This window comes from Castor canadensis, chromosome 5 (genome assembly GCF_047511655.1).
Source record: "Castor canadensis chromosome 5, mCasCan1.hap1v2, whole genome shotgun sequence".
Lineage (NCBI taxonomy): Eukaryota > Metazoa > Chordata > Mammalia > Rodentia > Castoridae > Castor > Castor canadensis.
In genome coordinates, this window is record NC_133390.1 from 21,557,094 (window position 1) to 21,701,272 (window position 144,179).

Consider the following 144,179-nt stretch of genomic DNA (forward strand, 5'->3'; position numbering starts at 1 on the left):
AACTGCAAATAGTCACAATATAGGTAAAAGAACACTTATACACCATTGGTGGGAATATGTATTAGTACAGACACTACATAAATTGGTATAGATATTCCTCAAACATTAAAAATTATACTATCATATGATCCCATTATACCACTTCTCAGCAAATATCCAAATGAACCAATATCAAAGTCAGCTCATTTTACAGATGATGACCACCCATGTTAATTGACACACTGTTCCCAATAGCCAAACAATTCAATTAACCTCAGTGCACATAACTGAATGAATAGATTAAGAAAAAAATGATATATACCTTTATACACATACACACAAAGGAGAATTATTTGACCATAAAGAAGAATAAACATATGTATTTTATTGGAAAATGTGTAGAAATGAAGATCTTTATGTTAAGTAAAATTTGCCTGTCTTTATGATCTTTATGTTAAGAAAATTTGCTTTTCTCACAAAAGCAAGTATCACAAGTTTTCTCATATGTGGAATTTAGAAGAAAAAACTGCATGCAATTAAAAGGTGATATACTGGTTATAGGGAAAACGAGGAGGTGAAGGGAAGATAAGAAAGAATTATGTGATCAACGTACATTGGCATGCTTCCTGAATATGACATAATGAAATGGAAAACTCTACAATTAATACATACTAATAAAAATTTTAAAGCAAAAGAAATCTTAAGAGGGATCCAAGCTGGTGACTAGAGTCCAGAACCAGACTGCGTGAGCTCTGTGGCTCCAAACCTTACTGAGACACTGGAGACACACTTGGCAGAAATGAAACACCAAGGACAATCAAAACTTCGACACCTTGAACCACAACCCATAGAAAGCTTCTCCATGCCATGTTACACTGGGAAAACTGATAAGCTGCTGCCACCACTGTCGCCACTGCTGCAACCACTGTCGCCACTGCTGCAACTGGCTCCAAACCTGCCTGTGAGACACTCGGCAGACCAAACAAGTGAGTGCCAAGTGTCACACGGTATTTCTCCAACCACCCCCTTGGCAGACTGACCACCCCCACAAAAAAAAAAAGAACAATAAACAATGAGCTGAAAACTAGAACACAGTGGGGGCAGGATTACTGAAAGTGAACATGAGAAAGGGGGAGGGACAAGGAGCTAATCTCCATGAACTATCAGTAGACAAATGTTGGAAAGGCAGAAGGACTGACAGCAGCTTGTGATAAGCCACAGTCTGAAGTAGGGTAGGAAGTGGATGACAAAACTCATCTCCTTTGCCAGTGAGCAACACCCAAAGTCAAATGGCTCTACAAAATTGAAAAACAAACAGCAAACCATCACAACATCCTGACAGCAGGGGGGGTGGCTGACAGAACACTGACCCTGCCCCAGAGAGAAGAGGTGAAGCAAAGGAAACAAGCCCCCAGCAGACAAGCTCAGTAAAAAGCCACCTCCAAAGCTGGACAACTGGTGGACTGCAGAGATGATCTCCTGAACCTGAAGACAGCATGCAAACTTAAACTGCCACACTTCACTGAGGGAGGAGCTGACCAAGCAGGTGCCACTGAAAGACAGAAGAAAAAAATGCTACCCACAAACCAACCACCTGGTGAGACTAGGACAGAGGATTTGCTTAAATACCAACACCAGGAATGGATGCTGGAGGAGTAACACCAGAACTTAAACTATGACTGAGATTCTGTTGTTACTGAACCTGGAGTTTTTTGTTGGTATTTTGTTTCTTATTTGTTTCTTCATCTCCCCCATTGACTTCTTTGAGTTTTCTTCTTTTTTTAGTTTTATTATAGTATGTTTTCTATTTTTACTTTTACTACTATTGTCTTTTTTTTCTTTTCTCTTTCTATACAGTCAACTTAACCATCATAATCTTCTCATCCCTACTCTCACCCCATTCACTCTTCATCCGTCTCCTGTGCTAAAATGCATTGCTCCCCTGTCCAACAACTTGTTCTTTCCCTCACCCACTCTTTCCCCAGACCTCACTTTCCCCTCCAATTCTCCCCTAACCTGTAACCAGACTACCCCTCCCTCCTGAACACTCATCACCCAAAAACAATCTACCATTTCAACTTGACACAACCCCAAACTGCTGCAATCCCCAACACAGGTACCCTTCATTACAGCAGCAGAAATATACCCAAACCCACAGCAGGACTACAAAAACAGCAGCCCACACACTTCTTTCCCCATTCACCCACCCCACTTCCCATCTCTACCTTTAGTGCCACTATATCCAACTACCCAAATTTTTATAGCTAACATTACAATTGCTAAGCCTCCAACTCCCACTGTTTACAGATATTACCACCAAGAGATATTCTATAAAACATATAAACTACTGCTTGGAAATTAAACCTGTGAAATAGTTAATACTAAATTTTATACCCAGACCAGGTACAGAAATAGAACATCACCTTAGCTAAAAACCTAAGACAGCCACAAAACAAAAATTCAATCAAGGGAAAAAAAACAGATGACTGAAACCCCAACTACCCTATTAAGAACATACTTACACAGTACCAAGTGGGTGATGGAAAGAAGAAAAAGGGATGGAAACCATTCTCATCCAAAAAATAATTTAATACAGGATTCAGAGGGAAATGACAAAAACCAGTACCCAGTTCTGATCTCCAACAAAACAAAGATAAATGACACCAAGGAACCCAGCCATGTCCACAAGAACAACCTCAAGAAGAAATCCTGCAAGTAATCACTGAGAATTTCATGGAGATGACACTAGACACATTTCTTGAGTCTCAAGAAATTCCAAGACACCAAACATAAAGAATATGAGAAGACACAGAAACAAATAAACAAACTCATAGAAGCCCTAAATAAACACTAAAGTGAAACAGAGAACACTATAAATAGAGAGATAAATTAATGAAAGATGAAAAGAGACAGTATTAAAGAGGAAGAGACCCATGATATGGAAAACCTCAGAAAAAAGAATGAAACGGAAACAAAAAACACAATGGAAGGCTACTACATCAGACTAGAACAAGCAGAGACAGAACCTCAAACTTGAAGACAAAGTGGAAATTAAAGGAAAAACTGAAGAGCTATTAGTCAAACAGCTCAATTCCTGTGAAAGGAATATGCAAGAACTCACTGACTCCATCAAAAGACAAAACCTGAGAATCATGGGGATGGGAGATCAGAAGAGGGGCAAGTAAAAGAGATTCATAATATATTCAATAAAATAATAACAGAAAATATCCAAATCTACAGAAAGTTATGCCTATTCAGGTACAGGAAGACTCTAGGACACCAAACAGACTTCATGAAAATAGAACTTCCACATGACATATTATCATTAAAACAACAAACACAGAGAATAGAGAAAGAATACTGAAGGCTGTAAGAGAGAAAAAACAAATAACATACAAAGGTAAACCCAAAATCACAGCAGATTTATCAACAAAAACTTAAAAGCCAAAAGGACATGGAGTGAGGTACTCTGGGCAGTGAATTAAAATAACTTCAACCCTAGGATACTCTACCCAAGAAAACTACATTCAAAATAGATGGAGCAATAAAAGTTTTCTACAATAAGCTGAAGCTAAAACAATATATGAGCACCAAGCCACCACTATAAAAGATTTTCCAAAGAATTCTGCACACAGAAAATGAAACCAAACAAAACCATGTAAGGACAGGCAGTACCAAACAACAGGAGAAGAAAAAAGAAGGAATCAGTAACAGTGAATAAGCTGCACACAATCAAACACTTAACAACAAAAAAACCTAAACGGCAGGAATCATTATATACCTATCAATATTAACACTGAATGTTAAAGGACTTAACTTCCCCGTCAAAAGACACCATTTGGCAAACTGGATTAAAAAGGAAGATCCAATAATCAGTTGCTTACAGAGACCTATCTCATTGACAGAAACAAGCACTGGCTCAGGGTGAAAGTCTGGAAAAAGATTTACTAAGCCAATGGCCCCCCAAAACAGGCAGGAGTAACAATACTTCTCTCAGAAAAAGTAGACTTCAAACTTACATTGTTCAATTGAGATAATGAAAGGACACTCCATATTAATAAAAGGAGAAAAACACCAAAAGGAAATAACAATTATCAACCTAGATGTACCCAACGTCAGTGAGCCCAATGTCATCAAACACACTCTGAAGTACCTAAAAGTACATACAGAGTCCAACACCATGGTACTGGGAGACTTTAATACCCCCCTATTACCAAAAGATAGGTCATCCAAACAAAAAATCAATTAAGAAATTCTAGACCTAAATCGCACCAGAGATCAAATGCACCTAGCTTATTTCTACAGAATATTTCATCCAACATCCCCACAATGTACATTCTTTTCAGCAGCTCATGGAACTTTCTCCAAAATTGAGATATTTTAGGGCACAAAGCAAGCCTCAGCAAATATAAGAAAATAGAAATAAACCCATGCATTCTATGTGATCACAGTACATTAAAACTAGAATTCAACAACAAAAACAACAGTAGATAACATGCAAACAATTGGAGGCTGAACAACACATGGCTCATTGATCAGTGAGTGATTGATGAAATAAAAGAGGAAATTAGAAGGTTCCTGGAAGTTAATGAAAATGAAAACATGACCTACCAGAACATATGGGACACAGCAAAGTCAGTCTTAAGAAGATTCATGGCTATGAGTGCTTATATTAAAAGTATAGAAAGATCTCAAATTAATGACCTAATGCTACATCTCAAACTCGCAGAAAAACAAGAACAGGCAAAATCCAAAACAAGCACAAGGATAGAAATAATAAAAATAAAGATCAAAATTAATGAAATAAAAACAACAACAAAACCAAACATACAAAGAATCAATGAAACGAAAATCTGGTTCTTTGAAAAAATAAACAAGATTGACACAACCCTGGAAAATCTGACTAAAATGAGGAGAGAAAAAACCTAAATCAGTAAAATCAGAAATGCAAAAGGGAAGATAACAACAAATACCACAGGAATCCAGGGAGTCCCCAGGGACTACTTTGAGAACCTATATTCCAATAAATTTGAAGAACTTGAAGAAATGGACAAATTTCTAAGTACTTATGACAAATTATAAGAAGCAAAGACAAAAACCACTTGATCTTCTCAATAGATGCAGAAAAAACCTTTAATAAGATCCAATATAGCTTCATGATAAAAGCTCTCAGAAAACTAGGAGTAGAAGGAATGTACCTCAACTTTGTGAAGGCTATATATGACAAACCTATAGCTAACATCATACTTAATGGAGAAAAATTGCAACCATTTCCTCTAAAATAAGGAACGAGAGAAGGGTGCCCTACTGGTATTCAACATAGTCCTGGAATTCCTAGCCAGAGCAAGTAGGCAAGAAGAAGAAATAAAAGGAATATAAATACGTAAAGAAACTGTCAAAACATCCCTATTTGCAGATGACATGATTCTATATCATAAAGACACAAAAACCTGTACCCAAAAACTCCTAGACTCTATAAACAGCTTCAGCAATGTGCCAGGATACAAAATCAACTTACAAAAATCATTAGCTTTTCTATTCACAAATACCGAACAAATTGAGAAAGAATATATGGAAACAATTCCACTTAGAGTAGTCTCAAAAAAAATTAAGTACCTTGGAATAAACTTAACAAAGGATGTGAATGACCTCTACAAGGAGAACTACAAACCCCTGAAGAAAGACATCTAGGAAAATCACAGAGAATAGAAAGATCTCCCGTGCTCATGGATAGGTAGAATCAACATAGTAAAAATGGCTATACTACCAAAAGCAGTCTACATGTTCAATGCAATCCCCATCAAAATCCCAATGATTTTTATCACAGAGATTGAAAAATCTACCCTAAAATTCATTTCGAAACACAAGAGACCGTGAATAGCCAAGGAAATATTCAGCAAAAAGAGCAATGCTAGAGGTATCACAATACCTGACTTCAAACTATATTACAAAGCAATAGCAATAAAAATAGCATGGTATTGACACAAAAACAGATATGAAGACCACTGGAACAGAATAAAGGACCCGGATATGAATCCATGCAGCTACACCCTCCTTGTATTTGACAAAGGTGCCAAAAACACGATGGAGAAAAGACAGCCTCTGCAACAAATGTTGCTGGGAAAAGTGGTTACCTATCTGCAGAAAACTGAAACTAGATTCATGTTTATCACCTTTCACTAGTATCAACTCAAAATGGATCAAGGACTTGTATGTGTATACATCAGAAATTACTAAAAATAATAAAATATTTACAATATCAATTAGACATATGGCATATAAACAAATACAGGGAAAATATATGAAATGATATACATATGCTATAGAGAGAAAGTTAAGTAATGTGAGACTGAGAGAAGAAAAATGTTGGTTCATCAACTATTTCAAAAATATAGGGACTTTGCATTATTTGTGATAATAAAATCATTGTCCTTTAATTTCTCCAGCATTGCAACAATAGACTAATATACATTCGGCTATATAGTGAATAATACATGCATTTTTAGGATAACGTAAAAGAACATCAATAATTTATATTTAAAATCAATGAGAGGCCGATCTAAGAAAATAGTTATTCTATAAAGCAAAATACAACTATTAGTTAATATTAAAATACATTATATGAAAGAATATGGATTTACGAGATTTGCCAATAGTAGCTTTACCCTTCATACAACAGTGATTACCAAAAGTTTATGAACAATACAAATTATTAAAACCCTTATATATATATATATATATATAATAAAGACATTCAAAATAATAACTACATATAATTAAGAAAATATCAAACTTTCCAGTAGGATCAGGCACCAATAATGGAAATTTAAGCCATTTGCATCCTTGTATTTCAATTGTGCTTTTATCAAGAAATACATATTCTCACTTAAAAGTATGTGTAGACAAGATGGGCGTGGGCTAAGGAGAAGCCATTGTTTCTAAAAAGAAATACTTATACATTGTCTTGATACAATAATTTTTCTACTTACAAATTTTTTGAATAAACTTATCAAATGCTGTATTTCAAGTCCTTTCTGGTTTCAATGCATAATTACAATCACAGTTGATATATCTTTGCTTAAATTAAATTAATAATGATAAAATTAATAATCTACTTAGTTTTTACTGTGAAGAAATTCAGTTGTCATGCTCATAAGGCATTTTAGATTCTCAATGTACTTAAAAATTAATATTCATTACACAAATATAAATGCTTTTTATGAGCAGTAGAACCTTGCATTATAAAAAAATATGGAATCATGGCATTGTTTCTCTAAATTTATTTAATTTTGAAAATATATCTTGAATTACTCACTTATTGTAAATTATTCTCCAATTCTCCAACTACTAATGTCCCGTGGTACACAGTAATGCTTTACCAATTTATCTGTACAATTACAGAGTCAAAAAATTTATCATTTTTTATGGACTAGACATATTCAATGATTACTTTTGAGGCTTACTCATTAATTTGAAAGAATTGTATAAATGACAAAACTTTATAGTGTTAAGAAATTATTAATGACACTTTGGAACACATTTTCAAGAATATCTAGCATGAAAACTAATGCAATAGAACATTTTTTTATTTATGGATTGATAGCATTTCACTTCTAGCCCAATTAAAAAGTAGAAAGTTTTAAAAATTTTTAGAGATGGTGGAGATACAACTCAGTTTTCTATTTTATTTATTTGTATTAACTAGATATATGGAATATAAATAAATACCAGGAAATCTTATGAAAGGAAACATATTGAAAGTAGTTTTACATAGAATTCAAATTATGCAACCAAGGATAAATGTTTATAGCCTCCAGAAAATAGAATTATAGAGGCAGATGGTATTTACACTTTAGCCAGGGGTCAGAGTTATGTATAGTCAGGATTCTCTCAATCAGAAACACATATGGCATATTTTATGAATATGAGCAGTAGTGTGATTCTCAAAACATAAGAAAACTATAGCCCAATACTGCATGAGATAATCCTTCATTAAAAGAGTACTCTATGGCTTAAGTAACTGGGGTTTAATTCTCTCCAGAACTTGAGGGCGTACAAGGAAACTTAACAACAAGGCACTTAGAAATGAACAAAAATGTAGTATGAATCAAGCACAGAATGCACTGCAAGAATTTTCATACCTCACACTACAGTTTATAGTTATAGCAACATGATAAAACAAATTAGATTACTGTCTGAACATGACAATTGAGCAGGAAGAGATTACATCAGATACCACTGTAATTGGCATGGATGCCAATCAGGCTCACTGTTTTCCAAAGTGCAGAAGCTGTGACAATAATAAAAACAGCCTCTACATCTCAGTGTTTTGCATACATTATCTATTTTATCCTATTAGGATGATGTTATGTTGCTGTTTGTACACAGATGAAATATTTAACACTTAGATCCACATTATAAGGAGGAAAAATAAGGTCAAGACAAACATACTCAAAATCCAAATGAGCCTCTTTTGAATCTCTACCATTTGTGTACTATCATACAACTATTGTTAGATTCTTTCGTTCATACACAAAGGGAAATAAGTAAGTTAAAATTCTTTTTCTACCAAGAGGCCTGCTATGTGTTCTAGTGAAAAAAAGACAGGATTTTTCATTAGCTCCTTGCAGTGTACATGTACATAAAGAATTTTGCTTTTAAAGTTACTATAATTTAGGTGAAAACATATTTAAAATTTTTTAGAAGCTGCAGTAAAAATGTTATCCCAAACCAATTAGATTAGTGTTTTGTGACTTGTGGTATCTTCCTCTGTTTAGAACAGATATTTCATCCATTTCACGTCTTTTGCTCAGCTTGGAGATGTATGCATTTTGTGCCATTGTTTTCTAAAGGGCAGATCATGCTTTTTCTATCTGGTATACTATTTTCAAAATGTCACAAAATGGCAGAGAGTTAAATAATTCTGGAGAACAAGAAAAATAAGTTTTGCATATTTAATTACAAAGGGGAGAGCAGAAGAAATATTTCCAAGGCCTTTTAAGTATTTGCATCTATAAATATTCATAAATATTTTATTTATGGATATATTAAAAAGAATAACCTCTTCTTACCTGTGTGTGGATATTTTATTTAAATAAATTTATAATCAAAACACTTAAAAACATTTTTCTAAGTGAGCGTATGGTTAGAGTTGAACATTGTTTTCAATCCTTTCTTCTATACCCTTCAGTCTCTTGATCTATTAAGATAGGGAGGGTGACAGATTTAGCTTAAATTTGAATTATTTGTAAATATTTTGTATTCTCTTTTTGCTGAGAAATATAAGTTTTCTCTATATTCTTAGCCATTCTTATGCTTCCCAATATAGCCATGCAATTCTTCTGATGATATCCAAATTTGTAGGTCCTCTAATATCCAAATGAACTTTCCAAAATCCTAAATATAGTTAAATTATAATGCCACATGTAAAATATCAGTCTATATACCATGTCTCAAATATGCACTTTCTTCTCTGGCTCCTCTACTACTAGTAGTGCCTTTTGCCATCTCCTGATTAGACTTTTAGACTACTCTGTTCACAAGCAATATTGGATTTCTTTATTTTTGCTCAAAGACCTTGTAACTCTCCTCTGAATTCTTCACCAGTATATGCAGTGCTTATTGTCTGAAAACAAATGCTGACTATGCCAAAATAATGATTATCTTTCCTTTTTAATTTATTGTTGCTTGTAGATTACATTGAAAATATTTTACATAATATAAAAGGTTTATCACACCCACATTCTCAGCTTTCATTTTCACCCACATACCTCATCAATATCACACTGCGGTCCAAATACACAAATCCCTCATCATCAGTTACATAACTTATTTTCTGATTATTTCTCTCCATAAGTGTTTTCCTTTGTGTGAAGTGGCTTTTCTACCTTCTTCACCTAAAAAAATGTCTCATGTTTTAAGTTTCATTTGCTATTCCACTTATACTTTCTATTGGCTTTTCTTAACTTTTTAGCTGAAACTATCTTGGATCAAAATTTTACAGATATATTTCAAGAGCATTGAATTTTTTTCATAAATCACTTGAATCAATCATGAAGAGTTCAATAAGAGAAGCAGAACCAGGACAGAATATAGATATAAAAAGATCTGTTATAAGGAATTTGCTTATATGATTTTGGTGGCTTTCTAAAGATGTCCGAAATCTATTTGGCAAATAGGCATGCAGAGAAGATTGTAGATAACCCAGAATTCCAAACAGGCTGTAAGTTTTTTTCATAAACTGTCAGATGTCACGATATTTGGAATCTGCCTCTCCCTGCTGGCTCATTCTTTGAAGATAAGTTCTCCTCCTAGCTTTCTCAGTTTTGAATCCCATGTGAGGACTGCTGTAATTTTATATTTACCTAGCATGGTTTCCCATTCCCTACGCAAAAAAACCTGCTTACATTGTCTCTCTTTCTTTCTTCTGGAGATTTGTCATCATGCTGCAAATCACCTATGGCACCCTGCCTGTGTCTCACACTTCATGCCAGTCAGGGAGGTGTCATCTTCACTATGCCTCAGTCTGGGCATAGCAGACCTCAGCTTCTTCATATCCAGACAGAGGTAGTTGAGTTTCTCCAACACATATAATGGATTTAAGTCTAAATTATTCATTATTAGAAAAGAAGAGAGTCGAAAGATGAAACAATTCTTGGTAACTAAATAATTCTGTGTGTGTTTGAGGGGTTTGGTAGATTCTATTGAGACCACATTACTCACATTTAACAAATTAATACTGTATTTCAAATGTTACACGGCTTCAAAACAAGGTGATGTGGTACCCACTCTTTATACCGTCATGTATTTTAACTTCACATGCTATAAACTTCTAAATATTTTATTATCATGGTTTAAATCACAACATTTCTTCAAGTGAAATGAAGCTAAATAAAAACACAATAAAACCAGCTATTTTGACTCCTTATGTAGTTATTTTTTCTGATATTCATTCTATTTTTTACCATATGGTGAAAAATCCCCTTAGCCTGAATACATTTCCTTAGCCTTTTTTATATGTTTAGGCTAGCACAAGTTTATTTCAGCTTTTCACTTAAAATCAGCTTATTTATTGTGTTATTAGTTTTTTTCTTGACTAAAAGTGAGGACTCACATTTCCTTTTTACCTTGTTGTTGATTGTCTTAATATTTATCTCAAACTGATATATTTCTTATTACTCTTAAAGTGATTTTTTTACTTTCCTATGTCTGTGAGTTGCTATTTTGATTAATGTGGAATCCACAAGTCTGTAAGATATTGAGACTGTCACACTTGCTGAGAATGTAAGATTATAAAACTGTAAAATATATTAAAGATGCAGAACATATTAACAAAAGATGACTGCAAGAAAACATTAAGAGGCCATCAAACCATGAGAAAACAAGAGTCTGCATTTCTGAATCTCCTATATGATCAGAATGCAAGATGTTTTTTCATTTTCTACTCCTAACAACAGCCTCTGCTCACCTATATGCTTCCCACAGGTGAGAATTAACAGTTGAAAAGGATTGACTGTGTGCTGGATAGTCTCTCAGATTCAAGTTTATTATACCATGCCAGAACTTATCAAACTGTGACTATTTATTTTCTTAATTATTGTGTTTCTTTAGTTGTGTGTTTTTCACATCTGTTTTGATCCCTACTTGAGCATCGATCCTACTCCTATTCACCTATGAATGGCTTCTTCTTCTTCTAGATTTATTTTTATATTTTTGTGTACATAGCTCCATATCTAAACTTAAAGACAAATACTTTTTATTTTCTGAATTTTGTGATTTCTTGTGGCTTTTGTATGAATTTCTATCCAAGATTTTGTAAACCTAACTATAAATGAAACTTCTTCAGTGCCACTTAAATTTTTTAACTGTATTCATTGATTTTCCTATGCAAATGAGATGAATATTAAAACAGTTGGCCAGTTTCCTTTAATATAAGATAATGGGACTAGTTCAAGTGGTAGAGTATCTGGCCAGCAAGAAGACCCTAAATATAACCCCCATTATTGCATAAAAAGACTATGAAGTTTTTATGCCCATCTTTTTGCATGTTATGTATGGTATCCAACAAAAACTATTTATCCATCAGTGTTCAATTATCTTGCTATCTACTTCTCTGATTTGCTTTCTGTATCTATTTCTCAATCATAAGACTCTGTGTCTTATTTTTATATTTTAAGTATCTGCTTCATAGATACAGGTTCATTAAATGAATTAATATATAAATGCATAATTGTATAACAAAAAGTTCTAGAAAATGTGCTTATAATGAATCTGCTCAACTGGTTTAGCTATCTATATGCTTCTAAGTAGGGTATTTCTCAAAATTTTACATTATATTTTGTTTTTGGATTAAAAGCTAGGAAAATAACACAGTGTGTGTGATCTAAGGCAATCATTAAAGTTAAATTTTCTCTTTGGCAATATGTTATTTCTTAGATTCTGCCCAAGTTGTCCATGATTCTCTCTTCAACTTACTAATTTAAAATTTCTGATCAGATCTCAGAAGTATTTTAATGGTGGTCTGTTCTGAGAATGAAGGTCCTGTACATTAAAGATCTCTTTTCATTAATACGTATTTTTAAAATCTAACTTGCTTATGTAATTATTCACACATGCATTCTAACTTTGCCTCTATTTACATGTATGATTCCTGCCTTTTGGATACATGAATTCAAACTAATCTAGGAACTAATAAAAGGTTAGGATTGCTCAGATGAGACAACTTGAGAAGAAATGAACCAGTAGATTCTAAGGTGTCAATAATGACAGAATATTATTTTTCAGTTTTTCACACATGAAAATCAAAAAATAATTTTAAGGTAGAAGATAAAATTCAGTGTGATGGCTTTCCAGTGCTGGTGACACTGTTACTGAAAATAGAGAAAGAATGTTGGTTCTCCTGAGTTACAACATTTCATCACTGATTTTCACATCCCATTACATTTTCATTACCTTTTAATAAACAACTACTGTTACTTTAATATTGTTTTGCATGTACTATTGCATTATTTCAATTTTTGATCTTAATATAAGAGAATGGACGTATAGGTAGGGCAGAGGTCAATACAGCTGGGACATCTGAAGAGCTACTGAGAAAGAGGATAAGACAAGCCACCCAGAAGGAGGTACAGCAGGTCGGGCACAGTGAGATATAGTAGCATAACTGAGCAGGCTGCTGAGACCTGAAAGCTGATTCTAGGGCCATGACCTTGCTAGCTTTGGCCCCATCTGGGAAAATATATTTTAAATTTCACCAAAATATGTTTGAGATCTAAAGTTAATATATTTTTCTGGTTAAGTTCAATAGAAGTGCTACCTGACATCAAATTTTATTCCTAATTTGTAATCCTAAATTGACATAGAGTTTTTGGGTTTTGCTAAAAACTGAAAGATTATCATTTATTAATTTCCATTTGCTACATTGTTTATGTGCAGAGGTCTGACTTAAAAAATAAAAATCTCCCCTAAAAAAATGCCAGTGCGTTTGGTGTAAGTTCTAGAAGATCTTTGTAGTGTCACACTAGATGAATATTGAGATTAAATGATTCTATTAGGGAAAAAGCATTAGTACTATTTACTCTGCCATGGAGAAGGCTGTGGGTGGGCATCAAGTCAGATTTTTCCTCATGTGAGTAAAGTCACTAAACAAGCAGCATCGCCATCAGCTTTTTTCTAGTTCTAAGGATGAACTGAGAAATTACAGGGGTTTTTATTTTAATTCAGGGCTATTGCTACAAAATAGTGGAGACAAGTTAACTACAGAAGAAAAGTAGTCTAAAAATAAGTGCCTTTGAAAATGGAATGAAATAATAGTCTTTCCTTATGTAAGCGGCAAATATCACAAAAGTCTTTCAAGAAACTCTGAATATGTGATTAAGTCAGGAAGATATATTTGTCTTAAATTCCTTGCAATTCTCACACTTTGAAAGATTGGATACAAGAGTAATCAAATGCAATTAAAAAGGAATATTGTCAGTGCTGCATGTGACTAAAGTAATTTGTATTTTCCAAATGAATACACAACTAAATGACAAAAAACCTAATGTAAATGCTATAAATAGACATGGCATAAAACGGTTCTAAGATTTTTTACTTAATATTTTTGTAGCTTAGAAGTACTTTAAATGTTTTATAAAATACACACTAATATTAAATATGTTGTAGCATTTTCACAACTATATTTTAGAATTATTTCAAATAGCTAAATGTGACATTTTAGCATGCTTTTGTACCACATAAATGAAGTAGAAATCAAAATGATGACACTCTAAATTTTAATTTATTAAAGTTATGTATTTCATGAAAAATGAAGATATAAGCATTTGAATACAGTCTGATAGAAAGTGTTTTCTGCACATATATAACAATGTTTATTCTCAATATTTTATTTAAAATGCATATGAACTGAACTTGAATTTCTGTGCCTCCCAAGCAAGTGAGCCACCTAGCATTAAGCTGCTTGTTTGATTCAAATTCAAAGCACTCCAGGTAGGGTCTCACATTTTGTTGTTGTTCTTGTTAGTGGGCTGGACCATGGTCCTTCTTGTTAGTGGCCTGGACCATGGTCCTTTTTGTTATTGACCTGGACCATGGTCCTTCTTCTTAAACTTCCCTCAGTAATCAAGATGACAGGCAGAGCCATCACACCCAACCTTCATTATTGAACTTGAGTCAACAGTAAATGTAGTACTATAAGTAAGAATCAGCAGAATCAGTCACAAAATGCTTCAAATTTGGAATTATCCTACACAGAAAATAAAAGAACTATGCTTAGAAGACATTAGAAAGCAAAAGTAAGGTTGTAAAAATCTTTAAGAAAGAGAATTTTTGAATAATTTAGCAGAAGATATACTTAAGATCCTATGATAAACTTAAGGAACTATATGACCAAAACAAAGAATATAAGAAACGTGTTTAATGGTAGTTTAAATAATGACTGAATTGATTAAATTTAATTTAAAAGACTACTCTAACGACTTAGACCATATGCTTAGAAAATAATGGTAATCTTTTATATTGTTTTATGTGTATTTGTTTATATATGTATGTATATATATGCATTCCAATATGAGATTTATATAACAGTCTTTAAATGTCTTAGTTTTTTTCAAAATATACACTTTATAGAAATGAAAGAAAACTAAAATGCAGTATGTGCTATACTTGTAGAGTTGATTTTCATTCTTTCAAACAGCAAGAAAGTGGAGACTGTATCTCACTTAGAAGCTAAGAAAAATGTTGCATATGCATTTCACCAGCATTTGTTTTGCTTGTCAAAATGCATGACTCTATATTGCTAGAATTTATATAAATACTGAGACAGAAAATTAAACAAATGAGTATAGCTTTATGTTACTTATCAAGCTGGCAAGGAAGAATTTAGACTCATATTTTATATCTAATTATTTTATCGAAGTCCAGGACTGAACAATGTTTGTTATTGATCACATTTGTCTTATTACTGATTCATCTAGAAAGTTTTATGATTGTTAAACTGTTCATTTATTAATGATAATTGTTAACATTCTCAAAGGTGTCATATTACTCTATATTTGTTGGTTGTTTTCTCATACGAGAAAGCACATTCTTATAACAGATATTGTGAATATATTCTCTGTTCTACTGTCTTCTTTATTCTAGCAACAACACTTCTATAAAACAGGCTTTACAATTAATTTCAGATGACCTCCCATATTTAAAATGACCTATTTCCCACATTTATTTCTGATCTGGGAAGGTAGATTATCTTAGATATTGTGAACATTTTAGAAAAACTTCCATCAAAACAGTTCCTTTTAACAAGGAACAAAACTAAAATATTGAACACCTTGAAATAATTGATGACTGATTATTTTTAAAAACCAACAGATCTTGTTAATTCTCTCTCTCTCTCTCTTTCTCTTACTCTCTCTCTCCAGTGCTGGGTGTTGCTACAATACTCAATATAGATATCTATCTTTGTCCTTTCATCTGGCAAAAGAATTCAGTAAAGATGTGAAAATATAGTGAAAGAGGTAGTAAAGTTTATTATAGAAGTAATACACTTTTCAAAAAGCTGAAAGCAGATGGTCTCCAGAGTTAGAACGACTCCTCATTTTCTCTTTTATTTTTGATAGTACATGGATGAGTACAACAGGCAAACCATCCAATGTTTTCACATAGGCATTATACTTGAGTTTTTTGTGGATTTATGGAATAATACAAGTTTAATACTTTGATAATTTTGAACAAATTGACATGTTTTTCCTTTTTTAAATTATATTACTGTACTGGGGTTACATTGTGACATTACCATATGTAATACCTGTGTTCACTCCCTCCACCATTCTCCTTCCTCTCCCCATTCCTAGATTAGCTTCAACTGTCCCATCTTTTCATTTTCATACACAACTACATAATATTTCCACTACATTTTTGTCTTACTAACAAGAATCTAACCATGTGCAAATTTGGGTAGTTAAGTTGCAATTCTTATTGAATTTCGAAGGAGAAAATCTGGCATAGCTTGTGTCCTCTCAAAATTCATGAACTGTAACTTAATTTTATGTGATTGTATTGCAGGTGGCCTTTGGGAGAAAATCATGTCATGGGGCTCGAACACTCATAGACAGGATAAAGACACCCTAGTGAGCTGTGTTGCCCCTTCTACAATGTGAAGACACAATGAGAAACCGTCTATGAACACAGAAACAGGCCCTTGCCAGAAATTGAACCAGCAAACACTCTGTTCCTGGACTTCCTCACCCCCAAAGATATGAGAAATAAGTATCTATTGTTTAAGCAACCAAATAGGTCTAGTGGCTGAGATCCCAGCAACTTGCAGGGCTAAATTGCTTGTAAACAGAGTTTGAGACCAGCCTGGATAACATAGTGAGACCCTTCCCCAAAACTAAATCAACAAAAGAATAAGTAAACCAGGTATGGGTGACTCATTCCTACAATCTTAGCTGCTTGAGAGGCTGAGATTGGGAGGTTTTCAAATAGAGGCTAACCTGGACAGGAAGTTTGCGAGACATCACCTCAATCAATAGTTGGGCACAGTGGTCACATCTATCATCCCAAGCTATTTGGAAGATTGAAATCAGAAGGATTTTGGTTCCCAGTCAAGCCAGGGGCAAAACTGTGAGATTCCATCTCAATGGAAAAACGCTGAGCTTAGAGGCATAAGCTTGTCATCCCACTGACAACAGGAAGCATAAATTAGGAAGATTGAATTCCATGCCAGGCTGGGCAAAAAGTGAGCCACTATTGCCAGAACAATCAAGAAAAAAGGACTGCAGATGTACAAAACAATGAGTCAAAACACCACTATTGCATTATATTATGGTATTACATTATATTATCCTGAATGAACTACAGTAATACTTTGGGAAAAGTTGGATTAATACAAGTTATTTTTTTCATACTTTTCATAAATAACTTATCTTGGCAAGTAGGCTATTGACTTTGATGTTGATGATAACTTTATTTTCTTTCTTTGATTACATATATTTTTTTCAGTGGGGGAGTACAGGAAGTATTTGATGATAGGTATAACAAACAAATTGAAGAAAGGTTACCAATCAAATTTTTAATTTCAGGTATTCAATAAAGATTTATTAAATATTGCAAAATATGCTGCTTTTGATTTTAAAACATGTAAGAAAAAAACCGAATGCTCTTTCTCCATGGGTCCCCAAAATAAGCTGCACAAAATTTAACACTATAATGCCACACAATACATCACACACAGTAAAGAAACACGTATGTATTGTGTGTGTATTTGGAATACTTTAGGAGAATTTTCACCAATGAGAGGAATGAAGGAAGTGTTCTCTCTGTCTCTATTAAGATTTCACAACAGAAAACAAGTAAAGGAAAAGGAATTGAAAGAGAAGTTTCTACATAAGGATTGTAATTCAGTAAGCCAAAGACTATTTTTGGTAGCACTGGAGTTTCAACTCAGGGCCTCACGCTTGCTACGTAGACACTCATACCCCTTGAGCCACTCTATTTGCCCAATATATTTGATACATTGTAAGAACCTTTGTACATGCCATAAAGTACCCCACCCAGCGCACCAATAAAGGAAAAAAAAGAAGTTTCTACATATAATATGACAGTATATCTGGAAAACCAATTTAAATAAAAGAAAATCTGAACTTTAAATATATTTTGGAATGACATAAAATCAGACTATATATATATATATATATATATATATATATAAAACATACATAAAAGAACAGAGAGAGAGAGAGAGAGACAGTCAGAAGCTATTTTTGGTGGTGCAGGCTCTTGCAATCCCAGCACTCAGGAGGCTGAGGCAGGAGAATTGTGAGTGTGATGTTCATGTAAACAGGGCTATTGTGCTGCCAGCAGTGTAATTGATAGCACATGTAATTGTGTAGCACACAATAATTGATAATAAATGACTATTTTACTTATCTACTTACTAACTTTACCTTTTATTGTTATTTTATTTTGTTTATTCTTTATTTCTTGTATTTTCTTTTTATTAGTATGTATTAATTATACATAGATGCAGTTTCATATTTCCATGCACGCATATAATTTGATCATAATCACCCCATCTCTTATTGCCCCTCCCCCTTATCCCTTCTCCTTCCAAACCAGTTGTAGTCCTCCTTTTACTTGACTGTCCTTCTTTATTCCTATAGGCTTCACTATGACTGTTGCTTTAATTTCTAAATCATTTCTGTAGCTGTAATAACACATGCCTCTTTTATTTCTAATGTTTTCACTGCATAACAATTCATGTACTATGATCTCAGTTAACTGATTATCCATATGTGATTTGTCAACCAGGATTTAAATATACAAGGTTCATGTTTCTTCCTTGACAGTTGTTAAATATACTTTTGTTTATTGTTATAATAAATTTCAAGGAAAAGTGAAACTGAAATGATTTTCTTTGAGAATATTTCTGGCAAAAGGTAATGATGAAGGAAGAGGCAAAAATATTGTTGTGCATATTCCACTGCATCTGTGTTAAACACAAATAAAGATAATTTGTAACAGATCCTCACTGACCAGGACACGCACATCTCTATACGGACTTCAAATTTTTGTTAACAGTAGTACTGTCCTGTTTATGACTATGAATCACTATTGAACCAAAATTTTTATACACATCTCTTCTTACATTTGCCCACTTTTTGTGGCAAATGTTATATATTTATTATCAGTTTTTAATAGACTTAACATTGTAACCACATATACAACCCCCACGTCTTCATTTTATGCCTTCAAATAAATGTTACAGCCTCTTAATAGACAGAAATAAGCATTCCTTAGTCTGTTGCTCTATGAATAATCTCCCTGAGAAATGTCTGTACCATAAATTCAAGCTTTAATTAGGAGACAATCAGTCTCTTTTATATGTTTTGATGGATTTATGACTCCCACTATGGAAGTGAACCAACCCATGCAAAGCTAATCTTCCTGGCAAGAAGAACAGGACAAATGAAAGGCATCTAAGTAATAGAGATTCCCTATGTTCTTCATCAAATGTGTGGGGCACTGTTTAACCAAGGAAACATACCATGTAATATTAAACAAGAGCACTATTTTATATACTGATAATGTCTAAAGCTCCTACAACTTATAAAAGTATGTATATAGACCAGATAGGATAGTAATTCAACCTTGGCACTGAACCTTTACTTAAATTAATGTTCTAAAAATATGCTAGAGAAGCAACCATTTTTGTAGTGGTGATATAATTTTCTCTAATGTTAATAAAATAAAATACTATAATGATATAGCAGAATTTCACAGTTTTTTATTTTGTATTTACAAATCATGTTAAAGCTTCAAGAACATTCCCTTCCTTCCCCCACATAATCCTCTGAACTATTCTTTAAAGGAGAGTAAACAAACACCCAGAAAGCAATGAAATTATAATAAACATGTGCTGAAAAATAGAGGCTGCCTAGGAAATATTTTTATGACATTTCAATACATGAGGACAGATACAAAATGGAAACTAATACTGGAGAAATATTTGTCTGACATAAGATTTTGTGGTGTTGCGTTATGTACTTTATTTCTTCAACTTCAATTTCTTTGTTATGTTAGGCATTGTATCAAAATTAGATAACTTGTCTTCCTATAATTCCACATGGGAATTACCTGCCTTTTTTTCTTATGCTCATAATTGATGTCACTACTTAAAGTAATTTTATATTTTTCTTATTCAATACATTTCTGCATAGGATCTGATAAATTAATTAAAATTCCTGTTACTTTGTTTTCCATGATGCATAGCTTTAATGCCAAAACAATATAATTCTATTTCAGTGAATAGGCAAATATTTAATTCATCTTTGCCAATTTTCATATCCAGAAGTAATCAGTATATTGACCTCTCCTCACACAACTATTCAACCTTGGTATATATTTCAGAAATGTCTGCAACTTAGTGTATTGCTTACTTGCTCAGCTTTAGTCGGGAGATTTATTTCTTGTGTGTATGTGTGAGTGTTTATGAAGGATCTTTTCCTCATTTCCACACTCATAAATGTGTTATATGAATTGACTTTATGACTCAATAACTTTATTTTTGAATTATTAGTTCCACTAACTTGTTGAGGTGAATATTTTCACTAATATTGCTAAAACTGCTTTATTTTTGTTCTAAATTATGTTATGAAAATTGTTAATAAACAGAAAGTTTGCAAAAATATTTGCTGTATTAGATGTCTTTCATTTTCACACATGAAATCTCTCTTTTGCAGATAGATAATGATAGCTATTTTTGTTTTGCCAAGCCATTCCAGTGTAAGTTGTAGACAGTACTGCTCCTTAGCTCTACAGAATTAAGCATGCTTCTCCCAAAGATGAGAATAAATTCTACTTAACCACTACAGAATTATCATGCACAAAATGTTATTAATAGTTAATAATTCTTATCAAATATAAAGTCTATATCCAAATTTCTCCAATTATTCGCTATTGCCGTTTCTTTGTAGTTTCTTGCTGCTGCTTTTGTTTTGCTCTCTCTGTCTGCATCTCTCTAAGGTATATCTTCATACCTGGCAAAGGCTACTGTCTTGCAATGATGTGGCACTATGACCCAGTCCACGTAATCAAGAACACTGCCTGAGATTTACTTTTTGCTGTTTATACCTTGTGCTACAATACATTTGGTGAAAACAAAAGTGAGCAAGACAGAGAAAAAACAAAAAATAGATGGTGCCTCTGAAAGTCCAGTCATTGTTTAAGAAAGAATTGTTGTATAAAAGCCAAAGAAGAGCCAAGAGGGACAGTACACACCTGCATTATCAGCACTTTGGAGAATGAGGCAAGATTGCTACCTTGAAATTAGTGTAGTCTACATAATAGCACCTTGACTCAAAAATAAATGGACCAACAAATCCCCAGAAAACAATGCAAAGAAAAACTGCCAAACAATTCTTTACTCCTTAAGATAAAATAACACTACTGAAAAATGTTCTTTGCCCTCATTAATAATAAGACTAGATTAGAAAAAATATATCTAAACTGACCTCTTCCATCAATGTGGTAGCTGCTGAGTTAATCCCTTAGTGACTTGGGGCTATCAGCACAGTCCATGTCACCATACCATGTTCTTCTTGCATACTGCATATCCTCCTTTTGGTTCATTAACTTCAAACAAGGTGAGAAAACTGCACTTTAGATACAATTAGTATCTAATAATAATAATTTCTAATATTGTTATAATATAATATACAATTAATCACATAATATGTATAATATTGTATTATAATATATTTATATATAATATAATATTATTTCTAATAATAATAATTTCTGATTTTTAAGTAAAACAAGAGAATTTAGGGCTTTTCTGAATGAAGCTACTGTATCTGAGATAGGCTTCTCTTTCATTCTACTTTTATTAGCATTTCTTCAAGACATATCAGTCATCTTTTTCTTCACAATTCCTTTAAATTTGCATATAAGGATCTTTGTTATTTTTTATTCTGATTTCAAACTAATGTTCCAGATAGTAAAAACAAATTTGAATTCTCTAATAAAAATTCATGAGAATGATTTGTCATAAGAATAAACACAACAATATTATAGTTCTCCAGAGGGGGTGAAATAATTCACAGTAACATTGACTTTTTAATAGAGTGTGTTTGAGTTTTCTCCATTTACTTTATGTAAACATGGCTGTAAATTTGTTTATTACTATGACATTTGAATTATGGATTTTGCATTAAGTTAAAATTGATGATTACTTGTTACATAATTTTGAAACCTTTGCCTTCATTGAATGGTACCCCTAATGTCAATAAGAACTACACAATGTGTTCTATTGTGAGCATTGGAAAGTTAGCAAAACTTCAGGCTGGTAAAAAGTTCAGGAAAAGCTCTTTTAGCATTCAATATTAGATTGTCTTTTTTCAGACACATGTTTCATTTAACCTGTTCTTACACTGCTATAAATTTAGCACAAGATGTTTTTCTTTTGTATTTGCAGGTAACTAAATTTTATCATTTTACCAAACAGCAGAAAGTATAAAGGTGAGCTGAAACTAAATAGCATAATTAACAGGAGATATTCTATTGAAATAGTTACGGAAGACACAATTTGTAATCTGGGCTTTCAAATTAGTGCAGTGGAGAAGGAGTGGGCAGTGACAGTGTTGAAAGAAGATTGTTCTTGTCTTGTGGATTGTTGATGTGGAAAGAGTTCATGTGTAGTTTTCTACTTAAAATAGATTAAAAGTTAGAGGTTAGAGAAGAAGTCTTTTAACTAGGAAAGCTCTGTGTAAAGTTTCCTTAAAATTTTGATATCAGCTTCTGAGTCAAAGATTCTGTTTACACTGACAATATAAATATTCATGGCAGTAGATCCTACAGTGAGTCCATTTAAATGCTGACGTCCAGTGTGGGCATCTTGGTAAACAAGGGATGAAAATTTGTGCATTAAAGGGAGCCTATCCTCTATGATAATATACTAGGGTAGTTACCAATAGATTATGAGAGAGTAGATCAATGTTCAAAAGTGTACAAAATAGGGAAAAGTAAGATTGGGAAATTGACTTTCTTCTGCTTCTCAAGTGGTATCAAGACTTGAAAATAAAACTGTTGAGCTGGTGCACAGAGTAATACTGTGAAAGTTTGAGAAAAACAGAGCTCAAATTATGTGGGTTGAATATTGTAAGGATATAGCACCCTCTTCTTACAATTTTAAAGTTGAAATTAAGCATCCTCTGGCTCAAAAGAACTTTTAAAACATTTGAGATGAAACAATCTTTAAGAAATCAGACCAAATGATGAAGTTCATTTTTCTTTTCAGTCTCTTACTCTCCTATCCTGTCTATTTCATGCCAATTGCAGGGGACACAACTTACCTATTCACCCTCAGGCTTAAACTGGTTCTTGGCATATTGTGCAGGCGGATTCTAGAAGAGGTCATATCAATTTGAATGCGTGCACACTGTGGCCATTAAGCTGAAGGCTAATGCACAAGTCTTTCCAAGACATCTGCTCATGTAATCAGGAATTTATCTCTCCATTGCCATGTTAATAGTTGTCTCCTTTCTGATCAGTATACGTTGCAGGTCCAGCCTACTCAATTTACATGTAGGTGTCATGACTCCCTTGGTAGTGTCCTGGCTGCCTTCCCAGAATGTTATTGGTGACCCTGTTGTTCTCTTCTTTATACTTAAAGTTAATTATGACTTGTTGGAGCCTCTAATGATGTCTGAGGACCTTTGAGACATCATACACTTCCTCCCTAATTTTCCAACAAGTATATCAGATTCTATGAGTTAAAGTGCTCTCTACAAAAATGCCACATAGGACCAGGGAAAGGCTGCATGGTCACTTCTGGTAAAGTGAGACTACAGCCAGTGTATTTATGAGCAATCACACTTTTGGGACTGTATTGACTTTGGTATTAATCTAAGAGAAAGGCACATTCATGACCTTATTCCTACTTAATGTATGTTGAGCTAAATATGAAGTGAAATGATAAGCTTAATCAAGGACAATTCTATAATACTGCTTAATTTCTTTCAGAGACTTTGCATTTTTAGTTGTACATAATATAACAGACCAAGGTTAACATAACTTTAACTTGTTAATTTTATTCCATTTATATCAGAGTGATATAGATATCAGAAATAATTTTAGGAAAATATATTAAAATTTACTTTAAATTTAAATCTCCCTATCATTTCTTTAAAAATATTCAATGTAGTTGGACATGAAAAATGTGTTCTTAAAGATTATCAAATACAGAATCCTATACCATAGTAGACTTAACATGTTGTTCTTCACGTTGTACAAGCATGTGATGGCTGAGATTTAGCAAAGCATGTATCAGGTAGTATTTCACATTTAAATATTCATGACATTTGGTATTGATACATTTTACAGTTTAAGTTTTTGGACATTATTCCTTGTGGAAAATAAAAAGAAGTTTTTATAATAAGAATACCTTTTTATTTAGTTAAGCTTTTTAGATAATATAGAATATCATAAAAATAAAAAAAGCTATTTGTAGATTCTATAGGATTAAATAAAAAAGATAACACAGAAATATTTGGAAAACCCTATTTATAAAAAACTGAAATATAGATATATTTATGTAACATTAAGACACCTATGAGGCTGGCCCATGCAAACATTGCAGAGGACCAGATTAACTTTGTGCACTGGACCAAGTATTGAGGATCCAAGATGGCGACTAGAGTGCAGAAGCAGACAGCATGAGCTCTCTAAATCAAATAACTTGCTGAGAAACAGCCAAGATGCCCCACTACTGATGAATGGACTAAGAAAATGTGGTACTTATACACAATGGAGTTTTACTCAGCCATGAAGAAGCATGAAATCTTATCATTCTCAAGTAAATGAATAGAACTGGAGAACATCATTCTGAGGAAAGTTAGCCAGACTCAGAAGACCAAAAATCATATGTTCTCCCTCATATGTAGACTTTAGACCTAGGGCAAATACAGCTTTATTGTTTTGAGTCACACACAAAGGGGATAGCATATACAGGAGGTATGAAGATAGGTATGAAACCCAAAACATGAAAGTGTTTGGTGTCCCCATTGCAGAGGAACAAATACAGAAACCTTAAAGCAAAAGAGGTCAATATGGGAAGGGGATCAAGAACTAGTAAAAAGATCAGGTAGAGATGAATCAGTTTGTGTTGTAACACATTTGTACATGGAAGCAATGCTAGGAATCTCTCTGCATAGCTATCCTTATCTTAACTAGCAAAAACTCTTTGTCCTTCTTATTACTGCTTATGTCTTTGCTTCAACAAAATTGGAGAAAAGAGCAGAACAGGTTGTGCCTGGAAGTGGGAGGGGATTGGAGAGAGAAGGAAGGGGCAGGAGGCAGGGGAGAGAAATGACCCAAACAATGTATGCACATATGAATAAATGAATAAAAAATAATAATTGTGTAGCAATAAAAAAAAGACACTGATGAATCTGATTTTGGAATATCATGGATAAATATAAACATGTACATAGTTGTTATTTATTTTAAGTCTGTTATTCTTGCATACAGGATGTGTGGTATTTTACATTAATGACAAAATCACTGATAAATCTACTTCTTTCAAAAATGACATTTATTCCAAAAATTTGAAAAATTGTCAATGAGATTTGCAATATACATGAAAAGCAAAATAATCCAAATATGATGATTGCATTGTGATGTGATCAAGGACAGTAAACATGCACACAGCAGTTTAGACAGCAGAAAGAAAAGTTTATGTTTTTTCTGCTTTTTGAAGGAAAGCAGAATATTGATAAATATTATAAGTACTGGCCTGCATCCTAATGTAATGAAGTAACATCGACACTTTTTAATTCAAGGTTTACTTGACAGTACAACATTCTTCAGAAGGTTTCTGCTTTCAGGATGTTCAAAAATAGAGTCAGTAATAGCCAAGTAGCACCACAAAACAGAAGCTTAGTTTGAGGGAGTCTTTTAAATTATCAACAAAGATCCCAATGATGGAAAGAAATGGGTCAGTGTTAACTCAGTGTATACTAGAGCAATGTGACCCAAAGGTTATCAATTTTAAAAGACTACAGTAAGTCATGGGTAGAAAGGAAATGATTGTATTTTACTCTAGTTCTAGCACTTGAACAGTATGAAATAATTGTAATTATGAAGAGTTAATGATTGACTGATTTCTGTGTTCCTTAACAGCCTTAAGAAAGAAGCCTGAGGTGAGTCGAATACCAACTAAAGGAATGCTGTGAAAGTCAGAAGGCCTCCTTGGTAGAGTTTAGTGTGACACTCAATTTTGAAGAGAATAGAGCAGAGTAAAACAAATCAGGCCTCATTTTAGACCAGAAAAATAAATAAATAATCATAAAGATAAGATCATGATGGTTCTCTAATAATAAAACCAGTGCTTGGTACAGAATGAAAGAGACACATATGTCTCTTTCACATAGGTGAAATTTTGACATAGGTGCATATGTCACACTTGAACCCACCTTCTCCTTAATCTCCAGGGCTGTACAGCAGCATACATCTCATTGTTAAAAGAGAGAAGCCTCCCTCCTTCCCTCTCTCACTGCTAAATAAGAGTACATGAGGAATCAAAAAAAAAAATACTCCCTTGAAACCTGTCTTGTAAAAGTAAGCTTGTTCTATCATAGATTATGCCCTGCATATGCAGTTATTACCAGACAAATAATAGGGCTTACTGCTCAGCAAATCTTAAACAGAAAACAATGTTCCCTATTGTAGGCCTTTGGAGCCTACTTATAGAAAAACACTGTAGGATCTCAAAAATTATCTATCACCAGAAGCAAGAAGATTATTTGTGGCAATGGATTTGTTATTGGAGTAGGAAGATGTGAAATATGTTGTTGAATAAAATTGAACTTAGTGATGTTTGATCACTTTTTTATGAGTTAACTTTTAACATCTTGACAAAATCATCTGTAAATTCTCCTAAAGTACTGTTTGAATGGGTCTTCAAGCTTGGAAATAACACTGACCCACATTAAATGAATTTCTAGCAACTTTATTCTTGCTAGAGTATTGGGAAGGGGTAAGAAATTTCAAAGAAGAATTTGAAAATTTGATTTTTTTTACAAAAGCAGAAAAATTCATTGTCCTACTATGTACTCCATTACAGTTCAGAAACACTGCTTTACAACAGCAATAAGAATTCTACTGCTAGAGAGGATTGACACCATTAAGGTTGGCAGTGGCTAAATGATTAATTGCTAGAAAGCCTGTTTTCCACATTTCACTGGAAATAGTAGGGCTCTAGAGTGGTAGAAAACCAGGTGGCTACATTTACAAACCAGAGAAGAGCTAGCATGACACTTTAATGGGAAACAATGTTAGGGTGGCAGCTAAGGTGCCATATTCCACAATGATCTATAGTAATCATCAATACACAGCTCTTCTGTGAGCAAGATAGATGTTCATGTGATAGATTATTATTTAACACAAACAAGCAGAAGAAACACAAGAAGTGTTATTGCCATCACAATGGAAAATCATGATCCTCCATTCAACTTACAGATTTAAACTTGTTCTCAGTACTATTCACAGGTACTTAAAAAGGATTTTTTTCCCAGGGGCCTCCTCATAACTACCTTAAAATTTTCTATAAAATTGTACCTCTTTACCTCTCTACTGTACACTTTGAAAGAACAGCACCTATATTTGATATGTTAACCTAGATATTAGTATCTCCAACTTTTCATTATGCTTTCTTTCTCAGTTAGATAATAGACTTAAGCAGGTCCAATCTGGCCCTGGTGTGGGTCTATGGTCCTACCACCTGGCCATTTCTGTGACTCCTGGATGCATAATTTATTTCAAATTACTTTTAATATAATATAAACCATCATAAGGACCTCTGTTCTGTGCACTTAAGACCAGGAGAACCAATTGAGTGCCTGGCATTCCACTCTCTAGACAGACGTATAAAGCAGAATAACTGCTGTACCCATAGAAGAAGTCAGAGATCAGCAGAACTGTCAAAGAGTTCTGATGATGGTCTCCACCATACCAGCACTTAATTCCCATCTCTCAGGAAGACTTCACATACATATGCTGAAAAGACTTGACTGAAAACTTGTGTGAGACTGTAGCTCTCTAGGTTTCTCTCTATGTGCAAGTCTATTTCCCCTGTACTCCTCCCTGTGAGCACTACCTATCTTGGCTTCCTAAAACTTGACAACCCATTTGCTTAATTCAAGGAGTATTTAGGATTGTGCTTAGGTTCCCCTCTTTTCTGTGACTAAAAATTTTCTCCATTTAGTTAAGTTGTAATCATTATCAATCTTATTTCATTTGTGTCTCATGGATCACTATCCTTTGTTGCTTGAAGTTCTTTATATTTTGTCCAATTTCTCAATTATTTCTAGTAGACTTCAAATATTTGATCTTAATGTGATACTTGACTGGGTCTAGTTTCAGTTTTTTGCAGACAGATAACCACTTTTCCCAATAATATTTGTTGAAGAGGCTATCTTTTCTCCATCTTATATTTTTAGCACCTTTATCAAAAATAAGGTGGGCATAATTCTGTGGATTCATATCCAAGTCTTCTATTCTGTTCCACTGGTCTTCATGTCTGTTTTTGTGTCAGTACCAGATTGTTTTTATTGCTATTGCTTTGTAATATAGTTTGAAGTTGGGTATAGTGATACCTCCAGCATTGTTCTTTTTGCTGAATATTTCCTTGGCTATTCAAGGTCTCTTGTGTTTCCAAATGAATTTTAGGGTTGGTTTTTCAATCTCTTTGATGAATGTCATTGGGATTTTAGGGTTGGTTCTTCAATCTCTTTGATGAATGTCATTGGGATTTTTATGGGAATTGCATTAAACACATAGATGGTTTTTGGTAGTATAGCCATTTTTACTATGTTGATTCTACCAATCCATGAGCATGGGAGATCTCTCCACCATCTGTGGTCTTCCTTGAATATACAGGGAACAGGCTTCTTAAAAATCTAAACATAGAATTGCCATATGATCCAGCAATACCACTCCTGGGGATATATACAAAGGAATGTGACACAGGTTACTGAAGAGGCACTTGTACACCCATGTTTATCTCAGCACTATTCAAAATAACCAAGCTATGGAAACAGCCAAGATATCCCACTACAGATGAATGGATTAAGAAAATGTGGTATTTATACACAATGGAATTTTACTCAGCCATAAAGAAGCATGAAATCTTATCATTTGCAAGTAAATGGATGGAACTAGTGAACATCATTCTGAGCGAGGTTAGCCAGGCTCAGAAGACCAAAAATCCTATGTTCTCCTTCATATGTGGTCTTTAGATCAAGGGCAAATACAGCAATGTGGTTGGACTTGGGTCACATGATAAGGGGAGAACACATATGAGAAGTATGGGGATAGGTAGGAAACTGATACAGAAACCTTAAAGCAACAGAGGCCAATATGAGAAGGGTATAGTGAACTAGTGCAATGGTCAGGTAGAGATGAATCAACTTGGGATGTAACACATTTGTACATGGAAACAATGCTAGGAATCTCTCTGTATAGCTATCCTTATCTCAACTAGCAAAAATGCTTTGTCTTTCTTATTATTGCTTATGTTTTCTCTTCAACAAAATTAGAGATAAGGGCAGAACAGATTCTGCCTGGAAGCAAGGAGTGAGGGGGAGAGACGGAGGGGGAGTTTGGAGGAGAAATGGCCCAGACAATGTATGCACATGTGAATAAATGAATAAAAAAAAGTAGGCCTGGCCAAGGGCAGACTGCAGCCAGGAACTCCATGTTTAATCCTTAACTTTGCTGATACAGTCAGTGAACTTGCTGATATTTTCTTTCTGCTGTTCTAAAGCATCCAGTACAATGCCCATGGGTGTCTTCTTCAAGCCAATCCCCTCCATTTTATTCTCCAGCTTGTTCTTCAGGTTCTGAATTCTCAACGATGCATGGATGAACATCAAAAACCAAGGAAAAGTGATGTCAAAAGCAGAGGACATGACTCCCTCAAACATGGAAATGAGGAAGTAGCCTGTGAACACCACACCACCACAGTTCCTCCAAGGATCATATTGAAGAGGCTTAGGAATAAGGAATACCACAACAGAAATCATCATGGCAGCCACCACCAAATAGTTGGTCTGGAAGTATAGCAGATTGCTCACAGCAGTTTGTTCCATTTGGAAATGTCCCTGAAGTCCAGCTGGGCAAAGCGGTCAGAGCCCGGGAAGAAATCATCCCAGGGGTGGAGTGGGCTGGTGTTCAAGTCTGTGTTTCTCAGCCCAGCATTCTTCACCTCCCCCAAAAAAGTTTCTTTCAATAGATAAATGAATTAATAAATAATTGACAACACCTATTCTCGCTTAAAGAAAATATTTTGAAGTGATAGAATTAACAAATTTGGAGATGTGCCTATGAATAAAATTGTGTAGTAGATAAGAAGGAGATATGCTACAAAATTAAATTCCCTGAAAGACAGAGGTACAGGAAGAAATAACATGAATAGCATGGTGAAGGATTTGAAATTGAATGAAGTAGTTGTATAAATCCATAAAGATATTTGAACTTAAAAAGTGACTATAAAAAGTAAAAATAAATAGTGTAGTATTAAGTATTTTATTTATCTGATATTTCTAACATTAGCTATTTTTTATTGAGACACCTTAATTATACAATAAGAATACAATTAACGCAAAAATGATTTACCGGTCGAGGTAATTTTGGGTTAAGGTTAATACAGCTCTGAACAATTCTGCTTGCTTTCTCACACCAAGAATTATAATTCCCTACCTTCTGATGCTAGTACTAACAAAACTAACAGGCAGCCTGAATACTCTGTCACCAGGGACTTGACATTAATGACTGGAAAACCTGGTGAGTTTGGCAGCCTCAACTATTACATTCTCTTCTCCCTTCTTTCTCCTAAATTTCATTTACCAAATGCTCTAAGTCTAATAGGAAAAAAGATAAATTACTAATGTTTTTTTTAACAATTTAAATCATTTTCCCATTCCTGGAATGCTATTAAGTCAAGCTAATATACTTATATAGTATACTTATATACACTGCACAGAAGAACATTTTCTCATTGTTGCTTTTTATTTTGGTGTGTAGTTTCACTAACTGGCATTGCACAACACTTATGATGAGAGTAAGTGTTAGCATGTGTTCTGAATGTGGGTTTTGAAATGGCACCAGTGGTACATATGTGAAAAGAAAGATTAAGACAAAACAATTGTATAAATGGGATGTAAGGTAATATTTAATAAACAAATGAGATAGAAAAATACTCATTCAGGAATAAGTAGAGAAGAATTTAAGAGTGAGTTTATACAGGCAAGAGTAAGAGATTCTTTGTTGACTGCTACAGATTAATTACAAATTAGAGAAGTGGAAAAAATTCACTTAGCAAATTCCAAGGTTATTTCTCAGAGAAAACAAAGGGAACATGAAAAATAAACTGTACTGAGTATTTTTTGGAAGAAGCAGTCCTATGGTTTTGTTCTCCTCCAAAGACCAACACATTAATTTGGTAACTGTATTAGTTTCCTATTACTTGTGGAGGGATTTACTACAATTTCAGTAACGTGTAACAAAAGAAATTTATTGCTTACCTAGTTCTGTAGGTCAGTATTCCTGCACAGGTATCACTGGGTTAAAATCAAAGTGCTGGGTCAGGACCACATCCTTTTGGGATGTTGGGAGATACTAAATTTCCCTTTCATTTCTGCCTTTCCAGAATGCCAGACATTTCATGGCTCTCTTCAAAACTCCCTCTGATACTGACCCAGCTGTCAATCTTTCAGATTTAAGGACCATTATGATTAGATTGGTTCTACATGGATAATACAGAACACTCTCCCTATCCCAACATGCTTAACTTCATCACACATGCAAAAGACTTTTCATAAAGCAAGTTAATGTATCCCCTCTCCAGAGATCAGGTTGTTCTTTGGGCTGCCCTTTTTTCTGATTACTACACCATTAGCCTTTATTTCAATATACTCTTGTTTTTACATAAATAAATGTGATCTAAATTAAAGAATTTAATCTTCCTCTGTGCCCTCCATCCTCACTTGTATTTTCACTACTCAAATCAGTCAGTTTCCTGTGCATGAAATATACAATGTGAGATTCCTCAACAAGAATGGCCACAAAGATTAAAAAAGAAAACATGGTATGTAAAGGTAAAATAGTAAATAACTTTCCATGATCATATAATCCAATCAGGTTCCCATTATCCTGTATACTTACTCTAAATGTTTGGTGAGTCATCCTGACAAAGATATGACCAGAAGTAGTAAAAACAATGCTTCCAATTATCTATCATGATCTCCAAATTCTTTAAAGGTATCCCTCAAAGAAAAGCAATAGATTCTTTCAGACCAAGAGTCATTTTTTTCTTAATGTTGTAGTCTCTAAAGATTATAAATTATGCCAAACATGTATTTGGTTTCTATTATAAAGATATTTGAGCCTTGTAAAGTTAAAAAGAAAAAACAGGTCAAGTTGGAAAGAGTTCCAGATATTGAAAAATAACATTAAAGTTAGTGGCTTTTTGTTGTGTTTTAGTAGGTGAAAATCATAATTTGGTGTCAGTTGCATAATGTTTTGTCTATAATCCTCTAGAAATTGAAACATTGAAGTGGAAGAATTATACTGCCTTTGAATTGAGAAAAAGAAGAGTGAAAAGTACCAACTGGCAGAGGTAATATTTATGAGTTCAAGTCAAAATTAAATCATAATAGAATTGTTTATGATAATACTTTTACAACAAGAAAAGTCACAGTATAGTCTTCCAATTGTACACTTTTAGTCTAAAATTAGAATGCAAAGTGAATACATTCTTCCAAGATATCATTCTTTGGTTCTTAGATTATTTCAACAAACATAGCGTTACAACAGTGAATATGTCTGGTATGTCATACTTTGACAGAAAAAAACAAGCCAGTCTACTTCCAGAATCCAATGGAGAACATGATGAAATATATGAGTGCTATTTTAGATAATAAGGGCTATAATAGCAGAAGAGCAGGGAGCTGTGTATCCTTATGCAAGTGAAATCTGGTATAAGCTTTGGGTGGGAAATCTGGTATAAACTTTGGGTGAGTACACTGATGCTGACACTGAGCTAAACACTTCAGGGGCCTAAAAAAGGCTCAATATCTCAAGCAGAGGGCAGGAAGAAGTTAATGAAGAGGACAAAATTTGGGACAAGGTTTGGAAAAGCAAAGTGGAATAGAGCCTCTTGAATTCAGCACAAAGAATGAATGTAGTCGTTTCAGCCTGCATTATGTTATTTTCATAGAAAATATATACTTAATATGGAAGTAAAACATTGTTTTAGAATGAATGTAAAGCATATTTAGTAGTAAAAGAATCTTTCTAGTTTTGCAATAAAAATTTCCCTTTTACCAATCATGAAACTGTGTTTACATGGAAGATTCTTTCAGTTGCAGAGGGAAAATATTTACTAAGTAAAGTTATAGAAACACCTCAGTGTTCACCAACCAATCATCCACTTTAGTTTTTCTTTCATTCACATTTGTACTGAATACTTTTCGTATTGTTGATGTTATGGATATGACCTATTCACATGCCAATGTAACCCGATACACTAAGTATACTTTAGAAACAATCACCAATGCAATAGACCTCACTGGGAAAGCAGAAATATAGCTGCCTAATACTAAATTTATGTCACTATGCTTTATGGATACTAAAACTATAATTTTTACTTTCACCTTGTACAGGAAATTCAAATAATAACTTTGTGTATTAAAAAAACCTGTTAGCAACATTTGTTATTTTTGACTTAAACCTCTAATTCAAGGAAACTCTTTATGACATGCACATATTTTTTCTATGGCATGAAAATCTGCATTGTCAACTTTGTGAAAACAGTCACTACCCCGGTGTCACATCTCCAGTATTTTAAAATATGTTCATATGTCCATAAAAATTTGCAGAAGGATGAAATGAATTGGCTTCCTAAACAATTTCTAGAAAAATGAGTACATTTTAAATAGCATATTTTTGTATATTTCTGAATTCATTTTCATTAAATCTTCAGAAGTATGTTTGCTCTTGATTTTTCCTATCTGTTATGAATAGTAACATATTATTAAAATTGTCTCTTATTCCTTGCATTACACTTTAACATAGCTTATAATAAAAAATAATGTTTAGTTAATATAATGATGAGAAAAACCTAATATTTAAGGGTTGTGTTGTCGCCCATTGGTATTTTTCCCTAACATGTGTAGGACCCTGGGTTAAACTTCAAATGAAAAAGAAAAAAAAGAAAAAAACATTACATTTAAAAAAAATAATAACCTTTAATAAATAAAAGACATGCTATTTCTAAATATATGTTATTGTTGAATTAGCATAAAATAATAACAGGAGAGATTTCAATGTGATAATTCCATAAATATGAACAGTATATTTTTTATTTTATATTTCTAAATGAACTAAAATAAACTGGAATTATAAACTCCATACTTTTAGTTGCAATAATTTACAAAATAAGACATAAATTATATAAATATATAATTCAATTTTAGTTGAGTATTTATATATTTAATGGTTTCAAAGATCAATAGTGGCAATGTTTGCTAGTTTATATTTTCTAACATGTATTTAATAATTTTAACTAAGAATTTCAAATACCTTGAAATACCTCAAGAGTACCTATCTGCTACTTTTTTTAATTCTCCTAGCCAGTATCAGTCTTTATGTTTCTGGCACTCAGTAAGACATATGTTGTGTGTGTGTGTGTTTGTGTGTGTGTCTGTGCAGCACTTTTGATGTACCTGTGTTTTGTTTCTTCGTATTTCTATACACGAGCCATTGTTGCCTGTCCTTTATGTCATGAAGGTGAATTTTAGGCCAATCTACTTTTCTTCCTGTGATTTTTTTTCGTCTAGGCATTTGTTGGAGTCTTCATTTTTAATGTTTGCAAATTATAATAAAACAAATTATGTTTGTTTCTCCTTTTATAAACATTCTCAATTTCATCACCTTTTATTGGGGCTTTTTCTGTTACCAGCAGATTTTGTCATGCTTTCTCTGAAATTCAAATTTTTCATAGGACAACTCTGCTAGATACATTTTTTTTTGTCTTACATACTTGGGTTTCTTGTCTTGCATATCTATGTTCCTGTCAATGTTTTCTTACTTTTTTCCCCTTTCTTTCCCTATTCCCTTAATTCATAAAATAACTTTTAGGGTTGAGCATTTGGCAAAATGATTTTATTCTTAATATAAAGCTAAAGTATTTTTTACTGTTTCAAAGTTCCAAATTGCTAAATGAATTTAGTTCATTGCTTCTTATATTTTACACATCTTAATGAATTGAATGTGGCTTTTATGTTCTATTGAAATAAAAACGTCAAAAAACTCCCATTGTGACAAATAGCAGTAAGAAATTCTGAAGTGCTCTTGCGCAGTAAAGTCACTAGTGATAACAAAATATATTGTGCAGTTCAAAAATTTAGGACAAAAATTTTGAAGATTTCCCATAAAGAAATGATAAGTGTCTGAGGAGACAGATATTTTAACCTTTTTTAGACATTACACAATATATACATCTATCTAAACACCATAGTTTATTTTGCAGTTTCCTATTGCTATGTATTTGTTAAAAGTAATTTTTTTTAATTTAGTAGCATTGGTAAAGTCTTTTTTGTATTTTTGATGGATTTGTAAATGTAGCATTAATAATTTAATGAGCTGAAAGAGAACTTAGAGACTGAAACATATTTCACCTGAAATATCTTACACAAATTGTGCCATGTTTCAGAAACTAAAGAAAGAAATCACAACTGTGCTCAACAAACATTTCTTATTTGGATTTGAACTCATGTCCTAAAATCACTTGGATTTCTCATTTGATTCTAGCCATATTGGCCTTCCTCTAAGTCCACACCTTCTTAGGGTATTTGCATTTTATAATCATTTTACATAGACGACTTTTCTGTTTGGTATCTGTGTTTTTAACCTGTCTACAGCCTTTAGCTGCTTGCTTAAATTTCACTTTCACAGGGATCTTCTGTGATCACTCTGTCTAAACTAGAACTCATTCTTCCTGCCACATCAAGACTCACTTGGGAGTTAGTTATGTTATGTATTTTCACTTGAAGCATCTTTCACATCCTGACACATTATATGCTTTCTTCTTTGTTTCTTTGACTCATCCACTAAAATATAAAATACCTAAAAAAGCACCAATATTATTTTAAATATTGTTCTCCAATGCTAAGAACAGTATCTAATATTGCTTAATATCTGTGAGACAAAAGAATGAATCTAATTGCATTATATTTTGCAACATTTTTCCTAGTATTTATTTTCTTTCAAAACAATATATCAACACAATTTATATCACTTAATTGAATAAGAGTATTTCAAAGAATGTATTGAAAAATGTATTCTCTGGCTAAAGCAGTTATTTTGCTCTGAGGTAAGTAAGTTATGATTTCCTAGGGTCTTGTCTAACTGTCAAAGTGTAATTGCGGTAAGGAGAATATAGCACAAGGTTGTTTAAAATTAAAAATTGTGTTTTTTATAAATCTAGAGAGGTAAATTACCTATTTTCTATACCACAATGTAGCACAAAGGCACTTTCTAAGTCAGTGCTTTTACTATGTAAGTGATGAAATAAGTCAAGTCATTTACCAATTCAACACAATTGTCGAATGTCTTTTTGAAGAAAATGTCACTGCAGTTAAAACTTTCTTTGTAAACATGGCCCCATCAGGAAAACATTCTACCAACACCAAATTCCTTCAAGAGTGCTGAGAGGATTTATAAGTAGTGTTCTTCCAAAAACATAAATCGCTTTATGAAAATGATAATAGTCAGGAAAGTAACAGCTATTCTGCAGTCCTATCATCTAAAAAAATGATAAAATTGAGATGATGATCTTCTGAAGTAAAAATAACATTAATGTGACCCTTTTTATTAAAAAGAAAAACAAGCACAATGTCAGAATAAAGAAAAGAGGCAACAGAAAATCAAAGCCTTCACAGTAAACTGTAAGATGAACGCTGGTGAATTATTAATCTTTTTAAACTGTCTTGGAAAGATTTGATTATCAAGTGCATTTGCTACAGAGCTGGCTGTTACATTGATGCACTATTAATACAGCACACGTTGGATTCTTTCTTCAGCTCAGCGACTTTAATTGCTGCTTCTCATTTTTCTACTCTGTCCAAAGCTAGTGTCCTGATGAAGGTGTTATTATATGAAAAGAATTTTTTATACAGAAATGACAAACTGCCCTAATATATCATAGTATGACTACTCTACTCTGGAGTAACATTAGTTAGCACCATAAATAAAAACTTACTTCAGCTAAACAAAAGAACAACATGACATTAACTGTCCACTTGGAAAAATTACTTAGTCAATATTCCCAAAGGACATCTTAGATGATAAAAAAAAGAAGGGCAGCCTCTTCTTAAAGTTCATACCATGAATTTAAAATGCACCTGAACAATTGTCAAGGGCAATATATTTTTTCATATAGGTTTATTGTTCAGATACACAAGTCAGGAAAACTAGAATTTTTAGCATGGTTTTCTGTAACTTGTGAAACGTACTTCAAAGAGCTTTGGTATTAATCAAACAATCATATTTTTGGCATAGTAGTCTTTTGTGTGCATCTACTCAATTTTAAATGCTATTTACCAAGGTTAAAATAAATGTTTTTGTATATCATCACTCTTGCTTTATCTTTCTGAGTGCTTTTCTAAGATTTAAGGTGATTTAATGCTAGTGAGGTAATATAAGTCCTAATAATCTTTGAATTTTCATTTTATTTCTGTTTTTTCACTTTGTACAGGTGTAAATATAAGGATATGAATGTAAAATATTGTTTAATTGTATGTACTACTTTTCAAACCTATTTTTGATAGACTCATTGCTCAAAGATTTTGAGTACACTCAGCACAAGAACAGTGATCAAGAAATAAAAAACATACAACATAAATTTACAAATAGAAATGATTGCTGCAAAGAAAAACAGAAATAAGTGCAGGCAAATAGAATTAAAGAAAGCTGCAAATATCAGAATGAAAAGTAAAGAATTGATTAAGTTAGCCTTCAGTATGAATCAGCTTCCTACAAGCAAAATAAAATTGGTACTTTATTGTATGACTTTCATCACAGGGCAAATACCTGAGAGATCAAAAGGATTCATTTTTTTAAAATTTTTATTTTATTCATATATGCATACAATGTTTGGGTTATTTCTCTCCCCCTTCTCCCACCCTCTCCCTTACCCACCTGCCCCCTCCCTCTCCCCCCCACCCCATTGCTACAAGGCAGAAACTATTTTGCCCTTATCTCTAATTTTGTTGAAGAGAGAGTATAAGCAATAATAAGAAGGACCAAGGGTTTTTGCTAGTTGAGATAAGGATAGCTATACAAGGAGTTGACTCACATTGATTTCCTGTGCATGTGTGTTACCTTCTAAATTAATTATTCGTGAACTAACCTTTTCTCTAGTTACTGGTCCCCTTTTCCTATTGGCCTCAGTTGCTTTTAAGGTATCTGCTTTAGTTTCTCTGCATTGAGGACAACAAATGCTATCTAGTTTTTTGGGTGTCTTACCTATCCTCATACCTCCCTTGTGTGCTCTCGCTTTATCATGTTATCAAAGTTCAGTCCCCTTATTGTGTTTGCCCTTGATCTAATCTCCACATATGAGGTAGAACATATGATTTTTGGTCTTTCGGTCCAGGCTAACCTCACTCAGAATGATGTTCTCCAGTTCCATCCATTTACCAGCGAATGATAACATTTCGTTCTTCTTCATGCCTGCATAAAAATCCATTGTGTATAAATACCACATTTTCTTAATCCATTCATCAGTAGTGGGGTATCTTGGCTGTTTCCATTACTTGGCTATTGTGAATAGTGCTGCAATAAACATGGGTGTGCAGATGCCTCTGGAGTAACCTGTGTCACATTCTTTTGGGTATATCCCCAAAAGTGGTATTGCTGGATCAAATGGTAGATCAATGTCTAGCTTTTTAAGTAGCCTCCAAATTTTTTTCCAGAGTGGTGGCAATAGTTTACATTCCTACCAGCAGTGTAAGAGGGTTCCAAAAGGACTCACTTTGGCTCAAGGCTTCTAAGGTTTTAGTCCATGGTGGGCGTCTCTGACCTGTGATGAGGGAACATGGTAGGAAGAGTATGGAGAGAAGCATCCAGGAAAGAGAGGGGGAAGAGAGAGAGAGAGAGAGAGAGAGAGAGAGAGAGGAGAAAGAGAATATAATGACTAGACTTGTAGACAAGTGGGCTTTCTCATTCTTCCTTTTTGACTTCATCTGATCTCCCAGCACATCGTTCCACCTCCACTGAATGCAGGTCTTCCCTCTTAGTTAAACCTCTTTGGAAACACCTGCACAGATACACCTAGAAGTGTATTTTACTAATCTCCTAGGTAGCTTTCAACCCACTCAAGTTAGCAATCAAAATCACTCATCCTTTTGTTGTTCTTAGTAAAAGAAGAAAATTAAAGGTTACAAATGCATTAGGAAAAGAAAATAGTCACAAAGCCCTCAACATTACTACATAGTATCTTGCATGTTAACAATAAGAAATATATTGAGCAATGCAATCACAAGAATTGCTGTGACAAATCAATAATCAATTTTATATTGTTCTTTCTTAATATGATTTTTGATTATGTAAAATTGCAATGCAAAGTTGTTTTGGAAGAGTATACGTTAATATTGCTTTAGTAATTTGATTTTTGGAATGAAGAAAAATTTTAAAATAAAATGATAGGTTCCTTTAATTCAATTTTTTTTCTTTTAACACTGTATTTATACTTCTATCTAGGAAGCTAGATAGATGAAAATTCTAAATAGTATTTTCTGCTAAGGACCTAGAAGACAGGTATACAGAGCTGCTGTCTGGGAGGGATCATGGTAGATGTGCAATCGGAAACATTTTGATAAATTCGGGGCAGGCATACAAGTTTTGTTAAACAAATGAGTGGTACCCAGAGCCTCAAATGAATTTGGCTGGAGAGACACTTTCAGAAAGAAAAAGAATTTTTTTTTCTTCAAGAGGAAATGAGAATCTAGTCTAGCAATGGAAGGTGTATTAAGAAGGAAGTAAATAGGTGAATATAGTTGATGCAATTTGTATAGAACAATGAATAAAGAATATTTAAATCCCTTAAAATCACTTTAAGAAAAGGACAAAGGTAGAAAGGAGGGAAATGGATTTGATGAACCAATCATAATATAATACATGTTTACATGTATCAACCACAGGATTGATCCTCTAGCATCCCTTTCTTCCCAGGACTCAGGATCAAAATTCATAGCCCATTCTTGAAGACAATGGATGGAAAATATATGAAATTCATATGTATTTATTTTAAATAGAGTTAACAACTTTTTTCTTTCTCAGAATATAATTATTGCTGTTAAACAGTAACAAAGTTCGTGTGTTTCTCACATAATATATTGGAGTGATAACAAACTATTTAGTATCTGTTATTAAAAGTGTAAAATTGAGATGAAATACAAAGGTAGGAGGGCAATTTGTCTTGAAAAAAGGAGCATCCTCCCAAGACCAGACAATAAAATATCCTTATTTGGCTTCCATGCATTATGGTCTTATGAACATATATGCAGAAATAGTTGGGTTTTTTTTTTTAGCAGTATTGAAGTTTCACTAGGGACCTCAAATTCTCTACCACTTGAGCCATGTCCCTAGCCCTCTTTTGCTGTAGCAATTTTGGGGTTAAAGTCTTGCATTTTTCCCTTTGCTAAACTCAATCTACATTTTTCTAGCTAAGAATCCCAATACAACCACAAAGTCCAACTTATTGTTTGAAATTGACTTTTAAATATTTGCCCAGGCTGGCCTTGAACAAATTTCTCCTGATTTCCTCTTCCTGAGTAGCTGGGATTGCAGACATAGCTACTATGTTCAGTCAAAAAATATTTTTTATTTGCATTTCCTTTTAAGAATTTAAGGATTTCAGTGATTTTAAAAAAACTCAAAAAATAAGTATTTAAAAGGCACGCAAATGGAGTGCTTGAATTTATAGCATACTGATTTTATGTTGAAATACTAAACCTTGATTCAAATATTAATAATCTCTCATTTATAAATTTACCTAAATACCCAATTTTAAAATTAGGAGAATGATATAAAGAAGAAATGAAAACAAAGTGGTTTAAAATAATCCTCATTTCCATCTCTAAGGGAAAAGGAATAAATCACTATAAGAAATGGTGAAGGCACACAACCTTTCTGTTTACACGTAGAACTGACAAGAATGCTACAATTACATACACTGATGCAGTTGCCAGTGGTCACTCAAATATCAAGAACACTGTTCCTGTTAGCGATAAGAGTTTTCAAGATGCAAAACCACTGGATACAAATTTAAATATTCCCTTGACTTAAAGGGAATTTTAAGAGCTAGATGTGGGGACAAAAGCCTATGATCCCAGCACTCACAAGTATAAGGCAGGAGGATTGTGAATTCAAGACCAACCTGGGCTAGAAAGACCTTGAGTCAGAAAAAAAGTCAAAAATGAATAAAAAAGTAATAAAGGGAATTTTAATTTTGTGGAAATTTTGTATAACTAGGAAATTCACAAAAACATGGTCCATTAATATATATTTTATGTCACTTCTAAGATAGAAATGTAAGTGTGGTTCACTACTTGAAAGTCCAGTGGTCATAACAGTGGAATGAAAGGACTTTCCTGATATCCATTTAGCCTATCTATTCCCTAAACACTAAGGGACAATAGTACAGTTCAGTCTTTGTGACAACTAGAAGAATCACATAGCCATGCATACTAATCCCTACCAGTGGCCCTACATCTTGACAACCACTGGTAGTGGACTTTCTAATCCAAATCCAAGCCCCAGCCTCTTGTTCATATATTCTATTAAAGCAGTAAGACCCTCAGTTAATCTCTAAACTTAAAGATATTTTCTTTTTTTAAATTTATTTATTTATTTATTTATTCATTTATTCATATGTGCATACATTGTTTGGGCCACCTCTCCCCTCTGTCCCCTCCCTCTCCCCACCACCCTCCTCACTTCCAGGCAGGACCTGTTCTGCCCTCTTCTCCAATTTTTTTAAAAGAAGACATAAGCAATAATAAGAAAGACTAGTGTTTTTGCTAGTTTGAGATAAAGGTAGTTATGCAGAGAGATTCTTGGCATTGCTTCCATGCACATGTGTATTGCAACCTGAATAGATTCATCTCTACCAGATCTCTTCACTACTTGCCAGTCACCTTCCCATAGTGGCCTCTGTCAGTTTAAGATTAGTACATTAGCTCCTCTACAGTGGGCACATCAAACACTTTCAAGTTCTGGGTTTTCTACCTTTCCTTATTCCTCCTGTTTGTGTTCTCTCCTTAGCGTGTGACCCATGTCCAACAACATTACTGCATTTGTTTTAGGTCTAAAGTCTGCATATGAAAGAGAGCATATGATTTTTGCCCTTCTGAGCCTAACTTTGCTTAAGATTATGTTGTCCAGTTCCATTCATTTACTTGCTACTTACAAGATTTCATTCTTCTTCATGACTGACTAAAAAGACATTGTGTATAAATACCACAATTTTCTTAATCCATTGGTCAGTAGTGAAGCATCTTGGCTGTTTCCATATTTTTACTATTGTGAATAGTGCTGCAATAAACATGGGTGTGCAGGTGCCTTGAATTACCTGAGTCACATTCCTTTGTGTATATCCCTAGGAGTGTTATTGCTGGATGATCTGGAGAACTATGTTTAATTTTTTAAGAAGCCTACATATTGTTTTCCAAATTGGTTGTACTAGCTTATGTTCCCATCAGCAGTGTATGAGGGTTCCATTTTCCCCACATCCTTACCAACATTTTTGTTGGTGGTGATTTTGATGATAGCTACTCTTACAGGGTTGAAGTGGAATCTTATTGTGGTTTGATTTGCATTTCCTTTATGGCCAGAGGTGATGAGCATTATTTCATGTGTTTTTTGGCCATTTGGATTTCTTCCTTTGAAAAAGTTCTGTTTACTTCAGTTGCACATTTCTTTATTGGTTCATTGATTTTGGGGAGTTTAGTTTTTTGAGCTCCCTGTATATTTGGTTATCAGTCTGATGTATAGCTAGCAAATATTTTCTCCCAATCTGTGAGTTGTCTCTTCAGTTTAGAGACCATTTCTTTTGTTGTGCAGAAACCTTGTAATTTCATGTAGTGCCATTTATCCATCCTTTCCTTTAGTTGCTGATTTGTTGGAGTTCTATTGAGAAAGTCCTTGCCTTACCTATTGCTTCCAGAGTATTCCCTGCTCTTTCCTGTACTAACTTTAGAGTTTCAGGTCCAATAATAATGCCCTTGATCCACTTTGTGTTGATACTAGTACAGAGTGATAGACATTGATGTGGTTTCAGTTTTCTGCAGGCAGAGAATCCCAGCAAAATTGTTAAAGATGCTTTCTATTCTCCATGGTATGTTTTTGGTGCCTTTTTCAAAAATAAGGTAGGTATAGCTATATGGATTCATATCCAGGTCCTCTATTCTCTTCCACTGGTGTTCATATCTGTTTTTGTTCCACTACCAAGCTGTTTTTATTGTTATGGCTTTGTAATATAGTTTGAAGTTGGGTATTGTGATGCCTTCCACATTGCTCTTTTTGCTGAATATTGCCTTGGCAATTCGCGGTCACTTGTGTTTTCAAATGAACTTTATGGTTGATTTTTCAATCTCTGTGATGAATGTCATTGGGATTTTGATGGGGATTGCATTGAACATGTATATTGCTTTTGGTAGTATAGTCATTTTTACTATGTTGATTCTACCAATCAATGAGCATGGGAGATCTTTCCACCTTCTGTAGTCTTCCTCAATCTCTTTCTTCAGGGGTTTGTAGTTCTCCTTCTAGAGGTCATTCACATCCTTTGTTAAGTTTACTCCTAGGTACTTGATTTTTTTTTTAAGGCTATTGTAAATGGAATTGTTTTCATATACTCTTTCTTAATTTGTTCATTGTTGGTGTATAGAAAAGCTAATGATTTTTGTAAGTTGATTTTGTATCCTGGCACATTGCTGAAGCTGTTTATGGTGTCTACAAGTTTTGGGGTACAGTTTTTTGGGTCTTTGAGGTATAGGATCATGATATCTGCAAATAGGGATTCTTTGACAGTTCCTTTAACTATTTGTATTCCTTTTATTTCTTCTTTTTGCAAAGGGTACTTTCTAATGTTATAGTTTTGATTGTAGCCAACCAGTGAAAATGAAGATAGCAACAAATTGTAAAAAAAAAAAAATCCAGTACTATTTCTTCCTAATCATTTTCAAAGTGTTTTACTTAATTTGTATGTTACCTAATGAAAAACTTACTTTTGCTAGCTATGTATTGCTTTTATTAAAGTCAGCCAAAATGTGCAATGGTTATTATATTTCTGCAATCTATTGAAGTTATATTCCATAACACAGTTAGAACCAAAAAGATACACGAATTGATTTTTGCAAGTAAATTAGTTTTTGAGTATAAAGTGTTTGTCCATATGATTGCTCACCCATTTAGCAAATGACACCTGCAGTACACTAATTGCTACCTTGGTTAACTCATCTTAGGCAGTTACACTGTAAACTACTGGAAGAAATCAAGAGAAGTGGAGGACATAATTGCATCTTAAAAATATAAGTATAGCCTTTTCTATCATGCTTAGCTTCCTTTAAGATAACAAAATAAAACATGCGATTTCCAATAGCTTTTAAAGCAATGGTGTTATATAGATGTTATGGAGCATTCCTGGTGGTCAGACTGGATGTAGATAGTTAAGGTGATTTCCAAGTAGGCAGTTACAGTTTAAAAAGGTATTTCTCACAAATGTATACATTATTTTCATTTCATAAACCCAAAGGTTTTTACACTATGAAGTCTGTTTGTGTTTACTAATAATTTGATAGAAATGGATAACCTAGCTTGTAAGCACAACCTTAGATGTTGCCCCACCATCTTGCTGTTCTGTTCAACAGTCACATGTACATGACTAGACATCATTCCTTTAATGAAGGTCCCACAGTATAAAGGCAGATCCAAACTCAGAGATAGGGAACACAAACAGTTGGTTGGATATCATAAAGACATAAGTTAGGGATCTACATGTGCTGAGTACCACAGCATCTGTAAAAGAAATATTCATGAGTTTGGAGAGTGTGAGATCATATTTAGACTTATATAGCACTCTTTACCAATTTCCTCTGTGTTAAAACTAAAAATAAAGTTAAAAGACCTACAGCTGTAAGCAATAGGAGATATTAAAGGAGTTTTAGTCAGAGAAGTAACAAGATCATTTGTGTATTTCAGTTAGATGACTCTGGCACTTGTGCGTAGGAAGGAATTAGGGGTGGCACATTTCTGGAAAATTACACTTACAAGTTATGGATTAACAGCAAGCCTGAGAAATAAGAAATTAAGCATAGCATTAATATCCTCATCTGAAAGAGAAGTGAGATGTAAAGTAGAAAAATAATTTTGATGGGAGTCAGAGACTTTCACCTAACTCTGCTGTTGACATTTGTTTCAACAATGTCACAAATTTCTGAACCTTACATAAGTGAGAAAACTTGGAGCAGGGCAGTGTGAAAATTCCTTCCACTCCTACTACAAGAGAGAATCTTCAGAAGTATCATACAGGGCATATTAGGGCATCTCTAACATTGCTTACTTGACCTTATGAGGAGAATAAAAACATACAAATGACAGCAAGATTTACAGTGTTTGCTGAGGAGATTTGGTAAAATATTTGACTTGATTTTAAAATATAAAACAGTAAAGAAGAAAGAAAATGAACTAGCTATATGACCTAATTGCAATTCATTTAGCATGATGACATGTCAGTGTCCACACCTAAAAATGGAGTTTGGGATAGTATTTATTGAAGAGACTATTTCTCTTGATTAAATTAGATAATCTATGAACAACAGTCAGCGTATTTCCTAGTATATAGTAAGTGGTCAATAGAGGTTAATAACAGTCATTATAAAGGAGTGTCTCTGTGAAAGAAGTGTATTGCAATTTACATGAAGTAATCAGGTTATCAGGTAGCAGCATAACTAACCATATTCATCCTATTAACTTTGCTCTTTCTTACAGGTCAGATACCTACAATGAACAGGTTTCACAAATACTCAAGGATAGAAATTACGCAAGAATTTGAAAAACGAAAGTCTGCATAATAGGAACTCCTTGGAATCTGTCATATATAGTGCTATTCTAAGAAATTTAATTATATTAACTACAGATTTTATAACATTTTAATGATAAGAAACCAGTTTCAGAGATTGTAAACAGCTACTTTAATGCTATTACTATTAGTTGCAACAGAAGTGAAGCAGTCTGACTCTAGATTCTACTCCCTTATTATCACAATATATGAATTTGAACATTTTATAGGTAAAAGCTGCCCTATTTTGATAGGATTCAGAATTTAATTTCCTGAGGAAATTAAATTAAAAAACCAGATTGATAAAAATGGACTTTTTGGTTGAATGTTAAGTTTGCACAAAAATGAAGTGTTTCATGAAATTTAAATTATACAATAAGAGTAAAGAGAAATTAAGATTAGGAATTCTGTTATCTTATCACTGTAACAAAATAATTGAGATAAGCAATATAAAGGAGGAATGATTTATTTTGGCTCACAGTTTCAGAGGTTGCTGGCATGGTCACTTGGCTTTCTTTCCACCCCACGCTGATGTAGAATTATGAGGTAGGGCATGTGGTGGAGGATGGATGCTCTTTTCATGGCATCCAGGAGGCAGAGAGAATGAATGGACAAAATATACTCTTCAAAGTTACTCCTCCAGTGACCAACTCCTTCTAATGAGGCCCTACCTGTGAATAGCCCATTAGGCTATGAACACATTAATGGATTAATCCATTGATGAGGCTATAGTTCTCATAATCTAGTCACCGCTCAATTAATCCACCTCTGTACCCTACTATCCTACAAACAAAGCATTCAACACATGAGTCTTTGGGGCTCAAAAGAGCTCCTAACTATAATAGAAAGTAAAACAACTATGGTCTATTTGCTTTAATTTAACATATAGAATCACACATAGATTCAGTTTGATAGCACTGTTTTTTTTTTTTTTTCCTCTGCATAGTCAGGTTGCTTTTATTACTAATTGGTCTTTTTTTTTATTATTTTTTATTATTCATGTGGATAGCACTGTTTTGAACACTAAGAATGCACTCATAAATAATTGTATCAGAAACAATATAATAGCAAGTTTTGATTTTTGATTTGCATTTGAGTAAAAGAAAAAGTTGCATTTTGTAGCATTACTCAAATCTATTTTTCAGCCATAAAAATGGATTAAAGTAATGTGTTTACAGGAAAATGGATGGAATCTGAGATCATAATGTCAAGTGAAATTGTACAGACTGAGAAAAACAAATATCACGTGCTTTTGTTCATATGAGGAATTAGACCTAAGAATAAAATGAATGACATATGTATAAAATGGCTACTCTTTGGGAGTGAGAACCAGATTATAGGGGAGAGAACAAAGAAGAGGTTGACGTAAGCAGATTGGAGTACTTACACATGTACAAAAATAGAGTAAAATAAATCATTAAAAAGGTTTTAAGGAGAAGGAGAGAACGTAAGAAAGAATAATAGAGGGGGTAAACTTGATCAAAGTACATTATATGTATCTATTCATATATCACAATGAATCCTTTTGTATAATTACTATATGCTAATAAAAACCAAGTTGTAGCCCTTGACTCATTTCTGACTTACGGGGTGTCAGTGGAAATACTATACAGTATAAAAATTCTATGGAATGTTTACCAGAGGGTATAGATGTCCCACCCACAGAAACACCATCAACTTTTCTGCAGGTTGGAAAAGACATGACAGCTCTAGTTAGAACAAACATCTTGGAATATGTAGTGGAAGTCTCATTTGGTGGATAACACACTAGAAATAAAATAAGAAACAGTGTGCCTCAGGCTCCTGGAAGTACTGTAGTATATCTGGACTTTACTTGAGAAAGAAATAAAGTTTAATTTTGCTTAAGCCTCTTGTTTTGTTTTTGTTTTAATTTTTATTTTTGATGGGACTCGGGTTTGAACTCAAGTCTTCAGGCTTAAAAAGCAGGCACTCTGTTACTTGAGCCACAACTCCAGTCCACTTTTCCTTGGTTATTTTGGAGATGGGGGGGTTTCAGGAACTAGTTGCCTGGGCTGGCCTTGAACCTTGATCCTCCGAATCTCAACCTCGCCAGTAGCGAGTATTACAGGTGTGAGCCACCACTACCCAGCAAGCTACTTTTATTTAGTGCTTTTCTCTTAGGCAGAATCAAAACAAATTGACACTGAGAAAGTAAAATGAAAACAGACATTCAACATTATTCCTCATTGAATTGTTAATTCCCATTTTAAAAATAAATTATAATAATTTTTAAAATTATAAAATTGTACCTTGTTGATTTGCATCAAGACTTGGGTTAAACTAGGTTACATTTAGTCTAAACTTTGGAATAATTAGTGGATCTCTAAAGAAATACTCATTTCATTCTATCTACATTTCAGTAATTAAAACCTTAACTTTTCTGTTTATTGGTTGACACTAACCATTGTTTAAATTTCAAAATTGCCTGAAACATTTGCATATAAAATATATTTTCACAATAATGTTGATTATACTTATCAGAAGAGCTAATTAGAATACAATATGACTTAATGTTAAATACACTTTGTAATATTTTATGATGATAAGATAAAGTACAAGCACAAACAATTCACACAAATTTCCAAATTTTAAAACTATTAAAAAATACAATTTCATTCTATTTGTTTTTATGTGTAAACCAAAACAAAATTAATTTGGTGTCGCCAAATTACTGCTTTTAACAAGTAGTACAGTGCATAAAACGTGTAATTGTCCTTCTATAGAAATATGCTTTCTTTCAAATAGAGGTAATAAAGATAGCTAAAGAAGCAATGCAAGAAAAAATGAAAATAAACACATTATCTGTTCAGAGAATTGGACTTTACATGTGATTGGTCTGAGTATTATCAAATCCTAGTTTTTGTAATAATAAAATCTAATATTTGAAGAATGGAAATACACAGTTCATTAGCACCTACCATAGTACAGTGAAAATTTAATCTTTATACAGAGCAATTAAGTCTTCATCCTACTGGTATAGTGGCATTTATATATAGTGCCATCATTCCATTTGTAATATGGGTATCATGATTCTTCATAGCTTTGCAGTGTGAAGTTACGGTTATTTTGGTTAAAGTTGTGTCTTTAAATAATTGCAATGATGCTTGTACATGAATCATGTAAAAGATTTTAAACTAAAAAAGGGATTATGATAGTTAAATAACCTGTTTCCAGTACATCTAAAAGAAAAGTGATGGAAAAAGCAAATATGTTTGTGTCAAAACAAAAGAAATGGTCCATGAATTCCACTTAATGGGGCTCAATGTTTATTCATCTCTTCTAAGCATGATGTCTTCACATATCACATAGACATAAGCCCAGATGTTATGACCTGATTAATTTTTAATAATTGGATAAATTCTCTTTGAAGCACGTAGATTTCTTCAGGCTTTTTTAAAACGTGAGACTTTTGGGATTTATCAATTTAAAAATAATTTGTCATAAATTTAATCAATCAAAATGAAAAAAATAATTATTCAAAATATAATAAGATACAGTACAGACATGGATAGATTTGAGTAGGGAAGAGGTGATATTATAGATGCATAGGTCATATGAAATATTTATACACAGTGTATTTTGTTAACAAGTGGAAGGTGATATTTGTCTTGCTAAAATATATTTGCCCATATAAGATTTTATAGCACATGTGCAGAAATTTCTCTTCATCTTTACAGTGATTACAGATCTAAATATAAAGCTAGTAACTTGGATACTGAGCATTAATACAGCCAACAGAGAATTCTGCTTTTCTAGCCCTTCCACAAGTAGTGGATCTTTTCTCTCTCTCTCTTTCTCTTTTACTCTTTCTCTGTCTCTCATTTTTATTACTTCTTTCTTCCTTATTCTCTTTCTTTCTCACAACAGTTCTCTCACTATTATACTTTTCAGGATCATCACACAATCATTAGTTTTCCAAGGACTTGTGAATTACTTCATCAACTTCTTCTAAACATTCATCATACATTCATCGTGTTTCTATCTCATAGGTCTTTTTGTCACTCACATATTGATGCCACCTGCATTATGGATATTTCTCAGCCCATCTGCTGCTTATCAGATTCTTTGTTTTTAGCTTTGAGTTTTTGTTTCTCACTTCCATTGTGTAAGAAACTTTGGAAATCTCTTTCATAACTCCACTAAAAGTATAGATTAAAAGTGCTCAATGTTCTGGAACAGAGGACATCCAGCCTCTCTGTCTCTATCTTTGCCTCACAGATGTTGGACTACTTGGTTTCAGTATTGTTTCTTTCTCAAGTGAGTTAATCAACTAAGGCTCTTTGATTGACAGAATCATCATCTCACGTATTTTTAGCACCCATCAACTCCTTTTTTTTAACACAGAGAATAAAAAATATTTAAATCACCCTTGATTTTTTCTTCTATTTTGTACCTACTGTTACTATGCAAAGTATTTTTTTATCTGTGATATTCTAGGTCTGTTCCTGTTTTTCCAGTGTCTTTTTGAAATCAGGTATTGAGAATATTTTTTGCTTTTAATGAGGTAATCTTCCTAATATTTGCATTAAAATAAACCAAGATGTGTTTTTTTGTTGAAGTGAAGCTTATTCCATGATCTCATCTATTGATGATTAAGATGCATGTGCAGCGAACAGATTTCTCTGCTGAACATGTGCATATTTGAAAGTTTCATAGTGATCATCCACCACTCTTTTCTCAATGTATTACTAAGTGTAACTAAGATTTCTCCTTGACGAATGTCATGCAACGTGCTCACTGATAAAACCAGCTGCTCTCAGTTACAAATGGCAAAAGATAGCCAAGACCTTCAAGTTCATGGTGTTATTTGCAGAATTTTGCAACACAGATGCCCTGCAAATCACTTTTCCAAGCCAATATGTCATGGTTGACCTAGTGCTCTTCAGGTTCTCATCAGGTAAAGACCAGTGAACATTGCAAAAATCATCAACTAGGCAAACAGAAAATATCTGCTGGAAATAGAGTCTGAGTTTTGTTCCTGTGAAATGTAAAGACAGAACTCCAAACACATTTGCCACCTTGTTTTTCCAGTTGTCACATATTTTTGTTAGAAATCTTTATTATTTTTGTTAGAAATATCAGTATTCCTTTAGCAAAAATTCCTTAGGCAGCAATTAGCTAAATAAAAGTGAAGGAGTATGCAAAATAGAAAATCGAATGGGAAGCTTTTCCTTGAGAAAGTCAATACTGAGCATTTAACATGTCCAGTATTTTTACTGATGTTCATCATCTATATTGGATCCTACACCAAAATCATTAGTCACAGGTAAATTCACAGGAGAAAGGTATAACAGCTTCTGCTTCAAAAGTCAGTATTTTAAACAGCTAGTGTGCAAAGGGGACAATTTTAGGAAGTTAAAGTCACAGAAACTACATTTGTATATCATCCTATAAAGCAAGAATTTTCATTTACATCAAGTAAAATATCTCCTAAGTCCATGTTCTAATTATTAAGATTAATTTGTTCATGAACATAAAGAAATGAAGTGATCACTATTTCCATGATAGCTTACGTAGCAAATTTCAAGACAAATGGAATCCCCTAGCATAATTAAGCACTTTAAATAGAAAATCAAGTGAGTAAGCTCCATTATAGATTTCTTTCATTCCATTCACTGAATCAAAATAAATTTCACAACAAATTCCAACAAACAAGAACTCTATTGACATTGTGTTGAATGCTACTGTAAGTTGTAAATAATATTCGAATTTTTAGATTCAGCATAAAATGATTAGGTCTTATAATGGTAATACAAATATTAGATTAAGAAAAGTAAGCAAGAAAAATGCACATAGAATTGATTGAGATAGCCACATTATTTATATTGTATACTAACGAGCTTAAGTATTTTGCCAATCAAAATAGGTGACCCAAATAATGTACACACATGTAAGTAAATGTAAAATTGAAAAATAAAGTAAAATGTAGCCAACTGATAATAAATAAATAAATCTGTATGGGTGGGAGTATAGCTGAGTGTTAGAAATTTGCATAGCATAAACAGAGGATTTTATTTGATATTCAACACTGCACATTAATAAACAAAAGCTAAAAGTTGTACTGTCAATTTTTGTATCTATTTTTTAAAAATTTACATACGTCAAGTATGGTGCTACATATTTCTTTTATAGCTAGAGATCATATTGAATGCAAACAAAAAATCCTTAAGTGTTGCAAATATGCATTCTTTATTGCTATCCATTAAAAAATAAAAGTTGATGTTAGAAAAACTGAAGAATTTAATTACTATTTGTACAAAATATCCCTCTAATGGTTTTGAAAATTATTGAAAAAGAGTCCTTTAATGTAAGTTCAGTTTATTTTTCTAAATAAGTTGTGAATTCTTAAGCAAGTCATTTACTAAATGCAAAATCAAAAAGATTCTAGTTTTGAAACTGTCAAAAAATACTTTATAGAAAATTACAGTTTGAAACAAAACTTTATATGTTCCTACAAATGCAAACTGAAAGGGATCATTTTGATTTGCGACAAGAACACTGGCTCTAGCTTCATTTTTATCTGGAACAGTTAATATACTATTTGGAATGAAATTACATTAAGAATAATTGTTACCAATTCTATTTAGCTAAGTATTTAAATAATATGGATAAATTATTTTAAAATTTTTGTTTTAAATTGTTTCTTCAAATATGACACTATCAAAAGTAAAATGGATGACTTCTCATGTTTTGACTGAAATATAAATATTATAAAATATTTTAAAAAGTAGAACATACAATATCCTGTACAGAACTTTCTGAGCTTACCAGATATCTCAAATCCTATAGACAATTCTTTAATTAAATTTGTTACAGAGAGTAACAAATTTTATTCACCATAAAAATGCAACTCTGAACCAGATTGCAGAGATTCCTATGAAAATAAAATAAAATGCATCATGTTGTCAAAGGCTTTTCTTAAAAAACACAGGTTACATACTATTATTGACAATTATAGATAAAAGACTGATTGAAATATATGATATGTGAAACAATTATTCTATTTTGTTATATTTCACTGTTCAAATAATATAAAGCTCACTTTCATGTTAGCCTGATCTGTATACTTTAAAAAAATTATTTATGTTATTTAACAGTCCTGTATTTGACATATTAAAAATAGAAATAAAATACAGGGCTATCAGTTTAATCAAAAAGTTGTTATGTGGTGAAAAAAATTCATGTATTATTTTAATTATCTTTTAACGTTCTGTTCTAACTATCTATAGTTTTTCAGTCGAGACAGAAAAAAATTATATGATCTCTATGACTGCATGTTCCAACAAACTCAAGTAAGGAAATGTTTCCATAAAGAAATTATAATGGCCCAAATCTAAGTATCTGCGGAGTTCTGTCCATCTCTGATGTTCTCACACGTCCCTCACTCAGATCAGTACTCTCTCTACACACCTTTCTCCATTCACTCTTGTCTCTCTAAAATCTACTGTCTATGTGGAAACTAGATTGAAACTTTGTGATTTGAAACTTGTTAAAAATCTGTAAAATCTCTTCATTTAGTCTGCATAAAATCAAAGTCCTCCCTATGAACTTTAAGTCCCTACAAGAACTGTACTACCTCTTGGACATACTGTTATAATCTATTCCTGTATTTTTTTACTGTATTTTTGTCATACTGACCTGCTTGATATTATTCAGATATGATAGTCACCTTCTATATATTGGGGCTTTGTCCCAGCTGTTCGTTCTTCAAACACCTGTTTGAGGAGTTCTCATGTTATTCTTGTGTTGATTCAAATCAGTTCCTCTATTAATTTTATAAAATTCCCTAAAACACATGTGCAAAGAAACACAAACACACACACATACCACATGTATCTTTTCTTCCATTGGCAAAAGGAAGTGCTTAGGATATTGTGCTTCCCTTCCATATTCTACTGTTTTTGTGACATATGTTTGACATACTTATTATATTTAATGTTTATGATTTCTCCTATTTTCTACACACCTCAGAGCACACCACTGTTTATTACTTATTGATAGATCCATGTTCCTAGAAATATGCCAGGAACATTGTGGGTCTTTGAAAATATTTTTAAAGTTAATGTACATTTTATGAACATTGATAATTAAAATTTTATTGTATAACTAAAATTATTGTGGGAAATATCCATAGGTAGTTAAATTGATAGACTAAGCCAAAAAAATCCTTTTCATTATAAAATCACAATTCATAAACTAAGAAAATTGATTTGAGAAAATATTGTAGGGGAGGAAACAATTTTATTCTTCCCTTCTACCTTCTCAGTCAGTACCTCTGTTAAAAAATCAACAAAAGAAAACCATGCATATTTATCCAATGTAACTTTTGCATGACACATGGGGAAATGATGATCCAAAGAAACTAGCACATTTGTATGTTTCTATGTGCAGTTTAATGAAAATTGAAGAATCATGGAAAATATAAGACAAAAGGGAAACACATAAGTGTAGTAAATTCAGCAAGGCTTGTTCATTCATAATCCTCCTGGCAGTCCCCATCTTCACAGATAAGAGTGCTTTCTTCCTCCACATGCAAATAGGATGCCTCTCATATGAGAGTTTTATGAGCAGTTTCAGGGAGAATCAGAGATTCCTTCCTGTCCCTGTCTTTCCTCAAGTTCCTTCAGTTTAACATATTCATTATGTAAAGTACTGTGTGAGGGGTAGCACTCCCTGAGCCCAGACAATATCTGTATGTCTTCTCCATTTTGCAAAAGTTCAAAATTCTCCAATATGTTTGATATTAAAATAATCCAAAAACAGAGAAAGATACTTCTATTTTGATTAAAAATATTATCCCATGTTGGATATTCTAAGTAAGAAAGCTCAAAGTTTACTTACTGTGTTATTGTTGTTGTATTTCAACATTATCTTGAAGAAATTTTGGATGTACAATACATTAACTGAAAAGTTTCACATAAACTATAAAAATCAGAAACAGAATCTAAGAAACAACATAATCTTTCAACATAACATTTTTAATGTTAACAACTTTATATTGACTTTTCACTTTTCATCTCATAAACAGAATATAATAAAAAAATGGATTTTTATCCAGTTCCATTCATTTACCTACATATGATAAAAATTCATTCTTCTTTATGGCTGAATAAAATTCCATGGCAACTAAATACCACATTTTCTTAATCCATTCATCAGTTGTGGGACATCTAAGCTATTTCCATAGATTGACTATTGTGAATAATGCTGCAGTAAACATGGATGTGTGGGTGTTTTCAGCCAAGTTTAAACAAGTCTGCTTGTTTTCACTCACATGTAGAATACAAATACAAACAAAATTATATATACATGCAAATACATACAGAACCCGAACTCAAAAGTGGGACTGGTGGAGGACACCAAAAAAAGAATAGAAACATAGCCAATAATAATGAAATATATCATATCTCTGTGTTGACAAGACACAATGAAACACACTGAAAACTGCTTAAGCAGTACAGGTTGAGGGAAACAGATGAGGAAGTACAGTGGAGTGAGGGTTACAATGATTCAAGCACAATGCGTGTATAGGTATAATACTAAGGCAAATATTCCACTGAACAATGAACTGACACCTAAGCAATGAAGGATAAGCATAAGAACAGGTTATGCTAAAGGAAGACCACTAACAGGAGGGGGAGGATAAAAGAAGGGAGTAGAGAAGGTGAGTATGATTGATGTACTTTCTATACAAAAATGAATATAGAACATTTAAACCTGTTGAAATCACTGGGAACTAAGAAAGAGAGAAAAAAAATGGAGGCAGATGAGCCAATTTGGCTTATAATACACATATACATGGAAATGTAATAATGAAAGTCTATGTATCCTGAATATGAGCAACAGAAAACATAATTTATTATCAAGGAGTGAATATTACCTATGTAATATATTCTACATACCATTTCATTAGTTTTTGTTAAAATTTTCTTCAATGAATAAAATATACATTTAAGGTATTTTATTGGAAAAGTTGGTCAGACATGTCCATATCCTGGAAAAAAATTTCTCCTCATTATTAAATATAGTTTATCTATAGAGTATCTGTATATGAAAACTTTTTCCAAGTTGTATAAATATATTTCTATTGAAAAATTTTTTCTAGTGCCAAGATAATTCCTGTAGTAAGAAGAAAATTAAAATTAAATTAAATATTAAATATTGTACTCAGTGACAGTATGAAAGATAATTAATTAAAATTGGCTACAATGGAGAAGTGGTGGATATATTTATCTACAGAGAAAATTCCATAGTTATACTACAAATAAAGAATTTTTACAAAATTTCTCATCTCACTGGTAGCCATTTTTTGTGTTTTTCACCTATGACACTGGAGCATTATATTAATGTGATTCATAACTACACTTGGGTAAATGTAAAAATTATACATGTGCATATTAACTTACAGGGATATTAGGCAATAATTTCAAATTCTTCATTGTAAATATATTAGAGAGAAGGATGAAATAGCACCTCATAATAATACTAGCTCTGAGTAAGAAAAATCTGGTCAGTAACATGCAGGTCTTAGACTGGGAAGAGTCTGTTGGCTCCAGAATCAGATGAGAAGGATGAATTTTCACACTGGACTGGAGCCAATGGTCAGACCTATTGAACAAACCCTTCAGATCAGAAAAAACTTTATTCAAACCATCCCAATGTGCACAGGCATGTCTGGCCACTTCAATGTACATATGATAAAAGACAACTGTCTACCCATCTCTAAGTCCTGTCACTCCTAGCCTTGACTCAATTTTCTGACATTTTTTCCTTCTTTTCCACACAACAGCCTTAAAACAATGTGTGAATTTCTTTGAGGAAAAAAAAAAGGACACTTTAAGACTTCAAGTTCAAACCATGTATGATTTTTTTAAATTTTTGTACAGTTTACAAGAAGATAGAGCTCATCATTAAGAAAATGCTTTTCCTTCACTGCTAAAATTCATTTAAATTTCAGGTAAGAAGAAGTCATATACAAAACGGATATCACTATAAGCCTGGGAACAAAAGTAAAGCTAACTGATTCAGATATATATTCAAGACAAAGAAAAAAAGAGTCCTTCAAGAGTGTAAAAAAACAAGAAAAAAAAAAACCAGATAGGCACTGCAGCATGAACTAAATAAAGACAGAATGAGGATAATATTCAGGGATAATAATCAAAGTGAGTATAAAGTTGAGGAATAATAGCTCAAATACACACATACATATGATCACACAAAAGTACTCTTTTGGAAAATATGTATTTGGCATTCTTCTTATTTTCTATATTGAAATTGACCAATAGAATATTTATTTCAATATATTTGGGTTTGTCTATATACTTTAACTTGGACATTATTTTATTTTACAAATAAAAAATAAGTAATAGTAGAATAATATTAACTTTTTATTTCATGATGTAATTTCTTTAACATTATATCACATAAAGAATTTTCATAAATGTATTTGTTTCACAGAAGTATTGGTTTTTAATTCTGTCTAAGAAAATACAGTAATTTAAGTGACTTAAGACAATAATATTTATTCTGTCACAATTCTGGAGGCTAGAAGTCTATGATCAAGAGTTCAGCAGGTTTGAGTTCTTGAAAACTCTAAATGTAGTTCCTTCCTTGCCTTTTTCTAGCTCCTGGTGGTTACTGGCAACCCTTGTCATTCCTTAGACTGTATCACCATCATTAAAATCTCTACCTCCATATCATCTGGGCTTCTTCTTTTTGTGTTACCATGTTGAAATTTCCTCTTCTTATATGTATGCCATCACTGGATTAGCGTTCACTCTAAATTGGTATTACTTCAATCTTATTTTCATTTAAGATTGCCTACAAAGATATCATGATTTAAGACTAGAGCATATCTTTTTGCAAATGGATGTAACTCAACCCAAAACAAGAATTGACACAAGAAAGATTAGTAGAAGCGACAAAAGTATTAGAATTGGTGCATTGCAGGAAAAGTTGAGAGTACCCTGTCAAAGGAGAAAAGGTAGGGAAGAAAAGATGTGCCCAAAAAGACATGAAAGAAAATAAAATATGTGGAAAAGAGTATAAGAATCACAGTATTCATGCAAATATTAATAGAGTTGCAGGAAAACTTAAAAATCCATTTTCATTTGAAACAAACAATTACAATAGATATATCATTAGGACAGCATTTCTGTTTGTGTTTCTGTCAGACTTATTACCAGTTACTGAGTCTTAACAACCTTATTCTTTCTAATTAAAACAAAATAGTGGTTCTCATTTTTTAGTATCCATTTGATTAATGAGAAATATCCCTAAATGTTCAGGGAGCTTGTACTGTCAATTTAATTGTGCCTCTTGTATTTAAAGATGTCTCACTGGCCGAGTGTGATATCATGGCCCATAATTTTTCACTCCCAGCTTCATTAATTCAGTACAGATAAGTTAGTCTAGTATAAAACAGCTAATAAAAAGGCAGTGATGCTTGTGGATAATGAATCCTTCACTCTTCTGCTTATTTTGTAAAAGTGTCAATCTCAATCACACAACTAAAAGAATAGCAATATATGAGCTAAAATTTAAAACATGAAACTTAAAACATATGAGCTCTCTGAAAATCAGTGTGAAGTAGTAACTAGTTTTTATTCAAGTAAAGTCTCCAATATTTCTATCAATTTAACGTAAAAAGATTCTGTACTTCTGTACTATATTACTCTCTATGTAACCACAGATTCATAGAATTCAGTGTCTTGATCAGTGTCAGGCTCCAATAACAAAATATTATAAAGTTAGTTATAAATGACAGATATTCATTTATCACTGGAAAGACTGAGATGAAGACTTCAGCAAATTTGGTGTTTGGTGAAAGCCCATTTTTGATTCAGAAGTATGTCTTCTGGATGCGTCCTCACACAGTGAAAGAGACAAGGAAACTCTTGAGTCTTCTTCATAAGGACACAGATCCCATTCCTAAATGCTCTGTTCTCCTGTCCTGATATACTTCTAAAAGACACAACTTCTAGTATCACCCCTTTGAAAATTAATTTTCAACATATACTTTTTGGAAGATGGCAGATTTCCGACAGTTACCACATCCCCAAATCTCCATGAACCTGAAAGAAACCTCAGATTCATAGCTGCAAGGGCAGCTGAACAAGATGGTACACTTAATAAAGAGGATACCACTGTAAGGACAGACATTAGCTAGAGTTACCAACATTTAACTAAGCTTCTAAAACCACAAACATGCCAGAACCTACTTCAACCTGTATACCACCTCAGCTTTTTAGTTTTTTGTTTTGTTTCTGTCCAAACCTTAGTTGCTTCCCATTCACAAATTGCAGCCAGCACTTAAAACAACTACTCATAAGGCTAAAAGCCTTGCCTGAGCATGGGACTATAGCCAACTGCCCATGGGCACTCCATGTGATACAATAAAGATGAGCCTGCAAAGCAGCCAGGTAAGATAACTGCTTTCAGTTCCCAAAGCTCACAGATAGCCTAGCTCATGCATTTACCAAACCACTGCTTTCATGCCAAGTTTGCCATAGACAGTTTTCAATGTGACATGCGTTATAATAAATCACAGTTTTCATTCAATACATCTTGAACTCCCATGCACAGATGAACATTCACACACACACACACACACACACACACACACACACACACATACTCTCACACACATAAAATTTCCCCTTCAAATTTTCTACCACTTTTCAGTTACCATGCACTATGCACGATTTTAACTTCTCAGCTCTTTCCTTCCACTCTTTGGTGTGCCAAAACTATTTAAAACACTTCCTGAACAAAATATCCGTTTTAAACTATATAGCACATGCTAATTGGTGCCCTTTTTTTTTTAGAGCTATAAGCATTGTGTTCTCATTAGAAGACAGTTTCACTTTTCCCAAGCGCATAGTAATCTCAAGGAGGTCTCTCATTTGTCCTCTGGCATGAAAAATATCTCTTAATGATACCAATTAAGAGGTGTGAATGTCATTTCTACATCTTTGTTCTGTTTCAGGTCAGCAAGTCCAGGGCTCAAAACAAAGTCATAATAACCTTGGTGAAGCTGTACACTTTTGTAACATTAGAAGGAAAAGGCAGGTATTTCAAAACAATAGTGAAAACCTCATGGTATTCTCAATAAGGGACTATGCTATTTATACTTTATTTGTATTTATTGCTACACAACCTCTATAAAAGAAAAGAAGAAAGCATGGAAAATGTTGATTACTTCTTCCCCGGCTTTTTTCTCTACTTATAATCCCTTGAGAATTTCATCATAAAGTATCATAAAGTATTAGTTTTTCTTAAATACTTTTAAGCAAGCAATGAAATATTTATATAACTTTTTTTTCCCATGTGTAAGCCAATTTCATTTTGGGTCTTCTGTCACATCCAACCAAACCGTATACAGTATTTTTGTAACAGAAAGCTTCAAGGTTCATAAAATTTCTTCCTAAGACTCTTTCTTCTTAAGACTCATACTGTCAGAATCTTTTCGTACTGAACTGTTTGAAAGGGCTCAATAATTGTTTTGGATATAAGCAGTTTTCACAATCGTTAATTGCAATAATTCACTGTTGCAGGAATATTTATGTTTATTTCCATTGACCATTATAATTTCAGCATATAAACCACATAAACACATTGTCTCTTTGTAGATGGCCATTCAGATATTAACAATAAGTTTAATTGAGATGAGCAGAGTTTATTCTTGGTAAAATAAATGAATAAAAGAAACATACAAGAAAGGTATGATTTACTAATTTTATTGAACATAACTTTTTTTGGTTATTCTTATAGAGTGATACAGACATCCACTTGTACTTTTCTTTTGACCTCCCTTCCAAAAGTGTTGATTGCCTCCTCCTAAATGTTTACATGTGCCCATTCTGAAATAATTTGTCACCTCTCTCTGGATCAGCTTGTACCATAGTACCAATCAAAATCAGTTCTGCTCAACCAGGCAGTAAAGATCTATGGCTCCTTGAGTGCTGTAGCTGAGAGCACTGAAGTGAAGGATGGCACATCAGAAGTGAGGTTATTTGGCAGGAGGCATTTTAATCCTGCAAAAGCAGTAAAAAATCTGCCCTCCTTCAAGAAAAGGCCTTGGTTCCCTTACACATGAAATAAATGTTTTCTAGTGATAGTTGTAGACAAATATAGTGCAAATCCTTACAAATAATTTTCTTTACTTAGCTTTTATTACATAATTTTATATTTAATTCTGAAAATTTCATATATTTGTGAAAATCTAAATGATTACAAGTTACTTAAAAATTTTAAGAAAAAAATGTTAAGATGAAAGTGTGTTTATGTTCATATTTAATTTTGGTAATATTAGTATCAATAGTATCATTTATTCCAAACATGGTAGCTCAAAAAACACTTACAGAGAGTTTTGAATATCAACTTAATTTTTTGACTGAGTTGAACTATGTAGTTAGTTCTTTAATGCAGTTTTAAAATTCAATAGAGCATAAAATCTACCTTTGAACACTTTGGAATACTTTGGATTATTGCTCCTATTCTACGTGCAAACAGTTGAAAACCCATAAAGTTATAGTGTTTTTAAGATCACTAAAGAATAAGTCAACAATTTTGGAGTCAAAAACACTATCAGAAGCATACCTATAATCATCACCTTATATATTGTTTAGATAAAAATATAATGAAATCTTTTGTAAATATTAATGCCGGGGAATTGGTGGAATATAATCATATTCTTCAATATTTTCCAAAAAGCTACTATAAGCCAGTCAAATCAAATTGCAGATGAAAAGACATAGTCAAGATTTTTTAGCAGAACTTCTCAGTAGCATACTTGCATTTACTAATTAAAGTTGCATTTTCATCATTAAAATAATTTCTTTTAATAAAGTAGAACATAAAGATAGTAAAGAACTGTATTTTAAAATAAAGTTTGAAGATTTTCTCATTGTTATAAAGGTATCAGATCACTTCTCCAGGGGTGTATATTCCTAAAAATTTATTGCATGTCATCCTATAGTTAAATGTACAGACAATAAACATGAGTATATACGTAGTACATACATACATATATTATATAATGCTATTCATATTTACTTTTTCTTTTTAGGTAATCATGCATCTTAAAATCTTTTCATATGTTTTGTGTAATTTTACATTTTCTAATGATAGCACAGTTTTCCATTACCTGTAAAATATTTTATATTGTAATTGCTCAGTTTCTTACCTGTGATTATACACTTTCATGCATATAATTCTATACTGTATTTCTAAAAGTAGGATTTCTGATTAAATGGTTAGGTTATTTTGTGCTTTGACAGATATTATAACATTGTCTTCCACGAGGTTTGTTGTAATTTAGTGTATCATCAGTAGTCTGACTATTTCATTGCATCCTTGACAATACAGTATTATCAAACCTCATGTCTTAACCCATGGGCTGAAAGGAAAGAAACATCTCCTGACTCTTTCTTAAAACTTAATTGTCTAGTAGTGAAGAATAGTAGTTAAACAAAAAATATGAAAGGTATATTATAAAGGCAATGGTACTAGTATGAAGGTTCCCTAAGAACAACAATAATAAAAATACAGTATAAAAGAAATAAAAGATACTGTCATATGCATTATAAAATGTTTCCTCAAATCATTTCAACTATCTTTCTATGTATCTCTATCTCTATATCTATAAATCTATAAATATAAATTCATAAATTACTTGGTTCAATTTCTTGGTCCAAATTTATGTCTTTTTCTGATGCTGATATTATTGACAACTTTTGCCATATCTTCCCTAGCAGTTGACCTCTTAGAACCCTTCTTTTGCCACAGATGGCCCATCAAGGACTTGATATCATTCAGATCATTTTGCATTTGTCCTTCCTTGTTTTACCTCAAGACATTCCTCATGAATAGAGACTCAAAACAATTCAGGACTTGGAGCAGTCTTTTTGTCCATCAGTTTACTGCTATCCAGCTCAGATTGCACCTTTCAGATCATTTTCAAGAAATAATTTAAGTTTTGGGAGAAATTCAAGAGAGGTTTCTGTATCTCCAGCCCCTAGAAAAATGCCTTGCACATGGTAGACAATAATTACTTAGATTTGTATCTGAGGAAAATCCCCACTTTATTAAATACATGCTGAAACTTCTGTATACATCCTGAGTAACTAAAAAGAAACAATAGCATTGGTATTAGATTGCATTTTGTTCATTCCACTATTGCTGTAATCATTTTCAAAATATAACAAATCACCTCCCATAAATTTGATATTAATAATAAAAAATAACACACAAACCTATTGTACAAGTACTTTTGTATACTAAGACCTTTGTATGCATTCTGCATGAATTCTTTGAAAATCTGGTTATAAGAAGAAAACGTAATATAGAGAACTTATAAAGAAAACTGAAATCAAGAAAGCTCAAGTAATATGTCAACATACAGACATCAGAGGTAGCAAAATCAGAAGAAATAAACTGTAGGTTTCATTGATTCTAATACACAAAGTTTTTCCATCTCAAGAAAAATATAGTATTTCTACTTTTGACTCTTCCACAAATGCCCAATTGGATTAAATCAGTAACATTTTACCACTATATTCCTTCCATTTTCAATATTGTACATCTACAGTTTTGGCTTTTTTGTTTCTGCATTTAGAAAAAGTAGTATGACAATTTTCTGGTTTTTTTACACATTTACTCACATGTGCATATATTGTTTGGGTCCTTTCTCCACTCTGGCCCCCACCCTCTTCTTCCCTTCCCCCCTCAGTTCCAGGCAGGTCCTGCTCTGCCCTTATCACTAATTTTGTTAAAGAAAAGACACAAGCATAATAAGGAAGACAAACGTTTTTACTAGTTGAGTTAAGGATCACTATACAGAAATATTCCTAATATTGCTTTCGTGTACCCATGTGTTACGACCCATGTTGATTCATCTCTAACTGATCTTTACACTGGTTCCTGATCCCCTTCTCATGTTAACCTTTGACACTTTAAGGTTTCTGTATTAGTTTCTCTGGAGTGAGGACATCAAACACTTTCATATTTTGAGCTTTCTACCTATTTCTATATCCCCCAAATGTGTTCTTCCCTTATCATGTGATCCAAGTCCAAACACATTGCTGCATTTGCCCTAGATATAAAGTCCACATATGAGGGAGAACATATGATTTTTGGTCTTCTGAATCTGCCTGACCTCACTCAGAATGATGCCCTCCAATTCCATTCATTTACCTTCAAATGATAAGATTTCATTCTTCTTCATGGCTGAGTAAAATTCCACTGTGTACAAGTACCACATTTTCTTGATCCATTCATCAATAATGGGGCATCTTGGTTGTTTCCATAATTTGGCTATTGTGGGTAGTGCTGCAATAAACATGGGTGTGTAGGGGCCTCTGGAGTAACCTGAGTCACATTGCTTTGGATATATCCCCAGGAGTGGGATTCCTGGATCATATGGCAGGTCTATATTTAGATTTTTAAAAAGTCTCCAAGTATTTTTCCAGAGTGGTTGCACCAGCTTGCATTCCCACCAGCAATAGACTACAGTTCCTTTTTCCCACATCCTCACAAACACATGTTGGTGGTGGTGTTTTTGATGATGGCTGTTCTAACGGGGATGAGGTGGAATCTTAGTGAGGTTTTGATTTACATTTCCTTTATGGCTATAAATGGTGAGCATTATTTCATGTGTTTTTTGGCCATTTGAATTTCTTCTTTTGAGAAAGTTCTGTTTAATTCAGTTGCCCATTTCTTAATTGGTTCACTAATTTTAGGGGAGTTTAGTTTCTTAACTTCCTTGTATATTCTGGTTATCAGTCCCTTGTCTGATGTATAGCTGGCAAATATTTTCTCCCACTCTGTGGGTAGTCTCTTCAGTTTAGAAACCATTTCTTTTATTGTGCAGAAGCTTATTAACTTTATGAAGTTCCATTTATTCATTCTTTCTCTTAGTTGCTGGGCTGCTGGGATTCTATTGAGGAAGTTTTTTCCTATAACTATTATTTCCAGAATATTTCCTGCTCCTTCCTTTAGTATCTTCAGAGTTTCAGGTCTGATATTTAGGTCCTTGATCCATTTTGATTTGGTACTAGTACAGGGTGATAGACATTGATCTAGTTTCAGTTTCTTGCAGACAGGTAACCACTTTTCCCAGCAACATTTGTTGAAGAGGCTCTCTTTTCTCCATCGTATATTTTCGACAACTTTGTCAAAAACGAAGTGGGTATAGCTGTGTGGATTCATATCTGGGTCCTCTATTCTGTTCCACTGGGCTTCATGTTTGTTTTTGTGCCAGTACCATGCAGTTTTTATTGCTATCACTTTGTAATATAGTTTGAAGTCAGGTATTGTGATACCTCCCGCATTGGACTTTTTGCTGAGTATTGCCTTGGCTATTTGTCATCTCTTGTGTTTCCAAATGAACTTTAGAATAGGTTTTTCAATCTCTGTGATGAAAGCCATTGGGATTTTGATGTGAATTGCATTAAACATGTAGATTGCTTTTGGTAGTATAGCCATTTTTAGTATGCTGATTCTACCAATCCATGAGCACACGAGATCTTTCCATCTCCTGTAGTCTTCCGTGATCTCTTTCTTCAGGAGTTTGTAATTCTCCTTGTAGAGTTCATTCACATCCTCTGTTAAATTTACTCCTAGGTATTTGACTTTTTTTGAGGCTGTGGTGAATGGAATTGTTTCAATATATTCCTTCCCAGTTTGTTCATTCTTGGTGAATAGAAAAGCTAATGATTTTAGTAAGTTGATTTTGTATCCTGCCACCTTACTATAGGTATTTATGGTGTCTAAGAGTTTTTGGGTAGAGTTTTTTGGGTCTGTAATGTATAGGATCATATCATCTGCAAATTAGGATACTTTGACGGTTTCTTTACCTATTTTTATTCTTTTTATTTCTTCTTCTTGCTTAATTGCTCTGGCTAGAAATTCCAGTATTATGTTGAGTAGGAGTAGTGATCACCTTTGTCTTCTTCAGGATTTTAGGGAGAATGGTTTCAATTTTTCACCATTGAGTATGATGTTGGCTGTAGGTTTGTCATATATAGCCTTTACAATGTTGAGGTACATTCCTTCTATTCCTAGTTTTCTTAGAACTTTTATCATGAAGTGGTGTTGGATCTTGTTGAAGGCTTTTTCTGCATCTATTGACATGATTAAGTGGTTTTTGTCTTGCTTCTATTGATGTGCTATATTACATTATATATTTGCATATGTTGAGCCACCTCTGCATACCTGGGATGAAGCCAACTTGGTCCTGGTGTATGATCTTTCTGATGTGTTGTTGGATTCAGTATGCCATTATTTTATTAAGGATTTTTACATCAATATTCATTAAGGAACTTGGTCTGGAATTTCAAGATGGCAGCTAGAGGAAGCAGAAAGCGTGCCTCCAGTGAAATCTTGGAGAGACGCTGGAGACACACCTTGCAGGCAAAACCACTGAGAAGAGGCAAAACTTTGACCCCTCCACACCTCCATCTGGACCAGAGAAACCAGGAGGGCCCCCGGGCCACCAGAAGCCTGTGCCCAGACAGCTTGGAAAGAAACAGACAAGTTTTGTTCTACTTTATTCATCCCCTTTGATGAGACAACTACAGAACAACATCTGAAGCATCATCTCCAGGACTGGAGGCTGAGATGAGCACCAAAATTATTAAGACTGAAATTTCATTGGATTTGAACTTGGAGTTTTTTTTATTTTCTAATTTTCATTTTATTTATTTTATTTTATTTATATATATATATATATTTTCTTTCATTTACTTATTTTTCATTTTTATTCTTATCTTTATTCTTTTTATTTTTTATTTTCAATCTTATCTCTGTCTGTCTAATGCCTTTTTAGCTTATGGTTGATTAGTACACTGCTTCTCCCTGTTTATATCTTTGAAAGTTTTTTTGTTTGTTTCTTTGTTTTATTTTTTTTCTTTCTACTTGATTATTTGTTTTTTCCATTTCCTTTAACTTCTTTCCTTTCCATCCCCTCTCACCCTTCAATTCTAAATATCACTAGTGCTATTATTATAAGACAGAAAATACTTAATTGCACACAGTACAGGGATAATAACAACACCAAGGGCAATGATGGGAAGACAAAAAAACAGGGAAACCAGTTTTCCCAAGCAAAAAACAAGTACAGGAACCAGAGGGGAATGAAGAAAACAGATACTCAGATTCAGACTCCAACAAAATGAACATGAACTATGCCAAAGGACCCAGTGAATCCCACAAGAATAATTTAAAAGAACACATACTACAGGTACTCAATGAGAATTTTATAGAGATGATACTGGATATGGTCAAACAAAATGTACAGGAGACACTCAAGAGATTCCAAGACAACAAAAATAGAGAATTTGAAAAAGCAAAAGAAGAAATAAAGGAAAACATAGAAGCACTCTATAAACACCAAAGTGAAACAGAGAACACGATTAATAAAGAGATAAATGAACTCAGGACAAAAATAGACAACATTAAAGAGGAAACCACCCAGGATATGGAAAACCTCAGAAAAAAGAATGAAACAGAACTGCAAAACAAAACAGAAGGCCAATCCAGCAGAATAGAACAAATAGAAGACAGAATCTCAGAACTTGAAGATGAAATGGTAATTAAAGGACAAACTGAAGAACTATTAATTAAACAACTCAAGACCTGTGAAAAGAAAATGCAAGAACTCACCAACTCCATCAAAAGACCAAACTTAAGAATCATGGGCATCGAAGAAGGAGAAGAGGTGCAAGTGAAGGGAATGCATAATATATTCAACAAAATAATAACAGAAAATTTCCCAAATTTAGAGAAAGATATTCCCATACAGATGCAACAGGCCTCCAGGAAACCAAACAGACCAGATCAAAAAGAACAACCACATGACATATCATTATTAAAACAACAAGTTCAGAAACCAGGGAAAGAATATTGAAGTCTGTAAGAGAGAAAAAACAAATAACATACAAAGGTAAACCCATCAAAATCACAGCAGACTTCTCAACAGAAATATTAAAAGCAAGAAGAGCATGGGGAGAGATCTTCCGGGCACTGAATGAAAATAACTTCAACCCCAGGATACTCTAGCCAGCAAAACTATCATTCAAAATAGATGGAGCAATAAACGTCTTCAATGATAAGCAGAAACTAAAACAATATGTGAACACAAAACCACCACTACAAAAGTTTCTTCAAGGGATTCTGCACTCAGAAAGTGAAACCCAACTTAACCACGAAAAGACAGGCAGCACAAACCACAGGAAAGGAAAAAGCAAGAAAGTAGAGAGTACCCTCAACTTAGGTACACAAAATCAAACTTTCAAACAACTAAGACAACTAAATGACAGGAATCACCACATACCTATCAGTACTAACACTTATAACACTTAATGTTAACAGACTTAATTCACCCATCAAAAGGCACCATTTGACAAAATGTATTAAAAAGGAAGATCCAACAATTTGTTGCTTACAGGAGACCCATCTCACTGACAGAAATAAGCATAGGTTTAGGATGAAAGGCTGGAAGAAAATTTACCAAGCCAATGGCCCCCCAAAACAGGAAGAAGTAGCAATACTAGTCTCTGACAAAGCAGACTTCAAATTTACATTGATCAAATGAGACAAAGAAGGACATTCCATACTGATAAAAGGGGAAATAGACCAAAAAGAAATAGTAATTATCAACCTGTATGCACCCAATATCAACGCACCCAATTTCATCAAACATATCTGAAAGACCAAAAAGCATATGTTAACTCAAACACAGTGGTTGTGGGAGACTTTAACATCCCATCATCATTAATAGATAGGTCATCCAAAAAAAATTAATAAAGAAATCCAAGATCTAAAATATACAATAGATCAAAAGGAGCTACTTGATGTCTACAGAACAGTTCATCCAACTTCTACACAATATATATTCTTCTCAGCAGTCCATGGAACTTTCTCCAAAATAGATCATATGCTAAGGCACAAAGCAAGCCTCAGCAAATATAAGAAAATAGAAATTATATTATGCATACACAATCTGATCACAATGCAGTAAAACTAGAACTCAACAACAAAAGTAAAGGCAAAAAGCATGCAAACAGCTGGAACCTAAATAACTCATTATTTAATGAACAATGGATCATGGACAAAATAAAAGAGGAAATTAAAAAGTTCCTGGAAGTCAATGAAAATGAAAACACAACCTACCAGAACCTATGGGACACAGCAAAGGCAGTCCTGAGAGAAAAGTTTATAGCCATGAGTGCATATATTAAAAAGACTGAAAGATCCCAAATCAATGACCTAATGATACATCTCAAGCTCCTAGAAAAAAAAGAACAAGCAAATCCCATAATAAATAGGAGAGAAATAATAAAAATAAGAGCTGAAATCAATGAAATAGAAACCAAAAAAATCATAGGAAGAATTAACGAAATGAAAAGTTGGTTCTTTGAAAAAATAAACAAGATCAATAGACCCCCAGCAAACCTGTCTAAAATGTGGAGAGAAAAAATCCAAATTAGTAGAATCAGGAATGCAAAAGTGGAGATACCAAAAAACAACATGGAAGTCCAGGAAATCATCAGAGACTATTTCAAGAACATATATTCAAATAAATTTGAAAATCTTGAAGAAATGGACAGATTTCTAGATACATATAATCATCCAAAACTGAACCAAGAGGAATTTAATTACCTACATAGATCTAAATCACAAAATGAAATTGAAGCAGCAATCAAGAGTCTCCTTAAAAAGACAAGTCCAGGACCTGATGGATTCTCTGCTGAATTTTATCAGACCTTTAAAGAAGAACTGATACCAACCCTCCTTAAACTGTTCCACAAAATAGAAAGGGAAGGAAATTTGCCAAACACATTTTAAGAAGCCAGTATTACACTCATGCCAAATCCATGCAAAGACACCTCCAAAAAGAACTATAGTAAATCTTCTTAATGTACATTGATGCAAAAAATCCTCAACAAAATAATGGCAAACTGAATTCAGCAACACATCAAAAAGATTATTCACCATGACCAAGTAGGCTTCATCTCAGGAATGCAAGTGTGGCTCAACATACAAAAATCAATAAACATAAAAAACCATATTAACAGAAGCAAAGACAAAAACCACCTGATCATCTCAATACATGCAGAAAAAGCCTTTGATAAGATCCAACACCATTTCGTGATGAAAGCTCTAAGAAAACTAGGAATAGAAGGAAAGTACCTCAACATTATAAAAGCTATATATGACAAACCTACAGCCTGTATTATACTTAATGGAGAAAAACTGAAACCATTCCCTCTAAAATCAGGAACCAGACAAAGATGCACACTATCTCCACTCCTATTCAACATAGTACTGGAATTCCTAGCCAGAGCAACTAGGCAAGAAGAAGGAATAAAAGGAATACAAATAGGTAAAGAAACTGTCAAAATATCTCTATTTGCAGATGACATGATCCTATACCTTAAAGTCCCAAAAACCTCTACTCAGAAGCTTCTAGACATCATCAATAGCTATAGCAAGGTAGCAGGATATAAAATCAACATAGAAAAATCATTAGCATTTCTATACACTAACAATGAGCAAACTGGAAAAGAATGTATGAAAACAATTCCATTTACAATAGCCTCAAAAAAAATCAAATAACCAGGTGTAAACCTAACAAAAGATGTGAATGACCTCTACAAGGAAAACTATACATTTCTCAAGAAAGAGATTGAGGAAGACTATAGAAAGTGGAGAGATCTCCCATGCTCATGGATTAGTAGAATCAACATAGTAAAAATGTCAATACTCCCCAAAGTAATCTACATGTTTAATGCAATTCCCATCAAAATTCCAATGACATTCATTAAAGAGATTGAAAAATCTACCGTGAAATTTATATGGAAACACAAGAGGCCACGAATAGCCAAGGCAATACTCAGTCAAAAGAACAATGCAGAAGGTATCACAATACCTGACTTCAAACTATATTACAAAGCAATAACAATAAAAACAGCATGATACTGGCACAAAACAGACATGAAGACCAGTGGAACAGAATAGAGGACCCAGATATGAAGCCACACAACTATAACCAACTTGTCTTTGACAAAGGAGCTAAAAATATACGATGGAGAAATAGCAGCCTCTTCAACAAAGACTGCTGGGAAAACTGGTTAGCAGTCTGCAAAAAACTGAAACTAGATCCATGTATATCACCCTATACCAAGATTAGCTCAAAATGGATCAAGGATCTTAATATCAGACCACAACCTCTAAAGTTGATACAGGAAAAAGTAGAAAATACTCTGGAATTAGTAGGCATAGGTTAGAACTTTCTCAACGAAACCCCAGCTGCACAGCAACTAAGAGATAGCATAGATAAATCGGGCCTCATAAATCTAAAAAGCTTCTGTTCATCAAAAGAAATGGTCTCTAAACTGAAGAGAACACCCACAGAGTGGGAGAAAATATTTGCCAGCTATATGTCAGACAAAGGACTGATAACTAGAATATATAGGGAACTTAAAAAATTAAATTGTCCCAAAACTAATGAACCAATAAAGAAATGGGCAAGTGAACTAAACAGAACTTTCTCAAAAGAAGAAATTCAAATGGCCAAAAAACACATGAAAAAATGCTCTCCATCTCTAGCAATAAAGGAGATGCAAATTAAAATCACACTAAGATTCCACCTTACCCCTGTTAGAATAGCCATCATTAGCAACACCACCAACAACAGGTGTTGTTGAGGATGTGGGGAAAAAGGAACCCTCATACACTTATGGTGGGAATGTAAACTAGTACAACCACTCTGGAAAAAAATTTGGAGGCTACTTAAAAAGCTAGACATTGATCTACCATTTGATCCAGAAATACCTCTCTTGGTGATATACCAAAAAGACTGTGACACAGGTTACTCCAGAGCCACCTGCACACCCAGGTTTATTGTGGCACTATTCACAATAGCCAAGTTATGGAACCAGCCAAGATGCCCCAACACTGACGAATGGATGAAGAAAATGTGGTGTCGATACTCAATGGAATTTTATGCAGCCATGAAGAAGAATGAAATGTTATCATTCACTGGTAAATGGATGGAATTGGAGAACATCATTCTGAGTGAGGTTATCTTGGACCAAAAGACCAAAAATCGTATGTTCTCCCTCATATGCGGACATTAGATCAAGGGCAATCACAATAAGTGGATTGGACCTTGAGCACATGATAAAAGTGAGAGCACACAAGGGAGGGGTGAGGATAGGTAAGACACCTAAAAAGTTAGCTAGCATTTGTTGCCCTTAATGCAGAGAAACTAAAGCAGATACCTTAAAAGCAACTGAGGCCAATAGGAAAAGGGGACCAGGAATTAGAGGAAAGGTGAGATCGAAAAGAATTAACCTAGAAGGTAACACACATGCACAGGAAATAAATGTGAGTCAACTCCCTGTATAGCTATCCTTATCTCAAACAGCAAAAACCCTTGTTCCTTCCTATTATGGCTTACACTCTCTCTACAGCAAAATTAGAAATAAGGGCAAAATAGTTTCTGCTGGGTATTGAGGGGGTAGGGGAGAGAGAAAGGGGTTGGAGTGGGTGGTAAGGGAGGGGGTGGCAGCCATGGGGGAAATGACCCAAGCCTTGAATGCACAAATGAACAATAAAAAAAAAAAAAAAAACCCTATCCCCAGGAAGGTCTGGTTTTGCCTTGCTCAGAGCCGTGTCACCAATACCTGGTGATTCCTACCTTAGCAGTGCATAACCTAAAGAAAAGACACAGAGATCAGAGAGAGGAACTTTCTACCCATCTATGGTTATTTTTTTACAATTTTTAAATCTTTATTGCATGAACTAAAACAACCTATAGCTGTCTCTTTACTACATAAAACTTACAAGAAGCCCTATTACAGCTTTTAAAACAAACCCTACAAGCCGCTGAGTTTAACTCGGCACCTTTCCTGCTAACTCTCCCAGGAGCCTCTGAAGCACTACTGGGACCACGTGTTAATCATATCGAAATTTGAATATTTTCATCATACGTCTTGCCAGGCGCATACACAACTGGGGTGTTTCTGAAATGTCACCTCTGGTATCCATACTCCCAAAAGTAATTTCTATACTCCCAAAAGTAATCTACATGTTTAATGCAATTCCCATCAAAATTACAATGACATTCCTCAAAGAAATTGAAAAATCTACTATTAAATTTGTATAGAAACACAAGAGGCAATGAATAGCCAAGGCAATACTCAGTCTAAAGAACTATGCTGGAGGTATCACAATACCTGACAAAACAATAACAATATAAACAGCATGGTACTGGCACAAAAACAGATATGAAGACCAGTGGAGAATAGAGGACCCAGATATGAAGCCACACAACTATAACCAACTTGTCTTTGACAAAGGAGCTAAAAATATACACTGGAGAAAAGACAGCCTCTTCACCAAAAACTGCTGGGAAAACTGGTTAGCAGTCTGCAAAAAACAAACTAGATCCATATATATCACACTATACCAATATTAACTCAAAATGGATCAAGGATCTTAATATCAGACCACAAACTCTAAAGTTGCTACAGGAAAGAGTAGGAAATACTCTGGAGTTAGTAGGTATAGATAAGAACTTTCTCAATGGAACCCCAGCTGCAGAGCAATTAAGAGATAGCATAGGTAAATGGGACTTCATAAAACTAAAAAGCTTCTGTTCATCAAAAGAAAAGGTTGCTAAACTGAAGAGAACACCCACAGAGTGGGAGAAAATATTTGCTAGCCACCCATCAGACAATGGACTGATAACCAGAATATATAAGGAACTTAAAAAACTAAATTCTTCCAAAACTAATGAATGAACAAAGAAATGGGCAAGTGAAGTAAACAGAACTTTCTCAAAAGAAGGAATTCAAATGGCCAAAAAACACATGAAAAAATGCTCTCCATCTCTAGCAATAAAGGAGATGCAAATTAAAACCACACTAAGATTCCACCTCACCCCTGTTAGAATAGCCATCATTAGCAACACCACCAACAACAGGTGTTGTTGAGGATGTGGGGAAAAAGGAACACTCTTACACTGTTGATGGGAATGTAAACTAGTACAACCACTCTGGAAAAAAATCTGGAGGCTACCTAAAAAGCTAGACATTGATCTACCATTTGATCCAGAAATACCTCTCTTGGTGATATACCAAAAAGACTGTGACACAGGTTACTCCAGAGCCACCTGCACACCCAGGTTTATTGTGGCACTATTCACAATAGCCAAGTTATGGAACCAGCCAAGATGCCCCAACACTGACGAATGGATGAAGAAAATGTGGTGTCGATACTCAATGGAATTTTATGCAGCCATGAAGAAGAATGAAATGTTATCATTCACTGGTAAATGGATGGAATTGGAGAACATCATTCTGAGTGAGGTTATCTTGGACCAAAAGACCAAAAATCGTATGTTCTCCCTCATATGCGGACATTAGATCAAGGGCAAACACAACAATGGGATTGGACTTTGAGCACATGATAAAAGCGAGAGCACACAAGGGAGGGGTGAGGATAGGTAAGACACCTAAAAAATTAGCTAGCATTTGTTGTCTTAATGCAGAAGAAACTAGAGCAGATACCTTAAAAGCAACTGAGGCCAATAGGATAAGGGGACCAGGAACTAGAGAAAAGGTTAGATCAAAAAGAATTAACATAGAAGGTAACACACATGCACAGGAAATAAATGTGAGTCAACTCCCTGTATAGCTGTCCTTATCTCAACTAGCAAAAACCCTTGTTCCTTCCTATTATTGCTTATACTCTCTCTTCAACAAAATTAGAGATAAGGGCAAAATAGTTTCTGCCAGGTATTGAGGGGGTATGGGGGAGAGGAAGGGAGCAGAGTGTGTGGTAAGTGATGGGGTGGGGACAGGGGAGAGAAATGACCCAAGCATTGTATGCACACATGAAAAATAAAACAATAAAAAATATAAATAAATAAAGTTAGTTCTGACTGACAAAAAAAAAGTATCCTTAAAAATGAAAAATAAATAAATAAATAAAAAAGAACCTGCTTTCAATTATTTGGGGAAGTGAACATATGCAGAAGTAGAATTGTTGCATAATAAACTAATTTCATTTTTAAAACAAACAAAAAAAAAAAACAAAGAAAAAAAAGGAAATTGGCCCGTAGTTTTCCTTTTTGGTGGTGTCTTTGTCTGGTTTTGGGGTGAGAGTAATATTGTCCTCATAAAATAAGTTAGGCAGAGTTTCTTCCCTTTCTATTTTATGGAACAGCTTAAGGAGAGTTGGTATTAATTCTTATTTAAACTTCTAATTGAATTCAACTGTGAATCCATCAGGTCCTGGACTTTTCATTTTTGGGAGGCTCTTGATAACTGCTTCAATTTCTTTTTGTGTTATAGATCTATTCAGGAGATTTATATCCTCTTCATTCAAATTTGAGTGGTTGTAAGTTTGTAGAAATCTGTGCATTTCTTCAAGATTTTCAAATTTATTAGAGTATAAACTCTGAAAGTGGTCTCTGATGATTTCCTGGATTTCCATGGTGTTTGTTATCTCCCCTTTTGCATTTCTGATTATACTGATTTGGGTTTTTTCTTTCCGCATTTCAGTTGGGTTTGCCAGGGGTCTGTCAATCTTATTTATTTTTTCAAAGAACCAGCTCTTTGTTTCATTGATTCCTTGTATATTTTCTTTTTGTTTGTTTGTTTCTATTTGGTTGACTTCAACCTTTTTTATAATTATTTCCTTCCTTCTGCTTGTTTTGCAATTTGCTTCTTCTTGTTTTTCTAGGAGTTTGAGTTGTAGCATTAGATCATTGATTTGAGATATTTCTGTCCTTTTAATATATGCACTCATGGCTATAAACTTTCCTCTTAGAACTGCTTTTGCTGTGTACTATAGGTCTGAAGTTGTGTTATCATTGTCATTAACTTTCAGAAACCTTTTAATTTCCTCTTTTATTTTATCAATGACCCATTCATCATTGAGCAGTGTGTTATACAGCTTTCAATTGTTTGCATGTTTATTACTGCTGTTTTTGTTGTTGATTTCTAGTTTTAATGCATTGTGGTTAGATAGAATGTATGGGATTATTTCTATTTTCTTATATTTGATGAGGCTTGCTTTGTGCTCTAAGATATGATTAATTGTGGAGAAGGTTCTATGGGCTGCTGAGAAGAATGTATATTGTACAGAAATTGGAAGAAATATTCTGTAGATATCAGCTAGATCCATTTGATCTATGGTGTGATTTAGTTCTAAGATTTCTTTATTGAGTTTTTGTTTGGGTGACTTATCTATTTGTGATTGGGGGGTATGAAGGTCTCCCACTACCACTTTGTTGGAGTTTATATATGTTTTTAGGTCCTTCAGAATATGATTGATGGAATTGAGTGCATTGACGTTTGGTGCATATAGGTTGAAAATTGTTATTTCCTTTTGGTGTATTTCCCCCTTTTATTAGCGTGGAGAGTCCTTCTTTATCTCATTTCATCAATTTAGATTTGGTCTACTTTGTCCAAGATAAATATTGCTACCCCTGCCGGTTTTCTGGGACCATTGGTTTGGTAAATCTTCTTCCAGCCTTTCACTCTCAGCCAGTGCTTATTTCTGTTGATGAGGTGAGTCTCCTGTAGGCAGCAGATTGTTGGATCTTCCTTTTTAATCCAGTTTGCCAGTCAGTGTCTTTTGAAGGGGGAATTTAGCCCATTAACATTCAATATTACTATTGATAAGTGTGCGGTGATCCCTTTTGTGTAATTGTCTTTGTTGATTAAGAGTTTGATTGTGTGCAGCTGAATCAGTGTTACTCTTTACTTTCTTGCCTTTTCTTCTCCTGTGGTTTGGTATTGCTTGCCCTTTCATGGTTTTGTTTGCTTTCATTATTTGTGTGCAGAATTCCTTGGAGAATATTTTGTAGTGGTGGCTTGGTGGTCATATATTGTTTTAGTTTCTGCTTTTCATGGAAGACTTTTATGTTCCATCCATTTTGAATGATAGTTTTGCTTTGTAGAGTATCGTAGGATTGAAGTTATTTTCATTCATTTCTTAGTAGACCTCACTCCATGCTCTTATTGCTTTTAATGTTTCTGTTGAAAAGTCTGCTATGATTTTGATGGGTTGACCTTTGTATGCTATTTGTTTTTTTCTCTTACAGCCTTGAATATTCTTTCTCTAGTCTCTGCATGTGTTTTAATGATAATATATCATGGCATAGTTCTATTTTGGTCAGGTCTGTTTGTTGTTCTGCAGGCTTCCTGTACCTGAATGGTCATAGTTTTCTCTAGATTTGGAAATTTCCTTTTATTATTTTGTTGAATATATTATGTATTCCTTTTGCTTGCACCTCTTCTCCTTCTTCAATGTCCATTATTCTTAGATTAGGTCTTTTAATGGGGTCAGTGAGTTCTTGCATTTTTCTTTTCACAGGTCTTGAGTTGCTTGAGTAATAGTTCTTCAGTTTTTCCATTAATTGCCATTTCATCTTCAAGTTCTGAGATTCTGTCTTATGTTTGTCCTATTCTGCTGGAATGGTCTCTCATTTTGTTTTGTATTTCTCATTCATTCTTTTTTCTGAGGTTTTCCATATCATGAGTTGCTTCCTCTTTAATGTTGTGAATTTTTGCAATTAGCAGTTCTGTTAATATAATTGTGATTATTGGTTTTAGAATGGTGAAATATTTTTGAATTTTTGGGATACATTTTTTTGGTGATAGTACATCAAACATTTCATGTTTTTGGATTTGATTTCCATAATGTTATATTGAACATTACTCTATCTTCATTTGTAAGACATTTTAAATTTTTACTTTTAAAAAGTTATGTATTAAGTCTATTACTTGGGTAATGCTGGGTATATAATAATGAGTTTTTTAGGACACAGAGTATCATAACAAAAAATGTTCCAGATGCCATAAAAATTCACTCACAAAGCTTCAAACATCTACTTCAAATGCTCTTGAAACAAATGAACATAAAATAGAAAACACCAGCAAATTATTAGAAGGCAGCAAAAAATCTGGAAAGTACAGTATTGGAAAGTTGAGTATAAGAAGGGTAAAATTCTTCTTGAAAGAGTTTTGCATCACAGTGGAAATAAAACAAGATTGAATAATTGAACTTGACATGTTACCCATAAAATTTAAGTAATATAGACAATGGAGAGAAGATACATTGGGAAGAAATGAGTAGAGCATCATGAACTTGTTTGAAAATAGCTTAAAATTCAACATTATCATGTGACTCCCAAGAAGAGCTTTGAATATGGTGCCTGGGCACAAAAGTCAAATGAATGATCTCTTTAATAAGTAGTTACCTCTTGCTGCCATATTCAAAATATATTATATAGATATGTGGAGAGTTTTCAAAAGTGTATATGCTCTTTTGGCTTATCATGTCCTTTTACAACACATTTATTTTCTCTCACAATTTACTATGAACACCAAGAAGAAAACCTGCCTTACATTCTCCACCTTGATTGGAAATCTCAGTTGAGTGTTCATGTCTGTCACTTGCAAGCTCTACTTTCCAAGCAACAGCAGAAGATTCAGTCAGGTTTCCTGCCACTTCACAGTATGGGTTCCTGTAATGTTCAATGATATTTTCCTAATTGCCTTCTAAGACATTTTCAGAAGAACCTTCAACATGCACATTTCTAACATTCGGTTTATGACAATATATGTATTTTTAAGGTAAGGGAATAAATTCTATACCTCTCTTCACTTGTTTAGAGCTGATACATCTATGTTACAAGAAATCATTGTTATACCTATATCTCTGCTAGCAGTACTAAGCTAGACTTTTTGTATTAAGCACCTAAAACCCCTCAAGTTTCTACCCATTACTCATATTTTATGTATTTATTTCAACACCACCTCATTTTCATGCATGCAAATCTGCATTACTTTGTTAGTGGCTGCCATCACAAAATAATATAGAAATAGTAGCTTAGAAAAAAAGCAAAAATAATCAGAACTAAAGCAAACGTATTATTTTTTCATTTCTGGAGGAAGGGAGTCCCTAAGTTAGCCATTAATAAGACTAGGCTCTCTTTTAGCTTTCCTTGCCTCTTCACAGCTTCTGTAGTTCCTGGCAAATTTTGCCATTTCTTGGGTTGTAGGTCCAATCTTTGTCTTTGTACTTGCAAGGTATTCATGTATCTGTGTCTCTTTTTTCCCCCTTATAAAAACACCAATTTTTGAATTATGGTCCACTCTCCTCAGAATGTTTTCACCTTCACTTGATATCCATTACATTAGCAAAGACTCAATTTCTAAGTATGTTCACATTCTGTGGTTGTGGGTTTCTGGTAGACACTTAAAAGTATTATCAGCCAGCTGGGTGCCAGTTGCTCATGCCTGTAATCCCAGCTACTAAGGAGGACAGAGATCAGGAGGATCACAGTTTGAAGCCAACATAAACAAATCATTCCCAAGACCCTATCTGGAAAAAACCTAATACACACACACACACAAAGTATTACAAATCATAATTTATGATTCAGACAATAATTATAATACCATTTTACACTTAAAAATATTATTTTAAAATGGTGAAAATAAAAGGACAAAGGTTTCAAAATCACTCTCGAAATGTTAAATGTTCTGAAAAGTTATTTTTGACACCCTCTGAGCATGTCAGCAAGTTTTCATTATGAACTCAATTTCTTTTCCTTTCTTCTTCTTTTTTTTTTTTTTTTTTTTTGGCAATACTGGGATTTGAACCCAGGGGCTATACCTTGAGCCACTCCACCATTCCTGTTTTGTGATGGGTTTTTTGAAGATAGGTTCTCATGAACTATTTACCTGTGGCTTGCTTTGAACCATGATCCTCCTGATCTCTGCTTCCTGAGTAGCCAGGATTATAGATGTGAACCACTGCTGCCTAGCTCAATTCTTTTAATACATATATTGTACCTTAAAATAAGTTTTTGGAAGCTTTAGTTTTGAAAGGTGAATTTCTCTAGGAAATTTCTATTTGATTTAAACAATCAAATTATTTCAGCATTCCTCTATTCTTTTTATATTTGAGTTAATGGTAGTGATATCCTCTTTTATTCTTATGTTTCTTATCTTTAAAAAAATTCCTTGATTAAACTTAGTATCAGGTTATCAAATTTATTAAATCTATGAAAGAACTAATTTTTTTAAGTCTTTTTTTATTCTCTTTGAATTGTGGTGATCAAGATTAAGCCAAGGGCTTCAGACATGTTTGAGCAGAGCTCTCTACTAAGCTACATCTCTAGGTTTCATTATTTAAAAATTCCTGCTATTTATTTCTTAAATTCTGTTTCTACCTTTATTATTTTTTGCCAGTATTTTGAGTTTAATTTGCTCTTGGTTTTTGCTTACTAGGCATAAAGGTATATAACTGTTTTCATAGTTTACATTTTAAAATATAGATAAGTTCAGAAGGTGAAAATGGTTGATATACTACCTATACAATAATAAAGATAGAATTTTTAAAACTGTTGAAATCACCATGAGAAAGGGACTAAGGTAGAAAGGACAAAAGTAGAAGGGATAAACCAATTCAAATTATGTTACATATATACAAGGAAATGTCATAATGAAACACCCTGTATAGCTAAAACAAACAAAAATGTCATTTTCTTCCTATAAAAACAAAGAACAGGAAGGCAAAACATATCCTATCTGTGGGGCAGAGGGGTGGTGAGAGGGGGGGAGGATACAAGGAAAGTAAAAGTCACATTGTACCCCCAGTACAACAATAATGAAAATAAAGTATAAAAAATACCAGCATTTAAAGCTACAATGTTGTCTCTAAGGCATGCCTAAGATATGTCCTACACTTATATATTTGGGGGTTTCCTCATTTATTTTGAAAGTATTTTAAAGTCCCTTGAGAAATTATAATTTACTCATGCATTGCTCAGAAGTATTTCATATAATTGCAAAATATTTGAGGATTTTCTATGTCTTGTGTTACCATTTTCCAATTTAATACTGTTTAAGTAAAATATTGTACATCATTTTCATGTCATGAAATTAAATTTTTTATGAACCAAGTTTTTTTGGCTATGTTTATAAAGTATGTACAGCTATAATTGTGTGTAAAGTTCTGTAAATGTCAATTTGGTCAGGATGATTGATAGTATTGTTCTGATGTTCATACATTCTAGATTTTTGTCTATTTAATCTATTAATTGCCAAAAGGAAGTAGGCTCTGACCAAATAGATTAATCCATGGATGAATTCATAATTGAATGGCAGTAGTGAGAGATAATGGGAAATTTTCAGAGATGGGACTCAGTTTTAAGAAGTAGGTGACCAGGGCTGTGTCCTTGGAGGCTATAATTTTTCATGAGTCTCTCTCTCTCTCTCCCTCTCTCTCTCTCTCTCTCTCTCTCTCTCTCTCTCTCTCTCTCTTCCTTCCTTCCCCCCAAGACCCTTCCTGTCTGCCATAAGGAGAGACATTTTTCTCTGGTCCCCACATGGAGGCAGATCGCCATGTACTTTAGTTAGAAACTACTAACTAAAATAAATCTTTCCTTCTTTAAATTATTTCTTTGAAGATATTTTTCTCAGCAATGAATACACAGAAATGTTAGTTCTTTCTCCTTTATTGGTCTATTATTAATATGAAATGTCTCTTTATTTCTTATTTTGTTTTATGAAGTCATGTGCATATGTGTATATGTATATATATATATATATATATATATATATATATATAACTAATTTAGCCACTCATTTTCTTATATTTACAGTTGTATAAAATGTCCTCTCAGTTCTAACTTAATTGCCTAATTTTATTGTAATATGTGCTGTTTGTGTCTTGTCCCTACTTCTTAATTTTTCTTTTAATATAATTATTATTAGGCTAAGTTAATTATACAAAAGTTTCATTGTGATAATTACATACATATATCAATGTAAATATGATAAAACTACATATATATGTATACATTTATACATATATATGTGTAGATCTATATTACACTTTCTTCACATCTCTCTCTTTTGCTTACTTTTTTTGTTTTTTTAATGAACATAATTTTATTTATTTATCTTAATTATCTCTGTCAGCCTATTTTTTTCTTTATTGTTGTGCTGTGTGGGGGTACATTATAGCATTTACAAAGGTTCTTACAATGTATCAAATATATCATACTTGAATTCACCCTCTCTACCATTCTCCTTCATCCCCCCTCCCTGGATTCCTCAGTTTTGTCCCTATTTCTAACTTACAGCATTTCTGTGGTCTCTAACTTCATGCTTGGGGATGAATGAACTCTCTCCTTCTAGCTAGGTGGTATCTCCAATGTCTCCAGCAATACTAGATCTTTCTTAACCTGTTCCTTTCTTCTGCACATAGTAGAAATTGTTATGTTGTAAGTGTCATACAATCTATTCCTGCCCATTCTCAGGTAAATTGTTCATCACAGAAAGCCTTTCCCAACCCTTCAAAACCACATCCTTTCTTGTTCTCTGCCCTGAAGATTCCAGTGATCTGAACCACATCTCTGTCTCTTGGGTTCAATAAACCCATTAGGGTCTGCAAAAATTCTAGCTCACTATGTCACTTAGAAAAAAATTAACATCAGCAAAATGTCAGGGTGATCTTCTTCACCTCCTTGGTTTCCCTTCCCTCAGTGATTAGTCTTTTATTGCTTGCTTTCCTTTGTTTAAAGACAGTTGTCTCTTATTTTCTGTCTAGCTTTAATGCTCTTTGTGGTGGCAACTACACAAATTATTCTAATATGGAAGCAGAAGTCTTTGGTTTTTTTGTTGTGCTGGTGTTTCATTTTTTTCTTGTCCTTTTACTTTGATTTTGGGAAATAGGATTTGACTTAATAAGCTCCATGACATTTCAATATCCTCCAGGGGGAGCCAAAGCATTAGTTTGCAGGTGCAATGCATATGGATCTTTAAGGTCCCCCAACCAAGCAGGGATTGCAAACAAAATCTTAGTAAGAAATATCTTGAATTTTCTTCTTCTTTAATTGCAGTAGATACTACTACCATAATCAGAACACACTGTAGTTAAAGGACAATATCCCCCAAAAGATGGTCATCTGAAAGTGACATTTGTGAAGCTAATCTATAGCTTCAAAGGAAAGTCAAGGCCTCAGGTTTTAGATGGAAAGTTATGTTTTGAACATAAATGGTGGCAAATCCATTATTTAATAAAGTCTTGCAAAACAAACTGAGACAATGGGTTTAATAGTTTCATTTAAACATTTTCTGTAATGAAAACTATACAGTTTGTAAATATGGGAAGTGTGTATATTTTGTGTAAGAACATTTCATGTAGTTTAGAGTATTTTTTCCAAATACTTTCGGGATTCAATTTATTGATATTGAGTGAATTTCACATGCCCAAAATACTTTCCATATTTCTTTTTTATAGTTCCTCATATATTTATTTTTATTTGTGTACTTGTTTCCTTCAACTTGTTTTGACAAACCTTGGTTCTAGGGTTGTATTCATTAAAGTTGAATTTGATTGTAAACAGAAAATACATTACAAATAGTTAAAATCTGAGGAGAGGGTAAGACTTTTGTGATAAAAACAGAAGCTATATAAAAAAGAACAAATAGCACATTCTAACTCCTGCAGTCATCACCTAATAAATAATAAGTTTTTCCCAATGCTAATTTCACCTTCCTTTAATTCTTGCTCCATATTTGTCCCATGGGTTCATTCTAAACAAAATACTGTTTGAGTTTCTCCCTTGCATTAAATCTGACAGTGTCTGACCATAACATGAAATTCAAAGATAAGTTTTTAGCTAGGCATGATGGAGCCCCTGTGTATCCATTAACCTTATCTCTAACCCTCTCTTCTATGCACACTCTGTGCTCTAGGCATTCTAAGAAGTTAAATTTCCATTGATGTGTGTTCTCATAACTCCCTCACTTTATTCATATGGCTTCTCAGCCTAAAATTCCACCTCCAATCACCTCCATCAGTGAAGTGCCTATTTCTGTTTATATTACTTTTTTATTCAAGTGTCACCTTTTCTTTTAAAGGCTTACTGACTCTTGTAGTCTATCACTCCGTTTTTCCATTCTTATCTGCATTCTGTAGGCATTTCTGCTGCAATAATGTGTATAAGGTATTGTGTAATTCATGTCAGTAGTTCCCTACAGTGTGTTATTCTTATCTCTGTATGTACCGAGTCCCACATTATTCTAAAGTTCTCAAAGTATAGAAATTGGTTTTATGTGTTCTTATGTCCCTGAGGCCTTTCAACATGACCTAAAACATGGAAGAATTTTGACCTGGTAAAAGAATAAAGGAAGGATGGGACAGATGCTCTTCATAAATAAACAATCATATATTGAAGTGAAGTACAGTATAAAAACTTTTCAAAAATATTTTTATGATTTTATTAGCATATAATAGTTGAACAAGGGGACATATTGTTATATTTACGTATAAGGTTAAAATATATCTTAGTTAGATTTGACCCCTCCACCATTCTCCCTTTGTCCTCTCTACCCCCTTCTTAGAACAATTTCAACAGAATTCATTCTTCTGTTTTCATACATGGATACAAAACATATTCACCATATACAACCTCATTTCTCCTTCCTTTGGGCCCACCAACTCCTACTGACACCAACCCCCAGAAAAGTTTTATTTTTCCTCCTATCCTACATTTTCTAAAATTAAATATATAGTGATAGCCCAATGGGGTTTTGCCTTGGTATTTCAGGTCTGTATAAATCATGATTTTATCAAATTGCCTCACTCCCCTCTGTTAGTTACTTATTTTCAATCACCATGCTCCCTTAATTTTCAACAGCTACTGTACAGTGTATTATATTACATTCATATATAGATGAGCTGCTCCAATATTTTTCATTCTGTAACATTTTCTTTACCTCCCCCACCTTCTGTAGTACCCTGAGCTCACTATGATCTCTCTGTCACTTCATATACATGCATATATATTTCCAGCTTCCACTTATGAGAGAAAACATGCTAACTTTGACTTTTTTGAGCTTGGCTTACTTCACTTAACATGAAGTTCTCTAGCTCCATCCATTTATCTGCAAACAACATAATTTAATTCTTCTTTATGGGTATATTATACTATATTGAGTATATGTATCACATTTTCTTAATCCATTCATCAGTTGTGGGGCATCTGGGCTGCTTCCAAAGGGTGGAAATCATAAAAAGTGTTGCAATAAACATGGGTATGCAAGTGGCTGTATCATATCCTGGAGTACATTCTTTCAGTTATAGTTCCAGGAGCGGTATCACTGGATCATATGGTATTTCTTTTTTTTAGTTTTTGAGGGACCTGCATATTGCTTTCCATAAAGATTGCACTAATTTACATTCTCACTAGCAATGTAGAAGTGTTCCTTTTCCCCCACATCCTCGACAGCATTTGTTATTGTTTATGTTATTTATGATAGCCATTCTGGCTGGGATAAGGTAGAATCTCAACGTGGTTTTATTTGCATTTCCTTTATGACCAAGAACATTGAGCATTTCCTCACATGTTTATTGGCCACTTGTAGTTCTTTTGAGAATTGTCTGTTCAGTTCATTTGCTCATTGATTCAATGGGTTATTGGTTCCTTGAGAGGTTATTTTTTGTGCTCCCTGTGTATTCTGGTTATTAACCCACTGTCAGATGGACAGCTGTCCAAGGTTTTCTCCCATTCTGTAGACTATCTCTTCAGTCTGGTGATTGTTTCCTTTGCTGTGCAGAAGCTTTTTGTTGCATGTAGTCCCATTTGTCAATACTTTCTCTTAATTGCTGAGTTGTTCGTGTGCAATTCATAAAGTTATTACCAATACCTATGTGGTCCAATGTGTTCCCCATTTCTTCCTGGATTATTTAATTCTTTTAGATTTTACATTAAAATCTTTGATACATTTTGAATCGGTACTTACATAAGATGAGAGACTGGAATATAGTTTCAGTCTTCTATAGTTGGAAATCCAGTTTTCCCAGCACCATTTATTGAAAAGGCTACTTTTTTATCCAGAGCATATTATGGGCACCTTTGTCAAAAATCAAATGGTTATAGTTGCATGGGTTTATGTTAGGGCCTTTTATTTTATTCCATTGGTCTTCTTTGTTTTTGTGCCAGTACCAGACTGTCTTTATTATTATGATTCATAAGATAGCTTGAAGTCATATACTATGATACCTCCAGCATTGCTTTTTGGATCAGAATTGCTATTCGACGTCTTTTGTGCTTCCAAATGAACTTGAATATTGACTTTTCTATCTTGGTGAAGAATGTCATTGAGATTTTGATAGGGATTTCATTGAACATATAGATTACTTTTGATAATACAGACATTTTCACAATATTAATTCTGCTAATGCACGAGCATGGGATGTCCTTCTATTTTCTGATGTCTTCTTTGATTTCATGCTTTAGAGACTTGTTCTTTTCATCGTATAGGTCAGTCACCCATTAAACTTATTACTAAGTATTATAAATTTTTGAGGATATTGTGAATAGTATTATTTTCCTGATTTCTTTCTCAGAGTGCTAATTGCTTGTATCTAGAAATGCTATGGCTTTTCATTTATTGATGTTGTATCCTGCTATTTTGCTGAAAGTGTTTTATGAGATCTATGACTTTTTTGGTTGAGTTTTTAGGGTCTTTTATGTCTGGAATTTTATCATCTGTGAGTAGGGACAATTTGACTACTTTTTTCCCTACTTGAATTCCTTGTATTTCCTTCTCCTATCTTACTGCTCTAGCTAGGAATTTCAGCACTTTGTTGAAAGGGAAAAGTAACCTTTTGGAATCAAAGATCAAACCAGAAATATTATATCATAAACCATGATTTTATTCTCACATATAATAAGAAATGTGGAAAAATAAACATAAGACCTGAAATCAAACTTAATGGCCCTGCAAGATAATTTCCTACCCCTCTATATAGTTGAGCAGAGATGAAACTTTACTGGACATAACATTTTGCAGTGACAACACCCTTGACTCATCTACATATTTCAGTCATGCAAATCTGTTTCCTATCCCTTGGTGTGTTTCTGATCCACTTTTAATGATGCAAATAAGTATGGTCCCCAGTATGTAAATTCTTTAGATACATAGCTAACCTTGCACAATTTTTGCTATATTTCTTGTGTCCTAGTAAAAAAGTAGATGTTATCTAGTTCCTCTTGTTTGGCCAAGAAGTTACTATTGCTGTACAGATAGTAACACAGGGTGACAAGAGAGCCTCCTGTCTTTCTGAGGCAACCCTTAATCACATAATCAGCCTGTCAGCCCAGGGAAGAATCCTCTTCATTGGAATCTTGGTCAATAAATATGGTGAACCTAGCTGTGGAATAATGATTTACGGCACAACACATATCTTGCTACCTTACTGCTTGTAATCATCCCCTATAAAACCAGTTAAATTTGAATGAGACAATACTAGTATGTTTCAATTTTTTCCTCCAAAGACACTTGATACACAATATAGGTCATACATTACTTATCCTGATGCCATGATTTTGTTGCTCATGTTGTTCTTTTTTGTTTTGTTGCTGTGATGGTGGTGGTTTGTTTTGAATTTCAGTTTTCTTGTCTTTGGAAATGAGAGTATTTCACTGGGCTATCTCTTTGCCTGAGGATAATGACATGTTACCAGAAAATGTGACTTAGTAGTCTGTAGCTAAGACTGGGCAGAGTGGTGACCCATCTTGGTTAGTCATCATTCTCACAGGTGACTGCTCAGCATATGACTCAGATATAGCCCTTGTCTACTACTTTTATCAAACATAAAATCAAGGGGCTCTAATTTTCAAGTCTTGGTGTTTAAAAATACATTATGATTCACTGGTAAAAGAACTTCCCTCCAAGGTATACATACCCATTATAATATAGCAGCCATCATAATAAAAAGCTGGATATCATTAATATCTATGGCCTCCAATGTCCTGACATTCAAATGGTGTCGCTTGTCATAGAATACTCTACCCCCAGAATCATTAAGACATTTAAGACATATTTTCACAAAAACTCACGGTCCAAATTTAATGGTCTAATTCTATGCACATACTTTACCATTGATCTTAGCACCATTCCTTAATGGTATAATGCTAAATCAATGCCATGGAATAACTAAATACTATTAGAAGGAATGACAGACCTACATGAAACAATTTGCCCATGAACTTAAGCTATGCCTTTCATAAAGACAAGCACAAGGACTATAGAATGTGTGAAACTCTCCTCCATTCTGAAGCATTTTTAAATACATGGAAGCAATTATTATTACAAGGTCCCATTATTTTGCAACCATACCAGCTTCTCTAACATGTACACCTTCAGGGCCAAATAATCTGGAAGGTTGCTCGTATATATTCAATGCTCATTAAATTTTTGGAAATAGAAAAGACTATGAAGACTTGCTTAGTCAGTTTTGGCTTCTAAAACAAAATTCTGTAGTGTGGGCAGTTAGTTTATAAACAATAGATATTTATCAGACTTGTAGAGGCTAGAAGTCTGAGATTAGGCTGTCAGTGTAATCAAGTTCTGGGGAGTACTCTCACCTGGTGTACAGCTGTATATCCTTACAGGGTATACAGAAGAAGAAACCTTTCTCAGAGCACATATAAAGACACCAATCCTATTCATGTGGGATCATGATCTCCTTCAATTCTAATTACTCTTCCAGGAACTTACCTATTAATATCATCATATGAATGGGTCTGTGTTCAAATTATGCATGGGGTGGGGGCACAAGCATTCAGTCCATAACAAACTGAATGCTCTGATAAGTCTACTTCTGGCCAAAATCCTACATATGATCTTTCAGGTCCAATCATACATAATTATAAAGGCTTGGCAGGTTTCAGCAGATTCTGTCCTCTCCATACCAAACCTTGCCTAGCCAATGTTCTATAGTCTCTGAGAAAAGTTGCAGTCAGAGGCTCAGGTGCCAATGGCAGGCCAGCTTTTACAGAAAGCTGTGTCCTTAGTCCTGGCACCTTTACTAGAATGCTTCCTTCTTAGAGAACTTTGGCTTAGAATCTTTCCAGGCACACCTGAAAGGATCTGTTTATTGAGGGGATATGGAGAACCTGAACATCTATTTCCCTTCTCTGACTCATACTCAGTACTTTTATACTTCTATTCTATTGCCTTCTCCCTCCCACCTGGCACTGACACCCATGGATCTGTAAGAGCACTTTGTTTGTGGCTGCCTTGTGTCTAAGATAGACAAAGTCAAACACAAAGAAAAATAAATCAATACCCTGTTAAGATTCCACTTCACTCCTCACTACCATCAAGAACAAAAACAACAACAAATGTTGGTGAGGATGTAGGGGAAAAGGAACACTAATACATGGCTGATGGGAATGTAAATTAGCACAACTACTACAGTAAACAGTATGAAGTCTCTTGAACAAACTAAAAATAGAAATGCCATATAATCCAGCAATTCCACTCTTAGGGATATACCTAAATCAGTGTAAGACAGGTTACAACAACGACACCTCCACACAAATTTATTATAGCATTATCCACAATAGCTAAGCTATGGAAACAGCCAAGATGCCCAACTACTGAAGAATGAGTTAAGAAAATGTGCTATTTATATGTAATAGAATTTTATTCAGCCACAAAGAAGAATGAAACTTTGTCATTTGGAGATAAATGGATGGAGCCAAAGAACATCATTTTAAGTGAAGTTAGCCAGGTTCAGAAGGACAAAAGCCACATGTTTTCTCATTTATGTAGAATATAGGATAGTATATATACTCCAAATACAGCAGTATTATGAAAAACAGCTCATGCAAAGGGGAGCTCACATACAAGAGGGGGACAGTAGAAGAAGGTAGTTAAGAAGGTGAATATGTTTGATGCATTCTCTATACAAGAATGAATATAGAATTTTTAAACTTGTTGAAGCCACCATAAAAAGGGAAGTAAGTAGAAAGAAAATAGAGGACATGAACGAATTCAGGATATATTACATATACACATACACATATATATACATATACATGTATATATGTATATATACACACATGCAAACACACACATATAAATGGAAATGTTGCAAGGAAAATCCCAGTGTTGCTATCTTAAACAAACAAAAATGTCATTTTTTTCTTCATTTATGAAGTCAAAGAACAGGAGGGTGGAAAAGGTCCTGCCTGGGGATATTGGTACCAGTAGAAGGGGAGAAGAGGGATAGAAAGGGCATGGAAGCATGAATATAATACAAATATTCTGTAAACATGTATGTAAATGGAAAAATGATACTTGCTGAAACTATGCCTGGAATGGGAGGGACATAAAAGAGAATGATGGAGGGGGTGAATTCAACCATGCATATTTAATATATTGTAATAACATTTTTAATTGCCACAATGTATCCTCACCCAGCACAGCAATAAAAAAAAAATTAAAAAGTAAAAAAAGAAGTAAGCTCAAGTTTTATTCAATAAAGCCACCATAATATGGAAGAGAGTCCAGTCAACTTCACTAAAATGAAAGGCCTGAGATATTTTAAGGGCTGGAGTGTGCTCAGTGAGAGAAACTGCAGAGTTTCAGGAAATGGATCAATGTGATTAAGCCATGTGAATGTGTTAACTGAAGTTTCTCAGGAGGGAAAAACAAACAAGCAAAATCACTTGTCTTTATGACATAAAAAAAAGTGCAATAAGAAGAAAGAGCCCGTCAAGAAAACCTGCTGTGCCATTGGGAGTGGGCCCTGATCCTTGGCATTTCTAAATCGAAGCTCTTTGGTCCTTGAGGAACAGTCTTTGTTGATAATTCAACATCTCAAAGAAAGCAAGCTGCTGTACAGTAAATGATTGTTTTCTTAAGCTTTGTATGTAGAAATTGTGATGGTATTAGGAGATAGGGCCTTTGGGATGTGATTAGGTCACATAGATGGAAAATTTAGAATGGAATTAGAGTTTTTGAAACACTTGAGAGTCCTCTGTCCCTTCCACATTGTGAGGACACATAAAAAAGAATGCCATGAACTCAGAAGCATGCTTCCCCAGAATGTGACCATCTTGGTACTTTCAGACTCCATAAGCATGAGAAATAAATTTATGTGGTCTATAGGCCACACAATTAAATAACTAAGATACAAACTTTCTATTTGAGATAAGAGAGTGTGGAACAGATTATCTTCTTATCACTAGTTTTGGCTGGACAAGATAGTAAATTTTTCTCACAACATTGAATTTTCTCAGGCAGATATTTTATTTTATTTTTATTTTTAAAGTTTGTATTAGAGTATAAGAGCTGTACAGGGTGTTTTGTTGCAGCATTTCCATATATACTTACAATGTAAGCATATATATGTATATATTCCATATATGGAAATGAGCAAGTTGAAATGCTTGTTTCAATTGCTCCATTACTGTTCCTCTTCCTCCTCCCCCTTCTGAAAATGACTTTGACAGTTTCACTAATCTATGTTCATACATATGTAGAAAATACATTGACCATTTTAGTGTCCTTTACTTTCTTCATTTATCCTCCCCCTCCCACTTGTACCATTCCCTTAACAGGACCTGTTTTACATTCTGTCCTTCATTGTCTAAGTTTCTGTTTATTGTTCAATAAGGTTTTGATTAGCTATTTTATCTGTAAATTCATTCTACTTTAATTAGTCTACCCTCCTCTATTACTCTTCCTTACCTTTTTCCACCTACTGTGCATAGTTCAACAGTTTTCAGTGTTTCCTGGGGTCTTGTTCCTATACAGATATGATGTTTTTGGATAATATTCTTTGTATCAGTTTCTTCTTCTTTACCCCCGCCCTTAGTCTCCTCTATCAATCTCACTACTGGAAACATGTTCTCTCTCACTCTTTCTCTCTCTCTCTCTCATATACTCTCCAGTTCCATCCATTTACTTACAAAGAACAAAATTTCATTCTTCTTCATGTATTTATGGCTGAATAATTTTCCATTACATATATTCCATTCATGAGTTGTAGCGCATCTAACATCTAAGTTCTTTCCCTAACTTGACTATTGTGAATAATGCTGCAATAAACATCATTGTGGAAGCGTCTTCATTGTATCCTGACTTACATTCCTTCAGAAATATGTCCAGGAGTGGTATTGCTTGATCGTATGGCAGTTGTATTTTCAGGTTTTTGAGGAACCTTAATATAGCTCTCGACAGTGGTTGTACTAATTTACATTATCACCAACAGTGCCTAAGGGCTCCTTTTTCCCCACTTCCTCATCAACATTTGTTGTTGTTTGAATTTTTAATAATGGTCAGGAAGATATTTTTAAAGTGGTTGGGGCATGTGCAGTAAGAAAGAAGAGCTAGCATCATCCTAGGCAGGTGACATCATGCTAAAATTTGGTCATCTCTTACTGCACATGCTTGTATGGAGTCACGTGCTCTAAGTTTTACAGTTCTCACTTGGCATCCCACAACATTCCACTTGACTCCCAACAAATGCCATCCTTGAAGACAAAATGAAACATTGGGTTCAGGACTTTCTCCAGTTTAGCTTCTTCCTTGTTAGATTGCAGTAAGTAACAGAAGTGATAGAAGACTTCACTGTTCCATTCTTTTCTGACAAAACTACTCATTTACCAGGTAGCTCCACTCTGTTCTGTTTTGTAGATCTCTTGCCATACTTTTCTCTTTATGGATAGTTTCCTTCTCATGTTCTTTGAGAAGGAGTTAGATAGGCCTTTTGTTTTGAATAGTATAGTTCTGTTCTATTTTGTTCCATCTGTGAACTTTTGAACTGGATGGACAGTTAACAAAGCACCTTTTATCTAAGTGGATAGACAGAGATGTGGCTCAGATCAAGGACACCTGAATGAACATGGATTTGACATTGACTTTGTTTAAGATGGTTCTCAGATCACCCTTCTCTGCCACTAGAGGTCAGTTACAATGATAAAATGACAATTTTAAAAAGAAATGATCACGTTAGATAGCTCCAGTGATTACAACAGAGTTATTTATTTGAAATGAATGACTGAGACTAAGGAATTTGGAGCAAATACTTATGGTTTTCCTATTATAGATATGAATAAACATCTCAAAATATTCAGCTGACAAATCTTGGCAATGACTCATAAGATAAATTGCTCTGAAGCCAGGATTTCATTTTCAGTATAACCTAACTCTTTGATACTTCCTTCATCTTGTTCAAATGGTATTCTTCCTATACACTATGCCAGTCTGTTATGAGAATTGCACACTGTGGAACCGATTATGGTATGGCATCAATCAAAATTAATCATTATGCTTATATTTAATGATCTACCAAGATCAAAATTTTGACTGAAGTGGGACAGTCTTCAGAGTCCTGGAGGTTCAATTCCTTCCCTACTTCCCATTGATTTGCTCAAAGTGAAGTCATCTGGAGTGAGTAGTCTGCAGACAAAGCAAATTCTTTAGCTAATGTCAGTATTCCAAGCATATAAAGCTATTCTCTCGAAAGATACTTCACCAAATTCAAAACCTAAGTTTTCTCTTATGTCTCTAACTTATAGACATGGAACTCTGTAGGAAGTGGTAGAATTAATATTGGAATTGCTCACTTTTGCATATTTAACTTGATGACTGAAGCAGTCATCTCTCCTTGAATTGTGACAGTGATATACACAGAATGTCACACTGATAAAAAATATAGGCTGTAAAACAATTAGTATTTGGAAGGCAGTAACAATTCTGCTATTCCTCTACTAGCACATAACCTTAATAAACTCTGTCATACTTTGCATCTTATGGACCTAGGCAGTTTTGCACATGAACTATCCACTCACCTTTCAGAAACATATGCAATGAAATGTATATAAGACTGGGAGACATAACTCTCATATATATGAGTGTGTGTCGGACACATTACTCAGTTACTAATATTTATAAAATGTTTGCAAATCTTTGGGTTCAAAGAGGGAAGCTCATTCAAATTTGAAATAATATGACATGGCAGATAATTACTTTTAACATGTCACCTATCATTAAGTTAACTTGCTGGAATAATATATTCATTTCCACATTTTAATTTGACTAATGTAAGAAAATTACACAGCAAATTATTCAGGCACATAACCTGACAATGTGTGATTATTTAGCATGTGTTATTTATCAATGACGAGTGTCAGTATTCAAGCTCTGGGAAATGCCCCAAAGTAGAGCAGTTATGGGCTCTTTATGATGCTATGCACGATGGTAATGACAAAGCAAAATATTTAAATGATATCTTGTGGCTATTCAGTGAGAAAAATTAACTCTGACAGCAAATCTCTGTGGTATACATCCAATCTCCACTGATAAAATACTTCTTGACCTTGACAATCCTTCACTATTCTAGGTTTTGTGAAGCCACATATTTCAATTGACGGAATCAATAAGTTAGAACTATCTCTACCAGAGGGGGGAAATTACTTTATGCTGCAGTTAAATAGAAGGACTTCCTCAAAATTGTTTCAGGACCAAACTGTAGCTATAAGAGCCCTTGACAGAGAATAACTGTGTAATAATTTTTACACAAAAGAATATCTCATAATCCAGGATCAAGTTTCATTGCACTTATTGCATAGTTATATTTTAAATATCCTTACTATAAATGCTTGTATTAATAATTAATCATCAATATTTCAACATTAATTATTTTAAATATGATATATTGCTTCAATGCATTTCATTGTGTTATATATAAATACTTATTTCATGAAACAAAACTATCTTCATTTTATCTACAAATATAATAAATACAATTGAGAAAGAAGGGTGTTTTTACTTTGCTCTTCAGAAAGAGCCTCAAACTAACTGTAAATCTAAAATATCTATGACCTCCTTTTACACATACAGGTTGAAACAAGCAATTACATTTGTCTCTAAGCAATTCTTGTCCATCAAGCCCTTGGCTGCTAAAACAACATCATTATTGTCACTATTGCTTCTTAAATTTTCCCATTCCCCATTTTGAAAATAATGGTATATATATAAAGAATATCCATTTGGATTCATATTAATTTTCAGAATAATCCCAGGATATTCTTTACAGCATTCTGAAATTTTAAAATAGTTGCATCAAAGGAAAATAGACATGTAAAATGATAGTTTTATTCTTTTCTAACAGAGTCACATTATTCTTTGCCCTTTAATTCTCTTATAGTTTTAATGTCCCAGATATGTTCAAATGGAACAAGAACAATTATGCCATGAGGTATAAGGTGCTCTCATCAGGCTTAGGGAAAAGAAAGGCACCCACGCTGCATGACAGTTATCACCGGATTTACTATCTGCCAGCAGATGCTTGCTGAAATAAAAATGTTCCCTGAACCTGTGTTGTGACTATCTTTGTGTCTCCTCTGTGCCTTTCTTCCTCAGGGAATTATAGGGATAAAAATCTCTCCCTCTTAAAACTAACATTTTAGTGTTCACAGAGGAATGGGTCTTTTGCTTCTTCTCTGGGGAGTCATTTATCTCCTCTGAAGTACATTTTCATTATTTTGTTTTAAAGAGCAAGGTTTGGGTGCACACAACCCATTTAGTTATTGGGGTCAAATGCAATTGCTTTTGTCTTCTGGAGTGTGTACCTTCCCCTCATGATGAGTGGTGTTTAAATGTTTCAGTCAATTTTTGGCTCTGCTACCTGTCTACTTAGGGAAAATCATTATTCATTCCAATGTACACTTCAAGCATCATAAAAAAAATCCTGTGAAAATTATTACTACTGTCAATATCCCAATTAGAAAAACTAGAAAGAAAGAAGCTAGTTGTAAAAGAAGCAGACACTGATTGAATTGGTAGTTGGTAGACACTGATGAATTCTGTAACCTCTCTAGGCTTCTGCCCTGACACTTCAGAACTAGCTTGCTCAGCCTCTTGTATCAGTTTGCTTTACCTTTTTCATTCATGTATCTGTGGGTAGAGGTGTATTAAAGACTAGGTTATATTGTTTAAATGTTTGGAACTGTTTAAAATATGCCCTGCTCACAGTAAAATTAATGATACTTTGCTTATTACTACTAATGGTGTCAACAATAAAAATGTTTCATATTTAAAAGGCTAAGAGGGAGGTAGAAATTATAGGTACCCTTATTTCATTTGACAGAAAGCAAAATCAAAGTTGAAATACTGCCCCAATACCACAGTGCTGGAAAGATGAAGAAATCAGATTTGCCCAACTCCTTTCTGACTAGTGAAGACTTAATGTGGTTTTCCCCATAAAAACACATGATACTGACATACATTCTAGAGAGATCAGGAATATATTTTTTGCCTTCCATACTGGGGTTTGCCATAGCTTTATTTCATACTCCTAACTCTATCATTAGGTGCAGACAAAAGGATCAGATTGCATCAAAGAAACTCATGAGGCACAATACCTAAAAGATTCTCCAGTTTATAAAGCTTCTAAATACACACATTTTGGAGATGAATAATCCTGCCTTAAAAAGTATTGCATCCTTTAAAGAGACTTGGGGGAATTTCACAGAAATGATCATTGATTGAGATAGGTTAGCTAATTTAATATTATTTATGTCTATATTGAATAAGTTTGGACAGACTGGGCACCCTAGTCTTGTTCCTGATTTTAAAAGAAATGGCTTCAGTTTTTCCCTGTTTAGTTTAATGTTGGCTACAGGTTTGTCAAATAAAGCCTTTATTGTGTAGAGGCATGCCCCTTCTATTCCTAATTTCTTAAGTGATTTTATCATTTAGGTTGTTGAATTTTGTTAATGTCTACTTCTGCATCTATAGAGATGATCATGTGATTTTGGTTCATGATTCTGTTATGTACTGTAGAATAATTACTAGTTTGCATGTGATGAACCATCACTCCATCCTGACATAAACACAGTTTTATCACGGTGAATGATCTTTTTAACATGTTGATTGATACACTTTCCAAATAGTTTATTGAGAAGTTTCATCTATGTTCATCAAAAAAATTAATCTATAATTATTTGTGTGTTGGGCCCTTGTCTACTTTTGGTATAGGGTAATACTGGCTTTATAAAATGAGTTTGGTAGCCTTCTTTTCCTTTTCATCTCATGGAATAATTTGAGTAGTGAATTATCATACCATTAAAGATATGGTAACATTTGATTATGTATCCATCAGGTCCTGGTCTCTTAAGTTTGGGGAGATTTTTTTAAATTACTGATTCTATCTCATTGCTCTTTATAGATCTGTTTAAGTGGTTGCTATCCTCTTGGATCAATGTATGCAGGTCATACAAGTCTAGAAATATATCAATTTCTTCCAGATTTTCCAATTCATTAGAGTAAAAGTAGTTTTTGAAGTATTCCCAGATAATCCTCTGGATTTCTTTAGTGTTGGGTGGGATATCCTCATTTTTATCTCTAATTTGGTTGATTTGGGTTTCTTCCTCTTTTTTTAGTACTTTTCCTAAGAAATTATCAATCTTATTTATGTTTTGAAAGAACCAACTTTAATTTGCACTCTTACCACTCTTACTCCATATAGTTCTAGAATTCATAAGGCAAGAGAAAGAAAAGAGTTACAAATAGCAAAGAAAGAAGGCAAATTATCCTTATTGGTAGGTGATATGGTTCTATACCTAAAATACATTAAAGAGTCCATCAACTAAACCTCTTAGCTCTGATAAACACTTTTGTCAAAGTAGCACAGTAAAAAGTTAATATACAAAAATTGGTAGTTTTTCTATGAACCAACAATGAACAAGCAGAGAAAGAAAACTAACCCATTCATAAATGCTTCTAAAGAAATTAAATACCTAGCTAGAAACTTAACTAAAGAGGTGAAAAAGCTCTACAACAGAAACTAAACATTGTAGAAAGAAATTGAAGAGGACACCAAAAAATGGAAATATCTCCCATGTCCATGGATAAGTAGAATTAATATTATATAAATGGTTATACTACCAAATGCAATCTACAGATCCAATGCAATCCCCATCAAGATTCCAGTGCCATTTTTTTTGCAGAAATGGAGATACCTATTATAAAATCCTTATGGAAGCATAAAAGACCCAGAATGGTCAGAGCAATCTGAACAAAAAGAACAATTCTAGGAGAATAACAAAATTGGAATTCAAATTGTACTACAGAACCATAATATCAAAAAAAATATGGTATTGGCACAAAAATAGCATGAAGACCATTGGAACATAAAAGAAGAGCAAATCACAAAACAAATCCACACAGCTATAGTCACCTTTGGCAAAGGAGTCAAAAACATACATTAGAGAAAAGGTACCCTCTTCAACAATTGGTGCTGGGAATATTGGTTATCTATGTTCAAAACAAACTAACAGTAGACCATAGTCTCTTACTTTGCACAAAAATCAATTTAAAATAGATTAATGATCTTAATTTAAACCTAAACCCTTGAATCTACTGCAAGAAAACCTAGGAAAAACTCTTGAAGACATAGGCATAGACAACGATTTCATAAATAGGACTCCAATCAACTAGCAAATAAGAGCAAGAACTAATAAATGGGATTAGAAGAAACTAAGAAGCTTCTGCACGTCAAAGGAAACAATTACCAGAATCAAGAGACAACCCGCAGAGTGGGAGAAAATCTTTTCCATCTAGTCATCAGATAATGAATTAATATCTAGAATAAACAAGAAGTTCAAAAGGTTAAAGAGCAAAAAACCAAATAATGCAAATGTTATTTAGACAGTTCTCAGAAGTATAAATGGCTAATAAACACATGAGAAATGTTCAACATCTGCAGCCATACCAGAAATTACATCTCATTCCAGGCAGAATGGACTTCAAGTAAATAAACAATAATAAGCGCTAGCAAGGATGTAAGGAAAAAGGAAACCTCACACACTGTTAGTAGGAATATAAACTGCTGTAAACTATATAGAAATCACAATCATGTTCTTCAAAAAGCTAAAGTAGACCCACTTTATGACACAGCTATACCATTGTTGTACATACATCCAAAAGAGTGTAAATCAATATAAAAAAGAGACACCTGCAACCCCACACTCACTGCAGCACTATATACAAATCAAGCTGAGGAATCAGTGTAAGTGTCCACCAACTGATGAATGGATAAAGAAAACATGTTTTACAAACACAATAGATGAATAGACATATAGATGAATGAAATTATATGATTTGCAAGAAAATAAGTAGAAATAGAGACCATTATTTTGAGCGAAATAAGCCAAGCTCAGAAAGCCAAGTATTGCATGTTTTCATTTGTATATGGAACGTACCTCTAAAATAACAATAATAAGAATAATAACTGGACATGAATGTAAAAGGGGGATGATGAGGTATGGAATCAGTATAAGGGAGGGGATAAGAAAGTAATGGAAAGTAAAGAGTTTCGAAGTATATTTCATATATACATGAAAATAGCATAATAAAATGCACCAAATATTGTTTGGAAAGGGAGGAGAGAGAAACAGGGGGACAGGTGAATGTAACAGAAGGAATAAACTTTTTCAAGTACACTGTATCCATCTATAAAATTTTTCCAAAGCAATTCCCTTATATTATTAATGATAAAATTTAGAAATAAATATTACTGTGCTCACACATATGTATATATGTATATACATACGTTGTGTTTAAAAAGAAAACAAAACTAAAGAAAATGAAAGCATAATGTAAGTATATTCTTCTACACTTAATATTTTTCAATAAAATATTTTATGTATTTAGAATACAAACCACCAAAAAGATAACATTAAACAAGATGCACATATTACGGTAGAGACACTACTCTTCTAACTTGGGTATATGTATAGATTATACATATATATATCAAAACCTATTCAGTAGTGCTTGTTAAAGCAAGATAAAGAAGGCCTTATTCAGAACTATTACACAATAAGAATTTGCTGTAGGGATGAAAGATGAGGCTGAACTCTAAACATAGCAGCTGCAAGTAGGAATTTTAGTAAAGGATTAGAGAAGAAATGAGAAGATGGGAAACAACTAAGAGGAAATATTAGTAGTAAGGGAGATTCTGACTTCATTAAACAAATAGGATTCTTGCTAAAGATAGGCCAGGTTGGTAAGACTTCACCTAGGAGATGGTGGAGGAGAAGAAACCTGACACAAAGCTATCAGATTTCAAAAGTATATGATTTTTGCCAAAACAGCTTAGCCATATTCAATCTAAAACCAGATTTTATGTGGAAATTCAGATGACCTGGGAGCATGGCCAAGCAAAGAATGTTTCGGGGGTGTTTATAAGATATACACATTTTCTCTAAAGAAGTCTGTATTCTAAGATTACTGTTATCCCATATTTCAATGTTCAATCTCTAGATCAATTTTACAGAAGGGAAAGGAATGAGGTTGTCAGTATATTGGGATTTGTTGTGAATATCTGTTAGAGTTTTTAGTTCTCTGCCTCCCTATGTTTACACGCAGGTTCAGACAGTGTCACTTGTGTGCAAGTGTCTCTGGAAAATGAATGATACAATGTTCCATTTTGCAGAACATGATAAATTATAACCACATTGAAGAACTTGTGAAGATGCAGACATGTATGGTATACTTAATATTCTGACTAAATTTCAATCAAAGAAAGCTAATTTGTGTTACTTAGAATGTGAGGACAGACTCCTCTGATAAGCCTTTAATATCTATTGATGTTCCTATAACATTTACTTGTTTCTGACAAATTGGTTTTAGTATGGTTTTGCTTTAAGTAGTCTTTGTTCTCAAAGCAATTTTAGTTGTCAGAGAATCTCACAGAGATTTGGTAAAACTTAAGAACACCTGCAAATGCAAATATGAAGGGCCATAAATCAGTTGGGTTTTATTTGACTAAAATTCAGGTTGAAACAAGCTGACTCTTCTTTATTTGTTCTGGAAACATTTCCTCTGTCACCTGACTTTTCTCATCTAGAAATAGTTCCATTAAAGTAATGAGACAAGGATTCGTAACCAGATTGCTATAAATATGTAATCAAATACTTCCTCAAAGGCTGCTTCCTCCTTTGTCAATCACTTTTAGGACAGAAGAATAATAGCTTCATATATACATTATACATATATACATTATATATATATATAGTGTGTATATATATAATGTATATGAATATGTACAATTTCATACATATTATATATATGAAATATAAGCATCTATTATATATGATGCGTAAATTTGAAATATATATATATTTAAAATTTTTGTATGAGATATAAGTATTATGCATATATAATTTGAAGAAAATTAAAAATCAAACATGTGATCTCCTTGATAACTATTGACAAAATTATAGAACTTGTGAAACAGAAGACAGTTTTTTAAGATTATCTATTCAAAACACATCTGTATGTATATCTATGTCACCGTAAATAATCTTGGTTTTGTGAAATGTTTTTATTTTCAGCCTAATTATTATTCTAACTCACTCTTTAATTTTTTTAAAGTATTAAGAATCAGAACCAATCTTTCCTTTTTCCCAAGCTTCATCCTCTTTTATAAGTAGTTTGTTCTCAACATCAAGGTATTGTATTACTGTTAGCCTACCAGAAATCTTTATAGTTTATTTCTGCTATGAATTTGTAATTCAATTGATTTTTAGTTTTAAATAGGTAAGCAGTAGCAAGAAAAATAAACGAATAATGGTAAAAACTAAGGACAGTTTTATCATTTGGCCTCTTTTAAAAAGCATGAATATCTTAATTTTAGTCAAAAAATAATAAATTATTAAATTTATTTACTTCCAAACTGCATGAATTGATGAATGAATTCACCTTTGATTTGTGGCTGTCCTGGGTCTTGAACTCAGGGACTTGCACTTGCAAGGCAGACACTCAAACACTTAAGCCATTCCACTAGTCTTTACAATGTTTTAATGAAGAACATACCAACCTGGTTTATTACCTGGAAGTTATGAAAGACTTTACCTGTCTTTATTCTTCAGAGACAGCTGTTTTTAAGATAAACTCACCTTTGATCCTTTTTCATTCTATCTAGGAGATTGAAAAAGAAATTCATAGTAATTTCTTCCTATTCTTTTCCCTTCCCCTTTATTGCTCTCCTTTCTTTGATAACTTTCTAAAATTGCAAAAATGAAGTGTGTACTTTCAGAAAAAAGAATTATGATAAATGGACCCCAGTGTTCATGACTATAATCCTAAGTACTTCGGAGACTGAAATCTGGAGGACTGAGGTTAGAAGGCAGCTTGGGAAATAGTTTGTGAGACTGCATCTCTAAAACAACAAGAGCAGCAGAACTGGGAATGTAGCTCAATGGTAGAACACGTGGATAGCATGGGTAAGGCCATGGATACACTTCCCAGTGTTACAGAAAGAAAACAAACTACCACAAGATAACTAGTGCAAAACATACTGGAGGTTTGGATCAAGCAGTGGAGCACCTACTTTGCAAGCATGAAGCCCTTAGTTCAAACCCTAGTCCCACCAAAAAAAAAAAAAAATTAAGAATTTTTCTATTACCATCTATTAATTGTACAAAAGAGTTTCATTGGGATATTTCTGTACATGCATATAAAGTACTTTGATCAGATATAACCTATTACTCTTTCTTAACCCTCTTTTCATTTTTTTTTTTTGGCAGTGCAGGGGTTTGAACTCAAGGCCTACATCTTGAACCACCTTACCAGGCCCCCTTTTTTGTGAATTGTTTTTTCAAAATTGGGTCTCGTGAACAATTTCCCCAGGTTGGCTTTAAACTGCAATCCTCCTGATCTCTGTCTCCTGAATAACTAGGACTATAGGCCTGAGCTACCAGTGCCTGGCTTCCTCTATTTTTTATAATAACTTTAATGGGTTTCATTATTCTAGTTTTCATAAATGTATATAAATCTCTTAGATCAGATTCACTCCCCATCGCCCTTTCTTTTTGCCCCTCAATGGCTCCCCATGCCAAGAACTATAATCACTTTTTACTCAGATCACTCGTGTTTTTAGGTCTACGTTGTGCATATAGGAGAACTTGCAACATTTGTTTCTCTTTGACTTATTTCACTTAATATGATCTCCAGTGATTGTGTGGCTCAAGTGATAAGATTCTAGCCTATGTTTAATGCAAGGCCTTTAGTTCAAACCTTAGTATCACACAAAAAAAAAAGGATTGTTTTAAGGGAATTTCTCTGGCTAAAATTTAGAATTAGTTGGACAATTGATTTTACTTAGAAATCTTTAGTTTTCATTTTAGAATGGTTGTGTCAATGCATATAGACACATATACATATAGCCCACCTCACCTGGAAGCATACTGAAAGAGGAACTACGGAGGAAGAATTTATGGCCCCAAGCTGATGTAACACAAAGGCATCCTAGCATGATACTGCACTTTGCTTTTCAGTTTGCCACTCTTGTCTCCCACTGACCTCCATCTGACAGATATTGAGTAAAACTCTACAAATCGCTTTCCTTCTGCTTGGGAATTTAAGTTAAAGCTGAAAATAAAAATATCTAAAAGTATCATCTGTACCTACAATTGTTGTACAAGACAAAACAAGCTGGGAAATTTCAGAAAAGTAAACATTTAGCACCATCCAACAACTTACCCAATCGGAAATTGGGTAAGCATGATTCAGTGAATGGTATTTCACTATTTTCTGGTAATTCAAATGCACACCAAAATCTTCAGTACTATGCTAAGTGAGAGAGTCCAACTGTTGGCCAGCTTGCAGGTCTGATTTCCACAGAGCTGGCTGCTAATGCTCTCCATGTTCTTCCCAAACCTTTGGCAATCAAACAGAAATATTACTGTGCTTTGAAAGAATCTTATACGCAGTTTCACAATTGCACTGTCACCACTATGCCAGAAAATCAAGTATTACTTGTCTTCATATTCTCCCTGTTTCATCTAAATTTTACTAAATCAAGTTGATATTTCAGACTGTGTGGGATGATGACCTGTAGTTGTCTACTTTTACTGCAGGTGAAGTTTATATGTCTATTTTATTGTGATTTATATCACATTAATGCCTGTCAAACAATTTTGGAAATATTTGGCAATTCAGTCTTTCTTGGGAGTGTTCTGTGTATTTATTGGATACTAATGCCTAATGGAATGTAACTTTTTTGCCATGAAATATAATCTTTGCAGTCAGGTTTCAACTATACCTGAGAGCATCATTGTCACCACTGAAATAGAAATGGCGTCAGGGATTCTTTCTCCTATAGCAGAGAGATATACCAAACAGACTGGAAAGAAAGTAAGTTGTTCCCAAGTATTGACTAAAAAAGAAACTGGTATTGCAACAATGGATAATACTTCTGCATGTTAGAAATCTCTGATTAATCACATTTGTATTTCTACCTTCTTAATACTTCGGGTCACAGGTTGGTTTCTCCCTGCTGCTTCAATAAAAAGCAGTGTGTGAAGGAGAAACTGGAGAAGGAAACTGACTACTGAAGTTGGATAAGAAGAAATGTGTATGAAATGACTTTTTTGAAGAAAAACATCTGCTGTAGCAGGCAAACCTAGAGGTATGGCTACCCTAAAATGCTCTAACCCAAAGGAAAACCAAAACATAAACACGAACTGAGGTCACCAGCAGCCATCCACCCCTACTGCCTTTTCACATTTTTCTTTTTATTTAGAAACCCTTTGGTGTTCTATGATTCTCTTTCATTGTTTCTTATCTATGAACTATGACTATTACAAAGCTCTGTGCACGAAAAAGATAAGAATGCCTCCCATCATATGAATGATTATACGTACATATATATGTATAAAAATATTACAACATATGAATTTCTTTATTCCTTTCATTGGAAAAATTCAGTCATTTAAAAATTTTCTATTTACAAATCTCAGCCTTTTTGAAAATTTTACTTATGTACAAGTAATTAAAATACAAATTATGTACAAGTAGCTATGAACAAGTCAAAAAACTCTTACATTCCTCATGATGACACATTAATGCATACAAAAAGCAAATAGAGAAATTTTCTAGAACTGTCTATTCCGTCTGTTTGCAGTTAAGTCACTAGTTGTATGATCCAGCCATGGCCATAAGTAATACTTATTTTTCTTCAACTATAAATATGCCAATATGCCACATACTGCCTCTGACTCTCATATGAAAATAAAGAGTGTCATTAAGTAAATCCATTTTCCTTGTGGAGTGAATATATTTTGCACATGCTGAACGTAAAGTTTACATTAAAAACTAGGAGGCAGTCCAGTAGGTGAGGTAAAGCATCTTTGTGAAGAATATAGAACTGAAAGCTAGTTTTATTTTAAATTTCTTAAAATTTTATTTTAAGGAAAGAAACTTATGCAATATAATAAAATTATTATTATTGACCATATACATCTATTACATATACAGGTTTAACTAGTAATATAAACAGTTAATTCATAAAATGCACATCTTGTTCATTATTCCATGTACTGTTTGTACAGAAACATCTCATATTATTTACAATCCTTCAAAAACTGAAAGACATAACATGATGATTGTACAATATAGTTAATTATATATTCTCATAATTACCAGTTTTCAAGATTCAGTATTATTAAATCATTTTCTGTATTTTAGTATATTTTTAGGAAAAAGTTTTTTGTTATTTTTGGAAGTGGTAGTGGTGCTTGAACTCGGAGCCTCACACTTGTTAAGCAAGCACTCTACCACTTGAGCCACATCCCCATTCCTTTTGGTTTTTAGGTTATTTTTTAATATGCAACTCATTCTTTTCAGCCTGGACTGGCCTCTGACAACGATCTTCCTACCTAAGCCTCCAATGTAGATGGGCTTTCGATGTGGACTTGATCACCTGACTTATTTGCCTGGATTGACCTCAAACCAAGATCGTCCTGATCTCTGCCTCCTGAGTTGCTGGAATATAGGAGTGAGCTCCTGGATCTGTCAAGAAAACATTTTAAAGATGAGGTTTTATATAAAATTTAAGCATTTATGAATTACCTCTTAACACACAAAATCTAACTTCTCTACTATAGTGAGACAACTGTTAAATAATACAATGTAAAAATTTGACATACATGAAAATTAATTAAATGTGAAAAACAATATGAAATATATTTAACCTTCAAATTTTAATTTAGCATTATTTAAATCTTATAATATCTGATAATGAAATTATTTTAGGAAAGTGTTATTTTTAGTACCTTGCAAGTGTGTCTCATTTTGAGAGCTATAGGAATCACAATGTGTGACATACCACAACCAGTATTGAATTTTCATTTTCATGATATAACATTATGTGGTATTATGAATGTGTTCTTGTAATCCAGCAGAATAATCAAGAATTTAAAAACTGTATTCCAGTTGTATAACTCTCTACAATATTTCCTGCAGCTGTGTTCTCACACAGACATCAAATTCCAAGCATATGTGTTTATGAACATTAATTTACATAATGTTTTTGAAAGCACATAGAACACAATTTTGTAAGTTGATTATGTATCCTTATTAATAAAATTAGAGATTTTATCATATCATATGATAATAGAATTCTTGTTTCTTACTTTTTTATTTAACCTCACTTCCAGTAAAATAGCACTTTGAACTGAATTGTCCACTTGAAAACCAAATCTTCATTAGGATTTGCATGCGTAGACATGGAATATACAAAAAATGTTTTGTGGCCCTTATTTGTCATTTTTATATGGAGAACAAAAAGCAGCATATTCATTAAATAATTAGTGCCATAAATAGTAGTTGCTCTTGCTGTACTTTTTCACTTGAATTGGTACATTTTGGACAGTTTTCTCCCTACATGCTTATACCCTTGGCAGACGCAGAGTTATCTATCTGTACTCAGGACCAACTTTTGGTAAGTTGAAAGATACAGGATTCAGGCAACATATATTCCATATATCACATTTGTAAGAGGAAAGGTTTATTTTGTGGTACATTGAATATGTGATATAGACAAAGGTTTTGTTTTATCTGTTTTCATTACTTGATGTGTTGTTAAAAATGTATTTATTTTTACTAAATACAAGTTTTGAAATAGATAAAAAATTTTAGATAGAAAAATATTAGTTACAGAAATTATTCCAGTTAAATGAAAACAGAAAATGTATAAATAAAACAACTGTGGTGTGAAAAAATGAGCTAAATTAACAAAACCTTTTAGTCTAAATATTTCTACTACAGCATTATTTTCCACAAATGGATTACAAGTGAGCAAAATTGACTTAAAAGTGTCAAAAATATTCCTTTCTTTTGATACTTACTTGTCTAAGGAGACTTTGTAACGGTAAGCAAATATCAACCAACACCAGGTATAGATTTACCATTTTCTACAGATGGTATAACATGGAAAATGCTGAGAAGCTCTTCAGTGAAACAGCTCTTAAAAGAGAAGTTAAATCATCACATCAGATTTTTAAATGACAATTTGAAATGAATTGCCAATCTAATTTTTTAAATGTAAGGCATTTGGTAAGGTCAATAGTAAAGTCAAAGCAAAATTCCTGAAGGGTAAAGTGTTGATTGCTCTGTGGATGCAACAGAACTCCTGAGACTGGGTGATTTATACGGAATAAAATGTGTTTCTTTTTTCTTTGCTTTTTTTTTTTTTCTTTTGCCCCATATGATAGAGTCTGGGAAGTGAAAGAGCATGACTGGGTATCATTCTGTTGCTGGTGAGGCCCTGGTGTGGCATGGTAGCACGGCCAGAAAAGCAGAAATGCAAGCTGGCCTGTGCAGGGTTCTTAAAATATTACAGGCAGCCCCAGTACGTAACAGCTCCCTCTTTAAAATTAGTCCAGTCCTGTGAGAACTGTAGTAATCCCTCTTAATGAGCTAATCACATCTTAAAGATCCCACCACCTCACAACACTCTTATACTAAGGACCAAATTTCAACATAAATTTCATAGAGGACAAACCATATGCAAACCATAGCAGTAAGCAAACCACAAAGCTAGTCAATCTTAAAAGTCAAAAATCAGAAATACTAATAAGTAGATGAAATTTTCTAGTTAATACCAAGGATTTTAAAAACAAAAATCAAGAGAAATTTGAGCTATGATTCTGGTGAAATGCATTTCAGAATCGTCAGATTTTAAAACTAATTTTTATGAAGAAAAGAGCTATTTTTACTTTCAGATTCTGTGAAAGATTACACAGCATATCTTTAATATCTGTAAATATATAGATAACATCTATACATATATATATAATTTCATACATAAAAATATATAGTTAAATAATGATAATATATAATACATATAAACAAATAAAATGATATATAAAATTATAATTTCAAGGCTTTCTTTTACATGTGAGAAAAATCTAATAACCTTTCTTAAAATTTCTATGTAGGCAACAGGTGAAGAAAGATTCTGTTCTATTCAGAACAACCCCTGTCTTTATTCAAAATTTAAGTTTTGGTTCTCTGTTCATCATGGATTTCATATTAATTTTTATTTTAAGTATCAACTAAAACATCAGTTAGCTACTTTTATCTTTTACCTCAATTTTTCACATCTTAGATGACACACCCATGCTAGTGTGTCAGCAGTCTCATGGTGATCCTGGCCTGTTTGTGCGTGCTACAGGTTGGCCCATTCTTCTCTTCTAGGCTTCAGCTAATGCAGTTTGGTGACAATAGATATGTGCCTTTTAAAGCTCTATCTTCTCAGTATCACAGATATGTTACGGAATTAAGCATGACATTAGTGGTGGTAGGTTTGTTATTGTTTTAGTTAACTTATCTCCTGAACTGAGGTCATTGTGCAGGACAGACTTATAATAAAAAGTTAGCATCCAAGATATTCTCTTGCAATATGTCGTCATGAAGGTGAATAAGAGAACAGCATGAGTCTAGCAGAATTTTTGTCAAAGTATTTATTTTGTTGGTGTTTCTTTACATAGCTATTATGTTATAGTTTGTAAAGAGCCCAGTGTTAACCCGTGAATTACTAAGGGTCCTCCAGAAAGATAGAATCATTAGAATGTATATAGAGAGATATAAAAGCAGACTTGTTCAGGGATTTGGCTCCCATGAGTATGGAGGTGAAAAAGTCCCACAATAGAGTATCTGCAAGGAAACCCAGTAGCATGGCTCAGTCTAAGTGCAAAGGTTGCAGAATCAGGAAAGCTGATGTGACTCTCAGTCAGAGGCCCAAACTTAAGAGCCTGGAGTTGACTCATGAAAATGTTGAAGTGTAAGGCCAAGTTTGCACCAGCCACGCAGTCAGCCTTGGTGGGGCTTCAGCTTGGACCTCAAGTCCAAGAGCAGGAGGAAAAGGTTATCTCTTCTCTAGAAGAAAGAAAATTCAACTTTCTTCTGTCTTTTGGTTTTGTCTCAATCCTCAGACAATTAGTGAGTGCCTTCCCACATAGATTGAAATGGCATTATTTTTTTAAAAATCACCCTCATACATGTACCCAGAAATAATATTCTCTATCTGCCTATGATTTAACCCAGTCACATAGGCATTTGACATTGACCATGTCAATGACCAAATAAGTAATATGCTAAAAACATATTGATAGTTTGTGAATCAGTGAAAGTAAGATATAAAATTAAATTGCAAGTATAGGTAGCAGGCATCCAAATTATGTTTTATTCTATATATTACTGCAGTCTTTCCCATGTTACAAAGAGCATAAATAAGGCAATGAAAACAAGAATTTCTATTGACTAGGAAGGCCACTATCCTCTGTACCTCATTATGTGAAAAAGGTATACAAAACACGAAGATGAAGAAATATTAAATATATGATATTATAACAGAAGTTGGCAAGCAGAAATCACCCAAAGAGAGAAAATATGAAACCTATTACTTATGTTGGAGAGTCTTCAAATAACAATAAAATGCTATAAATCCCCAGTCACACAGTAGGAAGTAAGTATGCACCTACAAAAACATATTTTACCATTTCTGTGTTGCAATAAAATGTTTATAACACATTATCTACAAGATCAGGGGCATTCTTTTAAACATATTTTCTCATGAGAACATAGAGCATCTGTGCAGACTTAGATTGTGTACTTTTCCTGTATGAAGTGTTATTACTCACGTAACCATTCATTAGCTAATTGCCTGCTAGTCTGGTCAATCTTGGCTGAGATCTCTACAAAAGACTAGCTAGAGCATGAACTCATTATAATTAGCAGATGGCAAGAGGCAGGCACAATTGTCTATGCATTGTTCAAGTTCCCATCATATTTACTAAAATTCCATTGGATAAAAAAAGATAAAAAACAGAAACGAGTGAAAAAGCATTATGTGTTTATACAGAGTATGGGTTCAAGGAGAAGAGAAGAATCAAAGTTCCTAATACAACCAGGCTCCCACTATTACATAGGCCCAAACTGGAAAAAATATGAGGGAAAATCAATAACTAATTTTGTATATGTATCATAATATATTTCATTTAGTAATTACAGGTTCTGCAGGAAAATTAGAGAAAATATTTGAATAAATTAATTAATATAGAAATTCTTCCCTATGGAACATTTGCAAGTGGTTCACATATGCAAGATTGAGAAGCAAATGGAAATAAATTGTTGCAATTCTCCATTATGAAATCATTTAAAAATTTATAATGTACAACTAGAACAAATAATTTGTAATGGGAAAAGAGTGAAAAGGCAATGGAATGATAAAAAGATTTTCAAACCATATGTCTGTGAAGTTTAATTTCCAAAATATATTAGGATTTCCTGCAATTCTAATAGAGTAAAAAAGCACAGAGTAAAATAACATGCTGAAAAAATGAATGAAAACTGCCACTGTAGCTTAATGGTTAAATGCTTGGCTAGTGTGCTTGAGATCCTGGATTTAATTCCAGCACTGAGAAAAAAAATTAATTAAAAATTGAATAAAGAACCTGAAGAAACATTTCTCCCAAAACATACATATGGCCAATAGATGGAGGAAAACAAGTTCAGCATCAGTAATCGTCAAGGAACTGCAATTCAAAATGCCTCTGCAATTATCTTACGTTGTGGATCAGTCTCACTGTGCATGTTACCAACACATCTGAGTCTGGAGAGACAGAATATATCCACACACCAAAAAAATTATTAGAAGCCAGTTTATTACTTACAGATAGACAATAAAGGACAACAGAAACCTAGGCTTTATGGTGAGTCAGTCATTCCAGGGAACTGCCCAGGGAGAGTGGAATCTCAACTACATGTGCTCTATTTGCATTGCAACTGATAGACCCAGGACAGCTCTGGGCCCTGAGCTTATTAACATGGGTACATGGTGTTACATGGGGTGTGGGAGGAGAGCACTGACAGACATCTTGTTTCTAGGAGACAGAAGACTGAAACAGAGCCTGGGTTGTTTTGGTTAGTCCCTCCCTCTCAGAAGATGTCACATTCCTAGCATATTCTACTGTCATTTTTGAGAAATCCAAGAAAAGAAAGGGGCAGAACTGAATCAGTTCAAGGCCCCTCAGAAAAGAAATGTATAGATTCTCAAAACATTAAAGAACACCAAAATCAGGCTCAGTGTGAAATGGCTACCCCAAACATTTCTAGTAAGTCTCTGATCTGCAAGTTCCAATATTTCCCTCTGGGAAAAGAGTCATGAGAATCAGACAGGTTTGCAGTTGTGTTTTACTTAATATTCATAGAACGTGTAATTCCAATTTTACACAAAATCTTTCAGAAATTAGAAGATAAATGTCATAAGTCTCGAGACTGAAGAATAATTATGTATGTTTTCCTCAAACATAAATTCAAAAAATAATATTTTCTAGGCATATAGCATTCCAATTGGGTAAGTCTATCTGCTCAAATCTTTTTTAATCTACTCTTTCAAGTAAGGATGGCTTAGAAAGCAACGTATTCAGGTTTGTTTTTCCTGCGTTTTGACCATCTTTTTGATTCTTTTCTTACAGTGTATTGGGGGAAAACATGGATGAGTATTAGAGTGCAATACTTGTACTACTTAGACGCATATATTTCTGCAAATCTTATATTCTATTGTAAAAGGATATTAGAAGCTAGAACATTATTTATCCTATCAGAGATATTTTGTGTATTCTAATTTATAAAGTGTACTGAGGAATTGTTTATTCCCAAGTAGTGAATTCAGCCTCTGTATATGTGTAAATACATACATGTGCTCAGTGCTAAGGATGGATCCTCAGTACTTATGCATGCTAAGAAATTTCTTGCTCACTAAAATACAACCAGAGCCCAAACTTAATCTTAAAACTTTGTTGTATGTCTATGTGAAAACATGTTTGTTTATTTGCAGAAATAGCATGTCCATGCCCCTTTCAACATTTCACTGAATGCTTTATTTTGACAATCATTATAATGTGATTCCAGTTAAGCAATCAAAGATATGATCTGAATAAGAACTAATCATATTCCACATCTTTAAAATTTATTAGAAATAAATTTTATTAATCTTAAATGAGTCAAAGTTAACAATGAGATCATATTTACTAATACATAGAAAAGTGGACCTTTTATTAAAGTTATTTAGTTAGCTGATAATCAAATCAATATATTTCAAGCTCCTAAATGAATTAAAGATGAATGCAGGGCAAAATTTTCAGGCAGATGATAAGCATTAATTGAGTTAATAACATAATTTTAGAACGTCTTCCTTATCTAATGAATACATTCAATTCCAAAGGTTTTAGTTCATGTGTGCCTCTAAGAAATGTACATTGATTTAGGATGATCACTTCTTCAAAAGTGTGTGCTCTTTTTATTTTTCCAGAAACATCATGACTTTATTTTACTTTTTTATTCTCTTTCACTTCATCTTTACTTCATTTTTTCACTCACTGTGCATTATTTTACTCATTTTTGACTTCTAAATTGAACTATGTAGTTAAGATTCTGTCAAAAAAAAGCCACAGGTAATGGTTCCCTAAAATTCACTCCACTATTTTTCACTGTTCTCCAACTATAACAAGAAAAGTTAGAAATCCAGAACTTGATTAAAACGCAACTTATCATCTAGTCAAAACCAAACTTTTTGTCTCATACTAATTGACTTAATGTATGAGTCTTGACATATCATACTGTACTTTTGATCCAGGTCTTCAATTTCCAACTCTTCTTATTCTCTTTTATTGTAAATTCTTGCTAGATACAACAGTTAATTTTATGTGTTAATTTGGCTAGGCTGTGGTACCCAAGAATTTAATCAAAAATAAAAATAGAAACACTGTGAAAGTATTTTCTACATGTCACTAATAGCTGTAATAAATTTACTTTAAGCAAAGTAGGTTCTTTTTGATAAACATGATGAACCTCATCCAATCATTTGAAAGGGCATAAAAAACAGTTGAGGTTTCCTTAGGACAAATAGATTCTCAAGTTTGCAGCAGCAACTCATGCCAGAGTTTCTAAACTGATAGGTTTTGGACCTGTCAACTTCTGTGTACTGACCAAAAAAAATACATATATACATACATAAATACACACACTCATTGATTCCATTTTTCTGGAGAACCCTGGCTTATATGTGAGCCTGTCATTGCAAAGAAATGTATACACACCTTTGTGCATTCATGCATACACACACTTCAATGGGTAAAATGAATAATTTTTTACTGAGACAAATGTGTGAAGTACAGACACATGGTTAAACTATATAAACATAATGTATATGAAAATAAAATATTTTTCACTGTGCATACATATCCCAGCATCAGCATTGATCTGGTTTGAAGTTCAGCTCCAACTAAATACTGTGCAACTTTAGGCCCATCAATTAGGACATCTGTTAATAAGTTTCTTATTTTCAAAACCAGAAAAACAGCATTGTCTAAGTGAATCAATATTTAAACATTTGAAATAGTATATTTCATAAAAATAGTGCTTAGAAATTGCTTACTTTTATAAATATTATTATTTACATATTAACCATACAAGTGAATAAAATGAATTAATATAAATGATATAAGCCACCTTTAGTGGCATACACCTATAATACCAGCATCAAGAGGCTGAGGCCAGCCTCGATTATATAGGGAGTTCCTCTCTTATATAACAAGACCTTGTCTTTCTCTCTTTTCTCTCTCTCTCTCTCTCTCTCTATCTCTATCTCATACATACACACAAAGACAATGTTATGTGCAATGTAATCAAGGCATGCATCTTCAAGTTCAGATTCATGTTTCAATTCTATTGATTTCTTTAATTTCTGTACTCCTCAAATACCTAAAACCCAAGATATTTAACAATTTAGTCCTGACTCCAAATACCCAGAATTAAGAACCTCCAGACTTTATACACAGTTCTATCCAGGTTTTTATTTTAAATTCAGTGAATGTAAGCTTAGGGAAATAGAGATACAGAAAATATAAGTGCTCTTTGGCTTGCTTTTGATTTTAGAAATTTTATGCTTAAGTCAACTTGTTTCCGCACCACCTGGTAGAATCCTTGATGTCTCATTTCCATAAACATGGGATTATAGGCTGTGATGTTTAAAAGCCTTATATTTATTTACAAATGTTATGTGTAAATAAAGAAAGCATGTATTTTCACTTGGTTCACAAGGTTATTCCTTTGAACACAAAATTTTCAGGGCATGCATTATAATAAAAAAAAGCATGACCATCACAAAATTAAGACAACATGGTGAAAATTATGTTTTCCCAGAATAACATTCTCAATCATTGGCTCTCACAGCAGGATGAAGATCTCTGACTCTTGAGGGTAAAAATTCTTCTAAAAATGATATATTGAAATAAGTAGTGAATCCTTAGATTTCTTTGTCTTAAGTATATAAAAAAGACTTTTCACCATGGTGAAAAAAGCAATATATTAGAGCTTATCTGAACAAACCTTGCAGCTTAACAAGATATTATATTTTCTTTGAGAAAGAAAGCATGCAGTGTGTATAACTGGATTTTCCCGAGTTCCTTTTCTTTCTATGTTGAAGATGCTATCTTATTTTGTGGATTCCATTATAATTTATACACAAATGCATGCAGTTCCTTAAATCCTTATTGCTAGCTCTGTTACATACACCACAATTTCTCCCTGCATTAACAAAGGAGTGTTACAAAATTCTTGGTCTGCTTAAATTCTTACCCAGAGTACAATATTAATATTTTGACTATTATTGATGGCACCACTTCCCCTACTACCTAATAACAGACATATTTAGTTGACTGCTTAGTTCTTAGTCCCCAAAACCCAATAACAGAGAAGCTTCAGATTTCATAAGATTTTCTTCACACTTTCTTAGAAATGTACTACAAAAGTAAATTATTTTGTGATTTGATTCTCAGACAACCTCTGTGTGAGCAAATGCTGTTAACTCTATACCTTCAATTGATTCAATGCACAATTTTGACTTCTTTGTATATGTATATTTTGGATTTTTCCTTCTATTTCACTAATAAGTAAAGCACAGAGTTAAAATCAAATGCACATGTGTTCAAATTTTAAATTTTACACTTATTAGACATGATATAATGGGAAGTTTTTTTTATTGTTTATAAAATGAAGCTACAACTAATATAATAATATAACAATGTAGAATTATTGTTTTATAGTTTTTATTAGGATATATTTGTTATACAGGGAGGATTCATAGTGACAATTCCTGTTACATTTACATTGTACGTTAGTTGTGTCATCCCCATCATCTCATCCCCAACCCATTTCCCTCCCCACTTAAAGCAATTGCAAGAGATTTCTTTTTTCTATTTCATATAGGTATATGAAGTCCATCAACCATATACTGTCAGTTTAATATCCTTCGTTCACCCTTCCCCTCCCACTAGTACCTCTCCCCCCATAGGCCACTGTACCTGTTTTACAGTTCTGGTTTTCATTATTAATATTTAAGTTGATGTTCAAAGGGGTGTCTCAATGTATGCCCACTGTGGGTGCACTTCACTTTGGTCCATTTAACCCCTTCCATTACTCTCTCTTATCCCTTCACCTCCCACCCCCCTTTTTCAAAAGATTTCAGTACACATCCTGATATCCTCTATCTTCAAAAATCTTATGTTTTACAATATTACTGATGCTCTATCATTCTCTTTTCCTTTCCCTCTTTCACCTAGTTCCATAGAATCATTCTATTATTACAAACATATTCTACATCTTAGTTTGTGTATGATAATGTTGTTTTTTGTGTATAGAAATATTGAGTAACTTGTTTTCTTAATGGTAATTCTATTTGTGCTTCACATTTGTGGTAGATATTTACCTTGACAATTACAAAAGAAAAAAAATCATAGCTTAAAAACTTGAGTATTCTCAGTCAGGCACCCGTGGCTCAAGCCTATAATTCTAGCTACTTTGGAGGGTAATATCAGGAGAATTGTGATTCATGACCATCCAGAGCAAAAACTTTGTGGCATGCCCAATATCAAAAATTACCAAAATTAGCCCTCTGATGAAGAAAATGTTGCTACCTGAAGTTGTGACACTTGTCAAGTTGTCTCTTTTTAAGCATCAGATTCTACCTTGGTAAAACTAGGGAATCAAAGAAAGCATTACTTAATGAAGTAAAATGTGAGGATTAAATGCAAATACTTGGGACTAGCACAAGTCAGGGCTTAAGAACTACAGACCACCATCTTAAGTGAACTTAGCCAGGCTCAGAAGGTCAAAAATCATATGTTCTCCCTCATATGTGGATTATAGACCCAAAACAAAGGCAGTAATATTATTGGACATGGGTTACACACTAAGGGGAAAACAAACACAGGAGAAATAGGAAAGAAAAGTAATCCCAAAACTTGAATGTGGTTGATATGCTTCCTGTAGAGGAGCAAATATAGTAATTTTTTTAATTCATTTATTCACATGTGCATACATTGTTTGTGTTCCCCCCTCCCCCCATCTCACCCTCACTTACAGGAAGAACCTGTTCTGCCCTTATTTCTAATTTTGTTGAAGAGAAGACATAAGCCTAATAAGAAAGACAAAGCATTTTTGGTAGTTAAGTATAGCTATGCAGAGAAATTCACACCATGGCTTTCATGTACAAATGTGTTACTTAAACTGGCTGAGGCCACTATGGTAATGCGGACCAGGAAGTAGCAAAGAGGTCTAATGCACATTGGTGCCTTGTAATACAGATATGCGTGGAATCAATGATAGGAATCTCTCTGTGTAGCTATCTTTATCTCAAACTAGCAAAAGTGATATGTCTTCCTTATTATCGCTTATGTTTTCCCTTCAACAAAATTGGAGAAAAAGAGGATAGAACAGATTCGGCCCAGTGGAACAATGACTACACATGTAAGTAAATGTAAAAATGATCAAACAAAAGGAGAAAAAAAAAGGAAGCCTGTGAGTTCTATTATTATTACAAAAATTAATGATTACATTTATAAAACCCCAGTGGAAAGCACTCTTAAAGAATACTCACTTGCCTGTAGTAATTTTAAATAATGCACCAGAGCTAAGAAATTAGCTTTTTCCAAAAGTGCACAACTTATCATCAGTATCTTTGCTTATTAGGAATCAATACTTTCAACAGCTCTTTTGTATTATTTTGGCTTATTTGTTAAGGTGTAGTTTTAATCATCTTCATATGCTTATTATTTAGATCATGCAATGATAGTACATTTGATTTTTTTCATCTTGTGTTCATACAATAAATTCCTTGGGGAAAAGGAATAAGTAAATCTTCACATCCTCAAACATGTAATATGAAGGTACATATACTTAAGCCAAATTGATTTTCAGCTGATTGGTTGTGAAAAACTTTGTATGTCTTTCTCTATTTGTAAGAGAATGTAGGAGTCATCTCTTCTCATAATATAAAGCAATGTGTCTGGTTCCCCTTCAGCAAACCATCAGTGTTGTTAGAGTCAGGAATCGAGGCATCATCTAAGTGAAAAATCAGCAGTCCTTTTGAAATTCAAAAGGTGAATTTTATCAATTGAAACCATAACTTGAACATGTTTAATGAGAAAGAAAAAATATTTTGTACTTTAAATTATTACACTAAATTTTGTCAACACTTTTCATATGCTATAGTTGTTGGCAATAATGTCACTGATAGGTTTTGGTTCTTACTGCACCATTAAGCTTCCGTTTCCCAGGGTCACAGTCCTGCCTCAAGTCTAGCCTGAATCCTCCTTCTGCCCCAACCTCCAATCAGCATGAACCATAAGATCCTAACCAATCAGATCATGCTGAGTCCCACTGAGGGGTATTTCTCTCTCTCTCTCTCTCTCTCTCAGCTCTCTTGGCCCTCTCCCTCTCCCACCTGGCAATAAAGAATCTCTTGGCCAGATCACTCCTCTCCATGTGGTCATTTTGGGGCCCACATTTCCAACATTTTGGTGCCATGACTCGGATGGAGGTTCCCCACTAAATCCTGCTGGGACCCCCATTCCAACTCACCCCATGACCACCCTGAGGACGTGACTGGCCAGGACTCATCCTCCTGATCACCCTGCTTGCATCCAACACCAGACATTCTTTGGTGAGTCCACATACCCTTCTTGGGCTCTCTTTGTGGTTTCTCCCTTCAGTGTCTCTGTGGTTTTCAAACATTCCCCGTTTGGCTATCTCTGGGTAGCTCAGGTGGCAGAAGGATTCCCTCAGTTGTCAGGCTTGGATCCATTTTGTCGTGGTTCTCAGAGACCTCTCGTCAAAAAGCCTGGGCCCAGGTGACCCATAGCCCTCGGCCATTTGGCCCCGCACACCACTAGAACTCGACAATTGATTCTCGTGGGCCTTGTGCTGTTTTTGGGTATTTGTGCTGTGCGAGGATGCTCCACAGTACATAATATCCTCTTCTTCCATTACGGGACCAGGTCCCACACAATGGGTGCCTCTACATCCTCTTTGCCGTCTGACTCCCCATTGAGATGCCTCCTCAATAATTTAGACACCTTGGGTTTGACCGCAGACGTAAAACCAAAAAATTTAATCCGCTTTTGCACTCAAATCTGGCCCACTTATCCTTTAGATAATCAAAATCACTGGCTCCTCTTTGGGTCTTTAGATCCAAACCTCTTACGGGATATACATAACTATTGTGAGTGATCGGGACGAGGGGGAGAGATTCCATATGTTCAATCCTTCTCATTCCTCTGTCTAAGTCCGGCTCTCTGCACCACTTGCAAACCTAAACATGTACTCCTTGCTCTAAAGCCTTAAACCTCAACCTCCACCCTCTCTTCGGACTTTGACCCAGCCAACGAGCCCCCTCCATACCATCCGCAGGCTCCACCCAATCCTCCTAATCCTCCTCTTCCCCAATTTACCCTGCCATCTTTCAACCTGCCTCCACTTCCTGCTTCTTCACCCCCTTCCTTCCGTGCCTCCCTCTACCCCCACTTCCTCTTCTGCTCTGATTCCTCCCTCTTCCCCCACCTTCAGTCCTCCTGCCACTAGGTCACACACTCTTGCTACCCAGCCTCCCCCCCCCTTCCCTCCTAGCACCCTTCGGGAGGTAGCCAGATCTGAGGGCATTGTTAGAGTTCATGTCCCTTTTTCTATGCTTGATCTCTCCCAAATCGAAGCCCGCCTGGGCTCCTACACAACTAACCCTTCTGCCTATGTCAAACAATTTCATTATTTACTCCAGTCTTACAGACTAACCTACTATGATATCTATCTCATTCTCTCTAACACCCTCTTGCCTGAGGAACATAGAAGGGTTTGGGATCAGGCTCACATGTACGCAGATGAGGTCCATCAAACCAGTCCTGCTCACCCTACTGGCGCCCTGGTGGTGCCTGATCATGATCCCAATTGGGACTACAACACCCAGGCTGGACTTACTCTCTGAGACCAATTTGCAACCTGTCTCCTGGCAGGACTAAAACGGGCATCACAAAAGGCCATTAATTTTGAGAAACTCCAAGAAATCATCCAAGACAAAACAGACAACCCCTCTACCTTCCTAGATAGATTGGCCAGGGCCCTCCAACGATACACCAACATTGACCCAGATTCCACAGATGGTAGACAGCTCCTTATGACTTATTTTTATTCCCAAACTTACCCCAACATTAGGGCTAAGCTAAAAAAAACTTGATAGAGGCCCCCGACTCCTCAGACCGAAGTGCTGGCGACTGCCTTCAAAGTGTTCCACTCCCGGCATGAAAAGGCAAAAAGCCAAAAATACCAGATGCTGGCTCAGGCTATGAGAGGCCCAAACCCTCAAACTAAACGGGGAAGTCAACGCCCACCAAACAGGATCTCATTAGGCCCTTGTTTCAAATGTGGACAAGAGGGACACTGGGCCAATGTCTGCCCTAGTCCCAGGCCGCTGCCCCAGCCTTGTCCTAAATGCCATGCCCCTGGACATTGGGCAATTGATTGCCCCAGCTCCCGGTGGGGGACTGGTTGGCTTCTCACTCCAGTCCTGACCTCATAGGGCTGGCAACTGACTACTGAAGGGACCTTGGGACTCCCCTCCTGGCAACTACCATCTCATTTCTGGAGCCCAAGGTAAGCCTTCTGGTTGATGAGTGCTCCATCTGCCTCCTCCTGGACACCAGTGCCAATTTTTCAGTTCTGACAGAGTTTTGGGGGGCCACCAGCCCATCACAAACCCCTATTGTTGGGGTAGGGGGACAAACTATTTTTTCCAGAAAGACCCCCATGCTTTCCTGCTCCTTTTCGGGTCATCTTTTCACCCACCAGTTTCTAGTCATGCCCCAATGTTCCACCACTTTACTGGGAAGAGATATTTTGACCAAATTTCGGGCCTCCATCTCATTTAACTTCTATCCCATTCCCCTTCTCGCCCTTATGGCTATGGCTGGCCCTTCTGATTCCACTAGCCAGACTCTTCCCTCAGGGGTGGACCCCAAGGTATGGGACACTAATACTCCCTCCCTGGCCACTTGGCCTCCCCTTAAGATTCTCTTACAGGATTCTCATCACTTTCTGTGCCAGCCTCAGTACCCTCTCCCTACTTCCAGCCTGCTGGGACTACAACCAATCATTAACGATTTACTTCAAAAGGGGTTCCTCAGACCTACCCACTGCCCATACAACTCCCCCATTCTAGCTGTAAAAAAATCAAATGGCACCTACCACCTCATTCAGGATCTTAGACTCATTAATAATGCTGTTAAACCCATACACCCCCTCGTCCCTAACCCTTATACCATTCTCTCCTCCATTCCTGCCTCCTCCACTTACTTCTCGGTCCTTGACCTCAAGGATGCCTTTTTTACCATTCCCCTCTCCCCTGACTCATAGGACATTTTCGCTTTTACCTGGACGGACCCACACACACCACTCACAACAGCTCACTTGGACAGTCCTGCCTCAGGGTTTTAGGGATAGCCCTCATCTATTTGGCCAGGTGCTTGCTAACAATCTCAAAAACCTCCATCTCCCTAGGTTCATTCTCCTCCAATACATAAGATGATTTACTTTTATGTAGTCCTTCTCTAGACATCTCTAAAACCGACACTACTCTACTCTTAAACTTTCTGGCAGACAAGGGATATTGGGCCTCTCTCTACAAAGCCCAACTTTCTCAATTAACAGTTACATACCTGGGAGTTCAATCGTCACATGATTCTAAGGCAATTACTCTGGACAGAAAACAGCTCATTCTGGAAATGCCGGCTACCAAAACGAAGGAAGAAATTCTTTTTTTGGGGACTGGCCAGATACTTCTGGGTCTGGATCCCCAACTATTTCCTCCCGGCAGCCCCCTTATATGATGCCACTAAGGGAGACTCCTCTGAACCTTTACTTACCTCTATTGACACCCCTTTCCGATGCCTTCATCAGGCACTTCTCCAGCCCCCAGCCCTCCACCTGCCAGACACCCAGAAACCATTCACCCTCTATGTCCACGAAAATAAAGGCCTAGCCTTGAGAGTTCTGGGTCAAGACAAGGACCCCACATTTGCTCCAGTAGCATATTTATCCAAAACACTAGACCCCACAGTCCGGGGATGGGCCCCCTCTCTATGGGCCTTATCAGCGGCCTATGTTTTAATTCAGGAATCAAAGAAACTCACTTTCGGGGGGGAAATCATAGTCATTTCCCCTTATCACCTGGTGGAACTTCTCACCTATAAGGGCTTAAGAACACTTCCCCCTTGCCAGATCTTGTCGCTTCTTGTTTCCTTCCTCCATGACTCCTCTATTACCCTCTGTGCTTTCTCCTCCTTAAACCCTGCCACCTTCCTGCCTGCCTCTACCACCATGCCTACCCACTACTGTGTTGAGACCCTGGAGGCCCTTCTCCCCTGCCCTTCACACATCCAGGAAGGGCCCCTACAGGGCTCCACCTATACCTGGTTCACTAATGGCAGCTCATATGTAGAGGGGGGTGTACGGAGAGCAGGTTATGCTATAGTATCCTTAACCAAACCATCAAGGCACAGTCCCTCCCTCCCAGTACCACCAATCAGCAGGCTGAACTGATTGCAATTAAAAGGGCTTTTGAGCTGGCGGCTGACCATTCTCTCACTCTATACACTGATTCTAAATATGTCTTCTACATCCTCCTCTCTCACTCAGCTATCTGGAAAGAAAGGGGATTATTAACCACGAGAGGGACCTCTGTCACCAACTCCACTTTCATTACCAACCTACTCTGGGCCTCTCTCCTTCCTTCTAAGATTGGAATTGCCCACTGCCGGTCCCACCAAATGGATTCATCACCCATTACTAGGGGCAATTCTAAGGCAGATCAGGCTGCCTGACAGGTGGCAAGGGAGAACTATTCCACTCTGGCTCTCTCACAACCTCAGGACCAGACTCCTGAACCGGCGCATGAGTCACTCCCTAGACATGTTCTCTTTTCGTATCTACACTCCATCTTCCACACTAGCACTCAAAATCTCAAACTTTTCTTAAGCTCATTCTTCCCCCTTACCCCAGAAGACTCCAAATATCTACACCACCTCACCTCCACATGTCTCACTTGACAGAGGACTAACCCACACACCCCTTTGAGGCCCAGCCCATTCCCTACTCACCAGGCCAGGGGACACATCCCGGGGGCGGATTGGCAGGTAGACTTTACAAATATGCCCAGAGTAAAGAGACTCAAGTACCTTCTGGTTCTGGTAGACACTTTCTCAGGATGGGTGGAGGCCTTCCCAACCTCCAATAACAGGGCTACAACTGTGGCATCTATTATTGTAACCCATATCATTCCTCAGCTTGGGATCCCTACCTCCTTCCAATCAGATAATGGCCCAGAGTTCACGTCCCAGGTGACCCAAACAATTATCAAGGCCCTTAATATCCCATGGCAGTTCCACATCCCTTACCACCCCTCCTCATCAGGGAAGGTAGAACGCTCCAACCATACACTAAAGGAGGTTCTCACCAATCTCACCTTAGAACTACACCTAGACTGGGTTCAACTCCCTCCAATAGCCTTCTTCTGCCTATGGGTGCTCCCACGGAAGCCCACACAAATATCCCCTTTTGAGGTAATGTTCAGATGCCCAGCTCTGCCTCTGGGAATCACCTCATCCCCAGGCCCCCTTCTGGGGCACCTCACCTTTCCTCTTCTCTCCTTCATTCGAACCCACTTATGGCGACACCATGACACCTTATCTCCGGACCCTTCACACACTCATCTCTCTTTCCTTTTAAACCCAGGGGACTGGGTCTATTTTTCTCCCCCTTTCCCCAAGAAGAAACCCCTCACACCAAAATGGAAGGAGCCCCTTAAAATCATCCTCTCTACTCCTACTGCAGCCCAATTAGAAGAAACTCCAGGAAAACTAACATCTTGGATTCATATTTCCAGGCTAAAGCCAGCCCGGCCCCCCAGAGACAACTGACAGAGCGATCCCAGCGACCCTTTGCCTTCACCCCCTGCCTTCATTTGCACCCCTTCCCCTGGAAACCCCTTGAAACTTCAAATCTCTCAGGTTCATGTTCCCTCCCTGGCCCCCAAGGATGTGCCTTGACTCTCTTTTTTTATTCTCAGTCCTCACCCTCCTCTCCATGAGTGGGCAGGCTAATACCAGAGGGTACTTTTGGAGGTTTAAGATACGGGAGACCTACACTGTCTCACAAACCTCTATCACCAGTCTGGTGGGCACCAGAGACTGCCCTCCTAAGGGGTGCCAGACCCCTCTCTCAGTCCCCTTCAAACCCAGGAGTGATAGCGACTTTGGATGCCATTTCCCTTTCTTCTCCCAGACTAAGGACTACTGCAAGAAGGGGGCACCATATACCCAGGAATATGGGGGATGTCCCTATTGGTCCTGCAATATCTACCAGGTACTGAATTTAAGGGGCCCAGGCAATGAATTCTCCCTTTATAGGGGACAAAATGGGACCATCATGACCCACATCCCCAATCCATGGGACAACAGATGGGTTCAGGGTGAAATGATAGCCCTCTATGCTGGGTGCACTGCTTCAAAACCCTCAGCTCACATTATGATTTCCAGGGAGCTCACCCTTCCAATCCCTACTCAAAAGGAGGTGATTTCAGAGGTCCTCCAGTTGGAACAAAGCCTACAACAGGCCCTTCAACAATCCTCCACCCCTACCTGGCTCCAACTCTTCCTGACTTCACTCCAACTCATGAACCTCACCATATCCATTAGTGTCATTGACTGCTTTCTTTGTGCCTCCCTCCAGCGTCCTCTGCTGGCTGCAGTTCCCATTAACACTTTGTCTTCTATCAAGGCTTCCCCTGCCTTACAAAACTCCTCATGCACTCTTCCCTTGCCATCAGTACCTCTATGGGCACCTGACTCTACACAAGTTCCCCTTCCTACACACACCTGTTATACCCTGCTCTCGACATCTCAGTCCAACTTTTCTCTCTCCTGTCATATCAACATCACAGTTACAGCACAACTGGCGTCCCCCTTGGGGCTGTATTTCTGGTGCCACAACACCCTACACTCCTGCATAACTCAAACTACTCCTTGGCCCTGCATGCTGGTAATCATAGTTCCTCAACTTGCTCTTTATGGGGAAGCTGAATTCTCCCTCCTATTTGGTGCTCGACCAGAGCACTGCCTTCTTGCCCGTTATGGTGGATATAAGTTTGGCAACCTCCGTTCCCTCTGCAGGCTTCGCAAGGGGAGCTCTTGGCCATAGTGTTATTTCAGCAAGGGACTTTGAGGAGCACTTACAGATCACCCTTGAGTCCACCTTGGCCTCATTGGCCTCCCTTCAGCATCAGCTCACCTCTCTAGCTCAGGTGGCCGTCCACAATCGTAGGGCCCTGAACCTCTTAATGGCTGAAAAGGAGGAATGTTGCTATTATGTCAATGAGTCCAGAATTGTGGAACAAAATGTCAACAGGTTAACAGACTTGGCCAAGGACCTCCTGAGAACCTCCTAAGGAGACCCAGTAAAAACATCTTAACCGACCTGCTGAGCTCTCCTCCTGTCACCTGCCTCCTGCCTTTCTTGGGTCCTTTGCTTATGCTCATTACTCTATGCACCCTCCTACCCTGTTTACTCCAGTTTCTCAGATCTCAGGTGAACCGAATTTCTAACCAAACTTTCAACCAGCTTCTCCTTCAGGGATATCACCCCCTCATAGCTCAACCGGAGGACACCCTCAATGAACCCTACTGGGACACCAAACTATGAGCCACTTCAATCTCTTACAAGGCACCTACTGCAGTTCCTTGATTCCCTACGTGAGGACAGCTGGCTAATACCTGCCATATGAGGCCCAGAGGAGTGGCTGGAGACCATTTACGATCTATGGCTACAGGGAACCTTTATCGAATTCAGGGAGGAGGAAATTTTCATCTTTGGAGCCTGGGTGTATGCCGTTATGAGACTCACTACTCTGACACCATCTGCCTACTAATCCTCCCTTCCCCTATGTCGCCCCTCGCCAGCTCAAAGAAGCTAGAGTGAACACAACGCCCCCTTCCTTAACAAACAAAAAAGGGAGGAATGTTGGCAATAATGGCGCCAATAGGTTTCAGTTCTGACTGCACCCTTAAGCTTCCATTTCCCAGGGTCACAGTCCTGCCTCAAGTCTAGCCTGAATCCTCCTTCTGCCCCAACCTCCAATCAGCATGAACCATAAGATCCTAACCAATCAGATCATGCTGAGTCCCACTGAGGGGTATTTAAGCCTCTGCCTCTCTCTCTCTCTCTCTCTCTCTCTCTCTCTCTCTCTCTCTCGGCTCTCTTGGCCCTCTCCCTCTCCCACCTGGCAATAAAGAATCTCTTGGCCAGATCACTCCTCTCCACGTGGTCATTTTGGGGCCCACATTTCCAACAATAGTACTGTAAGTTATAATTAAAAATGCTGCACAATAGTGCCTCAACTTTAAAATTGTTTAATAAAAGGCATTTCTTTTCAGAATTTTTTGTGTTTGATATGTTAGTAATTAGCATCTTTGTGCATGTATTTTTTAGCACATCAAAACATACTTAGTATATATTTTTCTTGTCTATAATTACTAGGGCAGTAACGCTTTTACTACTCTTAATAAAAATTATTTTTCCACCTGAGCACTGGTGGCTCACACCTGTAATCCTAGCTACTTGGGAGGCAAGAGATCTTAAGGAATATGGTTCAAAGCCATGTCAAAAATACCAAACACAAAAAAAGGCTGGTGGAGTAGCTTAAGTAGTAGAGTGCCTGCTTAATAAGCATAAGGCCCTGAGTTCAAATCCTTGTATCAAAAAAAATATAGGGTTTTTCCAAATTTGATAAAAATTTATATTATATATTTCTGACTACTTACTTTAAAATTTCATAAAGCTCTGTGAGCACAGCTGCATCATTTCATTATATTTGACTCCAAAATGATGCTCATACTCTCTGATAGTATTTGAAATTATGATTTTAATAGGTATAATTTACTAAGACAAATAGTATTTGGGAGAACAATGCATAAGCTAGAAACAAGTATGCTGTTTAGAAAAGAATAAAATGATCAAACAAAAATTTATTTTGATGTCCTGCTACAGAGTGGGTATTTGGGGGAGGTTGAATGGAGAAAGTGAAGGAGGGTGAATATGGTCAATATATTTAATATACTTGTATGAAAATAGAGCAGTCAAATTTGTTATTTTAAGTGTAGGGGTATGAGGAAGAATGATGGTGAAAGTAAGTCTAATCAAAAGTCATTGTGACCATTTATGGGAAGTTCACAATAATCCTTCCTCCTGGAATCTAATATAAGCTTATAAAAATTTAAAAAGTGATTCACATAAGCTGGGAGAAGATTTAATATCTGAATTGCAAGGCAATAACATTAATTTTAATTTGATTTTCATAATATATTGTGTACTAGTTTAAGACTAAGATAATGGTAATGTTTTCAATACTTATGTCATGGTAACTAAAGGTGAAACTCAATTCTGTTTAATTTAAATATTGTGTAACTAGTAAACTTTTTCAATTCATGAAGACACTTTCACCAATGGGCAAATTTCTCTGATTATGGGTAGAGAACTAAGAAAGAAGAATGTAGCTCTAAAATTCTAAATTTTTATTAAAGTAACAACTCATTTATTCATCAAGTTCATATGTATGCATTGAATGGCCATAATATGTTCAGTGATATTCAAACAGTAACTGTATAAACAAAAACAGTAAAAAAAAATTAGCAAGTAATGCTACCTAGTATAGTAATTATAGTACTTTAAAGTATGTTATTTCATGAGATAATTATATATATTAAATGGGATTAATTAAAGAATAAATTTAGCTAGTCATGGTGGTACCTGTTTATAATTTCAGGATTTGTGAAGCAGAGGCAAGAAGATCATCTGTCATACTACATAAAAAGTTGTAGTCCACACTGGGCTGCACTACAAGAGCCTGTCTCAAAACTTAAATAAATAAAAAATTGATCTTAATCATAAACACATCATACCATAGCTTTGAACATTTAGAAAGAAGCCTCAGAAGTTTGGTTAGAAATAATTATGTGTGGACAATTTCACATTAGTTGTAGAAATGCTACCTAGAGACAAGGAACTCATAAATGACAGAAAGCTAATAATAGCACACAACATTTCTGTATTAAGTACATACAAATTCTAACCTTAATATTTCACATTATCTTATTTAAGCACACTTATTTTATTCAGGAGGAAACGGCAGCACAGACAGATTAACTGTGTCTAGGATTCAACGGTTGATAAATAGAAGAGCTGTACTTTGAACCTACTTACCCTGAATCCAGAGTCTGCAGACATGGAGCAATGACAGGGAGGATCAAACTTCTCAGGTGCCCAGATGCTGGAGATACTGATTATCTATGATGTCCACATACTGGAGGTGCTGAGTATCTATGATGTCCGGGTGCCTGAGGTATTGATTATCTATGAATGCAAGGAGTAAATCCATTGTGTTCTAGAGAAAAACGTAGTGAAGGCTGTAAATGAGACTCTTTTTATACTCTGCATATTAATGTGAACTTTTGAGATATAATAGAATCTATCATCTCTTTAATTATAGGTTTGCCTTTCTAAATTTCTACATCACCATCATGTCCTGGGATGATTTGTAATTTTCATTGTGTTTAGTTTTTACTAATTTGTTCAAATTAAATATAAGCAAGCCATGATAATCTAGGCATGAGCAAATTATAATGAAACACATTTATTGTTTTATTTGTTCCTAGAGAAGATAAGTCCTTTAGGGACATTACCTAGTTATTTGGGCCATAACTTTCTCTTTCTAGTTACAAGTAAGAAAATTAAGACTATATCATAGTGGCAGAACAGTTACTACCAGAAACACTGAAAATTACTACAAGAAGAAAAACAAACAAAAAATACAATAAAGTGCTATTGTTTCATAGATAGACATACTATGTCTTCATTTAATTCTCCACTGAAGTTATTGTAGTAAAATTAACAGTAATGATTCTGCTGTATTTAAGTAATAAGATTGTTATGGGTCAATTAATAAAGGCACACTTGAACATGTTTAAGAATTGACTATATCTTTCTGATTTCATTTAATATTTGAAATATTTATATTAGCTTCAATATGTAAGGTGTTTGTATAGGTGGCAAAGACTGCACGAAGACTGGATCATACAAACTATTGAAGATTTGTGGAATATATTTTAAAAAATTTTTTTCTTTAAAACAAACATTGAGACAGAAAATCATAAATTTCCCTGTCAGAAGTCTCAGAGAATAAACTTAGATCACAAATAGAAATAAACCTATTCTGAAATCTGATGTCCTTAATTGCAGGTCTAAGCCAAACACCTAATATTAAATTTGGGGAGTGAAAATTTAAAATCAATCCAATGTATTAGGTCTAGAATAGCCCACCAAAAATTCTATTTATTACATCAAGAGTATTTGCTATTGAGACTTAAAATTTTTATATTTAAAAAATCAGTAACTTGGAAAGCATTTTACACAGTGAGATTATAAAAACCTGAAAGTGTGGGTGATTTTATACCACAAGGAAAACTAAAGTGCTTCATATTATATTGTGTTGTATAAAAGATTTTAGTAGAGTAATAAAGCTATAGTTTTAAAAACCAACACTAATGGTTGTGGTAAAAAAGATGTCTATATGACTCTGAAATACCATAACTTTTACTTTATATTAAGTTAATGAGTATCAATGAGGAAATGTAATCTCTCATCCTTTACATTTCATAAAGTGTAAGATACTTATGGATCTGAATTAAGTCATACATTGATATTTTATTTATGTGAAATACGTTTGGCAAAAAGTGAAAAATATAAATGTTAAACAACTAGCATTTCATTCAGTATTTTTTTATTTTATAAAATATTTGAAGAACTATAGAAATGTATTAATTTGTCCTTCAATTTTTATCTTGATTTTGGAAGAGGTATGATGCATTTAATGGTTTATTTTCTTCCATCTGTGATTAGGGGCCATAGGATATCATTTTAAAATAGTGGTTTTAAACTATTTTCAAAATGGAAAGTTGTGAATTTTTATTCAATTTTTTTCAACCCTTATTTTATTAACTAAAAAAAAGAAATTAAGTAGAAAGTAAAAAAGTAAATTATTTTAAACTTGTAATCAACTTGGTTGAGGCTAGTTTGCTATTAATCCATTTCTTTTACTTACTTACTTAGGTCTGTTTTTGTGGTGTGTAGAATTGAACCCAGGGCCTCACACTCGCTACGCAAGTACTTTCCCATTTGAGCTGTGCCTCCACTTGTTTTAATATACACGTGAAACGCTTTTATCTTTCCCTTGATAAAATTAATTGAATTATTTTGTTCTTCCTTCTTTTGTTTGTCTTTGCTTTGCACCTGATAAGGAACAACTTTCATACAGGGCTGGTTTAGAAAACTTCTATTAACCTCAAGTTTTATCACTAAATATCATTGTAACCTATGTAATTCTCATAACCAAATGCATTTTATATTTGTGAATATCAAATGATTTAACATAGATGAACATTGTTTATAAAACACAAAACCACTAAAATGGTTGATCATAACACTCAGAAATGTATTTATCTTTTTAATATTGCTATTAAGAAAAATCTTGGTTTAATAAATTAGCTTAATATTAAAATGTAAATTTTTAATAAATCTACTTCCCTGTATTTATAATACTTATTACTAATTAACATAGGCACTGCTTATATGTATTCATCAATTAGATTTTGATCTTTTAGTATTACTCAACTTAAAACACTGCCTTGTTTGCATAGGGAAATTTTCAATATGTGTTTTATATATTTCAACATGTATTTTATATTGGACACTGTTATCTCATGTCCAATGAAATGTAAATTCTCTGAATGTTTGTAGGCTAGTGCAGGGCTTGGCAAACATTATGTCAATAGTCAGAGAGTAAAAATCAAGTTTTGTTAGCTATAGTCTCAGTCACATATCCTTATAATTACTTGGGGATTTGTTTGTTTATATATTTCTTCACATAAGCAAGAAGGCAGTACAAAAATATGCTGTTACTGGTTTTGTCCTGTACATTATGTTGCCTCTCCCTAGTCTAAAAACATCTATCACTGTATCATCTTAAATTAACAGATAATAAATTGGATTATTGTTAAGAAATTCTCACCTGCTTATTCAAGAGGAAATTATCCTTGAAAAGAACTGGTTAAATACACTTCTGTGGATTGTATTTGTTATGAAGATTTTCAGGTTCTAATAAAGATAAAATAAAATTAAGATTAATTACTTAAAGAAAGGTTCCATAAATCAATCACCTACGATTTGTAAAAGAATCAGTTACCTCCATGTGAATGAATATGTGTTTTTGCATTTTAGATTCAAGTACTTTTAACAATATCATTCAGACAGAGGCAACTATTCTGTTCCTGTATGTCTATGGAAAGAAACAAACAAAATGATCCCATGCGGTGTCACCAGAGACTAAAATGTTAGAAGTTGGAGTTGAAAACACAGTTACATCCAGATTGTAACTGCATTTAACTACTCATAGATGCTAATTTTAACTTTATCCCATATGGGGGTTAAATTAATAAAATCTTTCATATGTATTTTAAAACATTAGAGAAACCATCTGGCTACTAACTGTTACCTTAACTTTTAGTGTTTTGTTTTGTTTGTGTGTGTGTGTGAATTCTAAAATCCAATGTACTGTTTTAAATCCAGGGAACACTGTATCATCCATTTTAATTATTAAAATATTAAAACACTGGTATTTTGGAAACAGATGCAATAGATCACATTAAGACCATGTGTATATATGCAAAATAGAATGGTGGAAAATTCCTTACAATTGGAGCCAAAAGACTATTGACCTGAAATAGATAAGAATCTTAGGTGGAAGTTTTACATAATTTGCATTACATCTGTTAGTGGAATAATTTTCAAATTCATTCTGTGCATATAGACTCAGTTGTAATATATTATTACATGTGCTTTCATAAAGGTTCATGAGCAATGCTGGGTGCCAATTGCTCACACCTCTAATATTGGCTACTCAGGAGGCAGAGATCAGGAGGATCATGGTTCGAAGCCAGCCTAGGCAAATAGTTCGGGAGACTCTTATCTTGAAAAAAATCCATCACAAAACAGGGATGGTGGAGTGGTTCAAGTTGAAGGCCCTGAGTTCAAAACCCAGGACTGGAAAAAAAATTCATGAGCAATAATTATTGTATGGAAACCATAATAGATACACTCAGAGCCAGAAAGTGGGAACATTTCTTTACATTCCTGCATGTAAGTGTATCATTTGATGATAAATTATAAATAGATCCTAGCACTATGCTTAAATAACTGACAATTCTCTATGCTTTCAACATATATTAAAGAGTAAAGTCAGTTACTTTTTGTATTTATGAGTTCACACTTTCTTCTAAATTTGAGACAAATATTTGGAATGGTTACATAGGTACACAAGGTCATATATATATGTGTAATTTCTATTTTTATTGTTTTGTTTAATTTGGGTTTTGAGAAAAGTTGGTCTCTGTAGGTAGGGCAGACTTGCCTGGAAAGTATCAACAGGTCCATTTATAAAAACGCAATTCCTTTCATGAATTTTACATTTTATGAATAAATGAAATGACTGATTTATTATGTGAAGTATATAAAAGACATTTATTTTAAGTGTTATTTGCAAAAAAAATGTAAAATCTACCATTTAGAGCCTAATAACTTCTAATTTTAGGCATGCTATAAATAGCTGTGTAGCAGTTACAAAATAAAATGAGTACCAGGTGAGATACTGATAATCTTTTGCAGATACCAGAAGCAAGTCCTATCTTTGCTAACAAATCTTTGGAAGTCAAGATTATCCGTATTAGTTCTCTGTAGATTGCCTAAGAGTTAAGCTGAGAATTTATATTAGTTTATTTGTCATTACTGGAATGAAAGACCTGTAGCTGAGAATCTTTGCAAAGAAAAAAAGATTTTTTTTAAACTCAGGGATGCATCTGGTGATAATCTTGCTGGCAGATTCCCAAGGGAAGACAAGGCATCATACATTAAAGACGAGGAATGCAAATATCTATGTGTGTCTCTTGGTCTTTCTCCCTTAATCATAAGAGATGCACCATGAGTACCTTCTGTAATCCTGATTCTCTCACAAGGGCCCACCTCTAAATACCACAAAAAGATTAAGTTCCCATATGAAACCTTTGAGGACACTCTCAAACCATGTGAAAATCATAGTGGTGTTGAAGTGGGCTAGAGTAAAGCAGTAGTGAAATCACCAACACAATTAGCTAACATTTACATTGATTTGCAGTTTTCATTCTTCCTCCAAGTCAAATGCTTAAAGACTATAATGCTTTCCTGCTTAACCCTCACCTATCACCATACCAAACAAAGTGCTAACATTGTAATTATATTTGCTGAATAGAACTGACCTCAGAAACCATAATCACATGTGGAATATTCACCATCAAGAGTTTTGTCCTATCAAGACAATCAAAGCTGTTCCAAGAGAAGGAAGTGAATCAAAAATAAATAAATAGATAGAAGACATCAAAGCTCTACCACAATGAATGTCAAAACGTCCAAGACTCTTAGAATTGATGTCAAGTTTGAGAGCAGCACCAGAACTCTTTGTATTAGCAGACCTAGGGATGTAAGAAGACAGGATACGGAGTCAGAACAAGACCCAGTAGAAATGTTGGATTTTCAACAGCTGCACTAAAAGTAAAGATAATAGAGTTCCAACAAAATACTTTCAGCAAACCTAAACTTACGTCATCATTTAGTACCGAAATAGCAGAAATGACTAAAGGCTCAGAGAAAGTAAGCAGCCTGTTTAGAATTTCTGGAAAAACAGGCACAAGTAAGCCTGCTAATGGACACTGAAATTAACTCTTTAGTTGTCATTGCCCAGACAGCATCACACAGCAAGCTTCAAGAACATTCAGGAAGCAATGATCTTATCGTATGATAAAAAAAAAAATATGCCAGAAACTAACTCAATATTAAGAAATCTGAGCAAAATCTCAAATATATAGAATTTAAAACATCCGTTTTAAGGAAGTTCTGCAAGTTTCAAGAAAACACAGAGACATTTCAGTATCCTAATAGACAAACCTAACAGAGAGACAGAAACATTTGAAAATAGAAATTTTTGATTTGAAAGTATACTAAACTGAATTAAAATTTTGATAGAATTAACCAATCACAGAATAGATCAACAGAGTAATCAACTAAAAAAACAGAAAATCCACAGTAGCAGGAAAAGGGAAAAATAATAAATGAAGAGGAATAACAACAGTTTATAGGAAATCTAGCCAGCATAAAAAGTGAAAATATTTGTATTTTGGGGACTCAAGAGATTTGAAAATTCTAAAGAGGTAGAGAGCTTATTCAAAGGTGTTTATCCAAACCTAGAAAAACTTACAAATATCCAAGTAAAGTAAGGTGAAAAGTCACCAGTCAGATATAATTCCAGAAAATTTGCATATTATAATCCAGCTCTCCAAGGTGAAATAGAAAGAGATGATTTTTAAGGCAGCAAGAGAAAAGAATCACAAGGAGGTTTCAAGACAGTGGATAGGAAAGGGAATCAGAATGAGGGAAGAAAGGCACAAATCAAATCCAATGAAGAATTTGAGGTTCATAATTGATCACAAAAAAACAGAAAAGGGTGTCCACTCGCTCCACTCCTATTCAACACATTCTTTGAAATCCTGGCCAGAGTAATAAGGCAAGAAGTTGAAATAAAAGGAATACAAATAAGTAAAGAAGCATTCAATCTACTTCTTTATCTTTATTTGTAGATGACAGGATGCATACCTAAAAGACTCAAAAAACTCCACGTGAAAACTCCTAGATACCATAAAAAAACTTCAGCAAAGAAGCAGGATGCAAAAATCAGTAGCCTTTCCATATACCAACAATGAACAAGTTGAAAAAACATATAAGAAAACAATTCCATTTGCAATAGCCTCAAAAAAAAATTCCTAAGAATATACTTAACAAAGGTGTGAATGACCTCTACAAGGAAAACAATAAACCATTGAAGAAAGAAACTGAAGAAAACTACAGGAGCAGAAGGAAAGATCTCCAATGCTCATGGATTGACAGAATCAACAGAGTGAAAATGGTTATATTACCAAAAGCAATCTACATGTTCAATGCAACCCCTATCCAAATCCAATGACATTCATCACAGAGATTGAAAAATTTACCCTAAAGTTCATTTGGTAACCCAAAAGACCTCTAATAACCAAGGAAATAATGAGCAAAAAAAAAAAATGCTGAAGGTATCACAATATCTAACTTCAAACTATATTACAAAGCCATCACAATAAAAACATTATGGTACTGACACAAAAGCACATGTAAAGACTAGTAGAACGGAATAAAGGTTCTAGATGTGAATCCATGCAGCTATGCATGGATTTTTTTTTTTTTGACAAAGTTGCCAAAAACACAATGGAGAAAAGACAGTCTCTTCAACAAATGTTGCTGGGAAAACTGGATATCTTCTTGCAGAAAACTGAAACTAGATCATGCCTGTCACCCTGTACTAGTATCAACTCAAAGTGGATTAACGACCTTAATATCAAAACAGAAACCTTGAAACTAGTACATGAAAGAGCAGGAAATACTCTAGAAGCAAAAGTCATAGAGAAGGACTTCCTCAGTAGAAATCTAGTGGCTCAGCAACTAAGAAAAGGGATTGACAAATGGGACTACATGAAATTAAAAGCTTCTGCACACACACAAAAAATGGTCTCTAAATTAGAGGCCAGCACAGAATGGGAGAAAATCTTTGCTAGCTATACATCAGACAAGTGACTGATTACCAGAATGTATAGGAAACTCAAAAAAGTAAACTCCCCAAAAATCAATAACCCAATAAAGAAATGGACAACTGATGTAATAATAATTTTTTTAAAGAAAGTAAAGATGGCTAAAAACACACATGAAAAAATTCTCACTATCCTTGGATATAAAGGAAATGCAAATCACACCACACTAAGACTCCACCTCACCCCTATTATAATTAACTATCATCAGGAACACCAACAATAAATGTTGTCAAGGATGCTGGGAAAATGAAACCCTCATACATTTCTGGTGGGAATGCAAGCTAGTATAATTGCTATGGAAAACAACATGGAGGCTACTTAAAAACCTAAAAATAGACCATATGACCATATGATCCAGCAATACCATTCCTAGAGGTATACCTGAAGGAATGTGATTCAGGTTACTACAAAGGCACCTATATGCCCATGTTTATTTCAGCACTATTCACAATAGCCAAGCTATGGAAAAAGCCCTACAACTGATGAATGGATTAAGAAAATGTGGTATTTATGCACAGTGGAATTTTTCTCAATCACAAAGAAGAATGAAATTTAGTAATTTACAGATAAATGGATGGAACTAGAGAACATCATCATAAGTGAAGTTAGTCAGACTCAGAAGGCCAAAAATCACATGCTCTCCCTCATATGTGGATTAAAGACATAAAACAAATGCAGCTATTTTATTGGACATGGATCACACTGTGGGGATACTGTGCACGGGTAGGATAGCACAAGGGAAGGAAATCAAACACTTGAATGTGGTTCATGTGCTCACTTTATAGAAATCAATATAGTAACATTAAACTTACAGAGACCACTATGGGAAGAGGACTAAGGAGTAGAGAAGAGGACTGATAGAGATAAACAAATTTGGGTTGTAATACATATATGCATGGAAACAACACAAAGAATCTCCCTGTATAGCTAACTTTATCTCTAATAAAAATATCATGCTTTTCTTATTATCTTTTTTTTTATCTACAAACTCAGAGAACAGGAAGGTGGAACAGGTTCTGCCAAGTCTGAGGGGTTGGAACTGGGAGTATGGGGAAGGTGACTGGGAAAGGTGTAGGAGGATGAATATGGTTCAAATAATATATACACATGTATGTAAATGAAGAAAAAATACTTGGTGAAACTGTGCCAGATATCAGGGAAGGGGGATCAAAGAGAGCTGTGGAGGGGGTGAATTCAATTATGATATATTTGATACATTTTAAGAACCTTTGTAAATGCTCCAATATACCTCCACCCAGCACAACAATAATGACAAAAAAAAAGAAAAGAAACAAAGAAGAGTGAACAAATTCACCGGCAGCAAACTTCCCAGAAGAAGCCTTAATGATTGGAGGCAGGAGGGCATGAAGATTTTACCTACATAAGGTCAAACATTGCCAACTGAGAATACTGTACCCAAGAAAGCTGTTCTTTAGAAATGAAGAAGAGGTAAATCACACTCCGAAGAACAAAAATTAAGACTGGTTCTACAATAAATGCTAAAGAAGTTATTCAAACTGGAAAAAAAAAATCCCGAGAGATGTTATTGACTTGGATAAAAATATAACTCACTGGAAAGAGTAACTAGAAGATGAATTTTAAAAATCTCTTATATTGTAAACATAAACCATTCACATTTTAGTATAAAGACTGAAAACCAGAGTAATTAAAAATAATAATAACTACACAGCAGGACACATTGTGAAACCCCTTGGAACATTGACTTAAATAGTAATAACTAAAAACAGGACTGTAAAATATGTACAATGTGGAGGGGTACTTGTGGGAGGGGGAGGGTGAATGATGGAGATTAACATGAGGGTATGTGGTGGATTGACTTCATATACTTACATGAAATACCACAAAGAAACCTCTCACAATTACTTTAAGTGGGGCTGGGAGGGGGTCAAGGGAGAGGAGTTGGTGGTGGTGATTTAATCAATGGACAGAATAGCATATTTGGAATTGTCACAATGAATTCCCCTTGTACAATGAATATATCCCTTATAGAAATCAATATAGTAACATTAAACTTGCAGAGACCACTATGGGAAGAGGACTAAGGAGCAGAGAAGAGGACTGATAGAGATGAACAAATTTGGGTTGTAATACATATATGCATTTTAAAAAAAATTTTAAAAAGAACAAATATATGAAGAAATGCTTAACATCCTTGACCATAAAGGAAAGGCAAATAAAAACTACATTGAAATTCCACCTAACCCCAGTCAGAATGGCTAGCTATCATCAATAACACAAACAACAACAAATGCTGGCTAAGATGTGGGGGAAAAGGAACACTTCTACACTGTTATTGGCAATGTAAATTAGTGCCAACCACTACAGAAAGCAATATGGAAGTCCCTCAAAAAACTAAAAGTAGAATTACCTATGATCCAGGGATACCACACTTAGGACTATATCAGAAAGAATATGCTCCAGGATAAGACAGAGCCACTTGCACACTCATATTTATTGCAGCACTATTCACAATAGCCAAGTTTTGGAAACAGCCAAGCTGCCCCACAACTGATGAATGGATTAAGAAAATGTTGTGCATATACACAGTGGAGTTTTATTTAGTCATAAAAAATAAAATCATATTGTTTGTAGGTAAGTGGATGGACTGGAGAACTTCCTGTTAAGTGAAGTAAGCCAGGGTCAAAAAAATCAAAAGTCACATGTTTTCTCTCATACGTGGAAGCTAGTCTTAAAATTAAATGTTTATATATCAACATTTATGGTCATATTTGTAGTGACAGAAAGAACAAAATTGTATTATTGGATCTGTCTGAGGGAACTATAGGAGGTAGGACAGAGGAAGATAATGTTAGAGAATGAAAAATATGAAACAACCCATCCATATATGAACAAACATAATGCACTGTATAGTAAACTGTTGAATATTGGGGGAGCATGGTGGTAGAGAATGAGTAAGTAATGGAGGTGAGGGAGTACATTTGAACAAAGCAAGGTATATACAGACCTGAAGTACCAATGCAAAACCACCTTGGACTATCAATATACACCTAATTTTTAAAAAATGAAGGGCAGGAGGGAAAAATAAATCTTTACAAGGCGAGGATACCAGTGGGACAGGATTGGGAAAGGGAGAATGAGGGTGTATATGGTGAATGTGTTTTATATCCCTATATAAAAATAAAACTACGTAACCTGTTAAAAATGATAATAATAATAACTACATCAACATGTGAAGAGAAAAAATATAGAAAGATGCAAAACGAGACATCAAAAATTCAAAATGTCAGCACTGTGATGCGAGTGCATAATTTTTATTAGTATATTTCCTCTTTTCGTGTTTTGTTTCTTTTTTTATTTTCATGATCATATTAATTTGTATCATTTCAAAATAGTGTCTTTTACTCAAAAGATTCCACTTTATAGGCCTCATCATAGCCACAAATCAAATATGCATACTGGACTAACTGAAAATAATAAGCAAATTATCAAAACATAGTATTAGATTAATTCACTATACACAAAGGAGGGCAGTAAGTGAGGCCATGAAAAGGAAAAGAATTACAAGGAATGGTTGTAATAAGACTTTACCTGTTGACAATCATTTTGATTAAAAATTAAATTAAATTCTCCAAATAAAAGATAGAATCACAGGATGAAAAAAAATGGAGGTGCTAATGGAACTCAGAAGCCAGAGGCACGAGAAACTCAACTGTGAAAGCTGCTATCTAGTGACACCCTTTCTCAAAAAAAGAGGAAAATTTGCTGGAGTGGTGTAAAAGCAAAGGAACCCAGATACAATGTTTGTAGTTACAGCCTGTGTGGAAAACAGTGTGAAATTTCCTCAGAAGACTTACGATACATCTACCATGTCATATCTATCCATATCATTCCTGGGAATGTATCCCAACCCAGTAAATCTAGGTGATACACTGTTCCATCTCATTAGTGTCGGCAGAACTAGAGCCAAAGGCAGCAAACAGGGACAAAAGTGAGCTGTCTACCAGTCACAGAGGTCATGGGTTAGAAGAATGGTTCTAACATGTGGCTTGAGGATAACCTCTTGTTTAAAATTCAAAACTGATTCTCTGGCCTTTCTTGAGATGTCAAAGATGAATTAATATGTTTAAACTTTACCTAACCCAGTTTGTTCTAGGTTTTGTTTTGAAATTGATCACCCAAAAGTAAAACAGATGATTCAAAATGGTTTTTCAAATAGATGAGTGACAAAATCATTTCATTAATTCATGACTAAATGTATTTTTAATCAAATAGAAATATCAGGACATAGTAACAGTTTCATGAAATGCTATATGCATATATGTGTACATATGCATATATATATACACACATACATATGTATATACATATATAATTTATGTGTCCTTGATCTCAAGCAAAATTTGTGTTGTGTTAAACATGGGGAGGAGTGGGTAACTAATGATTAAATATATTGTGGATAGAGACTTTGCATGGTTATAAAACACTTCTTAAGCAAATTTGAGATGAAATAACATATGATTAGACTATTCAGATTAAACACCAGGTAAAATTTTTCTGACTTCCTCTAAAACAGTTCCATCTCATTTTGAGTATAACTGACTATACTTCACAAATAGTACAAAACAAGGCATTCTCATTGTACCTATGGAAACACAAACAATATCCCCATCCTATTTCCAAAGAATTATGCACTATTTCTTATTTAAATGGCTTTTTCTGCTCCAGGAAGTACTTTAAAAGATGTAATTGTTCTGATACTAAATATATAGTTTCATTCCCTCATATGATCTTGGCCCTTTCTTTACCTCAAAGATAGAACACTTTTAGAATTCTCTCACAGAAGAAAAAGCTATTCTCCAGTATCATGTAAAAATATCCAGAGACTCCTTCAGTGAAAAGGTCATATCTAACTTGCTTAAGGTATTTTACTTTATAAACTTCAATAGTTTGTTTTCTTTTGTCAGATTTTATGTTCTTTTTTTAGTTTGTAAAAAATCTCTTGACAACCATGGATACATGGCAACACTCCTGGGCAGAGGATATATCAAGGATCTTCACATCTGCATAAAGGTTCTCTCTGATGGGACACGAATAAAGTGTAATAGTATAAAAATAACAAAAGTGACTAATAAAAAATAGAACAGAAATAAACCTCCAGTGACTCATTGCATAAAATGGAATGTACAAATGAAATATAATTGATCTTAATATAGAAATTTAGGTTTTAAAATGGAAGAAAATGTAAAATGGAAGGATAGATGCAACCAGAGAAATCATATAGATTTTGATATTTTGGGACGATTTTATTTACAAAAGGGAAAAAATAAATAGATGATAAAAGCAAAATTTGTCAGTGAAAGATGTTATTTATTCACAGTTTTTTATTTTCTTTACACCCTTTCTATATTAACATGGTGAATTACATTCCCTATTTCAACCACTTTGGTTTTGGTCTAGTGATTGATTCACTTGGTAGACTGTGATAAGCACTTCATTACCCACATTTAGATCCTGCCTGGGGGGAAGGATTGGTACCAGCAGGAAGGAAGAGATGATGGGGAAAGGGGTAAGAGAATGAATACAGTGCAAAGAATGTGTACTCACATACATAAATGCAAAAATGATACTTCTTGAAACTATTCCAGAAATCAGGAGAAGGGGAGATAAAGGATAATGGTGAAGGATATGAATTCAAGTATGACATATTTGATACATTGTAAGAACCTTTCTAAATGCCACAACATACACCCACCCAGCACAATAAAGGAAAAAGCAAAGTGAAAAAATTAGAGCTTTAAATGCATTATATTGTACAAGTCTATTCTCTCCTCAGCCTCCCCATTCAACTTCTAAGCTCCGCTGGGAATAGACTGCTGGAAATAACAGCTGCTTCTTCATATTGAGTCCTAGACAGAAAACATACACAGAAAAGAAGTAAAGAAGGAATGAAGGGAGGGGGAGGAATGGAGGAGGAGCATTAAGGAAGGAAGGAAGGAAGGAAGGAAGTAAAGAAGGAAAGAAGGAAAATCTTGGCTAGCCTACCTGAATATGACCTTGCTTCAAAAGAGTTACTTTTGTCAGTTAATATAAGAATGTACTGAGATCTGTTTTAAAGTATATTTTTTGGTGAGTCCAAAGTATGTTAATAGCTTCTGCATTCGTTCCTCTGCATTGAGGACATCAAACACTATCATGTTTGTTGAGTTTCTTACCTGTCCTCATACTTCCCGTGTGTGTTCTCACCTTATCATGTGTCCAAAGTCCAATCACAGTGCTGTATTTGCCCTAGATGTAAAGTCCACATATGAGGGAGAATACACAATTTTTGGTCTTCTGAGAAAAGGTCAGTTTGAGAAGAATCAATTTAGAATGTAATACATTTGTACATGGAAGCAATGCTAGGAATCTCCCTGTATAGCTATCCTTATCTCAACTAGCAAAAATGCTTTGTATTTCTTATTATTGTTTATACTCTCTCTTCAACAAAATTAGAGATAAGAGCAGAACAGTTTCTGCCTGGAAGTGAGGAGGGAGGGGGTGGGGAGGGGGAGAAGAAGGGGGTAGGGGGGTAGGGGAGAGAAATGGCCCAAACATTGTATGCATGATATATGAATAAACCAAAAAACAAAAACAAAAACAATACATTAATAGGGAATTTAAACTAATCACTGTTTTCTTGAATTTTTGTCTGAAAGCTACTAAAAATTAAATATGACTTACCAGGAAAAAAAAACATAATAAAAAACAACAACAGAACAACAGTGACTACAAGCAGAAAATAATGTATCAGTGTTTTGGTGCATCGGGAAGTAAAATTTCTTAGAAATATAAAGTAACTTGTGACCCAGAAAAGGAAAAAAGGTAAAAAAGAGAAGAGCAACTAAAATTATTTTAAAAGAAAAAATATTTTAGTAAAGGGAAGAACTAGAAATAAAATGTTACTTTTCCAAACTTTTTTTTTACTTTCAAATGTCCAAGGCTTGGTCTACATGGCATCTTGATTTTAATCACTTATGCTTTCAACAAGAGACATTGTAAGACATTTTATTTGATGTCTAAGAGGAAAAAATAATTACCAAATTTTAGAGTCTCCTTTCTCCCTACTACTGAATTAAGAAAGTAATAGCTTCAAAATTCCTTTGTTTTAGGATGAAATAAGGAAATCTACACAAAAAAAGGTGTAAAAATAGAACATTATAATCAATATTTGTTTTTGTTGTGGTCCTAAGACCAGAAACTCAATTTTGTTGGAAAAAATCTGAGTTGGTGAATTATATATTGCCTTGCAGGCTTCTATGTTTAACATCTAACCTGAAGCCTACAGATACACACATAATCTGATCTCAAAATTCACAAGCTCCTCACCCTTCTCCCCATGAAGTATCCTACTGCAGTCTCCATATCTCCATTCCTCAGAACAGTACACCATGTTACACATGCTAAAACCACAAACCTTAGTGTTGTTAACGCTTTTCATTTTCACACATCTAGCTTTCTGTGTATCAGACTTACTCTACTTTGAAAATGTATATAAAGCTTGAAAATTACTCACAAAATAATCATCATCATTCTTAAACAAAGTACCTTAACCTTTTCCAGAATTATTATAATAAAAGCTGATACCCAGATTCCTTCCCTGGTCTTTTTCAGAGCAATGTCAACAGAATGATCACATAGGGACCATGGTATAGTCCCTAATGAACACATTCACTTCCATTCTGTGCTCAGAACTCTCCAGTGGCTTTCTATGCCATTAGGGTAAAAAATTCAAGACTGTTTCTAAGAGCCCATAAAATGAACAAGTGGCACATGGAAAATTTCTACACTCATCACTTTACTTCTTATGCCTCCTTAACATCCTTCTTTCCATTTTATGGACTCTGGCTTCTCCCTTCTTCTTTAGACACCCAGTTTCTTGCCTCAAAGTTCTCTGAACAGGATCAGGATTTTTCTGCAAAGATCTTCTCCAGTGTCAGAATGATTCTTCTCTTCTTCAGTCTCCAATCAATTTTGCCCTCTCAAGGTGGCCTGCTCTCAGTACTTTTCCTAGAATATCAGCTCCATTCACCCATCAATATATTATTCACATGGTTGTTGTCTGTTGGTTTTTCTTCCTTAACACTAATTACCATGTAATAAATCATCAATATTTAATTAATTTCAATTAATCTGGTTTCTAAACTCAACAAAATGAGTGAGATTCAGATAAGATTCCTTAAAATATTTTTTTAAGATATATACAAATGATTATTCAGAGGTTTTACAGACATAAGAATGACTGTGAAATGCTGTCCTTTTTAAAAAGAAATTCATATTTAGGAAACAGGAGGCTAGGGTAGGCTTTTAGGTCTGATAACTCCCTATTTACCAGGAAGGATGTTTTTCACAAGATAATGATGCCTGGCCCTGACAAAATGTTCTGATGACTGATGTCCTAATGACTTTACCTGGGAGAAATCATTTGCATAGTAAGACAAATGTTCAGTGTACTGGCCTCCCTCACCTTCCATAACCGAGACAACATTTTGGTTTCCTTTGACAGCCTCAATCCCATTTTTTATTTCTGCAGTTCAAAATGGTATTTAAGCTTCACCCATCTGGACCTTTCATACTTTGTGTATTTCTCTCATGTTT

General features: G+C 34.4%; 1 pseudogene; it reads right to left on the bottom strand.

The window, feature by feature from the left end:
• Nucleotides 1-29,732: 29,732 nt before the first annotated feature.
• Nucleotides 29,733-118,446, bottom strand: LOC109676732 (PRA1 family protein 3-like; annotated as a pseudogene).
• Nucleotides 118,447-144,179: the final 25,733 nt, after the last annotated feature.